Source organism: Lactuca virosa, chromosome 3 (genome assembly GCF_052849685.1).
Source record: "Lactuca virosa cultivar CGN04683 chromosome 3, Lactuca_virosa_CGN04683_v6, whole genome shotgun sequence".
NCBI classification, from domain to species: Eukaryota; Viridiplantae; Streptophyta; class Magnoliopsida; order Asterales; family Asteraceae; genus Lactuca; species Lactuca virosa.
In genome coordinates this window covers 303,446,731-303,590,909 of record NC_136428.1, presented here as the reverse complement: position 1 = coordinate 303,590,909, position 144,179 = coordinate 303,446,731, and positions in this window count along the sequence as shown.

Here is a 144,179-nt window from a genome sequence, read left to right as displayed (position 1 = left end):
TAAGCAATATATCATAACTCCTAAGCAACAACTCAAAAATTCTGATCACCGAACCATGCGATCGAAATCCATCTTCGCGATCAGAATCAGCATATACTTCCTTTAAGTTTCTTCACTTTTCTTTGAATCTTAAAACAACAACATGTGACCCAGTCACATCATGTAATGAGAATCTCAGAATAGAAACTTAACAGAGTTAAATAGTGGACTTCACCTAAAGTAGAATCAAACATCTTGACTTGATCAACCCTATGATCCTTCAGGTAAATAGGCAGTTTTGTAACCAATGCCCCTTCTTTTGGCAATATAAACATATGGACTCTATGGAAATGGTACACGGGACTATCACAGACTTAGACTTTCTCTTTACCATTTGGTCAACCGAGTTGACTATGGCCGATCCCTTTCCATTGGGAAGAGAAAGTTTTTCTGGATTTTTCAATGTTACCATTGTCAATGTCCATGGAAGTTTGGGAAGTTGTTCTTCTAATCAAATTTGCTTTACCAGTGCTCCAAATCATTGCTAGTTCAGTAGCACCTAGCAAATAGATAAGATCATTAAGGGTCATGTCACAGTCTGTTTCATAGTAGTCCCAAGGAAACTCACTATGTGACTTAGAAAGTTATTGAACAACCAACTTTCTCAAGACTTTGACACCCAACTCTCCTGGCTTGTCAATATGTGACTTCATCTCCAAGATGCAATCACACATAGACCTTGCTTTCCAATAGGGCTTGAGTGACCTTGAACTTGTGAGTTAGGGAGAATAATTGGAGGAAGTGGAGGAAGTGAAGTTCCAAGAGATTTGGGAAGATCATAGATGTCTGAACTAGACATCTTTTGGGAGATATTCAAGATAGTTGATTTAAAGTCCTTAATATAAACCCCAATATGAAATATTAAGGCTAGGACCCAACACAATATTTTATAACTTGGAAGAGGGATGCCGTAATCCAAGCTATAGAATATTTGAAGGTAGGTGAATGACGATTCACCAATTTCCACCATGAAAAACGAAATAAATTCTTAGGTTTTTAATTGGATTTGAAACTCCTAGATCTTTTGAGATTCATTGAACTGTTCAATGGCATGTTTCAATCTCGAGTGTGCCCTTCAGGTTTTGTGACTGGGATGTCGAGGATCACAAAACAAGGTGTGAAGTAACCATGCAAATTACTTGGTACTCTTAAATGTTTATCACCCAACCGATGTGCCGGTTAACCACACACGCTCCACCGGCCTATGATAAACTTTAAGAAACCCTTTGCCTACTTTGTTAAAACCAGTTAGTGTGTCGGTTAACCACACACGCTCCACTAACAGCTCAAACAAAGTGCAAAGTGTAATTTCATGGATTAGCACCTTATTCATATTTTCCTAAGTAACTAAGATTGGGAATTTATAAGGGTTTAGTTACTTAGTATTTATCATTATACTTATAATGAAGGGAGAATTATAGTCCTTGTCCTACCCGTTCGGCTAACGACCCTCCACCAGTCAAGGAAGTGGTGGGTGAGAGTGGACACCCATTAAACTGTCATTTTATAGGCAATAACCTTAAACCCCCCTTATAGACTGGCTTCGTGAATGAGGCCTACTAACGGTAAGACTGACTTGCTCTTATACATATATATATTATTAACTTTTAATATTATAAAGTATAAGGGTTGAATTTTAACTTTTAAAATTCTAAGGGCTTAACTTGGAATTAAAGTATTCATAAGGGAAAACTTTTCAAATTCCAAAACTTGAAGGCAAGTTTTGAAACTATTCAAAACTATTCAATTCCATAACTTATGTGTTTAAAGTAGTTTTAATACAAAAAACTCTTCACGTTCCATAACTTGAGGACACGTTATGGAAGACTTTAAACCATTAAAAGAATGTGACTCTTCCTTATTCATAACTTATGGAAAACTTTATGAGTTTTATGAATCTTAAATGTGACTTTTCATATAACTTGAGGACAAGTTACAAAAACACATTTTAGAACCAACTTTTATATTAATTTGGATTGAAAACAACAATTTCACATAACTCTTCTATTAATCTAAGCAGCTCATAAGAACAAGATAATTTAATCAAACTTTTTCATGTAATTAGCATAACCATAAAACTAATACAAAACATGAATCTGTTGACAATTATCTTTGAAATTGGATTAGCATGAACATTACCACATCAAAAACGGGTTTATAAGTTGAAAAACAGCTTAGGGTAATGTTCCTAGTCCAATTCCAGCCAAAACAGTCGAAGATATGTTGTCTGGGGGTCCAACTCGTCGAGTGCATGAACCAACTCGGCGAGTGGGATGAGTTTTGCCTTGGACTCGGAGAGCCCCTTTATGGACTCGGCGAGTCTACTGTTCAGACAGCAAAAAACTTCGAATTTTCAGCAATTTTAGCAAGTATAACAAGAAAAAAAGCCTAGGCTCTGATACCACTGAAGGGTTTTGAGCATTCTAACACTCCTAAGTGTACATGCAACCCTAAATACCTTGGATCTATGTTTTCTCTATTATACATGCAAATATGAATATTCCAAGGTATTACCCTAACTAGCATACAAAACATTGATACTTGGGTAATAAACTAGATAGAAATACATACCTTGTTTGATGTAGCTTGACTCCATGAAGCTTGAGAGCCTAGTGCCCCAAATGTGACACCTCAAATGGTTCACACAACATCACCAACACATGGAATAACCATGAGAAGAAGACACTCATGCTCAAATCGGCTAGCCCTCATATATGTATCACTAGTGCCGATTTCTTGAGCTAAAGGGGTCCTTATATAGTGTGCACATTAGGGTTACACCATGTAACCCATGACTTTACCCATTCCTTATGTTCCATGGGTTTTAACCTCCATGGAGTATCCATGGGTCACCACATGGGTTAAACCCAACATAAGGAATCATGGATCATAAGCCCACATATATAAGAATGAATGATTTACACAATCAATCCCCATATATTTAATTAGTCTCCTTTTGATCACTAAATTAAGTCCAAATTAATTCTTGATCAATACTAATTAAATAACATGATTTCATATAAATATATTAGAACTTATAATATATTAATATGTCACAAATGTCCTCTTCTCACAAATGGTCTATTCAAATGTTCTGATGCCATGCAACCCAAATGGACCATGCCGAGTCGGGTCAAGTACATACCAATTATAGTTATGGACTTAGACACTAATCCAACAAATATCATCTATGAACACTATCACGGATTTATCGAGGAATGGTTTACAAACCCTGTTCATCAAATCCATGAATGCTGCTGGAGCATTGGTTAGTCCAAACGACATAACCAAAAATTCATAGTGTCCATATCTTGTTCTGAATGCAGTTTTCTCAATATCCTGCTCCCTCACCTTTAGCTGATGATATCCTGATCTAAGATCAATCTTCGAGAAATAACTCGAACCTTGCAGCTGATCGAACATGTCATTAATCCTTGGAAACGGGTACTTGTTCTTTATTGTTGCCTTGTTCAGCTCTCTATAATCTATGCACATTCTCAGACTCCCATCTTTCTTCTTCACGAATAACATCGGAGCTCCCTAGGGTGATGAACTATGTCTAATGAAACCATTGTCCAACAACTCCTGAAGTTACGTCATAAGCTCCTTCATCTCTGTTGGTGCTAATCGATATGGTGCTTTTGATATTGGTGTTGTTCCTGGTAACAAGTCTATTCTAAACTCCACTTGTCTATCAGGGGGCAATCCAGGAAGATTTTTGGGAAAAACTTTCGTATATTCACACACCACTGGTATACTTTGCACATCATTTTTCTCCTTCTTAGCATCGATCACGAATGCCAAGTATGAGGTGCCTCCTTTAGATAAACATTTTCTAGTTTTCATTAGGGAAATGATTCCAGAATTTACTCTGCGCTTATCTCCGTATACCATAAACGACTCTTTTCCAGGCAGGTTAACCCTTACTATCTTTTTCTTGCACAGTATTTCGGCATCATTGGCGCTAATCCAATCCATTCCTAGAACGATGTCGAAACCATTCAGCTCAATGGGTAACAACTTCTCAAGGAATTCGTTTCTGTTCATGTCGATGACGATATTTCTAATACAATAGCTAACAGGTATGAACTTGCCACTAGCAACTTCTACAATTAGGGCATCATCAAGTTTTTCTATAGGCAATTCTAGTCTTTTACCAAATTTATGTGATATAAAGGAGTAGTTTGCTCCGGAGTCAAACAATAAATTGGCAGGCAACCCATTTACAAGAAAGGTACCTGATGCGACATCCACTGTATCCTTTGCGGCTTCCAGCGTCATCTGGAAAGCTCCGGCTTTTGGTTTTGGTGGGAGATTAGGCTTTGCTGCCTCCTTCTTCTTCGGGCAATCCTTCAAAATGTGCCCCTCTTCATTGTACCAATAACATACTTTCTTATTGAACGTGTATTCATTGGCATAATTCCCAGGCTTTCCACATTTGTAACAAGTGACTTCCTCGCTACATTTCCCAACATGTTTCTTTTTACATTTGTCACACCACTTTGCTTCGGCTCCTCCTTTCCTCGAACGAGACTTCGAGAACTTATTCTTTTTGTTGGAACCTGAAGTTCCTTCAAACTTTCTCTTTTCGCCAACTTCAACCTTGTTGGCGGTTCTTGCCTAAATCATATCTTCAACAGACTTGGCAGCCCAGATAGTTGCCTCCAAAGTAAGTGCCTGACGTACTGGCACCGCATACTCCCATGGAAGTCCCTTTGCGTACCTGTCGATTTTTTTCAAATCATATGGGACAACACGCAAAGCAAACTCCATTTTGTCTGTGAAGTTATTGGTGTATTCATCGATGGACATACTTCCCTTCTTCAGTGTCAGAAATTGGTTTTCTAGCTCAAGCACATTTTGGGCTGAGCAGTACTTACGCTTAAATTGCACCAAGAACTCTGTCCAAGTCAATTGCAGTGGTTCATTATGGCTTAGGGTCTTCCCCAGAGTGTTCCACCAGCGAACAACGCCACCTCTGAACTGACGCACTGCAAATATGGTTTGTAACTTGCCTTGGCAACCACATGTCATGAAAGCCAATTCCATTTCCGAGATCCAATCCATTACTCCGACGGGATCCTCTTTTCCAGTGAAAGTCGATGGCTTGCAAGTCATAAAGTCCTTATACTTGCATCCATTTCTCTCCACTCCGTCCTCGTGGTTATTCCTCCTAGCCACAATCAGCTCAACTTGACCAACATATCTACTATAACTTCCTTCCTCCGACTGATCGTCATTTAATTCAGGTTGTTCAACAGGCATTGAAGGTTCATTCATGTTGTTCTGCAATAGTTGTATCATTTCTTCCCTTTGTTCAGCCATCATTGTCTGAATCATGGCTTGTACTCCAGCCATTATGATCGGTTCTGGTGCAGCTTCTATTATTGGCACTTGTTCTATTACTTGGGGTTGAGGTTGCTGATTTCTATTTGCATTTCCAGCTCCACTTCGAGTTCTTGCCATTATAATCTATATACCAAATAAGGCGAATTTAGATCTTTATTCACGATAGATTTTTAAATTCTCCTTATCACTCCTAAACGTTTACATGCTAGTTCTAATATCGTAATCATACGCTTAGAATCCTCAACACATAAGTTTTCCAGATCCGTTCGACAACTGACCATAGATCCGAACAATTAATGGCGTATACGGAAAACATATAACATTTAGCACATAAAAGTATTTTAGGCATCTTTCCTAAAATATACTAGTGCTTGTGTCTAAAATATGGTAGACACTCATCTCACGATCATCACTTAGCATTCTAAGTTTAAGTCTAGAAATCCTACAAATTCCTAGTTCGCTTAAACTAATGCTCTGATACCAACTGTGACATCCCCAAATTTCTCGGCCAGAAAAGACCGATTTAGTTTATTCTTTTAAAATAAAACCAGAGTAATCTTTTTAAAAGATTTTGCGGAATTTGTCCCCAAAACAAAACATGATAAAAAATTTTTTAAAACATTTCTTAAAGAAATATATATTTTCATTATATATCAAAACATTGGGATGTCATGTTCCGAAACAGACCAAAAGCATAAACAGTACATTATAAGCCTTACAACAGTTATTTACAACTACTGGCCTATAATCCAAAAATCCCTCATTGTCATCCAACTATGCTCTGGGTCCACTACCTGTAATATAAAAAGCTGAGTGGGTCAGGCTTGGGAGCCTGGTGAGCATATAGGGTTTTCAACCCACAAATAATAATAAATTTATTAAATTCATCAACCAAAAATAAATTTATTAATTTCATCAACCAACAATATCCTTGATTACCCGTTCTCGTTATCCTCACTTTACGTCCCAAAACACCTATCATAAGGGACCTAGTCTAAGGATTTTCATCGGGGTGACAACATTGCTTTAGGGATTCCTCAGCAATTTATGTCAAATAAGGCAACCATGAGGGGGATGGAGTACACCAGCGAACATATAGTTCACCAACACCTACCGGTTGCGAGCCTGCTAGCGTTCCACTGGACTGTCTAGAAAGGTCTGTGGTCGTCATCTATACTCCGCTAGATGACTACAACAACAACATCATCAACAACATCGAGGCCTCTCATCATTTTAACAGACATCAACTATTTCATCTACCCATGTTTTTGATGGGTTTTGAGCATTCTAACACTCCTATGGTGTACATGCAACCCTAGAAACCTTGGATCTATGTTTTCTCTAAGATACATGCAAATAATAATTTTTCAAGGTTTACTTCCTAACTAGCATCTTATGAGGTACTTGAATCATAAATCACTAGTAGAAGAACATACCTTTTGTTGCTTGGATTCCTTGAGAACCTTGTGAGCCTAGCACCTCAAGTGTGATGCCTCAAATGTCTCACACAACACCACAACTCTTGGAATAACCTTGAGAGAAGTTTACTAACACTCAAAATCAGCTAGCCCTCTAGTTCTTCACTTAGTAGCCGATTTTGCTAACCATGGAGCTTCTTATATAGTGTGCCACATGTAGGGTTACTCCATATAAACCCTAATGTGCGTGGCTTTTCATATTCCATGATCCATGAGTTTATAACCTCCATGTACTATCCATGGAGCACCTTATGGGTTTTAGCCCAATTCAATAAACCATGGATCATTAGCCCACTATACAAGAATGGATGATTTACACAATCAACCCCATATATTTAATTAGTCTCGTTTTGATCACTTAATTAATTCCAAATTAATTCTTTGATCAATACTAATTAAATAATATTATTAATATATTAGAACTTATAATATATTAATAATCCTAAAGCGTCATTTTCTCTCATTTAGTCTATCCAAGTGTTGCAATGACATGCAACCCAAATGGACCATGCCAACCGGGTCAAGTACATACCAGAAATAGTTATGGACTTAGACACCTTATCCAACAGTTTTACATCTACTGGCCTATAATCCAAAAATCCTTCGTCATCATCCAACTATGTTGTGGGTCCACTACCTGTAATATAAAAAGTTGAGTGGGTCAGGCTTGGGAGCCTGGTGAGCATATAGGGGTTTCAACCCACAATTAATAGAAAATTTATTAATTTCATCAACGAGTAATAAATTTATTAATTTCATCAACCAACAAAAACCCTGATTACCCATTCCCGTTATCCTCACTTTACGTCCCTAAACACCTATCATAAGGGACCTAGTCTAAGGATTTTCATCGGGGTGACAACACTCCTTTAGGGATTCCTCAGCAATTTATGTCAAATAAGGCAACTATGAGAGGGATGGAGTACACCAGCGAACATATAGTTCACCAACACCTACAGGTTGCGAGCCTGCTAGCGTTCCACTGGACTGTCTAGAAAGGTCCGTGGTCATCATCTATACTCCGCTAGATGACAACAACAACAACAACAACAACATCGAGCCCTCTCATCTTTTTAACACACATCAACTCTTTCATCTACCCATGTTTTATACAACATATTTGTAGATAAAAATACATATACAGTTTAAAACTTCTATAAAACATTTATTCAACACCCATCTCAAATAAACAAACAATATAATTACACATAGCACGTATTTTATAGAAAATACTTCATATCTATGTGTAATATGAAAGTGACTACACACTCACTTGATTTAACGATAATCGGGCAGCACTTCGTTTCTTAAAACGATCGTTTCTAATAAAACCAGGATGTTTTCTTAAAAACCGGGCTTCACACGGACAGAGTTTCGGCTCGAAAACTCTTTTTTCTCGGGATCTTCGGGCTCTCCGGGACTTGCTTACGATGCTAGGATGATAAAATTGGCTTGGGGGTAAATTTTGCAATATAGAAGAAAGTATTGGGCTGAAAGGATGAAAATAGTAACATCAATTCAGCTGGCATCATCCACTATTTATAGGGGATGAAAACTCAAATGACGCTGGGCGTAATTTTTAGAGTAGGCTGGCCGTATTGCCTCAGAAGGCTCTTCGTTGGGCGTAACCTCGTACGCTGGGCGTACGAAGTGGATCAGATTGGACGCGTCAAGGCTACAACACATGGCTCTCATGCGAAGGAGTAGGGAGGGTGACTGACTCCGGAACACTAACACGAGTACGTTGGGCGTACTTCTGTACGCTGGGCGTACACCGAATTTTCAAACTTAAAAAATTCGTAACTTTCGCATACAAGCTCCGTTTTTGACGTTCTTTATATCCACGCGTAGGTGAGACTGTGCTCTACAACTTTCGTTTAGACTCCGTCGGCTAATCTTGATTTTATTTTTAAAGTTATATTTTTAACAGGCCGGGGCAGAAAAATTCCGTTAAAAATTCATATCTTCTTCATCCGACGTCCGTTTTCGTCTGTCCTTTTACCGTTAAACTACTATCAACAAGATCTTCGATTCTCGTTTAGGTTGTTTCGGCTAAAAATCACTCGAACTAAAATTCGAGTTTTGGGCTGCATACTGCTAAGCTGAAACTTAGAAAAATCATAACTTCGTCATACGAAGTCAGATTTGGACATTCTTTTTATGTACGCTCTCAGTTTAACGAACACTACCACTTTCGTTTAGATCACTAATGCTAAAAAGGAATTTATCGTATGTAACAACCGTCAATTACGAGTCAAATTCAAAGTCAACAAGTCAAAGTCAAAGTCAACGGGTCAAACCGGTCAACTCAACTAGTACTTTTATTATAGAAGTTATTCTATGTGTGCAAATGTACAATTATGTATCATGAATGCAAGTTTCTCAAAGATTTTAAGTGTTTAGCAATGTAAAACCCTAAGAAGGGAGAGTAAATGCACCAAAACACGATTATGGACCCTTTGGGGGCTTAAAACATTCATAAACAAAGCCTAAATGAGTTTACGAACCTTGCATTTCGAGGATAAACACTAACAAAGACTACAGTCAAATCTCTCCCAAATCTCTCTCAAAATCTCTCTCAACTTTTTATAGTCACCCGGGTCATCCCGACCCTTAACTTGGTCAAAAACCACTTGAATCGGGAAGTTTACTTGAAAAACAGCCATTTAGGACCGAAACCCTAATGGAACCCAGCCTCTTGAAGCGAAACCCTCTTAAAGGCGAACCTCTTAGAGCCGAACCCTGCTAAGACCGAAGCTCCTTATTGGGACCGAACTGCATAGACCGAAGGTCCCCTTCAGAATCGAACTCATCCCCTTCAGAACCGAAACTCATACACAACCGAAATGAACCGAGCCTTCGGTCCATTTCGCTTCCTTCTTACCTTCGGACCCGAGACCCACCTTCACATGCTCCGAGCGAACCGAACCACCGAGACTGAACCCTCCCTCTCGGTTCCTAAGGACCGAACCTCGCAGCTTCGCCCCTATTTCCCGGTTTTCAACCACTTTCGCCTCTTAAGCCCGTTTTTGACGATTTTGACGGGGATTTTTCACCAAATTCATATTTTTAGTATTTTAAACTCCCTAAACTCATATTTTAATCACATCCCAAGGATTTATTAATTATAAATCATTATTTTACATTAAAGAAAAGGGCTAAGGATATTTTATGTTACAAGTGGGTCAAGTGTGTCCACTTGCACTTATGTGTCAGTTTCTCATTGGTCCAACCTTATCCACATCACACACATCAATGTAAACATCCCTTCACCCTAGCCACTTGCTCCAGCAATCCTTCATATAAAGAAATGCCTGGGGATTTCCTTGATCATTTTTCTTCTCCATCAAACACATACACACTTCTTAACCATCAAGAGAGCCTCTTTTCCTCTCAACTTCCAGCCACACTTTTGAAGTGTTCTTGAGTTATTTATTCACTTATTGGATCATCCAAAAACTTCGTGTATTCATCAAGTGTTCTTGACTTGAAACTCATCATCTTCAACCTTCCATCCTTCAAGAAATCACATAAGATGAGTTCATACCCCTACATTTTCCGGTTTTCTTTAGTTTTCAGGGGGGGGGGGGGGGGAATACAAGTTAAAACATCAAAAACTTAATTAAACTCCAACATCATCTTTCAACAGAAAAGTTGAGTTCTATTCACGGACTTTTTTGACCATCTTAAACTTCATATCCTTCAAAACCGTTTAATATAAATAATTCAGGTTTATACCTTTAAAATGACTACTTGCACATCTCCATGCGATTTTTCTACAATTTATGGCGATTTTTACAAAACAGCCTATCATTTTAGAAACCACCTCGGACCAGTCTGTGAAGTTGAACCTTTTTACACAAGTTAAAGGTCACTAAAAATATGATAAAAATTATGAATAAAATAGACACATTTTCTAGACCCTCAGAGTTTACGGATCTAAATTTCGACCTCTGATGATTTTTCTATAAATTTTTCCAATAGCAGGAACAGAAAAGTTAAAAACTATAAATAGTTAACAATCCTATTTACACCTTGTAACTTGTTGAGCAAGGTGTGTAGTAATTATTTGAATACATGTAGCTGATAGTACATATTATATACCTTAGTTTAAAGGTATGAATCATATACAAAGAAGTACTACCACTACAAATAATTATAAAAAATTATAATAAGTAAAGTCAAGTCTATTATACACCACAAACAAACATGCTAAACTATAATATGTATAGTTTATGTTTCTTTCATATTTCAAATTCATTACAAAAGGTTTTTCATATAAACGGGGTACGAATACAAAGTACCGGGTTTATATAAAAGGGGTACGTTACAAAGTACCAGGTTTTCATATAAACGGGGTACGAATGCAAAGTATCGGGTTTATACAAAAGGGGTACATTACAAAGTACCGGGTTTTCACATAAACGGGGTACAAATACAAAGTATCGGGTTTATACAAAAGGGGTACATTACAAAGTACCGAGTTTTCATATAAACGGGGTACGAATGCAAAGTACCGGGTTTATACAAAAGGGGTACATTACAAAGTACCGGGTTTTCATATAAACGGGGTACTGATACAAAGAACCGGGTTTATACAAAAGGGGTACATTACAAAGTACCGGGTTTATACAAAAAGGGGTACATTACAAAGTACTGGGTTTATACAAAATGGCTTTTTATGGTATTAAAACTACGTATACTATTTTAAGTATGAGAATTTACTTACAAAAATGGAGTCTTAATACATTAAAGGCTACAAGCTATCTTTTTAAAAACACAGAATCCACCAGGTTAAACGTCATCACTGGCAAAGTGAGGACATATTCAAACTAGTTTTCTTAATAGCATAACTAAACGTTTGTAAACTAAGTATGGTATTTATACTTACATATTTTGGCCTTGGTTCAATTAAGGCTATAACACACTTTACGGGAAATATAGGATTTTCTGGAAACATTAGAGACTTAAGAACCACACAAAAAGGGGTTTATGCACATACAAAACTACATATGCTATTTTAAGTATGGAGATTTATTTATGAAAATAGTGTCTTAGTAAATACGTAGTGGATCCGTTCGATCTAAAAACTTTACTAATATGTACACACCAAGAAATCGCACCAAGAGCATATTTTGCTTACTAATCGTTCGAATTTTGAAACGTTCTTTAAAAACATGAGAAACACAGATATATTTTGGTCTTAAGACTCAAAGGCAACATTCCACTTTTCCAAAGAACAAAAGGACGTATCTCTTTTACAACAAAAATGCTTATGAACTCACTAGCTTTAATGCTGATACTCTTTCAAACTACTTGTATTCTCAGGAAATTAGTAAGTCAAGTAAGCATACAAGTTTCGAGAAGACGGAGCATCATGGTGCCAAGACTTAGTTTTGCTGTTTACTTTTGGAAGTTAAACTTATGTAAATCAATTACAATGTAAACTATATGTTATCAATGAAATGGTTGTTGTTGCTTTTATTACTATTGTACAATTGTTGTGATACTGTGCATGACGTCCTCTGGCCCCGAACATTTCCGCCGTTCCGGTTTGGGGGTGTGACAGATTGGTATCAGAGCATTGTTTATAGTGAACTAAGTATATCAACCTATAAAAGATATACAACTATAAATACAATGGGGCCGAAGTGCTTTGACTTAAATTATACTTTTAAAATATAACAATATTTTTACGAAAGTATACATACACGCATATATTTATTTATATATGTACATACTAGAGCAAGTATCACAAAAGGAACAAAAGAAAAGTATTTAGTGGTTGGACACTACAGTCAAACCTAGACAGTTATGTAATCATATCTGGGATAAATATATCCTGATCAACTATATTTATTCAAGATACGACCAACATGTGTTCAAGAGTGATAGCGGTGTGTCGACGGAACTAAAACTTACCAACTCTATATAAAGGAATATTAAAACCAAACATAAAGATTTAAAATACTATAGGAGTATGTTATGATACCATGCAATAAACAACAAATCTGAAAACTCATCAGCTTCGTATATCAAGAAGCTCAAGAATCAATCATGCGACTAAAATACTATGGGAGTATTTGAGATGCTATAACTAACTTATATGAAAACTAAAAAGACCTTGACTGGTTGATCTATAATTTCGGAGTGTATACTCTCAGAGTTATACATAATTGAGATTTTGTAGACTTAGAATCTGTGATCTTCGCTCTACTTCCTGTTCCTTGTTTGGTTGTGGACTTAGAGTAGGATCACTTATTCGAAGGTCTATTTGATCTTGGTTATGTATAATCGGTATACACTACGTAATTATAGAAGGATCCGGTGAGGATCACTATAAAAATCATTAAACAAAACCTTATTCCGTTCGGAGTGGACTAGGAAATACCGTATGTATCATGCTAGGAAACTAATATAGCCTAGAGAGTCAGTGGCTACACTACTCACGTTGTGCTACCGTACCTTACATCTCCACTAGTAGCAGTAAAACAAGAAGAAATACTCCCTTCCAGAATCATAAAAATCGACCCTCTTAAAAATCAGTATCGATACTCGATTTTAGTCGAACTAAATTCTAGATAAAATACCTATTTCTTTTCTCTACCACAAGTACACCATGGGAATGTAAGATGAGACATTAGAAATCGTATATCAAAACAAGAAATTTATGCGCGTATATAAATAAATGGGTGACATCAAGAAACAACTATTGTTACTTACCAACTTATTTCATACATTGTAACATAATCATGCCTCCGCATGGAAATAACCAGTCAACCAACGAAACACCATTCCTGCAGATAGACTTTGCTACCTTTCAAGCAGCGGTCTCAGCCGCCATGTCCGCCGTTATGGCACATCTCAATGCAGATAACACTAGTGAAAATGGAAGTGGTGTAGGCAATTTAAACCGTAGTAACAACCAAGGAAATCGACGAGTACCCACCTATAAGAATCCTTCAACTCACAAATCTAAGATCAATAAACGAAAGTTCTGGAACAAAAAGAAGAGCGGAGTATCTCCAAAACTTGCCAGGAGGCAGCAAACTGCGGCAACCCCTGCAACCACAATATCTACTACTCCAACACCAACGTCGGTGCACCAATATGCTGGAAATCTTCCAAACTGCAACAAGTGCAACTACCAACCCAATACATCACTTCAACCACCGATGCTAGTACCAGTCAGATATGTCATGCATGTGGTGAATTAGGGCATTTCAAGAGAGATTGTCCAACAGAGAAGAATGACGGAGGAGTAGAAGGTGTTTAGCAATGGGACGTGGCGAAAAAACAAGGAACCCTACTAGAATTTTTGGTACGCATCCTAACAACGATAATTTAACATCAAATTTTACTCTAAAAATTCCGGCATTTAAGGAAAAAAAAACTCATAAATTATTCCCTCACCCAAATAAACCCAATCGTCTATATGAAAGATAAGGACCCTCGCATGTGAGCTAGTACGACTTAGCATATACCTCAGGGTCACCTATAAGTAAGATATATAGACTTAGAGTGAGTGATTCCGCCTTATTTCCTGTTCCTTGTCTGGTTGTGGAATTAGGGCAGCATCGCTCAGTCGACGGTATTTCAAATCTTAATTATGCGTGACTGGTATACCCCAAGTGATAATAAATACACCCAATAGGGATCCTATTCTAAAAAGGACATCATTTTCAACATCCCAAAACTCACGAATTATTAATACTCACTAAGAAGCAATACACAAATGTTTACAGTACTAATAACAAAAGGAAAAACTGAAAACACCGAGAACATATACAAGGGAGGCATTACCGTCTAACAAACGCTCTTTCCAGATCAAGTTAATACCTAAGAGATCCGGACGTCATCATTCGAATTCAATTGGCTTGGTCCTCACCATACCAATTGTGTGTTCTACGGAATTAGTATTCGCCTTAACTAGCCGACTAACAAAGCAATCGTCACTCATAGCGGTGAACCCGACGCAAACCCCAGAATCATCGCCTGCCTCAAACCTATGAAGTACTCGTGTGAGGAGTACCACACTTTTCATAATCTTCCTCAACAAACCTTTCAAGAATACCACACGTATAGCAAGTCAACTTCGAGGGCAGCGACAGGTGGGCCATACGGTTAAACTATCACCACTTGGGACATACATTGGGGTGGTATATAATTAAGATCCTACGGATTTCGGATGTGTGATTCCGCCTTATCTCCTGTTCCTTGTTTTGTTGTGGACTTGGGGCAGAATCACCCAGCTGATAATCTGGCCGATCCTAACTATATACGACTTGAATACACTAAGTGATGATAGAGGAACCAGGTATAAGAACCTATCACGACTTCAGGACGCAGCCGCCGGGAGTACGGATAGACTCGACACCATTAAGGTAATCATTAATAGATTAACCAAAACCGCGCGCCTCCTACGAGTAAAAGAGACAAACGAAATGGAGAAACTGACAAGGACATACATTAAGGAAAATTATACAACTACCCAGAGTACCGATATCCATTATCCCCGATAGGGATAGTAGATTTACATCACAGTTCTGACAGTCGCTACAGGAACCTACTGGGACTAGATTTGGACATGTGTACAGCCTACCACCCAGAGACCGACGAACAGAGACCAAGGACCATTCAAACATAGGAAGACATGCTAAGATCCCGAGTGATAACATTCGGTAAGACTTAGAATACTCATTTTCCACTTAGTGAATTCTCGTACAAAATAGTTATCATACAAGCATCAAGGTTGCTCCATTTGAAGCCCTCTACGGCCGTAAGTGCAGATCACCTTTGTACTGGGCTGAGGTGGGCGACACACAACTAGTTAAGGGGCAAGTTCCTAACAGCACTCTCATCGGCCTTTAGATCATAAGGTAAACGACAGAAAGAATCGTCCAAATTCGAGAACGACTGAAGATTTCTCAGACCGACAAAAGAGTTATACGGATAAAAGAAGGAAGCCCTTGGAATTCCAAGTTGGGAATCGAGTACTGTTGAAAGTCTCGCCCTGGAAAGGAGTGATACATTTTGGGAAACATGGGAAACTTAAATCAAGGTATTGTTGGATTAGTGTTTAAGTCCATAACTATATTTGGTATGTACTTGACCCGATTGGCATGGTCCATTTGGGTTGCATGGCATCATGCATTTGGATAGACTAAAATGAGAGAAATAACACTTAAGGTTTATTAATATATTATAAGTTCTAATATATTAATAAGATTATTTAATTAGTATTGATCGGGAATTAATTTGGAATTAATTAAGTGATCAAAAGGAGACTAATTAAATATATGGGTTGATTGTGTAAATCATCCATACTTGTATAGTGGGCTAATGCTCCATGGATTATCAAGTTGGACTAAAACCCATAGGATGCTCCATGGATGCTCCATGGTGTTTTTGTACCCACGGATCATGGAAATGAAAGGCCATGACAATTAGGGTTTACATGGTGTAACCCTAATTGTGACACACTATATAAGCATCTTATTCTTCCCAACAATCGGCGACTATGAAGGAATGGTGAGTGCTAGCCGATTTCATGAAGTGTCACATTTCTCTCAAGTTATTCTAAGTGTATTTGATGTTATGTGAACCATTTGAGGTGTCACACTTGAGGCACTAGGCTCTTAAGCTTCATGGAATCAAGCTACAACAAAGAGGTATGTAATTCTACTAGATTTTATATTACATGTACTTTGTATTATGCTAGTTAGAACAATACCTTGGAAAAATGATATTTGCATGTATAATAGAGAAAACATAGATCCAAGGTATTTAGGGTTGCATGTACACCTTAGGAGTGTTAGAATGCTCAAAACCCAACAGTGGTATCAGAGCCTAGGCTTGTTTTCTTGTTATACTTGCAAAATTGGCTGAAAAATCGAAGTTTGTTGCTGTCTGCTCAGCAGACTCGCCGAGTCCATGAAGGGACTCGACGAGTCCAAGGCTAAACTCATCCAACTCGCCGAGTTGGTTCATACAGTCGACGAGTTGGACCCCCAGACAGCATATCTTCGACTGTTTTGGCTGGAATTGGACTAGGAACATTACCCTAAGCTGTTTTTCAACTTATAAACCTGTTTTTGATGTGGTAATGTTCATGCTAATCCAATTTCAAAGATAATTGTCAATAGATTCATGTTTTGTATTAGTTTAATGGTTAGGCTAATTACATGAAAAAGTTTGATTGAATTATCTTATTCTTATGAGTTGTAGCTTGTCCTAAAGTTATATGAAAAGTCACATTTAAGATTCATAGAACTCATAAATATTTCCATAGGTTATGAATAAAAAAAAGTCATATTATTTTAATAGTTTAAAGTCTTCCATAACTTGTCCTCAAGTTATGGAACTTGAAGAGTTTTTTGAATTAAAACTAATTTAAACACATAATTTATGAAATTGAATAGTTTTGAATAGTTTCAAAACTTGCCCTCAGTTTTTGGAATTTGTAAAGTTTTCCCTTATGACTACTTTAATTCCAAGTTAAGCCCTTAGAATTTTAAAAGTTAAAATTCAACCCTTATACTTTATAGTATTATAAGTTAATAATATATATATATATATATATATATATATATATATATATATATATATATATATATATATATAAGAGCAAGTCAGTCTTACTGTTAGTAGGCCTCATTCACGAAGCCGATCTATAAGGGGGGTATAAGGTTACTGCCTATAAAATGGCAGTTTAATGGGTGTCCACACCGCTTCCTTGACTGGTGGAGGGTCGTTAGCCGAACGGGTAGGACAAGGACTAGAATTCTCCCTTCATTAAAGTATTAATGATAAATATAAAGTAACTAAACCTTTTATGAATTCCCAATATTAGTTACTTAGGAAAATGTGAATTTGGTGCTAACCTATGAAATTACACTTTGCACTTTGCTTAAGTCGGTTAGTGGAGCGCGTGTGGTTAACCGGCACACTAGCTTGAGTTAACAAGGTAGGCAAAGGGTAACTTAATGTTTATCATAGTATCGGTGGAGCGCATGTGGTTAACCGGCACATCGATTGAGGGGTAGATATTAAGGGTACCAAGTATATTTGCATGGTTATTCACACCTTGTTTTGTGATCCTCGGCATCCCAGTCATAAAATTTGAGAGGGCACAATCGAGATTGAAACATGCCATTGAACAGTTCAATGAATCTCAAAAGATCTAGGAGTTTCAAATCCAAGTAAAACCTAATTAAATTATTTCGTTTTCATGGTGGAAATTGGTGAACCGTCATTCGCCTACCTTCAAATAATTTATAGCTTGGATTACAGCATCCCTCTTCCAAGTTATAAAATTATTGTGTTGGGTCCTAGCCTTAATATTTCATATTGGGTGTTATATTAAGGACTTTAGATCAACTATCTTGAATATCTCCCAAAAGATGTCTAGTTCAGACATCTATGATCTTCTAAATCTCTTGGAAATTCACTTCCTCCACCTCCTCCAATTATTCTCCCTAACCCACAAGTTCAAGGTCACTCAAGCCCTATTGGAAAGCAAGGTTTATGTGTGATTGCATCTTGGAGATGAAGTTACATATTGACAAGCCGGGAGATTTCGGTGTCAAAGTCTTAAGAAAGTTGGATGTTCAATCACTTTCTAAGTCACATAGTGAGTTTTCTTGGGACTACTATGAAACAGACTGTGACATGACCCTTAATGATCTTATCAATTTGCTAGGTGCAGCTGAATCAGCAATGACTTGGAGCACTGGTAAAGCAAATTTGATTAGAAGATCAACTTCCCAGACTTCCATGGACATTGACAATGGTAACATTGAATATCCAGAAAAGCTTTATCTTCCCAATAGAAAGGGATCGACCATAGTCAACTCGGTTGACCAAATGGTAAAGAGAAAGGCTAAGTCTGAGACAGTCTCGTGTACCATTCCCAAACGGTCCATGTGCTTATATTGCCAAAGGAAGGGGCATTGGTTGCAAAGCTGCCCTATTTACCTGAAAGATCATAAGGTTGGTCAAAAAGTTTGACTCTACTTCAGGTAAGTCCACTATCTACCTCTGTTGAGTTCCTATTTGGAGATTATTATTACATGATGGACTGGGTCACATGTTGAAGTTTTAAGAATCAAAGAAAAGAGAGGAAGCTTAAAGAAGAGTATGCTGATTCTGATCGCGAAGATGGATTTCGATCGCATGATTCGGTGATCAGAATTTTTGAGCTATTGCTTAAGAGTTGTGATAAATTGCTTAGGAATAAATAACAACATAGTTTTCATATGCATCTGCATTGTAAGGATAAGTTTTTCCGCAAGTTTTAAAATAAAAGAAAAGTTTTGATTTTATTTATTTTAAGTATCCTTACAATTGCATTTGTGAAAAATTGTTGTTTATATGGTTCCATTGATAGCAATATTGGGAAATGGATTTGATTCTTCCGTTTGTGGTAGTGTCATAATTTACCAAATAAGGAAAGATTCTCATCAACCAAGTTTCAGTTGGATAGAAACTTGGAATCATGCAAGTTGTATAGTATGGTGAATGAGAATTTTCATCTTTGGAAAATTAAGACTAATACCTTGTTTCACATGTATATGTGAGTCAAGTGAAGGACTAAGGGATCGAGTACACATTCGTGTGCACTGGTCAAGTCCACCACAAAAGATAGATAAGACTATTCGTCATGATTTACTAAAGTTTAGTTAATATGATTATACTTACAAGTTTAAGTATAATTCTGAAACATTGGAAAAGTTTCGATGTATGGCAGAACGAATGAGAAGAATCAAATTAGGCAGAAAGATAAAAGTTTCTCAAATCTGAAAAGATGGGAGAGTACTTTAGTATCATGTTTTGAGATCATCTTAATGATTAAAGAACTATATCATAATTGGTCTTCTAAGGACATCTTAGTGCATTCTTATGGCTAAGAAGAGGAGTCATGAATTGTTGAAATGGTTAAATCAAGAAGATGAGTCATACTTCGTTCCAAAACAAGTCTTAGAGTCATACTCCAAGATTGTAACTTGAGTGACACATCTTAAAGAAGGTTTATTAACACTTGTCAAATGTAAGAGTAAAATGTGCTCTACTCTTGTACATTTGAAATTGGTAAGTTGTGATGTTTTTGGATAAAAACAAAGACCAACTAAGGCCAATTGTGTGAAGTGTTTGTCTTGATAAAGAATCCGCACTATCTCTTGAATATTTGGCAAGAGAGTCTTATCTGTCAAGAGGACAGTGGGAGTCTAAAAGATCCTGAAAGAATTTCAAGATCTAATCAAGAATAAAACCTATAGTTTGACACTAGCACACGACGTGAGGTTTATAACCTATCGTGTTGACATATTTCTATTTCTGTGCCCATTCCAGTTAAAGTTGGCTTTGCATATGAGTTCTGAGAGTTCTCAATTGGTTGCATAACAACTTAGAAGCAATGGCAGGCCCTTGTGCTGCCAGGTGGCAAGAAATTAAGATTGAGTTCAATCCATATGAGTTTGGATTTGTCATTATCCTTGTCTTGTGATTATGGTTTTGATAAATTCACATGGGTAAGAACACATACACCATAAAATCTAAGTGTCATAAGGTTTCTCTCCGATTCATGAAAATGATGGTGAGGAAATGCTTTCACTAAGAAGATTTTAGGTAGATAGCAATTATGATATTTGCATTCTCAAAGTCGTTAGTGGAGCGTGTGTGGTTAACCGGCACACTAACATGGACTTGTGAGAAATGACAAAGGTCTAAACAATTGAAACTATGATTACGGCATCCCTTTTCATAGTTCTGAAATTTTTTAGACACACATGTGTGCTATCTAAGGAAAGGTGTATGATCTTGATAAAGTTTTATCAAAACATCTCGTATCAGAAATCTGAATTTTGGTAAGAAAGTCAATAAAGTATTGATTTCTAGAAGTTCAGCTGATTTCCGAGTACATGTCAAAGCTAGTGGGAGCATAAGTGTTATGCTAATAATCATCTATTAGTGGGAGCATGATAATTATTATTAGTATTGCAAGATAGCAATGTTAATTATAGAAAACAAAAGTTTCAATTCGTGAAGTTGCAGGGATTGAAAAGTTGTTTTGCTATGATTAAGGGAGAGGAAATTATACTTCATTTCAATTCTAAAAGCTTAGATTGAGGTTTTAATCATCTTTAGTCAAGGATATATATGAATTTTGTGTTGGAATGGCTCAACATAAGGAAATTCTATATATAGGTCCATTATTTGCGTTCTAAAATTCGATTATGATTACAGCATCCCTTTTCATAATCTGAATTATGAGAACTTGGCAAATAGAAATAGAAATATTACAGCAGAAAGACTGGTCTAGTATCATGTCTTTATGTGAGACATCATGAATCGTGTCCCATATGCTTCAGATATAGGATCGATTGCATGTGCTATAATATTCATCCTTTCTAAATTTTCCAAATGCTCAGGGCATTAAGAGGGGAAAAGTTTAGAAATTGGATATGACTAAAATGATTAAGCAATTGTCGAGGACAATCTACGGTTTACCAAATTTTGGTTGCTCAGGGACAATTAGTTAGAAGTATAATGTTAAGTTTGGAAGGACCATATTGACATATTCTGAAAAAAGAGGCAACTCTTGTTCAGAAGTGATAGTCAAAATGGGAATATGGAAATGTTTCCATAGGTGGAAGTTATTCAATTTGTGTAAGATTAGAAAAAAGTTAATGCAAGAAGGATGTTTCCATGGAGTTGATCTCCATTGGGGTACTCTGTAATGTCTGTTGACAAGTCTTTGTGACTTTGTGCATAATCATTACAAGAAGGTCAGTGCATATAAGTTTAAAATCTAACAGATTTCAGTAAATGGCGGGAATTTGGAATTCTTGCATTTGCAGTAAGGATTTGGGATTGTGAAATGAGAATCATTGGAATTATGTTCAATCGATCTATTTCACAAAGTAAAAGATCATAGACAAACTTAGTGTGCATACTTGGTGTATGGCATAACTAATGTTTGGAAAAACATAGTGTGCATACTTGGTGTATGGCATGACTAGTGTTTAGAAAACATAGTGTACATGCTTGGAGCATGGGACAACTATTGTTTTTAATTCAAGTATAAAGTTGATAGTTTGAAACAGTATACAATGAATAATGTGTAATCAATATGGTGATAAATAAAAGGTGTTTTATTTATATTCATAAGTTCTGAGACCATATTGGATTCGATTATTCGTGTGTTTCACTTTGCCTGTTTTGACTTCCAGAATAACTAGGTCGTTCTTCCTGAATGACTAAGTTATTCAAACTATCCACAGTCGGTCATATGTTGGAAGTAGATATGAATCAAGACTGTCATGAAGCTGGATTGTAGATGTCCAAGGTATGGGACATAGCAAGAGTTGCTACAACATTTATGAGTGCTCATAAGTTCTGAGTATTGGATTCAACCCACGCTCATTTGAATCACTTCATGGATTTTATCACGAGTGATCATGAGACGATAATATCTTATATTCTTCAAACCTAGAGATATGAGTTGTTACTATGAGTTGGTTATACATTGATTGCACGAAAACGCATTGGTAACTCGATGTTATAAAACGTGCCTTTGTGTATGATTCAACAAGTAGTAGAACAAGCCATATGAGTCGAATTTTATCCATTCCTTTTACCCTTAAAGGGATAAAAGTGATATCCGTGGGTCCCTCGATGATTTAATGATGACACATGTGAGTGCTTGGCCAAGCCAGGACTAATTTGATTTGTTCAATCAGTCGTTCGTTATAAATCGGAAATCGGGAAACAACAAATGAACAGAGAGAATGATTTTAATCCATGTCTCAGTCCATATGATATCTAGAATGGAGGAATATATGATGCCTTATCTGATGGACGCGTCATTGATTTGTTCAGAGTTCGACGGCAGCAACTTTTAAGAGCTACGATTGCTAGTCGGGTTTTGAAGTCATACGCAATAATAGTTTTAGACTTATCCAAGTGGGAGACTGTTGGATTAGTGTCTAAGTCCGTAACTATATTTGGTATGTACTTGACCCGATTGGCATGGTCCATTTGGGTTGCATGGCATCATGCATTTGGATAGACTAAAATGAGAGAAATAACACTTAAGGTTTCTTAATATATTATAAGTTCTAATATATTAATAAGATTATTTAATTAGTATTGATCGGGAATTAATTTGGAATTAATTACATGATCAAAAGGAGACTAATTAAATATATGGGTTGATTGTGTAAATCATCCATACTTGTATAGTGGGCTAATGCTCCATGGATTATCAAGTTGGGCTAAAACTCATAGGATGCTCCATGGATGCTCCATGGATGCTCCATGGTGTTTTTGTACCCATGGATCATGGAAATGAAAGGCCATGACAATTAGGGTTTACATGGTGTAACCCTAATTGTGACACACTATATAAGCATCTTATTCTTCCAAAAAATCGGTGACTATGAAGGAATGGTGAGGGCTAGCCGATTTCATGAAGTGTCTCATTTCTCTCAAGTTATTCTAAGTGTATTTGATTTTGTGTGAACCATTTGAGGTGTCACACTTGAGGCACTAGGCTCTTAAGCTTCATGGAATCAAGCTACAACAAAGAGGTATGTAATTATACTAGATTTTATATTACATGTACTTTATATTATGCTAGTTAGAACAATACCTTGGAAAAATGATATTTGCATGTATAATAGAGAAAACATAGATCTAAGGTATTTAGGGTTGCATGTACACCTTAGGAGTGTTAGAATGCTCAAAACCCAACAGGTATATCGGGCCATTCGAAATCCCTGCCAGGATTGGTCCGGTAGCATACAAGTTTCAATTACCGCAGGAACTTAACAACGTTCGTCCTACCTTTCATGTGTCTAATTTGAAGAAATTCTTGTCCGATGAAACCCTTCCCATTCCACTTGTCGAAATTGAGATCAACGAGAACCTCCACTTCGTAGAGGAACCTGTTGAAATCATGGATCGAGAGGTCGTAAAGGTCCGCCGAAACGCCAAGCGAGGACCCGAATTTACTTGGGAATGTGAGGAGCAAACGAAGCAAAAATACCCACATCTATTCCCCAAACCCTGGAAGTCCCACTCAAAATGCTAATTTCGGGACGAAATTCCCTCTAACGGGGGATAATGTGACAACCGTCAATTACGAGTCAAAGTCAAAGTCAACAAGTCAAATTCAAAGTCAACGGGTCAAACCGGTCAACTCAACTAGTACTTTTAATATAGAAGTTATTCTATGTGTGCAAATGTACAATTATGTATCATGAATGCAAGTGTCTCAAAGATTTTAAGTGTTTAGCAATGTAAAACCCTAAGAAGGGAGAGTAAATGCACCAAAACACGATTATGGACCCTTTGGGGGCTTAAAACATTCATAAACAAAGCCTAAATGAGTTTACGAACCTTGCATTTCGAGGATAAACACTAACAAATACTACAATCAAATCTCTCCCAAATCTCTCTCAACTTTTTATAGTCATCCGGGTCAACAACCACTTGAATCGGGAAGTTTACTTGAAAAACAGCCATTTAGGACCGAAACCCTAATGGAACCGAGCCTCTTGAAGCGAAACCCTCTAAGAGGCAAACCTCTTAGAGCCGAACCCTACTAAGACTGAAGCTCCTTATTGGGACCGAACTGCATAGGCCGAAGGTCCCCTTCAGAACCGAACTCATCCCCTTCAGAACCGAAACTCATACACAACCAAAATGAACCGAGCCTTCGGTCCATTTCGCTTCCTTCTTACCTTCGGACCCGAGACCCACCTTCACATGCTCCGAGCGAACCGAACCACCGAGACTGAACCCTCCCTCTCGGTTCCTAAGGACCGAACCTTGCAGCTTCGCCCCTATTTCCCGGTTTTCAACCACTTTCGCCTCTTAAGCCCGTTTTTGACGATTTTGACGGGGATTTTTCACCAAATTCATATTTTTAGTATTTTAAACTCCCTAAACTCATATTTTAATCACATCCCAAGGATTTATTAATTATAAATCATTATTTTACACTAAATAAAAGGGCTTAGGATATTTTATGTTACAAGTGGGTCAAGTGTGTCCACTTGCACTTATGTGTCACTTTCTCATTGGTCCAACCTTATCCACATCACACACATCAATGTAAACATCCCTTCACCCTAGCCACTTGCTCCAGCAATCCTTCATATAAAGAAATGCCTGGGGATTTCCTTGATCATTTTTCTTCTCCATCAAACACATACACACTTCTTAACCATCAAGAGAGCCTCTTTTCCTCTCAACTTCCAGCCACACTTTTGAAGTGTTCTTGAGTTATTTATTCACTTATTGGATCATCCAAAAACTTCATGTGTTCATCAAGTGTTCTTGACTTGAAACTCATTATCTTCAACCTTCCATCCTTCAAGAAATCACATAAGGTGAGTTCATACCCCTACATTTTCCGGTTTTCTTTAGTTTTCAGGGGAGGGGGGGGGGGAATACAAGTTAAAACACCAAAAACTTAATTAAACTCCAACATCATCTTTCAACAGAAAAGTTGAGTTCTATTCACGGACTTTTTTGACCATCTTAAACTTCATATCCTTCAAAACCGTTTAATATAAATAATTCAGGTTTATACCTTTAAAATGACTACTTGCACATCTCCATGCGATTTTTCTACAATTTATGGCGATTTTTACAAAACAGCCTATCATTTTAGAAACCACCTCGGACCAGTCTGTGAAGTTGAACCTTTTTACACAAGTTAAAGGTCACTAAAAATCATGATAAAAATTGAATAAAATAGACACATTTTCTAGACCCTCAGATTTTACAGATATGAATTTCGACCTCTGATGATTTTTCTATAAATTTTTCCAGTAGCAGGAACAGAAAAGTTAAAAACTATAAATAGTTAACAATCCTATTTACACCTTGTAACTTGTTGAGCAAGGTGTGTAGTAAATATATGAATACATGTAGCTGATAGTACATATTATATACCTTAGTTTAAAGGTATGGATCATATACAAAGAAGTACTACCACTACAAATAATTATAATAAATTATAATAAGTAAAGTCAAGTCTATTATACACCACAAACAAACATGCTAAACTATAATAGGTATAGTTAGGTTTCATATACAATACAAACAATATGATAAACTATAATAGATATAGTTTATGTTTCTTTTACATTTCAAATTCATTACAAAAGGTTTTCATATAAACGGGGTACGAATACAAAGTACCGGGTTTATACAAAAGGGGTATGTTACAAAGTACCGGGTTTTCATATAAACGGGGTACGAATGCAAAGTATCGGGTTTATACAAAAGGGGTACATTACAAAGTACTGGGTTTTCATATAAACGGGGTATGAATACAAAGTATCGGGTTTATACAAAAGGGGTACATTAGAAAGTACCTAGTTTTCATATAAACGGGGTACGAATACAAAGTACCGGGTTTATACAAAAGGGGTACATTACAAAGTACCGGGTTTTCATATAAACGGGGTACGAATACAAAGTACCGGGTTTATACAAAAGGGGTACATTACAAAGTACCAGGTTTATACAAAAAGGGGTACATTACAAAGTAGCGGGTTTATACAAAATGGCTTTTATGGTATTAAAACTACGTATACTATTTTAAGTATGAGAATTTACTTACAAAAATGGAGTCTTAATACATTAAAGGCTACAAGCTATCTTTTTGAAAACACAGAATCCACCAGGTTAAACGTCATCACTGGCAAAGTGAGGACATCTTCAAACTAGTTTTCTTAGTAGCAAAACTAAACGTTTGTAAACTAAGTATGGTATTTATACTTACATATTTCGGCCTTGGTTTAATTAAGGCTATAACACACTTTACGGAAAATATAGGATTTTCTGGAAACATTAGAGACTTAAGAACCACACAAAAAGGGGTTTAGGCACATACAAAACTACATATGCTATTTTAAGTATGGAGATTTACTTACGAAAATAGTGTCTTAGTAAATACGTTGTGGATCCGTTCGATATAAAAACTTTACTAATATGTACACAACAAGAAATCACACCAGGAGCATATTTTGCTTACTAATCTTTCAAATTTTGAAACGTTCTTTAAAAACATGAGAAACACACATATATTTTGGTCTTAAGACTCAAAGGCAACATTCCACTTTTCCAAAGAACAAAAGGACGTATCTCTTTTACAACCAATATGCTTATGAACTCACCAGCTTTAATGCTGATACTCTTTCAAACTACTTGTATTCTCAGGAAATTAGTAAGTCAAGTAAGCATACAGGTTTCGAGAAGACGGAGCATCATAGTGCCAAGTCTTAGTTTTGCTGTTTACTTTTGGAAGTTAAACTTATGTAAATCAATTACAATGTAAACTATATGTTATCAATGAAATGGTTGTTGTTGCTTTGATTACTATTGTACAATTGTTGTGATATTGTGCATGACGTCCTCCGCCCCCGAACATTTCCGCCGTTCCGGTTTGGGGGTGTGACATCGTAAATTCACTTTTTACGTCACACAACATTGTGCCGGTTCTGTCGCGAAACTTCGACAGGTCATAACTTCTTCGTTATAAATCGGATTTCGGTATTCTTTATATCTCCGGAATCCTTGTTTCAACCACTACAAATTTCTTCATAGATACTGGGTTTATCTAACATTTATTTTCAACGCTTATTTTTATCCTTAATTCATTAAATTATAATAATTAAGCATAAAACACATAATACTCAAATAATACATTTTATTATTTCAAAATAAATTACAAAGGATGGCCTAGACTATTACATCATCTTTAATGCCTCACCTAGAAACACGGATGTTACACGGAACGCGCCCAAGCACTCATCCAAGATCTCCAAAATCCCCCCCCCCCCTGACCGAACCAAAGATCACATGAATTTGCTCCAAAATACCGCGGGTAATCTCTAACGATATGAACTCCCGCTTCTGCTCACTAATCAGCTCAGTACCTGCACCTGAGCTGGATCCGGAACCAAAACCACCTTCCTGAGTGCTCATCACCAAACTGAAATACAACTTGCAAAAGATCAGAACATACCCAAGAATCCTCTTCCACAAGCTTCTTTGATTCTCCAAGACTCTCCCCGATTCGAGTATGGATCTTTTGCTTTCAGTAGTACGGACCTAATACTACCTTCCACACTTATCCATACTTTACTCAAGAATCATCCTGAATCCTCTAAGTCACCTTCTCAAACTGTTGCACCAAAAGCTCACTAAACAACCCGACTAAACACGTTGCAACACTTCCTAGGCTCTCCTAGGTTCCCGACCTCACCCTGCCATCAGCTGCTGAAGTAATCCCTATAATGTCAGTCACCCACCTCATGAATACCATCATATTTAGTTAGTAGCTGATTCCTATCATCTAAGAGTTCTACAAAGCACAAAGCAAGCAGCATTCATGTGGTAACACTCCAATCCATAAAACGATCATAGGGGACTCAGCCCACACATCACAACTCATGCTAGAAATTCCACCCTTACTTTCGGTTGCCTTATGCATGAAAATTATACCCAGAACAAGATCAAATAGACTGTCGAATAACAGACTCTACCCTAGAACCACAACCAGACAAGGAACAGGAAATAAGGTCGAATCAATTATTCTTGGGCTATAAGATCCTAATCGTATACAACTTTTAAAGCATACACTTAGCAATTACTGATCCCAATAGAAATTCCCATCTCAACATAGTATCCAATACTCCCAAGGCTACACGGCATCACATATCAGGCTAATCTACCACTAACTAATAAGTACTAGCACGCAAGTCTACCAGCTCACACAATATACATACAGAGGCATCTCTCTTAGCATTCTATCATGCAAGAACTGAGCAGATACTTATCCCTAACTAGCATGCGATTCATGTAACATCATGTTCCGGATAGTCTGTGATTAGGGTTCGTGGGCTGCAAACCGAGCATGAGGTGGTCTCGGGGTTGTGACAAGTTGCTAGAAGTATTGGGCATCTCGTCACCTTTTCGTGGGTTTGAGGTTCATGGGAATCGGGGTTATATCGAGGAAGCAATGAAAGTTTGAAATTGTGACAGGATCAGTCCCTTATTTGAGAATGGTGGCAGCTGAGTATGCTGGGCGTACATATATGTACACTTAGCGTACTCGTGTGCGTGATTATCAAGCAGAGCCACCTAGTACGCTGGGCGTACTAGAGGGTACGCTGGGCGTACTAGGCACAGAGTGGAAACCCTAACTTTGGATGTGTCCCTATATCAAGAATGAGATGGCCTCATTCCTGGCCAACATCCTCAGTTAATAAACCCTCTAAAACCCTAATCCTTCATTCATGGAGCTTTTGAGTGCATTTGAGAGCCTTGAGTAATTTTGATGTGTTCTTGGAGTAAAGAAGGAGCTTTGGAGAAGGAGGAGTGAGAAGTCTAAGCCTTGGATCTGAGCATATCTGAGTTGGAAGCTTCATATCGAGGTATAAAGCTTCAATCTTTCTCACTCTTTTGTTTTGAGCATCATATTAGAGTATTTTAGGGTTTTTGTCTCAAAAGGTGGAGACTTTATGAGATAGTGAGCTCCAGAGACTATGATCAACCCCTTTGAGTGTGATTAGTAGTGTAATGTCATAAAAATCCAATCTTGGTCGTTGGAATCAAGCCATGCATGAGTTATGAGCTTTTTGAGATAAGGGAGTGAGTGTTTTGGGTGTTTGTGACCTTTCCAGCCATGCAAAGGCTTAAAGTCACCGAATTTATGGAGTAAGAGCCGTTAGGGAGTACAGATCTGGGGTTTGAGGTAATGTCTTAACTGATTAAGACCAAGTGAGTAGAAAGAGTGAATCTGGGGAGCACGTTGAGCGTAATTCTTGTACACCCCGCGTAGTGCCCCAGTGTCCCCGATGGCCAATATGGATTATGAGTACGCTGAGCGTACCAAGGGAGGTATGCCCCGCGTAACCTCACTGTGGACTTTTGGGCTAAGTCTCATTTTGGGCTTTGAGTGTTGGGCCTGGAGTTTGGGCTTGTTGCAATAGAGTATTGGACCAGAGGAATATATATATTCGTGCTTGGGCCCTTGAGTTGGGCTTGCCATTTAGTTTTGAGAGTGGGCCTCAGGTGAGCCCATTTATTATTGGGCCTTAGTGGGCCTAATGGGTTTTAGGCTATTAATGGGTGGTTAGTGGTCTTCCTTTAGACCTAATGAGTCAGAGTCTGGACTTAGTTCCTAATTGGGTTAATTGTGGTTTTGGCTCAGAGTTAGAGGCTGGTGCGTAGCAACAGCGTTTATAGGAGCTGTTCATCATCCGAGGTGAGTCTTCTCACTATACTTTACCATGAGTGGTATTTTTGTGTGACTGAGATGTCTTATGTGCTTATCTGTGTATTGTGATATCCTGCATTATTTCTTTGTGATTTATGTTGTGTATTACTTAGAGTTTACAGAGTTAGGACCGGAGGGTCCACCAGAGTTGTGGGACTGGAGGGTCCCACTGAGACACATTGACCGGAGGGTCATACAGAGTTATAGCCTCAAGTGGCTAAAGAGTTGTATGTGGTATTTTGGGGAACTCACTAAGCTTCGTGCTTACCATGTTATGTGTTATGTGTTTCAGGTTTTTCTCAAGATCGCGGGAAGGCACCGACTCGATTGTACACACCAGAGAAAGAGTTATGTTTGAGGATCCTGGATTATTAATTAAACAATATGGAGATGCGTTTTGTAAATTAACTAAATGAGATTTTGGTGAAATGCGTTATGAGAATTATATAATTTTAAAAAGAAAAATTTGTTTGGAAATTTTCGGTGTTACAATTCACAGATTCATAAATCAAATCATAACATATAACATGTATGGGTATTCTCGGAAAGTTGTTTGAGCTCGACTGATTGCATGTATCACACCCTTTTCTTATTTAAAAAAACTCTTTTCTTCAAAATACTTTTCTTTTGAAAACTTTACCAAATCCTCAGTTTGAGTTCAGACACACCCGAGAGTATGTTTAAATCCCTCAAACCAAGGCTCTGATACCAACTTGTAACATCCCGAAAATCATGACATAAAATTTTTTGTTTTTAGATTAATAGATCGTTAATACATATCTTTCCCATAAAACCAAAAACATGAAATTTTTTTGTTTTTTAAAGATTGAACATGTGGACCTTTTGAGATGATGTCCATCATATTGTAATCCGTGGTATCGAGAATGACCATGGCCTTGCTTTTCCACGTAGAAAAATTCTTTTCATCTAATAAAAGGGATTTTTTGGAAGATGATGAACCGATAGTAGGTTTATAAGCTTCAGTGGAAGTCAACATTGCTTGATGTAATCAGAAGCGGCTCTGATACCAATTGAAGGATCATAATAAAAAAATATATCAAGAAATAAAGAACACAATGTAACCAAAAACCAGTTTTGATTAATAACTCTCACAAAGAGAGAATACACCACGCGATCTTTTTACAATGGAGCCTAATATAACTTATATACTAGAATGGACTATTCTAGAATACAATATCCCTACAAATCAGGGATTCAAACATACCTTTATAAAGACAGTATAAACTATACAAATAAAAGATCTTATCACAAAGATAACAGATCTGGAACCGTGTTGCAAAAGTAATCTTTAGGTTGTTGAGAAAGCCACTCGTCAACTGCTAAAATGTTGAAGCTGGTGAATCAGCGTGAAGTAGATTTGACTCATTAAATTAGAAGGCTTAACCTTACACACTATATACCATCCAACTTGTTGAAACTGTTCACGTATGGTACTTTTACATATAGTAGCAAGTCGCAAGGATAATATGTCAACATGTTCAAAAAATTGGAATGTATATGGTGTACAAAAAAAAAAGGAACCTGACTAAATATGAACAAAATCAACAATTCATTACCCTTATAAGTCATTTTCCCTAATTTAAATATCTATTATCCTAACATTTCAATTTCCAACCTCATATAATTTAAATATCTATTAAAATATGAAATATATCATATTAATGGCATATAATTTAAATTATTAATATAATATAGTTTTTTTTCAAATTTTAATATTGTATTAAATCCAAAACTTTAACCAAGAGGTTAAAAAGGATCGTCAATTTGACTTGCCAAAATTATTTTGTAAAATTTATAAAAATTATATGAGTGCAAATATAATAATTTAATTCCTTAATGAAGCAGTTTGTTAATTATAATAAGTCATTATATTTTATGCAACTTTCAGTCATTCATGTTTCTTTTTAACAAACCTTTCAACTTTTTACCCATTGACATATGAATAATAAATTAAAAGCTAAACAACTATTATTAATATTTATTATGAAAAACATAAATGATTTGACTAATCATTTTAACAACATATTTATTAAACATTAAACTATAAAATTTTAACTTACGCAACACTTGGGCATTTGCCTAGTAAAGAAATAAAAGAAGTTGAAGGAAAATAAAGCAAGAAAACAAAAAGAAAACAAGGAGAATAGAGAGGCGTATTTAGTTTTCGTGTTTACGGAGTTTGAAAAAAAAAGATAGAGGATTTGAGTTATTTGATAATGAGAACACAATGTAGGATAGACATTCAAGAAAATTATGATTACAGAGGCTAGATAATATTTTCAAATTAGAATAAAAGGTAAATTTGGTAATGGAAAGTCATATATGTATTAGATTATTTTCTCATTGAATCTGTCCACTTTTGAGAGGAAAGTTGTGAGGGAGGATTATTGTAACATCCCAAAATTCAAGACTAAAAATTTCATTTTTAATTTATTAATTCATAAAACAGATAACTGAAAACATCATCGAGTTATCTCATTTCATAAAAACTCATAAGTCATATGTCTCAAAACATGTCATAAGATAATAATGTCAGAGTACAAATCCCAAGAACATCATAGTGCGGAAAATCGTGGTGTGATGCGCTACAGTCATGCCGACTCCTTTCCTTTCGAAGAAGAAGTACCTGAAACCAAAACTGTAAACCGTAAGCACGAAGCTTAGTGAGTTCCCCCCATCATACCACATAAACACATACTGTCAGGCATATCTAGGTGCCCGACCAACCCTGGTGAGCATAGCTGGGTGCTCAACCTACCCATGTTAGGCATACCGGGGTGCCCAACCTACCCCTGTCAGACATACCAGGGTGTCCAACCTACCCCTGTCAGGCATATCTGGGTGCCCGTCCTAACCTCCGGTGTCACACCCCCAAACCGGAACGACGGAAACGTTCGGGGGTGGATGACGTCATATGTAGTATCACAACCATTGCATCATAGTAATCATAGTAAACACAACCATTACCTTGAATATATATAAAAAGTTAATTACATCTGTTTGATTCTTGAATTTATACATCAAAAGTATAATCAAAAGAAAAAGACGTGACTCTATACGCTCCGTCTTCTCAAAACTCCAGGAAGTACCTGTCTACTGATTTCCTGAGAATACAAGCAGTTTTGAAAGAGTATCAGCATAAAGCTAGTGAGTTCATAAGCGATGTTTTTGTAATGAAAAATCTGTTGATGACTCTGTAAAAATGTGTGACAACCTGAAATTTTCATTTGTACGAACTCCACAGTCAAGAACTTCAATTAAAAGCCAAATTCATTTATGCTAATTTTTAGCTCGGTTTAAAGTCCGTTTGGGTGTTTTTAAATATTTATTCTTCGAGAGAATAAACGAAAGGAAGTATTTTTTTTAAAATAATCGGGGAACAAATAAAACAAATAACACCTTGATAAGGTGTTGCGGCCAAACATGAGGGGTGGGGCCGAAATCCCTGTGACAACCGTCAAAATTCTAGTCGGTTCTAGATTTGAATAAACTTAGTTGAAGATATAACCTATTAGAAACTTGGAAACAATTAGAAACAATGGATAATGTGCTAGGATTTGACATTGGTATGTGAATTCTACAACTACTTAACTGTAGTGACTATCCATATTCGGTTCACTCTTTAACTCGAACACCTTTTCATGAATCATATACACACATCATTCACTTGACCTATAAGTAGAAATTAGGTCAAAGTCTCATAGAAACTTAAGTCAAAGTTGAAGACAAGGACTAGTATACTTGATTCCTCAATTTCACTTGAATCTAGGAATCACTACATAGAATGCCAATAAACCGATAAAATAAGTTACAAACATTACTTATAACTATACAAGAGTTATAATAACATAATATAATTTGAAGTCTCAAAAATTCTATTGATTTTGATATCCCAAGGATTTACAAACTCTCAAAAACCCTAAATGCCCTAATAACCTAAATTTATAAACTTTAACCTTAAAAATTCTATAAAAATAATTATGAACCTTATAATATTATGTTATAATAATTAAAATTATGAAAATGCATTCAAGGAAAATAAAATTTAATACATTATCATTTACCCTAAATTTATAAGTCAAAAATCAAGGTTTCATGAGCAAAAACTTGGTTAGGGTGTATATTTTATAAAAAGTTTGATATTTTTATAAAATAATTGAATTTTTTTTATAAAAATAAAAGAGAGGGAGGGCATTTTACACTCAAAACCGTCCACCCTCTTCCCAAGACACTTCCCCTCTTCCCAAAACACATAATCACTCCTTCTCTCTCACACTCCATCTCCTTCACTTCTCTCTCTCTCTACACTCTCTCTCACACTCCACCAATTACCACACTCAAACTCTCTCTTTCTCTCTCTAATACCACGAAATTCTCCAGCCAAGAACATCTCTTAACCTTCAAATCTTCATCTTCTAGGGTTGTTCTTCATGGTAATCACGAAAATCCTTCAACCTCCTTCACTTTTCTTTCTAGTTTTAAAGGTTTTTCTTGCACTTGTCCTTCTTCTACACCATTCTTTGTGAACATTCATGATAATAGCCATGAATTTCGAGTTTAATGATGATGGTGGTAGGGTTTCACCCAAGAACAACATGCATGTTGTTTGATGGTGAAATGCAAGGACCAAAACCTATGTCAAACCCTAAAATACGGATTTTTATAAGTTTTAGAGGTTCATCTACCTTATGCATTCAAGTTTTTCCTTGAAAAACATCACTATGAACAAAATATATCCATGCATGGTCTTCAAACCGTGATGCATGTAATGAACATCAAGTTAAAGAGCTTGATGATCAAAGTACATTGTTAATAGTGCATGTAAATGATTTTATTCATAAAAAAATCTAAAAATCCTTTTCTGTTCAAAACAAAATTTTCTCAGAATCCCAGTAAGATAATAAGAGGATCTGGAAAATACCAAGAGTTTTTATCATTTCCTTGATTTACTAAAATTGTTACAAGAAAACAAGGCCATAAATCATAAAAAATACTTTCTGAGGTCTATAAATCCTAGGTAAATTCGTGGATGACCCCTATGCTAAATAATGACTTCTCATTACGTTTCATCGATTTTTGTTACTGTTTAGTGTGGTTTTGAATTTTCTTTTTGTTTAGTCCCAATAAATCATAAAACCACTTTAGAAAATGTGAAAATGATATATAACAATTTTCGCTGTTGCTACCAGAGGTATAAGACTCAGAATATCTTTTATATTTTTCACAGCTTCTACATGTATAATAACAGTGTTACAAAAATTTTGGGCATTTTTGGAAACTGTTTTATTTATTTCAATTTTTATTCGAATAAATGCTCAAAAATCATAAATTTGGGTTAAATAGTTTGGAAATCCATTTTTATATTTTTCCCACCTTAAAACAAAGAAAAATATCTTTTATATTTTTAAGAGGATAAAACAAAGAAAAATAGAAAGACTAATTGAAAAATATCTTTTATATTTTTCACAGCTTCTACATGTATAATAACAGTGTTACAAAAATTTTGGGCATTTTTGGAAATTGTTTTCTATTTATTTCAATTTTTATTCGAATAAATGCTCAAAAATCATAAATTTGGGTTAAATAGTTTGGAAATCCATTTTTATATTTTTCCCAGCTTAAGTATGTTTAATAACAGCATTACAAAAAGTTTGGGGTATTTTCTTATCTGATTGCTATTTTTCATTAATTTTTATCTATTTAGAGAATTAAATATAAGAAAAATGGTTATACATATCTATAATCCATGAAAATTTATCTGGAAGTCTTTTAATACTGTTGGAACCAAAATCCGAAGTTTTGTAATTTTTACTAACTGTTTAGTATTTATGCATGATTTAATGGTTATTCAAGAAACTAAAATGGTGAAAAATAGTTAGACAAATCAAAAATTCAAGAAAATTTAACTTAAGGTCTTTGACTTCAATTAAAACTGAAATGCAAAGTTTGGGAAATTCTAGAACTAAATTGATTTAGTTTTTGAATATTTAACCATTGGAACGCCTCTTAAAATGTTAAATATTAGCATTTCAATAATGGAAATTTTCCACTTAAATTGTTATATAACAATTGATTCATTGAAATTTAATTTCCACAGAAAAATGTTTGTAACTTATCAATATTAAATTTTGACAGATTATTGGCATAATTCTATTGTAGTGGTAAGTATACTAGTATTAGATTTCAATGAGAGACTCATTAGTGTGTAACATCGTTGTAGGAAAACGATAGTGGTACGAGTGGAGCGTAGATCAAGGCACCATTTGCATCATCTCAATGCATTGTGAGTATTCACACACTCCCCTTTTTTCGATTTTTATGTTTTGGGGTGGAAAAGCATGTCCGAAAAACCATTTATTGTTCGTTGTATTTAAATTGATTCGTATCAAACTCGATTGCTATATTTTGCTATAATTTGCTATATTATGCTATGTATGTCTATGCAACACGGAACATGAGAACTTATCGTCTTAAGTCCCTTCCCTTATACTTTACTCCAACCATTAACTCTTTGAGCCAATGGTCATTGTGGATAGCGTTATTAGGAATTGACAACTCCTCACTCGCCCTATTGCTGGAGTGCATGATACCATATAATCTATGGAACGATAAGCAAAGATCTTGATAGGGCATCAGTCATAGGCTTGGTTGGGAACTCATTGTTTGCTCATACACATACAAACCTGTTACTTATTATAGCAACACACTTGTTTATTAATTATAGCAATGAACTTTGTCTCTCATTACAACAACGAACTTTTATTACTGAAAACTTATATACATGTTTTAGCAATGAAATTGTTTGCTCCTTGTAGCAACGAAATTGATTGCTAATTTTAGCAATAAAACTTGTTTACTCATTTGAGTAACGAACTTTATCTTCCATGAGAATATGAATGTTGCATCTTATTTGGGCAACATACTTTATCTCTCATGATGACAAAGAACTTTGTTTTTTTTTTTACAAACTTATTTACTCATTTTAACAATATACTTTTATTATTGGAAACTTTTATCAAAACTTTGATTTCAATTCATGGAACCAATATTATTTTGTTTATCTGTGAGTACTCACCAACTATTTTTATAGTTGACGCTCGTTTTACATGCTTTTTCAGGAATCATCGAGTAAGTGGCACTTAGGGACACATCACTTTTAGGAGCATTCACATGTGTTGTATTTCAATTTACATTGTAATTTCTTTTAAAAGTTGTTCAAACCCATTGTAAATTTGTAATGATTTTTAATACTATGGTTGGTGTTGTCTTTTAACTTTTGCTATGAAACCCTTTATACTGCCACGCCTCGTGTTTCCGCTTTAGCGGGGTGTGACAGAAATGGTATCAGAGCCGAAGGTTATAGAGAATACCGGTTTTCCTTTGGAGAACCACAACTATAGCCAAAAATTTTCAAAACGTTTTTAAAATACTGAACATACTACTAGTATAACTAATTCGAGTACACATTATTGGACTTTAATTAAGTATAGCCTGGCCAAGTATGCTTAATTAAGGAAAGTTAATGTGAGGCTGGAAATGGTTATAGTAGAATTATGTTCAAAACAATTTTCAACTTAAACTTTTGAAAAACAAAATTTTTCGGTGTGCGTACGGGCATTGCATATTATAGGCATTCATCTAGATACACTTAGAAATTAAGTGCACTTTTATAACAATTCCTTTATTTAGAAATATTCTTATCCCTTATCAAGTGCTAGGTTAACCACTTAGGTTATATCACTAGCCACTCTAGGAGCAATGCACTTAGTACTGAGAATGAGTATTCCTTGGTAGCTATTGACTTTAGATGTAAGGTTAGTAGCTAGATATACACTAGTAATAATCATAAGTCGAAACCTATACCAATTATTCCTTAATGCCTCTTCATCGTCTTCGTACTAGAGTTACAACTATGAAAAAGTGTTTCGATATCGACACGAATGATAATTGGAGCATCGCGTAAGGAGGTAGATGAGTCGCCACTAAGTAATCATTTGGATACCATTGGTGGGCATTCCGGATTCGACTCACGAGGACACACGGAGGTTTAACCCATACGTGAGACCTTATTACTACGCTACGATTTAGCTCTAGGTTGTTTCCACCTTGAGCTTAAAACTTAACATAGGATATCCCTTTGACCTCTATAAAAGGTCATAAATTGCATTGACACCATAAAACGTTTTACTAACAATTTTTCTTGTCATTTATCTTGGGGAAAAGACATCAGTACTCGCCTTGTACTCACCTTAGTATTTAGGTACGATCAGCTACACTAACATACTTATTCCTTATTTCTTAATCTTCCATGAAAAAGTTATTTCGTTTCATCGGTTTTATTTATCATCGATAAAATACTTTATAACCACTTCATACAACTTACTAGACCTTTCCTAACAATTTACGCCATATTCTCGCTAAAAATCTTTTGACAACTTGTTTTAACTTAACAATTTTCTTCAAAACTCAATTTAACCAATATTGTTTTTAATCTTGCTATTACAATCTCATTTCAAATCCATTTCAATGGATAGATGTGCTTTTGAGGGCACATAAACCATTTTAAACATTGCTTACCATTTTGACACGTCTTCGAAAAAGAAGAAACATTTTCTTTTATAATCGTGTTTAAACTCTTTGCTACAAAACATAGACCTATGACATTGAAGTTCATTTTATGTGTAAAAGCTTCATTGAATCTTCAAAACACTTTTGTTTGACATTTTTAACAGTTTTCTCATTTAGACATTGTAATTTACTTTAATGTGTTTTCTCGAAACCCAACATGATATTTATGCAAATTTCTACTTCAAACATCTTTATAAGACATCTCTAATACTTGTATTTCAAAACATACCTTATTTGTGTACTTTGCTTCAATATGGTTTTATAATCTATAAAGTTTTTAAAATTTATAGCATTTGAAAACTTAGTGTTCACTTTTAAATTTCCAGTGATACACTCTCAACAATGAATAATTATTCTTCTAAATATATTGAGTCGTTACCTTATCCATTTTAATCATTGTTGGACTTCAGTCTAAAAAGTCAAAATTGTCAGATTTTCAATTGCCATCTGTAGGGCTTCTTTTTTTTCCCCACAAATGGAGTTTAACTTAATAGATAACTTATGAATTTTTAGCAATCCTTAGCAAACACTTTAAAACTCCCACATGTCTATTTAATCATCAATATACATCAAATATTGAAGTTTGAAATATATCTCAACCTGGTTTTAAATCTACCTATAGGTATTGTTCTTATAATTTTAACAATAGCAATCATTGCCGCCGCTACCTTCCTTTTTCTTCCCCCCTAACTTGATTTCTCGCTCTCCTTCTGATTTCAGATCTCGCACGCCCATAATAGTAACATTATACCTTGTCTAACTTTGTTTCTGTCTATTTTGCTTCTCCTGGTATCATGTTCGTATACATAAAAACTAGAAGTCTACCCTTTCGTTTTGAGCGATTAATACGTGTATAGTCATGAGGCATACCTTTGATTTAGTCAACTTTGATATATTCAATTACGCCTTTTATCATATATATCTTGTTTTTATTTTGAAATCTACTATAAACAAGTGATCCTTATTTACATTTGCTATTTCGTTCTAAATTCGGAAACTTGATTTAAAATGCAAGTTTCATTGTATTTTTCCTTATAATTAATACACAAGATGAATACCCGCGTTCTTATCATTTTTCTATATCTGGAAAAATATACGTGAAGGAGATGTTTTCTTATGTCTCTTCTTTTCTATAAATACATCAAAAGTTTTGAATTTTACGATTATCTATTCTCTAAATGATTGTTTTTGTAGAAACACTAAACTAAGAATGTACTATTTTCAAAGATCGACATTTTTACACCTTTCTTAAAATAGCATTTTACTTTGCAATTTTCAGTGAGTTCCTAAACTCTCAAACTTGTTTCCATAAATATTCTGACTCCTCGTAAACTTGTATTTGTCTTGACTTAGACAATTAGTCAATTTTACAAAAAGCGTAATATCAATATTTCTATATAAAAAAAATTCCCTTAATGACGACTTAAACATTTAACTTTAATTTATCATTTTATTATTTTACTAATTCGTTTCATCGCCACACATGTATCTTCATTATCTTGGAATTATTACACATTTTGATAATAGTGAGATTACTTATCATTTCTAATCACTCAAATTGTTATCTAGACAAGGTGATTTAATTTATCATAAACTTGCATCGCCTCCATTTGCGACAATGACTCTCTAAATATATATATTCTTCGAATATTGTTTTATTATAGTAAGAGTAACCGTGGTAGTAAATATTGCTTCAGAAATCCTCGATCGTTTCATAACTTATTTTATAGACGACACTTAAATAGCCTTTACATTCGAGAGGTACCAAAACTTCGTTTCTTACCCTTAGTGCATATCTTTAGGAACTTACCTTCGATGGCTTCTTTTTCATTCGTGCTACCCCTTCTTATTTCAGATTATATATATTTTACATATTTAGTAGCCAACCCGGAAGTGAATAAATTGTTCTTAATCCCTTCTTTACTAGATGACGAATTTACACTTAGTGCTAATTTAGAATGCGACTTAAGGATCAATGCGGATTTAACGCTCAGTGCAGTTGGTGATTCAGCAAAACTTATACCGCTCTCTTAATTCAGATAATATCTAACTAGATGATCTTTTTCGACTAGGCCGCGATGGTTGGATCATGATTCCATGAACCAAATTTTCCACAATCTAGACGATAGAACTCGAATTAGGGACGCACTTATTTGATTATAACTAAAGAAGTTGGGCCCTTCCCTTGAGGAATTCACCCAAAGTAATCAAAGAACTCTCAAAGTCACCACCTCTCCATCTACACAATTATGTTCGGCTAATTTCTAATAGAATACGTCACAAATTGAATTTCGGGGCGAAATTCCTTCAACCGGGGGAGACTGTGACAACCGTCAAAATTCGAGTCGGTTCTAGATTTGAATAAACTTAGTTGCACGTATAGGCACGACACATACTAGACTTAGTAACTAGAAGTTAAGATATAACCTATTAGAAACTTGGAAACAATTAGAAACAATGGATAATGTGCTTGGATTTGACATTGGTATGTGAATTCTACAACTACTTAACTGTAGTGACTATCCATATTCGGTTCACTCTTTGACTCGAACACCTTTTCATGAATCATATACACACATCATTCACTTGACCTATAAGTAGAAATTAGGTCAAAGTCTCATAGAAACTTAAGTCAAAGTTGAAGACAAGGACTAGTATACTTGATTCCTCAATTTCACTTGAATCTCGGAATCACTACATAGAATGCCAATAAACCGATAAAATAAGTTACAAACATTACTTATAACTATACAAGAAATATAATAACATAATATACTTTGAAGTCTCAAAAATTCTATTGATTTTGATATCCCAAGGATTTACAAACTCTCAAAAACCCTAAATGCCCTAATAAACTAAATTTATAAACTTTAACCTTAAAAATTCTATAAAAATAATTATGAACCTTATAATATTATGTTATAATAATTAAAATTATGAAAATGCATTCAAGGAAAATAAAATTTAATACATTATCATTTACCCTAAATTTATAAGTCAAAAATCAAGGTTTCATGAGCAAAAACTTGGTTAGGGTGTATATTTTATAAAAAGTTTGATATTTTTATAAAATAATTGAATTTTTTTTATAAAAATAAAAGAGAGGGAGGGCATTTTACACTCAAAACCGTCCACCCTCTTCCCAAGACACTTCCCCTCTTCCCAAAACACATAATCACTCCTTCTCTCTCACACTCCATCTCCTTCACTTCTCTCTCTCTACACTCTCTCTCACACTCCACCAATTACCACACTCAAACTCTCTCTTTCTCTCTCTAATACCACGAAATTCTCCAGCCAAGAACATCTGTTAACCTTCAAATCTTCATCTTCTAGGGTTGTTCTTCATGGTAATCACGAAAATCCTTCAACCTCCTTCACTTTTCTTTCTAGTTTTAAAGGTTTTTCTTGCACTTGTCCTTCTTCTACACCATTCTTTGTGAACATTCATGATAATAGCCATGAATTTCGAGTTTAATGATGATGGTGGTAGGGTTTCACCCAAGAACAACATGCATGTTGTTTGATGGTGAAATGCAAGGACCAAAACCTATGTCAAACCCTAAAATACGGATTTTTATAAGTTTTAGAGGTTCATCTACCTTATGCATTCAAGTTTTTCCTTGAAAAACATCACTATGAACAAAATATATCCATGCATGGTCTTCAAACCGTGATGCATGTAATGAACATCAAGTTAAAGAGCTTGATGATCAAAGTACATTGTTAATAGTGCATGTAAATGATTTTATTCATAAAAAAATCTAAAAATCCTTTTCTGTTCAAAACAAAATTTTCTCAGAATCCCAGTAAGATAATAAGAGGATCTGGAAAATACCAAGAGTTTTTATCATTTCCTTGATTTACTAAAATTGTTACAAGAAAACAAGGCCATAAATCATAAAAAATACTTTCTGAGGTCTATAAATCCTAGGTAAATTCGTGGATGACCCCTATGCTAAATAATGACTTCTCATTACGTTTCATCGATTTTTGTTACTGTTTAGTGTAGTTTTGAATTTTCTTTTTGTTTAGTCCCAATAAATCATAAAACCACTTTAGAAAATGTGAAAATGATATATAACAATTTTCGCAGTTGCTACCAGAGGTATAAGACTCAGAAAAATATTTTCAGAGTTTTTCATAATGCATTCCTATTTTTCCCCGATTTTTGTATTTATAATGGCCTAAAAATAGACAAAATAGTTCTGCTCATCCAAAATTCATGAAAATGTACCATAACACCTTGTAGTACATTTGGATGCTACATACAAATTTTGATGATTTTTCTCTTCTGTATACTATTTTTCTTCTATTTTCTAAGATTAAATACACTTAAATACACAAAATCGGATTCGAGTAGATAAAAACCACCTTTGGGATTTTTCCCAGATTATTTACACTGTAAATGAACTTTACAAAAAATTTGGTAATTTACTTTAACTGTTTAATAATTATTTTCCAATTAATGATTATTTAAGAGGATAAAACAAAGAAAAATAGAAAGACTAATTGAAAAATATCTTTTATATTTTTCACAGCTTCTACATGTATAATAACAATGTCACAAAAATTTTGGGCAATTTTGGAAACTGTTTTCTATTTATTTCAATTTTTATTCGAATAAATGCTCAAAAATCATAAATTCGGGTTAAATAATTTGGAAATCCATTTTTATATTTTTCCCATCTTAAGTATGTTTAATAACAGCATTACAAAAAGTTTGGGGTATTTTCTTATCTGATTGCTATTTTTCATTAATTTTTATCTATTTAGAGAATTAAATATAAGAAAAATGGTTATACATATCTATAATCCATGAAAATTTATCTGGAAGTCTTTTAATACTGTTGGAACCAAAATCCGAAGTTTTGTAATTTTTACTAACTGTTTAGTATTTATGCATGATTTAATGGTTATTCAAGAAACTAAAATGGTGAAAAATAGTTAGACAAATCAAAAATTCAAGAAAATTTAACTTAAGGTCTTTGACTTCAATTAAAACTGAAATGCAAAGTTTGGAAAATTCTAGAACTAAATTGATTTAGTTTTTGAATATTTAACCATTGGAACGCCTCTTAAAATGTTAAATATTAGCATTTCAATAATGAGAATTTTCCACTTAAATTGTTATATAACAATTGATTCATTGAAATTTAATTTCCACAGAAAAATGTTTGTAACTTATCAATATTAAATTTTGACAGATTATTGGCATAATTCTATTGTAGTAGTAAGTATACTAGTATTAGATTTCAATTAGAGACTTATTAGTGTGTAACATCGTTGTAGGAAAACGATAGTGGTACGAGTGGAGCGTAGATCAAGGCACCATTTGCATCATCTCAATGCATTGTGAGTATTCACACACTCCCCTTTTTTCGATTTTTATGTTTTGGGGTGGAAAAGCATGTCCGAAAAACCATTTATTGTTCGTTGTATTTAAATTGATTCGTATCAAACTCGATTGCTATATTTTGCTATAATTTGCTATATTATGCTATGTATGTCTATGCAACACGGAACATGAGAACTTATCGTCTTAAGTCCCTTCCCTTATACTTTACTCCAACCATTAACTCTTTGAGCCAATGGTCATTGTGGATAGCGCTATTAGGAATTGACAACTCCTCACTCGCCCTATTGCTGGAGTGCATGATACCATATAATCTATGGAACGATAAGCATAGATCTTGATAGGGCATCAGTCATAGGCTTGGTTGGGAACTCATTGTTTGCTCATACACATACAAACCTGTTACTTATTATAGCAACACACTTGTTTATTAATTATAGCAATGAACTTTGTCTCTCATTACAACAACGAACTTTTATTACTGAAAACTTATATACATGTTTTAGCAATGAAATTGTTTGCTCCTTGTAGCAACGAAATTGATTGCTAATTTAGCAATGAAACTTGTTTACTCGTTTGAGTAACAAACTTTTTCTTCCATGAGAATATAAATGTTGCATCTTATTTGGGCAACATACTTTATCTCTCATGATGACAAAGAACTTTGTTTTTTTTACAAACTTATTTACTCATTTTAACAATATAATTTTATTATTGGAAACTTTTATCAAAACTTTGATTTCAATTCATGGAACCAATATTATTTTGTTTATCTGTGAGTACTCACCAACTATTTTTATAGTTGACGCTCGTTTTACATGCTTTTTCAGGAATCATCGTGTCACACCCCGAAACCGAAGGCGGAAACGTTCCGGGGCGGAAGACGTCATGCGTAGTATCACAACAGTTGTATCATAGTAAGCATAGTAAACACAACTATTACATTATAATAAGAATATTTACATTGTTCGAAAACATGGTTTATACATATCTGTATATATAGCAAAAGTAAAAGATGTGACTTTAGGATGTTCCATCTTCTCCAAAAGTTGGCAAAAGTACCTGCCTATTGATGCCCTGAGAATACAAGCAGTTTTAAAATATCAGCATAAAGCTGGTGAGTTCATAAGCGGTTAATTCTGGTGAAAGGAATGTTTCCTTGATTCTTTGAAAAGTTGTTTCCCAAGAAAATCCCATATTTTCTTATGAAAGAGTTTTGATTATCTATTAGTTACACATTCAACAGACTATTTATGAAAGATTAAGTTATTCCAGAAAATCCCATATTTTCTTAAGGGTTGATAGTTGATTATCCATATGCGAGTATCTACCATACTCGGACAGCAGTTTTCTTTTCGAAGCTCTAGTTACACCCAGAGGAGTACATTAGCCGTATTTTTGAAGCTCTGGTTACACCCAGAGGAGTACATTAGCCGTATTTTCGAAGCTCTGGTTACACCCAGAGGAGTACATTAGCCGTATTTTCGAAGCTCTGGTTACACCCAGAGGAGTATATTGGAAAAGTAAATTCTCGTTACCTAAGTTGTGAGTGCCATAACCGTACTGAGACTGGATAAGGCGCGTAAATGGGCCAGTATCTTTTATGACTTTGTCACCCCTGAACCAAATGGTTCCGCTGTAGCTAGCAGCGAGGGTGTGGGATAGTCAGTCCCATATAGATCTATACATAGTCACGCTCTCCCTCCAAGAGATTCTGGTTATAAGTCGGAGTCCTCCACTCACGAATCCGGGGGAGTGTTACCGAGGACATGTCTCAAACTTAGCCTAACGAACTTACAAATAACAATGTTGAAAATCCTGTTTATAATTTGCGTGAATCCTTTATGAAATAATACATATTATGATAAGGTTCACAAGTTCCTTGCTTTAGATTTGAAAACTATTTCTACGAGTTGATTTCTAAATCGAGTGGTAAAACGGTTTTCTGTGTTTGAAAGCATACTGAACATGAAATTATTTTAAACAAAATAATATATTTGAGCACAAGTTTCCTTGTACTTTTGCTTGTATTCCCCCCTGAAAACATGAAAAACTCGGAAAAGTATAGGGGTATGAACTCACAGTTTATCGTAGGATCCGAAAGCACAATTGGTTACGAGTGTTGAGTGTCAATCGATGTTTCGTACACGAGTGGATCCTATTAACATATGATAACACATATTTGTGTTAGAATTAGGGTGTTTCATGGCTAAACATGACGGGAAATCACCCTAAAGACTTGGAAATGCTTGTCGGGACCCTATATGATCAAATAAGGGAGGTGTACGGCCATATTAGTGGGTGTGCGGCCAGGGTGTGCGGCCAGGCTGTGTGTGCGGTTGCACACAGGAGTGTGCGGCCGTACAGAGGGTGTGTGCGGCCGTACACTCCTCATTTGTGTCCGAAATGTCGATTTTGAGGTGTTTTGAGGTGTTCTAGTGCTAATACCAAGTCCAACTAGCAAATGGAGGCCAAACTCTTCACTTTGGAGAGTCTTTAAGGCGTGTGCGGCCACCTTATGAAGGTGTGCGGCCGTACACCTTCAAAGGGTGAAGAACACGAAGAACACAATGAGTTTTAGGCTTAGATTCAGGTGTCTTACCAAGATAACAAGCTGAAAGATGAAGTGGTTCGCGTTTTTGAGGCCTTTAGAGTGTTCTTGGGTGAAGTTCTTAGAGAGAGAAAGTAGTAGAGTGCAGCCAAAGGAAAGGAATGAGTGAAGGGGTCTCCTTATATATATAAGGGACGAGTGTGCGGCTGGGGGATGGGTGTGCGGCCGTACACACCTCTCATGAGGGTGTATGGCCCAATTTTGCTTCTAAACGACATGTTGACTCATTCCTAATCTCATTCCCAACTGTACTCAAGCTTAGAACACTTAAACTAGCTCTTAAACGGCGTTAAAAGATGATAAAATCGAGTTTAATATTGCTATAAAGATCGATTGTATAGGATAAAAGTTTCGGGTTGTCACATCATCCCCCCCCCCCCCCCCGTTAGAGGGAATTTCGTCCCGAAATTCGAATATAGAATACAAATCATGGATTAGAAAAGAGATGCGGATACTTCTGTTTCATCTGATCTTCGCACTCCCAAGTGTAGTCAGGTCCCCGCTTGGCATTCCAACGAACCTTCACTATCGGGATGCGACTTTGTTTTGTTCGTTTGATCTCTCGATCCATGATTTCGATTGGTTCTTCTATGAAGTTCAGATTCTCGTTGATTTCAATCTCATCGAGAGGGATAGCAAGAGTCTCATCGGATAAGCACTTCTTCAGGTTCGAGACGTGGAAAACGGGATGAATGTTACTAAGCTCTTGAGGTAATCGGAGTTTGTAGGCTACATGACCGATCCTAGCTAGGATCTCGAATGGTCCTATGTATCTTGGATTTAGCTTTCCACGCTTCCCAAAGCGTATCATGCCTTTCCAGGGCGAGACCTTCAACAGAACGCGGTCTCCAACCTGGAACTCCAGGGTTTTCGTCGTATGTCGGCGTAGCTCTTTTGTCTATCTCGAGAGGCTTTCATTCGTTCTCGGATTTGGACGATCTTTTCTGTGGTTTCGCGAATGATTTCTGGACCAGTGAGAGTGCTGTCGGGGACTTGCCCCTTAGCTAGCTGCGTGTCGCCCACCTCAGCCCAGCATAGAGGGGTTCTGCACTTGCGGCCATAGAGGGCTTCGAAAGGCGCAGCCTTGATGCTGGTATGGTAGTTGTTGTTGTAGGAGAACTCGACCAAGGGTAAATGGATATCCCATGACTTACCGAAATCGATGACACATGCTCTCAACATATCTTCCAAGGTTTGTATGGTTCTCTCACTCTGCCCATCAGTTTGAGGATGATAAGCTGTACTCATGTCCAGCTTAGTTCCAAGGGCCTTCTGCAGGGACTGCCAGAATCTCGAAGTGAACCTACTATCTCGATCGGAGATAATGGACACAGGTACACCGTGCAGTCGGACTATCTCTTGGATGTAGATTCGTGTCAGTTTCTCCATTTTGAAGGTTTCTTTGATTGGCAGGAAGTGAGCGGATTTAGTCAGTCGATCGACTATCACCCAAATGGCGTCGTACCCACCCGGAGATTTGGGTAGTTTGGTGATGAAATCCATAGTAATCCTCTCCCACTTCCATTCGGGAATTTCTGGCTGTTGGAGTAGACCTGAGGGTTTCTGATATTCGGTCTTTACTTTGGCGCAAGTCAGACACTTGCTCACGAATGTAGCGATCTCCGCTTTCATGTTTGGCCACCAATATAACTTCTTGAGATTGAGGTACATCTTGTCCGAACATGGGTGAACAGAGTATCTAGTCTTGTGAGCTTCGTTCATTACAACCTCTTTGTAACCACCAAACTTTGGGGTCCAGATCCGGTCCACGAAATAATAGACTCTGTCTCCCTTGATCTCTAGGTTCTTTTCCATTCCCCTCAAGGCTTCACCCGACATGTTCTCTGGTTTTAAGGCTTCCAGCTGAGCCTCCTTGATTTGCACGGATAAATGGGAATGGATAGTCATAGTCAGTGCCTTCACTCTGCGACCTGAATACTCTTTTCGGCTGAGGGCATCTGCCACCACATTGGCCTTGCCGGGATGGTAGTGGATTTCGCACTCGTAATCGCTGAGTAGCTCGACCCAACGCCGTTGTCGCATGTTCAGCTCCTTCTGGTCGAAGATATGCTGCAAACTTTTATGGTCAGTGAAGATAGTGCACTTGGTTCCGTAGAGATAATGTCTCCATATCTTCAGTGCGAAGACCACTGTCCCCAATTCTAAGTCATGCGTTGTATAGTTAACTTCATGTACTTTCAGCTGTCTCGAGGCGTAAGCAATAACTTTTCCCCGTTGCATGAGCACACAGCCTAGGCCCTGATTGGATGCATCACAGTAGACAATGAAGCCCTCCGTCCCTTCGGGCAGGGACAAAATAGGTGCGCTGCATAGGGCCTGCTTCAATGTTTGGAAAAGCAGTGTTTTGCTTCTCACTCCAACAAAAGGGTACGCCTTTCTGAGTCAGAGTGGTTAAGGGTTTGGCAATTCTGGAGAAATTATGGATAAATCTACGATAGTAGCCAGTGAGACCCAAGAATTGACGGATTTCCGTGGGCGTCTTCGGTGCTGACCAGTTTTCTATCGCTTTGATTTTGGAGGGGTCCACGTGTATGCCTTCCTCGCTTACCACGTGACCTAGGAAGGTTACTTTTTGAATTCAGAATTCGCACTTGGAGAACTTCGCGAACAGCTTCTCCGTCCTTAAAGTTTCCAGAACTGATCTCAAGTGTTGTTTGTGATCTTCCTCGCTTCTTGAGTAGACAAGTATATCGTCGATGAACACGATGACGAACTTGTCCAGGAAAGGACGGCACACCCGGTTCATCAGGTCCATGAACACAGCCGGTGCGTTGGTTAGACCGAAGGGCATAACTACGAACTCGTAGTGACCATATCGAGTCCGAAATGCCGTTTTAGGAATATCACCCTCATGGACTCGTAGCTGATGGTACCCTGATCTTAAATCTATTTTCGAGAAGTAACTGGCTCCTTGAAGTTGGTCGAAGAGATCATCGATTCGAGGAAGAGGGTACCGGTTTTTGACTGTGAGCTTGTTCAGCTCCCGATAATCGATACACATCCGAAAGGATCCATCCTTCTTTTTCACGAACAAGATCGGGGCTCCCCAGGGTGAGGAACTCGGTCCGATGAATCCTTTGCTGAGCAGCTCATTGAGCTGACTAGATAGCTCCTGCATTTCTGTTGGTGCTAGGCGATATGGAGATTTAGCTACGGGAGTAGCTCCGGGGACTAAGTCGATGCGAAACTCGACTTGGCGTTCAGGAGGGATTCCCGGAAGATCTTCGGGAAAGACATCGGGAAAGTTGCAGACTTCGGGGATGCTCTCGAAGTCTTTAACTTCCTGCTTCTCATTGATGACATGGGCTAGGAATGCATAACACTCCTTTCGCAGGAGTTTCTGAGCTTTGATGCACGAAATGATGCGAAGGTTTGAACTGAGTTTATCACCGTAGATCATGAGGGTTTCTCCGGAGAGAAGATTGAGACGGATAGCTTTTTCGTAACAAAGAATATCAGCACGATTGGGGCTCAACCAATCCATGCCGATGATGACATCAAAGCTTTTTATAGAGACTGGCATAAGATCGATGGGGAATGAATGGTCGTTCAGAGTGAGGATACAACCCACGAATATGTCTTTAGTGCTCTCTTTCTCACCGTTAGCCATTTCGACAGTAAACGTTTCGGTTAAAGGTCGGGATTTATGTTTAAGAAAATGCTTGAATGCATGACTAACAAAACTTCTTTCAGCACCGGAATCGAAAAGAATGCATGCATAAGAGTTATCGAGGAGGAACGTACCCGTCACAACAGTAGGGTCAGCCACGGCTTCCCCTTGACCCATCGTTAGCACTCTCCCTGTACCACCTGTTGTTGTTGCCTTGGGGTAGTTTCTCTTGAAATGCCCGACTTCCCCACAGTCATAACAGGCTTTACTGACACCTGTTCCAGAGGCCTGGTCGGTTGATTGGACTGGTGTCTTGCAGCTTCGAGCCATGTGACCCTTCTTGCCACAGTTGCTGTAGAGTGTTTCACAGCAGGGGCCGGGGATGCGGTGATGATAGTTGCATTTGTTGCACCAAGGGAGGGTACCAGTATATCCACTGGTAGGTGCTTGAGTGGCAGGAGCAGCGGCAGGAGTAGTAGCAGCGTGGACTGCTACTGTGGGTTGGTTCTTTGAGGGTTCCTGCGAAGATTGGCCCTTTTTCTGTCTCCAGAACTTTCTTTTCTCTCCACTCCCTTTAGCCGGTTCGGGAGTGGCTGTCACTTCATCGAGATCGACTCCATGATCTATGAGGGTCTGCGCTAGACACTTAGCGCTGTCGAAGGTGTTTGGCCTAGCAGCCAGGACATTTCCTTTGGTCGGTTGGGTCAGCCCCCAAATGTATCTTTCAATCTTTTTGCTTTCCGGGGTGACCATCCCCGGACAGAGAAGTGCTAGGTCTTCAAACCTAGACGTGTAAACAGCAATGTCCGAACTCACAGTTTATCGTAGGATCCGAAAGCACAATTGGTTACGAGTGTTGAGTGTCAACCGATGTTTCATACACGAGTGGATCCTATTAACATATGATAACACATATGTCTGTTAGAATTAGGGTGTTTCATGGCTAAACATGACGGGAAATCACCCTAAAGACTTGGAAATGCTTGTCGGGACCCTATATGATCAAATAAGGGAGGTGTACGACCATATGAGTGGGTGTGCGGCCAGGGTGTGCGGCTAGGCTGTGTGTGCGGTTGCACACAGGAGTGTGCGGCCGTACAGAGGGTGTGTGCGGCCGTACACTCCTCATTTGTGTCCGAAATGTCGATTTTGAGGTGTTTTGAGGTGTTCTAGTGCTAATTACCAAGTCCAACTAGCAAATGGAGGTGTCTTTAAGGCGTGTGCGGCCACCTTATGAAGGTGTGCGGCCGTACACCTTCAAAGGGTGAAGAACACGAAGAACACAATGAGTTTTAGGCTTAGATTCAGGTGTCTTACCAAGATAACAAGCTGAAAGATGAAGTGGTTCGCGTTTTTGAGGCCTTTAGAGTGTTCTTGGGTGAAGTTCTTAGAGAGAGAAAGTAGTAGAGTGCAGCCAAAGGAAAGGAATGAGTGAAGGGGTCTCCTTATATATATAAGGGACGAGTGTGCGGCTGGGGGATGGGTGTGCGGCCGTACACACCTCTCATGAGGGTGTATGGCCCGATTTTGCTTCTAAACGACATGTTGACTCATTCCTAATCTCATTCCCAACTGTACTCAAGTTTAGAACACTTGAACTAGCTCTTAAACGGCGTTAAAAGATGATAAAATCGAGTTTAATATTGCTATAAAGATCGATTGTATAGGATAAAAGTTTCGGGTTGTCACACATCGAGTAAGTGGCACTTAGGGACACATCACTTTTAGGAGCATTCGCATGTGTTGTATTTCAATTTACATTGTAATTTCTTTTAAAAGTTGTTCAAACCCATTGTAAATTTGTAATGATTTTTAATACTATGGTTGGTGTTGTCTTTTAACTTTTGCTATGAAACCCTTTATACTGCCACGCCTCGTCTTTCCGCTTTAGTTGGGTGTGACAACCCCCTTTTTGACCGAGGACTCATGCATAAGGCATGAGTTTACTCCTCCTTCCCTCATTGCTTACTTCCAAACTCAAGAACACCCACTTTTCTCTCAAGTATCATAAGAGCTTCTTCCAAATCTTCAAAAAATGTAAGTGTTTCTCCTCTTGATTTGTTGATACAACACTTCATCTAGTAGTTATACATGATTTCATCCATGAAATCTTCTATTTTCTTAGATCTTCAAGTGTTCTTCAAGAACACCAAGAACACACACTTGTCTTTTTAAGCCGAAAACACCCTTCTTTGCTTCCATATTGTAAGTATCTACTTCCTACACTTGTTATCTAGTAAGGATACTTGATTTAGAGCCTTGAAATCGTCTTTTTCCAACAACAAAAGGAGTTTTCGGTTTAGTACATCTCCTTAAACCGAAAACCCTAATGAAAGGTGCCTTTAAGACCTTAAAACGCACTTAAGGCCTTGGATAACACTTAGAACCCCTTTGCATGTTTGAAAGCCCTTGAAAAACACCACATGCATCAAAGATCTTGAGTTTTCGGTTTTTGGACCGAGAACCATTCAGACCGAGAACCATTCGGACCGAGAACCTCTTCGGACCGAGAACCTCTTCGGACCGAGAACCATTTGGACCGAGAATACCATTAGGACCGAAAGCTCCTAGGAACATACCACTTGGACCGAAAGCTCCATTTAGTGACCATACACTCCTTTTATGTGAATATACTCTAATTGCATGCATATATGTGTCTTTATATGCTAAATAAGATTTGTGTGTATGCTCAAGTCTTCACTTGACACTTAGCATCCTTTTTCCGATCTTACACTCGCATCACTCATTTCAGGTGAGTTCATACCCCTTAATCAACCTTTGAAATGATTTTAAATGCTTTTATGGGAGGGGGAATACAAGTTGAAACATTCTAGTTATTGTTTTAATCACCTGTGATTAATAACTAGAACAAACAGAAAAGATTTACTATTACTTTCAAGTTGCTATCAAACTTATGGATTTCAAGCACTTCAAAACCTTTTATCAAACTCTTTTAGATGCTAAAACTATTTTCAAATTCTTTTAAACTTACATTATTTTCAAACCCATATCTACACCAATATATTTATATAAGTAAGACTTGAAGGACTTAGGACTGATAGCTCACCTTATTTACTGTTCCTTGTTTGGTTGTGGACTTAGGGTATCCTGTTATTTGTCCGAATGTCATTGAAATCTTAGTTATATATTCTATATATATATATATATATATATATATATATATATATATATATATATATATATATATATATATATATATATATATATATATATATATATATATATATATATATATATATATATATATATATAAATATGTTGGATATAAAAGCTTTCACTTCAGTTCAGTACCTTTGTGTAACAACGGCATACCTACAACATTACTATTTAACTATAATAGGTATAGTTAAAGTTTTACTACTCACTCTTAATATTACAACGACACATACAAGAGCCAGTACAGTTATGAGTCAATACATGCTATATACTATACAAGAGAACATACAATACACTATACAAGAGAACATACTATCCACTAGTACAGAGAAAACATTACTACACTAAGAACTACTACATAAACAGTTGAATACTATAAACAGAATGTGACATACTACTTCTCGATACGACACTTTATTGTGCTATCACTTTGTAACTAGAGTCTCCTGAAGGGAGAGCGGGCATTGTGTGTATAGATCTATATGGGACAGACACTCCCATACCCTGACTGCTAGCTACAGTCCCAACCTATAAGGCCAAGGGGTGACAGAATGTTACCTCACTACATATGACACCGGAGGGTCATCAGTTATTCAGCCGTCGATCAGCATGGTTACATACGAGTTCATATTCAAACCTTTAATTAACCAATTAAGAATTAAAGGCAAAATAGACTTTTCGAGGCGTATTGTTCATTTAATACCACCTGGAGTCTGCATTTTCACTTTCTTTAGACTCCCCGAGGTGTGTTGTACATTTAGTACTACCTGGAGTCTGTATTTTATCACTTTATGACCAACAGTGTCACTGCTGAGGAAAAACATTATTTTCCTATGACATTTACTTTGTGATTCTGTCACATACAGATTCAAGTAATCTGTATATTTCACAATGATAGTTTGATTTGGGGAAAACTCTTACATTTACAAAAGAACAAACATACAAACAGTCGGGTCTTGGTAGAAGACTAGGGGGATATAGCCTGATCAACTATATTTTCTTAGGAGTGACTAGCATGTGCCTAAGAATGATTGTGGTGTTGCAACAAGTCTAAAAATTTACCAACACTGCTACAACAAGAACATTAGAACAGAACTTAAACCTAAAATACTATAGGAGTATTTTGTGTTACTATAATTACTTATGTGCAAACTAAAAAGGACCTTCATTAGTACGTCTATTAACTATTCTTTTCCCCATTCTCACGTAGATAACATGGCTGGCTTCCATCTCCCAGGCGATCCGTATTATCCCAACCAGGGCATTGGAGGATGGCTTGATGATGAGCCAGAAGATGATCACCCAATCCCTTTGGATGATCACCTCGTAGAAGGCTTTTCGGATGACTCCGACTCCGAACCAGAGGTCAACAACCTACCCCAAGAAGGTCAAGTCCCAAACCTCAACCCCCGTCTGGCATTTGAAGGTCCCACTCCCTTGTGGGCAACAACCTTGAATTGTTGGAGTGATGAGCAGGGTCAACCCTTACCCTTCAACAGAGACTAGAATTTTGACAACATAAATGAGGGAGGCTCAGCTGACCATGTCCTACCCATCATGGTTCGTAGGATTGCTCGGAACGTCGAGCAAGGTCATGCAGCCATCGATCGAGTAATGGAAGTTGACGCCAACTCTGGCCTTAACACAGTCCGCATTCGCCAACTCGAAGAGGCTATGGAAAGGACCAGGAGAACCAATGAGGCTCTGCAGCAACAGTTAGCTGCATCCCGAGCCGAAGTCATGGAACTCCGAGTGCGTCAGAGGGCGCAGGAGCGACATCTTCAGGAAGTTGTACGTCAACTGGCAGATCTGAGGGTTCGCCCGAGGGATACCCTTCGCCGATAGAAGATGTCGACTCATCTTTCTCTTTTGGTCAAGGAATAGCCTTTTCTTTTCTGTGCTCTATGGAGCACTTGTCTGTAAACATTCCTAACTTTGAAAGTACTCTAATTAGACTTCTAAGCTGCCAACATTTTCCCTTATGGTTTGATGTAAGACCTACTGTTAGGTCATTTTCCCCGAACTCATTTTACATCATTAATACCAGTAATATTGGCAGTTGTCTAATCTATGGGAAAGTTTGTACTCTTGTGTTTCCCTACTCTATTGTTATGCCTCTATTTGATAGTTGGACTATGGTGATTTAGTCCATGAAACACTCTCATCATACTTACAATTGATTCTTACTATTATCATCATCTTTATAAACATTCAGTAAAAGAAGCCGCCTCGAAAGAGTCCGACCAGAAACACGCCTGTGAATCAAACTCCACCACCACCACCCCTCCGCAGTTCGATGCGGTGATGTTTCAAGCAGCGGTGACCGCAGCTGTGACTGCAGCCATGGCCCAAGTAAACTCTGGTGGTGTTAGTGGAACGGGGACTGGCACCAACTCTAGCCATAGTGAAATCCACCACGTGCACGGGAGTGTACCTATAAAGATTTCATCAGCTGCAAACCTATGTACTTCAACGGAACTGAAGGGATCATTGCACTGTCCCAATGGATCGAGAGAACACAAGCAATCTTCGAGATGTGCTCATGCCCTGAAGGAAGCAAGATTAAGTTTGCTGCTTGCACCTTCACCGAAAGGGCCCTGACGTGGTGGAATGGCCATGTCAAATCACTCTCACTGGTAGCAGCTAACGCCATGGGTTGGGATACACTGAAGGACCTAATGACAAGGGAGTACTGCCCGAGGGGTGAAATTCAGAAGCTCGAGGAGGAACTCTGGAACCTCAAAATGAAGGGTTCCGACATAGTGGCTTATATAGCCAGGTTCTGCGACCTGGTGACTCTATGTCCTAACATGGTCCCCACCGAAAGCAAGAAAGTCGAAAGATACATCTGGGGTCTGGTACCCTCATATCGAGGGAACGTTCTAGCATCACACCCTGCGACCTTTGATAGTGCCAAGGAATTGGCCCAAAGGCTCATCAATCACGAGGTTCCTTTTACTGCAACCGCAACTACAATGACTGCCCCCGCACCAACCAAAACAGCTGACAACAAGAGGAAGCGTTGGGACCGAAAGAAGGGCAAATCAGCTCAATCCTCTTCCAAGAACCAACAGATCGTGGTGGTCCATGCTGCCACTACTCCTGCTGCCCCTGTACCAGCCAAACCATATGCAGGAAGCCTACCCAAGTGCACCAAGTGCTCCTTTCATCATAACGGTCCCTGCAGGGAAATGCACTGCATTAATTGTGACCGGAAGGCCCATACCGTCCGGTTTTGCAGAACACCACCCAAACCCATCACCCAGGTTCCCGGTGCAGGAGTGAGTCAGGCCTGCTACGGGTGCGGCGAGACAGGGCACTTCAAAAGAAACTGTCCGAAAGCTGGGAATGCGGGAGGAGCAGGAAGACTACTTGCTATTGGCCACAATGAAGCCGTGGCAGACTCCACAGTAGTCACGGGTACGTTCCTTCTCGATAACTCTTATGCTTGTATCCTATTTGATAGTAGGGCAGAGAGGAGCTTCGTAAACCAAAAATTTAAACACTTACTTAATCAAGCACGGCAAGCACTAAAAGAAACCTTCGTCGTAGAAATGGCTAACGGAAAAACAGAGAATTCTAACGAGATTTACATAGGTTGTACCCTCACACTAGATAATCATTCCTTCCCAATAGACCTCATACCAGTAGCAATCAAGAGTTTCGACGTCATTATAGGCATGGACTGGCTGAGTCTTTATCGCGCCGACATCCTGTGTTTCGAGAAAGCAGTCCGCCTAAACCTACCAAATAACGAAACCTTGTTGATCTACGGAGAAAAACCCAGTACGAGCCTTCGTATCATCTCGAGTATTCAAGCCCATAAGTACTTGCGCAAGGAATATCGTGCATTTTTGGCACACGTTGTCAATACGAACTAGAAAACAAAAGACCTGAAAGACATCCCCGTAGTACGCGACTTCCCCGACATCTTTCCGGAAGAGCTACCGGTTTTACCTCCCCAACGGCAAGTCGAATTCAGGATCGACTTAGTTCCAGGGGCTACCCCCATAGCCAAATCGCCCTATCGTCTAGCACCTGCTGAGATGCAAGAACTGTCCGGTCAACTTAACGAACTGCTCAGCAAGGGCTTTATAAGACCAAGCTTCTCACCCTGGGGAGCACCAGTCTTATTCGTGAAGAAAAAAGACGGATTGTTCCGTATGTGCATCGATTACAGGGAACTCAACAAGCTTACAGTCAAAAATCGTTACCCTCTTCCTCGCATAGACGATTTATTCGACCAGCTGCAAGGGGCGAGTTACTTTTCTAAGATTGATCTAAGATCCGGGTATCTCCAGTTACGAGTGCTGGAGGAGGATGTTCCGAAGACAGCCTTCCGAACTCGGTACGGACACTACGAGTTCGTGGTGATGCCATTCGGATTGACTAATGTGCCCGCAGTTTTCATGGACTTAATGAATAGGGTATGCCGTCCTTACTTGGATCAGTTCGTCATTGTTTTCATCGATGACATACTTATCTACTCTCGTAGTAAGGAGGAACATAGCGATCATTTACAACAAGTCCTAGGAACCTTACGATCAGAGAAGCTCTATGCGTAGTTCTCTAAGTGCGAATTTTGGATCCGAAGAGTCGAATTTTTAGGACACATGGTTAGCGAAGAAGGAATCCACGTGGACCCTTCCAAAATTAAAGCCATCGAGAACTGCTCAGCACCGAAGATGCCTACAGAAATTCGTCAATTTCTCGGCCTCGCTGGCTACTACAGCAGGTTCATACAGAACTTCTCTCGAATTGCGAAACCCCTTACGACATTGACCCAGAAAGGCGTGGCCTTTGACTGGGAAGAGAAACAAGAGAAGGCGTTCCAAACGCTGAAGCGAGCCTTATGCACCGCACCGATACTATCCCTCCCCGAAGGGATGGACAACTTCGTGGTATACTGCGATGCATCCAACCAGGGGCTCGACTGTGTTCTGATGCAATGAGGTAAAGTCATCGCCCACGCCTCAAGACATCTGAAGACACACGAGGTCAACTACACCACACACGATCTCGAATTAGGAGCGGTTGTGTTCGCCCTGAAGATCTGGAGACACTACCTGTATGGTACGAAGAGCACTATATTTACAGACCACAAAAGCCTACAACACATATTCAACCAGAAGGAGCTTAATATGAGACAACGACGGTGAGTCGAGCTACTCAACGACTACGAATGCGAAATTCGTTATCATCCGGGTAAAGCCAACGTGGTAGCAGACGCCCTAAGTCGAAAAGAATATTCTGGACGAAGAGTCAAGTCATTAACTATGACTATCCATTCGCATCTATCCGCACAAATTAAGGAGGCTCAGTTCGAAGCCTTAAAACCTGAAAATGTGGCGGGAGAATCCCTACGTGGAATGGATAAGAACTTGGAAGCCAAGGGTGACGAAGCCTTATATCTCATGGACCGGATCTGGACACCGATACACGGTGGCTTCAGAGACTTGGTCATGAAGGAAGCGCACAACACTCGATATTCCATCCACCCGGGTTCAGATAAGATGTATCTGGATCTTAAAAAGCTATACTGGTGGCCTAACATGAAAGCAGAAATTGCTACCTTCGCAAGTAAATGCCTTACTTGCGCCAAGGTCAAGGTCGAATACCAGAAACCATCAGGTCTACTTCAGCAACCGGAGATACCTGAGTGGAAGTGGGAGCGGATCACTATGGACTTCATAACCAAGTTAGCCAAGACAACGGGTGGACTTGATACCATTTGGGTCATCGTCGACAGATTGACCAAATCCGCACGCTTCCTGCCCATCAAGGAAACTGACAAAATGGAGAAACTCACAAGAACATACATTAGGGAGATCGTTCGACTGCATGGTGTTCCTATATCTATTATCTCCGATAGAGATAGTAGATTCACTTCGAGGTTCTGGCAGTCATTACAAAACTCCCTAGGAACAAGGCTGGACATGAGTACAGCCTACCATCCACAGACCGACGGACAAAGTGAGAGAACTATTCAAACATTAGAAGATATGTTGCGAGCCTGCGTGATTGACTTTAGGAAGGCATGGGATACTCACTTACCCCTTGTTAAATTCTCCTACAACAACAGTTATCACACGAGCATCAAGGTTGCTCCATTTGAAGCCCTCTATGGCCGGAAGTGCAGATCCCCTCTGTGTTGGGCTGAGGTGGGTGACACTCAGTTAGCTAAAGGACGAGTTCCTGACAGCACTCTCACGGGTCCGGAGATCATTCGGGAAGCGACAGAGAAGATCGTTCAGATTCGTGAACGATTGAAAGCCTCTAGAGACCGACAGAAAAGCTACGCAGACAAACAGAGGATACCTTTGGAATTCCAGGTGGGAGACAGAGTCCTCTTGAAAGTATCACCCTGGAAGGGCTTGATACGCTTCGGAAAGCGTGGAAAGCTGAATCCAAGATACATAGGGCCTTTCGAGATTCTCGCTAGAATCGGCCTCGTAGCTTACAAACTCAATCTACCCCACGAGCTTAGTAACGTACATCCTACCTTCCACGTCTCGAACTTGAAAAAGTGCCTATCCGACGAAACTCTTGTAATCCCACTCGACGAGATCGAGATCAACGAGAGCCTCAATTTCGTGGAAGAACCTGTAGAGATCATGGACCGAGAGGTCAAGCGAACAAAACAAAGCCGCATCCCAATCGTGAAGGTTCGCTGGAATGCCAAGCGAGGACCGGAATTCACTTGGGAGCGCGAGGATGAAATGAAACTTAAATATCCTCATCTTTTTACTTAGTTATTTCTAATAACTTAGTTGCTTGAACTCTAATTTCAGGACGAAATTTCCTCTAACGGGGGGATGATGTGACAACCCAAAATTTTCATTTGTACGAACTCTACAGTCAAGAACTTCAATTAAAAGCCAAATTCACTTCTGCTAATTTTTAGCTCGGTTTAAAGTCCGTTTGGGTGTTTTTAAATATTTATTCTTCGAGAGAATAAACAAAAGGAAGTATTTTTTTTTAGAATAATCGGGGAACAAATAAAACAAATAACTCCTTGATAAGGTGTTGCGGCCAAACATGAGGGGTAGGGCCGAAACCCCCCTTTTGACCGAGGACTCATGCATAAGGCATGAGTTTACTCCTCCTTCCCTCATTGCTTACTTCCAAACTCAAGAACACCCACTTTTCTCTCAAGTATCATAAGAGCTTCTTCCAAATCTTCCAAAAATGTAAGTGTTTCTCCTCTTGATTTGTTGATACAACACTTCATCTAGTAGTTATACATGATTTCATCCATGAAATCTTCTCTTTTCTTAGATCTTCAAGTGTTCTTCAAGAACACCAAGAACACACACTAGTCTTTTTGGGCCGAAAACACCCTTCTTTGCTTCCATATTGTAAGTATCTACTTCCTACACTTGTTATCTAGTAAGGATACTTGATTTAGATCCTTGAAATCGTCTTTTTCCAAGAACAAAAGGAGTTTTCGGTTTAGTACATCTCCTTAAACCGAAAACCCTAATGAAAGGTGCCTTTAAGACCTTAAAACGCACTTAAGGCCTTGAATAGCACTTAGAACCCCTTTGCATGTTTGAAAGCCCTTGAAAAACACCATATGCATCAAAGATCTTGAGTTTTCGGTTTTTGGACCGAGAACCATTCGGACCGTGAACCTCTTCGGACCGAGAACCTCTTCGGACCGAGAACCATTTGGACCGAGAATACCATTAGGACCGAAAGCTCCTAGGAACATATCACTTGGACCGAAAGCTCCATTTAGTGACCATACACTCCTTTTATGCAATCCATTGTGATTGGAACGCTTCCATATAAGTGTTTCCTAGACTATAAGGGTGTTATCCTTCTTAATTAGTTGAATATACTCTAATTGCATGCATATATGTGTATTTATATGCTAAATAGGATTCGTGTGTATGCTCAAGTCTTCACTTGACACTTAGCATCCTTTTTCCGATCTTACACTCGCATCACTCATTTCAGGTGAGTTCATACCCCTTAATCAACCTTTGAAATGATTAAATGCTTTTATGGGGGGGAATACAAGTTGAAACATTCTAGTTATTGTTTTAATCACCTGTGATTAATAACTAGAACAAACAGAAAAGATTTACTATTACTTTCAAGTTGCTATCAAACTTATGGATTTCAAGCACTTCAAAACATTTTATTAAACTCTTTTAGATGCTAAAACTGTTTTCAAAATCTTTTAAACTTACATTATTTTCAAACCCATATCTACACCAATATATTTATATAAGTAAGACTTAAAGGACTTAGGACTGATAGCTCAACTTATTTACTGTTCCTTGTTTGGTTGTGGACTTAGGGTATCCTGTTATTTGTCCGAATGTCGTTGAAATCTTAGTTATATATCATATATATATATATATATGTGTTGGATATAAAAGCTTTCACTTCAGTTCAGTACCTTTGTGTAACAACGGCATACCTACAACATTACTATTTAACTATAATAGGTATAGTTAAAGTTTTACTACTCACTCCTACTATTACTACGACACATACAAGAGCCAGTACAGTTATGAGTCAATACACGTTATATACTATACAAGAGAACATACAATACACTATACAAGAGAACATACAATAATACACTATACAAGAGAACATACTATACACTAGTACAGAGAAAACATTACTACACTAAGAACTACTACATAAACATTTGAATACTATAAACAGAATGTGACATACTACTTCTCGATACGACACTTTATTGTGCTATCACTTTGTAACCAGAGTCTCCTGGAGGGAGAGCGGGCATTGTGTGTATAGATCTATACGGGACAGACACTCCCATACCCTGACTGCTAGCTACAGTCCCAGCCTATAAGGCCAAGGGGTGACAGAATGTTACCTCACTACATATGACACCGGAGCGTCATCAGTTATTCAGCCGTCGATCAGCATAGTTACATACGAGTTCACATTCAAACCTTTAATTAACCAATTAAGAATTAAAGGCAAAACAGACTTTTCGAGGCGTATTGTTCATTTAATACCACCTGGAGTCTGCATTTTCACTTTCTTTAGACTGCCCGAGGTGTGCTGTACATTTAGTACTACCTGGAGTCTGTATTTTATCACTTTATGACCAACAGTGTCACTGCTGAGGAAAAACATTATTTTCCTATGACATTTACTTTGTGATTCTGTTACATACACATTCAAGTAATCTATATTTTTCATAATGATAGTTTGATTTGGGGAAAACTCTTACATTTACAAAAGAACAAACATACAAACAGTCGGGTCTTGGTAGAAGACTACATTTCACTAGAAAATATAGGATTTTCTAGGGAGTACAACCATTTACAAAGATTTACAAATAGCTACTAGTATTTACACTATATTGTTACAAACATTTTTATACAAGCAATGACACTAAATACTTATGAACTCACCAGCTTTATGCTGATAAACTCTTTCAAAATAACTTGTATTCTCAGGTCATCAGTAGACAGGTACCGATGAAGCTTTTGAGAAGATGGAGCGCATACAAGACTCATCTTTTACTTTGATCATACTTTTGGTGTCTTACATACTATACAGAACACGCTTGTATTAAAATTATTCTATTAATGCAATGGATGTTGTTGCTTGTCTTTACTATTATGTATTGTTATGATACTGTACATAACGTCCTCCACCCCATAACGTTTCCGCCGTTCCGGTTTTGGGGTGTGACAAAATGTTCATTCGTTTCCAAGAAAATCCAATATTTTCTAACATGTATGTTCGTTACTGTGTTCTGTAGCAATGTATGATGTATTAGTAAGCATGTCTGGTTATCACAAATCTGTATTGTATGTGTGTATTCTGTACAAAACCATTTCATAGTATGTTCTGTTTGAAAACCCTGGCTACCACCAGTATGTATAGTATGTTCCGTTTGAAAACCCTAGCTACCACCAGTATGTATAGTATGTTCTGTTTGAAAACCCTGGCTACCACCAGTATGTATTGTATGTTCTGTTTGAAAACCCTGGCTACCACTAGTATGTATAGCATGTTCCGTTTGAAAACCCTGGCTACCACCAGTATATATAACAGTTTTATTACTTAAAATAAAACCATGTATTGTATCCCCTGGAATCCTCCAGTAATGTATAGTAGTTCTATTAATTAAAATAAAACTAATGAAGAATGGAATCCCGTAAACAAATGATTAGTTTATACTATTGTGAGTCGTATAACCATGCTTGATATGACTGATGACCTCAACGACATTCTTTAGGCGTTGTACGGTATGATATTTGTCACCCCAGGCGTGCCTGCCTAACTGTAGCTAGCAGTTTAGGTGTGGGAGACTCTGGTTACACTAAATGTTGAGGATTTTACCAGTACCCAGAAGGGTACAATTGAAGAGTGGTCTCACAATCCTGTATTAACTAGTTTACGTGTGGTTTTGTAGTGATCTACTGTATTGAACTCTGTGTGTATACTGTATAAGGTAATAATTATACTTAAATAATTATTAAATGTTGTTCTCTGGTAGTAATGTATGTCATAAACTAAATCTGTCATAGTTTATGTGGTTACCCATGTATGTAATCTGAATCGATAAGAGCTATGTATTGAATTCCCCAAACTATACCTATTATAGTTTGATTGAAAAGTTATGTACTTGGTTTGTAAGATATTCTGAAAACTATGCAATTATATTTCCAAATTGAAAGTGTCCCTTATGCTCAACATAGTACAAAAGGGACAAAATGTCTAAATATTTTATAAAACGTGGAAATAGTTTAACTGTATTAATTGCATACGTTTTAAACTTGTTGAAATCCTTTTGTTTTGATTCACAAAAATCATTTGTGTTTGGCTTGTATTCCCCCCTGAAAACATTAAAAATCATAAAAGCGTAGGGGTATGAACTCAGTGTTAGTTGTGTACAAGCGTCGAATCAACAGACTGAAATGAAGACCCTCGAGTTGTAGTGTGGCACTTAACGGAATCCTAATAACAATTAAATACATAATGTATCTAAATTAGAGATTTCGTTAGATAAAGTGTTACAAAAACACTCGCTTTTGGTTAAGGAATGTTACCGGGACTTGCTTGAATCGAGGAAAGTGAGTTTTCAGTCTAAAGCACCACTTAGGAAGTGTGTACGGCCGTAAATGGGGTTTACGGCCGTAAACTGCCTCTCGAAGGGTGTACGACCTTGAATGTTTGAAGTGTGTACGGTCGTAAACTGGTGTACGGTCAATGAAGATTTGAAGACTTGAAGGGTGTACGGTCGTACACTCAAGAACAAAGGTGCTGGAATCGATGAAAAACGTGTTCTAGATGCTTCAAAATGACCCCCAATAGTGATTTTTGATGTTTTCCCGGAAGAATAAGGGTGTTTTAGGGGTGTACGGTCACGAGTTTAGAGAGAGAAGGAGAGAGTGTCCGACCAGAAAAGTGTAAATGAGGGGTAGGGCCTCATATTTATAGGGGTTTTGTGGTCGGTGGTGGGGTCCACCTAACGCTGGCCGTAAACGAGTGTACGACCGTACACGGGTTTACGGCCGTAAACTCAGTCCGACCGAAAACCGATGTTTTGATCGAACGAATAACTCGAAATCTCGTGAAGTTTTGGTTCCGACTCATATAAAAATTTAATTATATAAAACTAGATTTTCTAAACCAAGAAGTTTGACGGAAACTTAATAAAATTCAAATTTTATTAACGGAAACGGAAAAAGGTTCGGGTTGTCACATCATCCCCCCGTTAGAGAGAATTTCGTCCCGAAATTCAAACACTGAATACAAATCATGGACTCGGAAATAGCTGAGGGTATTTCTGTTTCATTGAATCTTCGCGCTCCCAAGTGAATTCAGGTCCCCGCTTGGCATTCCAGCGAACCTTCACTATCGGGATACGGCTTTGCTTCGTTCGCTTGATTTCCCGATCCATGATTTCTACGGGTTCCTCCACGAGGTGTAAGTTCTCGTCTAGTTCAATCTCATTGAGGGGTATCACAAGTGTCTCATCGGACTGACACTTCTTTAGGTTCGACACATGGAAGACGGGATGTACGTTGCTAAGTTCTCGGGGTAGGCGGAGTTTGTATGCCATGGGACTAATCCGAGCGAGGATCTCGAATGGTCCAATGTATCTTGGATTCAGCTTTCCACTCTTTCCGAAGCGTATCATGCCTTTCCAGGGTGAGACCTTCAAAAGAACACGGTCACCAACTTGGAACTCCAAGGGTTTTCGTCTCTTATCGGCGTAGCTCTTTTGTCTATCTCTTGAGGCCTTTAGTCGTTCCTGGATTTGTACGATCTTTTCAGTAGTCTCTCGGATGATTTCTGGGCCTGTGAGAGTGCTATCGGGAACTTGACCCTTAACTAGCTGCGTGTCACCCACCTCAGCCCAGCACAGAGGGGATCTGCACTTACGGCTATAGAGAGCTTCGAACGGCGCGGCCTTGATGCTGGTATGGTAGCTATTGTTGTAAGAAAATTCGACCAAGGGCAAATGAGTGTCCCATGACATGCCAAAGTCGATGACGCAGGCTCTCAACATATCTTCCAACGTTTGAATGGTTCTCTCACTCTGCCCATCTGTTTGAGGATGATAAGCTATGCTCATATCCAACTTAGTTCCAAGAGCCTTCTGTAGTGATTGTCAGAATCTCGAGGTGAACCTGCTATCTCGATCGGAGATAATGGATACGGGCACACCATGAAGGCGGACTATCTCTCGAATGTAGACTCGTGTCAGTCTTTCCATCTTGAAGTTTTCTTTGATTGGCAGGAAGTGGGCGGGTTTAGTTAGTCGATCGACAATTACCCAGATGACGTCATGCCCACTCGGAGACTTGGGCAACTTAGTGATTGGAACATCCCAAAAATACGGCCCAAAAATTTCATTTTTCAATCATAGTAAAAATCATAAGCCTTTCAGTATCATAAGTAAAATCGTGAGTCATGTATCATAACATATCATAAAATCTGTCTCATATATAAATCTCATAACAAAATATCAGAGCGAAACTCCCAGGTTGAAGACTGTGGTGGGTGCCATGCGATCATCCCGAACCCTTCCCTTTGCTAGTGGAAGTACCTGAAACCAAAACTGAAACCGTAAGCACGAAGCTTAGTGAGCTCCCCCAAACTACCACATACCATACACATATAACATGCAACTAGGAGATACGGGCCCCGCCCACACTATGCTATCTTTGAGATACGGGCCTCGCCCACACTCAGCTACTCGAGGTACGGGCCCCGCCCACACTTGCCTGCTATGAGTTACGGGCCCCGCCCACACTCAGCTACTATGAGATACGGGCCCCGCCCACACTCAGCTACTACTCTGACATACCAGTATCACACAGAAACAAGTATACTAAATCTATCATTCAATCCTGAATCATATTGCAACCAAACTACTAGGAGATACAGGCCCCGCCAACACTCAACTAACTAAGAGATACGGGCCCCGCCCACACTCAACTAATAATGAACTCATACTGCGGGCCGGCCTTGGTGCCTTAGACCCATTCCTACTGAAGGGACACTCACCTCGTGTGTCTGGCTGCTGAAACCCTGAATGAGAATTATCTGGCTGCTACTCCGGCTACTCTCCGGCTATAATTCCCACAATGACACATAGTCAGAAACTGATAACTAAACTCAGGGTGAAATGATCTTCTCACCCTTGGTCAAAAATAATATTATGGTCAAATTCACATTCCCAGTTGACCGGACTCGCCGAGTTGGCTCGACAACTCGTCGAGTCCCAACACTCTCATCTACCCCCAACCCGACCCTACTCGTCGAGTTTAGCAAGAACTCGACGAGTTCTCCTTCAATCATAACATCGATACAATCTTCATCTGACTCGCCAAGTTCTTCCTGAACTCATCGAGTTTATCTTCCTATTAAGAACGTGTCTAGTCTGTGACTCGCCGAGTTGTATGAACAACTCGTCGAGTCCGTCTTTATGAGTTGGGAGATGGCCTTGGACTCGCCGAGTACGTTCCTGTACTCGGCGAGTACCTTGGTTTTCCAGATCCATGGCTATATCTATTTCGTTGAGTCCCTTCCCTGGACTCGTCTAAATCCCTCTAAACTCAACTGGGTCTCCCCTGAATCATAACAGTTTTGGGAACCAAGCCACGACTCGCCGAGTCCCAAGAACGACTCGTCGAGTATATGCATGTCCAAGTCTATAACTCGATTTCTGATATGAAAAACTCATCCAGAAGGTAGATCTAGGCTCCTAAGATGTATGACACGTAAAGTCATGAACTTTACGTTCATGCATGGGACTTTTATGCTTAAAAGACCAAAAAATGAGGTTTATTTCATACATGGGGTTCTTATGGCCATAAAGGTGGCACCTTTATGCCATAAGGACCCTCCAAGGTTCCAGATCTGAGGTTAAATCGACTTGGGACGTCCAAGTCTCAAGGGTCAAGCTTCTTGGACCCAAAACTCCATAAAAGTGACAATAAGAAGATCTATGAAACTACAAGTCAAGTATGAAGCTTGATTACCAAAAAGTGAAGAGAAACAGATGTTGTTCTTGGATCTACAATCTTCTCTTGAAGTCCTCCTTCTTCCTCCTCTTCACACAAGCTTCAAATCACACTAGATTACTCAAAAATGGTATTCAAACACTCACAATGCTCAAGGTGGCGAGTTAGGGTTTTCTAGATGTTAAGGGGGTGATAAGGGAGGCCACAAGGATGATATGTTTCTTTAAATAGAGAGACAAACCCTTAAAATTAGGGTTTCCATCTGACAGCTCCTACTCGCCGAGTCGGTCTTCCGACTCGTCGAGTAGGTCACTTAATTCCTGACCCGGATTCGATCCTACTCGACGAGTTGGGCCTCCAACTCGTCGAGTCCAAGGGTAAAATATGATGTTGGCTCAATTAAATGTATACCTGGAACTGGGTGTTACAGTGATAAAATCCATCGTAATCCTTTCCCACTTCCACTCAGGTATTTATGGCTGCTGGAGTAGACCTGAGGGCTTTTGATATTCCACCTTCACCTTGGCGCAAGTCAGGCACTTGCCCACGAAGGTAGCGATCTCTGCTTTCATGTTCGACCACCAATAGAGTTGCTTGAGATCCAGATACATCTTATCTGAACCTGGGTGAACGGAGTATCTAGTCTTGTGAGCTTTATTCATGACAACCTCCCTGTAACCGTCGTACTTCGGCGTCCAGATCTGGTTCATGAAATAGTAAACTCCGTCTCCCTTGACCTCTAAGTTCTTTTCCATTCCCCTCAAGGCTTCATCCGACATGTTCTCTGGTTTTAAGGCTTCCAACTGAGCCTCTTTGACTTGCGCGGATAATTGGGAATGGATGGTCATCGTCAGTGCCTTCACTCTACGACCTGAATACTCTTTCCGGCTAAGGGCATCCGCTACCACATTGGCCTTGCCGAGATGATAGTGTATTTCGCACTCATAATCACTGAGTAGCTCTACCCATCGCCGTTGCCTCATGTTCAACTCTTTCTGATCGAAGATATGATGTAGGATCTTATGATTAGTGAAGACAGTGCACTTGGTTCCATAGAGATAATGTCTCCAAATCTTTAACGCAAAGACCACTGCTCCCAGCTCTAGATCGTGAGTTGTGTAATTGACCTCGTTCGTTTTCAGTTGTCTCGAGGCATAGGCAATAACCTTTCCTCGTTGCATGAGCACACAGCCTAGGTCCTGATTGGATACATCACAATAGACAACGAAGTCCTCCGTCCCTTCGGGCAGGGACAAGATAGGTGCGCTGCACAGGGCCTGCTTCAGTGTTTGAAACGCAGAGTCTTGCTTTTCTCCCCAACTAAAGGTTACACCTTTCTGCGTCAAGGTGGTTAAAGGCTTAGCGATTCTGGAGAAATTCTAGATAAATCTGCGATAGTAGCCAGCGAGACCCAAGAATTGACATATTTATGTGGGCGTCTTCGGTTCTGACCAATTCTTAATCGCTTTGATCTTGGAAGGGTCCACATGTATGCCTTCCTCGCTAACCACGTGACCAAGGAAGGTTACTTTTCTGATCCAGAATTCGCACTTAGAAAATTTTGCATAGAGCTTCTCCGTCCTTAGTGTTTCTAGCACTAGCCCCAAGTGCTGTCTATGATCATCCTCGCTCTGAGAATAGACAAATATATCGTCAATGAACGTGATCACGAACTTGTCTAGGAAAGGGTGGCACACCCGATTCATCAGATCCATGAATACCGCCGATGCGTTGGTTAGACCAAAGGGCATCACTACAAACTCGTAGTGTCCATAGCGAGTTCGGAATGTTGTCTTGGGAACATCATTCTCATCAACTCGCAACTGATGGTACCCTGATCTTAGGTCTATTTTCGAGAAGTAACTGGCTCCCTGAAGTTGATCGAAGAGGTCGTCAATTCTGGGTAAGGGATAACGGTTCTTGATGGTAAGCTTGTTCAGTTCTCGATAATCAATGCACATCCGAAAGGATCCATCTTTCTTTTTCAAGAATAAGATCGGGGCTCCCCAGGGTGAGGAACTCGGTCTTATGAATCCTTTGCTGAGTAGCTCATTGAGTTGGCTGGATAACTCTTGCATTTCTGCCGGCGCTAGACAGTATGGGGATTTAGCTACATGAGTAGCTCCGGGGATTAAGTCGATACGGAACTCGACTTGGCGCACGGGAGGGATTCCTGGAAGATCTTCAGGGAAGACATCAGGAAAGTTGCAGACTTCGGGGATGCTCTCGAGGTCTTTAACTTTTTGCTTTTCGTTAACAACGTGGGCTAGAAATGCATGGCACTCCTTTCGAAGATACTTCTGTGCTTTAATGCACGAAATGATGCGAAGGTTTGAGCTGAGTTTATCACCGTAAATAGTGAGGGCTTCGCCAGAGGGAAGATTGAGACGGATGGCTTTTTCGTAGCACAGGATATCAACACGATTGGGGCTCAACCAATCTATACCGACGATGACATCGAAGCTCTTTATGGAAACTGGCATAAGATCGATGATGAAGGAATGATCGTTTAGGGTAAGGGTACAGCCTATGAATATGTCATTAGTGATCTCTTTCTTTCCGTTAGCCATCTCAACGGTAAATGTTTCGGTTAAAGGTTGGGATTTACACTTGAGTAGATGTTTAAATGCATTACTAACAAAACTTCTCTCCGCACCAGATTCGAAAAGAATACACGCATAAGAGTTGTCGAGGAGGAACGTACTCGTAACAACGGTGGGATCAGAAACCGCCTCCTCCTGGCCCATAGCTAGCACTCTCCTAGTGTTGCCAGCTGTTGCTGCCTTGGGGCAATTTCTCCTGAAGTGCCCAACCTCTCCACAGCCACAGCAGGCTTGACTAGCGCCCGCTCCAGGAGCCTGGTTGGTTGGTTGGACTGGTGCCTTGCAGAATCGAGTTGTGTGTCCCTTCTTACCACATCTGTTGCACAACATTTCCCGGCATTGCCCATGATGATGGGAGTTGCATTTATTGCACTTTGGAAGAGTACCAGCATATCCACCGGTAGGTGCTTGGGTGGTTGGAGCAATAGCAGGAGTAGTAGCAGCGTGGACTGCCACTGTTTGTTGTTTCTTGGAGGGCTCCTGCGAAGACTGCCCCTTTCGTTTGTTCCAAAACTTCTTCTTCCCACCACTTGCCTTCGGTGGTTCGGGAGCTGCTGTCGCTTCATCAAAATCAACCCCGTGATCTATCAAGGTCTGTGCCAGGAACATGGCGCTGTCAAATGTGGTAGGCCTAGCATCAATCCCCAAATGTATCTTTCAATCTTCTTGCTTTCCGGGGTGACCATTCCCGGACATAGAACAGCCAGATTGCAGAATCTAGCCGTATAAGCGGCAATGTCAGAACCCTTCATCTTCAGGTTCCAGAGCTCGTGCTCTAACTTTTGTATCTCGCCCCTTGGGCATACTCGGCAAGCAAAAGTTCCTTCAGACTCTCCGAACCCATGGAATTTGCCACTGGCCGGGTTAGGGATTTGACTCGACCATTCCACCAGGTCAGTGCTCTGTCAGTGAAGGTGCATGCGGAAAACTTCACCTTGTTGGCCTCAGAACAAACTCAAATCTCAAAGATGGATTCGATCTTCTCGAACCATCGGGTTAGGGCAATAACTCGTCCATTGCCGTCGAAGGATTTGGGTTTCACGTTCATGAAGTCCTTATAGGAACACTCCTTTTGATGTCCCTAATCGCCGAGATTCTGGGGATGAGTACCACCTCCGGATCCACTAGTCCCACCGGGGTTTATTTGCGCCATTACTGCAGTCACGGCGGCTGTAACTGCTGCCTGGAACATGGCAGGATCGAACTGAGGAGGTGGTGGCAGCGGAGGGTCGTTGTTCTTCCTGTTGGGTCTCTTTCTGGGAGGCATCTTTTTCTAAAAATAATCAGGAAGAAGGGGATTAAGTCCCCTAGATCTTTAAATCAAGAGATATGAAACAAGATATATCTCATCCTGATAAATAAATTGGTCTACTAAGCGATAGACAGAGAAAGGTTACTAATGAAAGTAACTATCGCTAGGAAGATATAAGTAGCAACACTTGGAATGAATCTGTATGTTGTATTCGGCTCTAGCTAAAATACTCCTATAGTATTTTAAGTTGTATGCCCTGTTCTATCGATATCTTGATGGATATGGCTTGGTAAGTTTTAGGCTTGCTGCAACACCATGATCACTCCCAGACACATGTTGGTCATGTCTCAAATAAATATAGTTTATTAGGCTATATTGATTCCAGACATGATTACATAACTATCCAGGTTTAACTACACTGTCCAACATCCAAATACTTTTGTTTTGTTCTACTCATGATATTGTTTCTGGTTCACATATATACTTGTATACTTCTTATAAAATACTTATATTTTAAAAGTATACTTTTAGTTCAGAGCACTTCGGCCCCTTAGTGTTTGTAGTTGTAAACCATGTAAGGTTCGGTATACTTAGTTCACTATAAACAATCGCTCTGATACCAATCTGTCACACCCCCAAACCGGAACGACGGAAACGTTCGGGGGTGGATGACGTCATATGTAGTATCACAACCATTGCATCATAGTAATCATAGTAAACACAACCATTACTTTGAATATATATAAAAAGTTAATTACATCTATTTGATTCTTGAATTTATACATCAAAAGTATAATCAAAAGAAAAAGACGTGACTCTATACGCTCCGTCTTCTCAAAACTCCAGGAAGTACATGTCTACTGATTTCCTGAGAATACAAGCAGTTTTGAAAGAGTATCAGCATAAAGCTGGTGAGTTCATAAGCGATGTTTTTGTAATGAAAATCTGTTGATGACTCTGTAAAAATGTTCGTACGTTTCCAAGAAAATCCAATATTTTCTAACATGTATGTTCATTACTGTGTTCTGTAGCAATGTATGATGTATTAGTAAGCATGTCTGGTTATCACAAATCTGTATTATATGTGTGTATTCTATACAAAACCCTTGCATAGTATGTTCTGTTTGAAAACCCTGGCTACCACCAGTATGTATAGTATGTTCTGTTTGAAAACCATGGCTACCACCAGTATGTATTGTATGTTCTATTTGAAAACCCTCGCTACCACCAGTATGTATAGCATGTTCTGTTTGAAAACCCTGGCTACCACCAGTATGTATAACAGTTTTATTACTTAAAATAAAACCATGTATTGTATCCCCTGGAATCCTCCAGTAATGTATAGTAGTTGTATTAATTAAAATAAAACTAATGAAGAATGGAATCCCGTAAACAAATGATTAGTTTATACTATTGTGAGTCGTATAACCATGCTTGATATGACTGATGACCTCAACGACGTTCTTCAGGCGTCGTACGGTATGATATTTGTCACCCCAGGCATGCCTGCCTAACTGTAGCTAGCAGTTTAGGTGTGGGATTGTCAGTCCCGAATAGATCTATTCACAAATCTTAGGATATCCCTCCAGGAGACTCAGGTTACATTAAATGTTGAGGATTTTACCAGTACCCAGAAGGGTACAATTGAAGAGTGGTCTCACAAGCCTGTATTAACTAGTTTACGTGTGGTTCTATAGTGATCTATTGTATTGAACTCTGTGTGTATTAACTAGTTTACGTGTGGTTCTATAATTATACTTAAATAATTATTAAATGTTGTTCTCTGGTAGTAATGTATGTCATAAACTAAATCTGTCATAGTTTATGTGGTTACCCATGTATGTAATCTGAATCGATAAGAGCTATGTATTGAATTCCCCAAACTATACCTATTATAGTTTGATTGAAAAGTTATGTACTTGGTTTGTAAGATGTTTTGAAAACTATGCAATTATATTTCCAAATTGAAAGTGTCCCTTATGCTCAACATAGTACAAAAGGGACAAAATATCTAAATATTTTATAAAACGTGGAAATAGTTTAACTGTATTAATTGCATACGTTTTAAACTTGTTGAAATCCTCTTGTTTTGATTCACAAAAATCATTTGTGTTTGGCTTGTATTCCCCCCTAAAAACATTAAAAATCATAAAAGCGTAGGGGTATGAACTCACTGTTAGTTGTGTACAAGCGTCGAATCAACAGACTGAAATGAAGACCCTCGAGTTGTAGTGTGGCAGTTAATGGAATCCTAATAACAATTAAATACATAATGTATCTAAATTAGAGATTTCGTTAGATAAAGTGTTTCAAAAACACTCGCTTTTGGTTAAGGAATGTTACCGGGACTTGCTTGAATCGAGGAAAGTGAGTTTTCAGTCTAAAGCACCACTTAGGAACTGTGTACGACCGTAAATGGGGTTTACGGCCGTGAAGGGAGTGTACGGCCGTGAACCGTGTACGGCCATAAACTGCCTCTCGAAGGGTGTATGACCTTGAATGTTTGAAGTGTGTACGGCCGTAAACTGGTGTACGGTCAATGAAGATTTGAAGACTTGAAGGGTGTACGGTCATACACTCAAGAACAAAGGTGCTGGAATCGATGAAAAACGTGTTCTAGATGCTTCGAAATGACCCCCAATAGTGATTTTTGATGTTTTCTCAGAAGAATAAGGGTGTTTTAGGGGTGTACGGTTACGAGTTTAGAGAGAGAAGGAGAGAGTGTCCGGCCAGAAAAGTGTAAATGAGGCGTATGGCCTCATATTTATAGGGGTTTTTGTGGTCGGTGGTGGGGTCCACCCAACGCTGGCCGTAAACGAGTGTACAACCGTACACGGGTTTACGGCCGTAAACTCAGTCCGGGCGAAAACCGATGTTTTGATCGAACGAATAACTCGAAATCTCGTGAAGTTTTGGTTCCGACTCATATAAAATTTTAATTATATAAAACTAGATGATTTTCTAAACCAAGAAGTTTGAAGGAAACTTAATAAAATTCAAATTTTATTAACGGAAATCGGATAACGGAAACGGAAAAAGGTTCGGGTTGTCACATTCGATTTATCTCAACCGGTTACGAGGACTATTTCACCCCTACCACTACCACATAATAACATATCATAAATATACTGCTAGGCATATCTGGGTACTGTCCACCCCTTTGGTCTCTTTCGACCGGTAACCGGGACTATTTCACCACTCCTACCACTATCACATAATATCATAACATACTAGCACATAAAGCATAACAGATGGTGGCATACCAGACAATTATCACAAAGACAATCATCCCTACTATAAGCACCTACTAGTGGGCCGACATTGGTGCCTTAGACCCACTTCTAATGGAAGGTAACTCACCTCGCAAAGCTGAGTGTCGAATCTCACGGTAAGAAATCCCCAACGACTGCTCGAACGATTCCCCGGCTATCATTATCATAACAACATTTAGTCAAAATCCATAATCCTTCTTAGGGTAAAATGACCATTTTACCCCCTGGTCTAACTTGGACCATACCCAAGGCCCAATTCCATCTAATCTTTCCAAGTCCACTAATGGCCCACTAAAGGCCCACTAATGGCCCAATTTTCTAAATTAGGCCTAACTCCTCAAATGGGCCTTTCCCAAAGCCCAAAAATGACCTTGACCCAATAACTGACTCCTTATGGCCCACTAAGGCCCAAAAGCTAAAAAGTCCAAAGTTTAGCCTAAACCGAGGCCCAAAAGTCGTGAAGTCTAAACTTAGCGAGTACGCAGGGCGTACTCGGTACACTAAGCGTACAAGCTATATAGCTTGTACATTGTGCGTACTGGCTTGTACGCCCAACGTACTACCTAATCCATTATCCTCAAAAGTGCTTAATCCTTTAAGACCTTATGTCCAAATTACAGATCTGAGTCCATTAACATGTCTTAACTCATAAAGTCGGTTACTTGGTGGCTTGCAAGCCACCAAATGAACCCAAACTTGGAATATAGCAACTAACTTCCATGGAAATGACTAGAACTCATGCATGGTCACAAAAGTACCTTAAAGATCGAAACTTTACTGCTTATGGGACTCATATATCACTAAGGGTGGAAACCCTAAGCCTAGATATGAAGTTGAACCATAAAAATCCATTGTTAGGACCTAAAAAGGTCCAATACTCCATTAACATAAATCTAAGCATTTATGAGGCAAGTTGAAAGATTTTTACCTCAAATGAGTGCCAAATGGTGATGTTATCTCGGATCCTTGAGCTCAAGCTACTCAAGTTCTTCTTCTTCAACTTCTTCTTTCTCCTTCCAAGCTCCAAATCCCCAAAACAAGCTTCACAAGGCCAAACATACACAAGGATGAGGAAAGAGAGGCTATCTAGGATTTCTGAGGTTGAGAGGCTGGTAAGGAGGCTAGGTTTTGAGTCATAATGTTGTATTTATATGGCTTAAACCCTAAAAATTAGGGTTTAGAGTCTTCTTGCATACGTTGCGCATATACCTTGGTACGTTGCGCGTACGCACCTCCGCCCCTGTATCCAATGTTGCTCTACGCCCCGCGTACGCCAGACTTACGCCCAACGTACATCTTCGGGTAGCCCATTCTTATCGGCCCACTTGCTAAATCCCACTCAATAATCCATTACTTATTCCATAGTCCAAACAAATAAATTACAAATATTTTAAATAGATATTACCTCAAGTGACGGGTGTTACAATTCTCCCCCACTTGAATCAGACTTCATCCTCGAAGTCCACTGCGTCTGGAAATAACTCTGGGTAATGCTCCCTCATCTCCTATCGGGCTTCCAAGTCCACGCCGAGCCCTTGCGGTGCTGCCACTGCACCTTCACCAGCTCTACCCTCTTGTTCCTTAGCTCTTTTGTCTTCCTATCGAGAATGGCTACTGGTCTCTCGACGTAGTTCAGGTTGTCATCAACCTGTATATCCTCTAACGACACCACTGCAGAGTCATCCACTAAGCACTTCCGCAACTGGGAGACATGAAAAGTGTTGTAGATCTGGCTAAGCTCTGCTGGAACATCCAATCGATAAGCAACCTGACCCACCCGAGTCAAAACCTCGAACAGACCAATGTACCTGGGACCCAGCTTGCCCCGCTTCCTGAATCGGATGTCACCTTTCCAATGTGACACCTTCAGGAGGACCATGTCCCCCATCTGAAACTCCAGGCCTGACCGGCGCTTGTCGGCATAGCTTTTCTGCCGACTCTGAGCAGTCTGAAGTCTGCTCCGGACCTGCTGAATCTTCTCAGTGGTCTTGAGTACCACTTCGGTACTCCCCATGACTCTCTGACCGACCTCGCCCCAATAGATTGGGGTCCTACACTTCCTCCCGTAGAGCATCTCGAAGGGAGGTCGGTCTATGCTAGCGTGGTAGCTGTTGTTATACGAAAATTCCGCTAACGGAAGATATGTATCCCAACTACCTCCAAAGTCCAATACACACGCATGCAACATGTCCTCTAGAGTCTGAATCGTCCTCTCACTCTGCCCGTCAGTCTGAGGGTGGGAAGCGGTACTGAATTGAAGACGAGTACCCATCTCTTCATGACACCGCTTCCAAAATATAGAGGTGAAACGAAAATCTCAGTCTGACACAACCGAAACCGGCACTCCATGTCATGCCACTACCTCACGGACGTAGATCTCGGTTAGCTTCTCAGTCGATATACTCTCCTGGATCGGGATGAAATGAGCACTCTTGGTCAACCGATCCACAATGAACCATATCGAATCCACTCCACGTGTGGTCCTGGGAAGCTTCGTGATGAAATCTATAGTGATATCTCCCCATTTCCACACGGGAATCTCCAACGGATGCACCTTGATGTGCGGTCGCTGGTGTTCGGCCTTGACTTTCCTGCAAGTCAAGCACCGCTCCACATACCATGCTATGTCCGGCTTCATGCAGGGCCACCAATAATCAGGGCGAAGATTCCGATACATCTTCGTCACCCCGGTATGGATGGAGAATCTCAACTTGTGAGCCTCATCCATCAGAACTTGGCATACTCCGCCATAGTAAGGAACCCAGACCCTCCAATGCAAGGTCAACAATCCACGGCTGTCATAATCAAATGAGGCCACCTGGACTACGATCCGCTCACACTTCAGACGCTCTTCCTTCATACACTCGACCTGCGCCTCCCGAATCCGTTCCAGGAACGGAGTAATCACTGTCATCCTCAGACATATATCCCGAATTGGAGCCGCCACTGCCTTGCAGCTAAGAGCATCAGCCACCACATTGGCCTTCCCTAGGTGATAAACGATCTCACAGTCATAGTCCTTTACCACTGCCTTGCAGCTAAGAGCATCAAGCACCGCTCCACATACCATGCTATGTCCCGCTTCATGCAGGGCCACCACTAATCAGGGCGAAGATTCCGATACATCTTCGTCACCCCGGTATGGATGGAGAATCTCAACTTGTGAGCCTCATCCATCAGAACTTGGCATACCCCGCCATAGTAAGGAACCCAGACCCTCCAATGCAAGGTCAACAATCCACGGCTGTCATAATCAAATGAGGCCACCTGGACTACGATCCGCTCACACTTCAGACGCTCTTCCTACATACACTCGACCTGACATACACTCCACCTGGACTACGATCCGCTTACACTTCAGACGCTCTTCCTTCATACACTCGACCTGCGCCTCCCGAATCCGTTCCAGGAACGGAGTAATCACTGTCATCCTCAGACATATATCCCGAATTGGAGCCGCCACTGCCTTGCAGCTAAGAGCATCAGCCACCACATTGGCCTTCCCTAGGTGATAAACGATCTCACAGTCATAGTCCTTTACCACATCTAACCACCGACGCTGCCTCATATTTAGATTCGGCTGATCCATGAGTTACCTCAAGCTCTTGTGGTCCGTGTAAATGGTACAACGAACCCCATAGAGGTAATTCCTCCAAATCTTTAGGGCGAAAACCACAGCCCCCAGCTCCAAATTGTGTGTCGGATAGTTAGCCTCGTGAGGCTTCGACTGCCTCGAACAACGATGACTTGCCCTCTCTGCATCAGCACTACGCCCAAACCTGAGATGGATGCATCACAGTATACCACAAAATCGTCAACGCCCTCTGACAGGGCTAAGACCGGCGCCTCACATAACCTCTGCCTCAAAGTCTCGAACGCTGCCTGCTGCTCAGGCCCCCAACGAAAAACAACAGCCTTCTTCGTCAGACGGGTCAGGGGTACGACTATCTTGGAGAAATCCTGAATGAATCTCCGGTAATAGCTTACTAAACCGAGGAAACTCCGAATCTCAGATGGATACTTTGTAACCTCCCATCTCATCATGGCCTCCACTTTGTCCGGGTGACCAAAATACCGTTCTGGTTGACAAGGTGCTCCAGAAACTACACCTCGCGCAACCAGAACTCGCATTTGGAGAACTTGGCGTACAAGGTCTCCCTCCTCAGGGTATCCAACACCTATTGCAAGTGCTCCTCGTACTGCTCCTGCGTCTTGGAGTAAACCAAGATGTCATCAATAAAGACTATCACAGACCGATCCAGCATCGGTCTGCATACACGGTTCATGAGCTCCATGAACGTGGCAGGAGCATTGGTGAGCCCGAAGGGCATCACCAAGAACTCGTAATGACCGTAGCAAATCTGGAAAGCAGTCTTCTGTACATCCTCATCTCTGACTCTCAAATGGTGATAGCCTGAACGCAGATCGATCTTGGAAAACCAAGATGCCCCCTGAAGCTGATCGAAGAGGTCGTCAATCCTCGGGAGTGGGTAACGGTTCTTCACCGTTATATTATTCAGCTCCTGGTATTCTATACACATCCGGTGGGACCCGTCCTTCTTCCTTACAAACAGAATCGGGGCTCCCCAGGGCAAACTGCTCGGCCTGATAAATCCCTTGTCTAACAGCTCCTGCAGCTGTGTAGACAACTCCTGCATCTCAGGAGGAGCCAACCGATATGGTGCCTTGGCTATCGGTACTGCACCAGGAACTAGGTCAATCCGGAACTCCACATGTCTCTCTGGAGGTATCCCAAGCAACTCCTCTGGGAACACATCCGGGTACTCCCGCATAACTGGCACATCGCTCACGGTCACCTTACCCGCCTCCCGGGTATCCATAACGTAGGCGACATAACCTGCGTAACCGAGCTGAAGGTAGCGCCTAGCCCTCGCTGCTGAACACAAAGTTGGCCCACGCTGAGGCCTCTCGCCCTGAATCACCAACTCTCCCCCACTTGGGGTCCTGACACGAACCAACTGCAACTCACGGTCGATCACCGCCCCGTTAGGGCTCAACCAATCCATGCCTATGATGACCATGTTCCCACGCAAAGTGTCACACCCCCGAACCAGACGGTGGAAAACGTCCGGGGGGCTTGTGCGTGACTTCATCTTGTAATATCATCACAATGTATAATTAAAGGAAGACAACACCATCATCATACATATCAAAATACAACCACCATTGTTTACATCAAGTATAGTATCATAAATTACATGCCAAAATAATCAATGTATGATGATAACAAAATATAACAAATTCCACATTTCCTGCTGACCTTTCCGCTTAACGATTCCCTGAGAATACAAGTTATTTTGAAAACGTCAACATATATGATGTTGGTGAGTTCATAAGCATGTTTGAATGAAATGTTTTGTATTGTTCGTAAAACTCCAGAAAATCCGATATTTTTTGTAAAGTAGTTTGAAAGTGTTGTGCCAAAATCAAGTACTAATGCATGAGTGTTTTCTGTATTTGGAATATATATAAAAATGTAATACGGATAAAACCCTGTATTTTTGTTGTAAGTAGAAGGTATAGTTTAATTGTATATTTTCCCCATAAAATCCTATATTTTCTGTTTATAAAAGTGTTGTGGTCTCAACTGTAACGACCTAATTTTCACAAAGAAAAATTTTCATTTTTAATTAGTCAACCATATTTCATAAAACATGAAAATCACAATAATTGTTTTCAAAACCACTAACATTACAACATTATTATTTTCAAAACATCGGAGTCTCCCCCAAACCGTACGGGAAAAGAAAGATAGAGTGAACGTCGCATCATCACGCCTTGCCTTTGCCCTTGGGCTCCGATGTACCTGAAACAAATCCACAGACGGTAAGCTGACAGCTTAGTGAGTCCCCCAGAGCATAACTCACACAAACCATATATCACATTAGCTATAAAAGCTATCTCTACCATTAGCCACAAAGCTATCTCTACCATCAGCCATAAAGGTTGCCTCTACCTTTAGCCATAAGGCTATCTCTACCATTAGCCACAGGGGCTATCTCTACCGCATATCATGCATACATACATATCACACCTCTACATAGCAAGTAAACCAACTAGCATAAAATGGGTCGGCCTTGGTGCCTTAGACCCATTGGTATGGTGAGAAAACTCACCTGACAAAGCTGAACCGGCAACCGAATTCTGGTATGTCCTACGCTGCTCCTCCCAAACTGCCTATAACCAATAAGTAACTAATCTTAACTCAGCCCCTAAGACTCCTCTGAGTCAAACCTGGTCAAAGTCTAGTTCTGTAATAAAGGTCAACAGTCCATGTTGACCTCACCTCGTCGAGTGCAATCAGCCACTCATCAGGTTCCCCGCGTAACTCATCGACTCGCCGAGTGATCCGAGAGACTCGTCGAGTTCCTTGATGTTTACGACCGTAAACTCCCAACCGAACACCCTTGACCGTGAACCCTTGGTCGTGAACGAGGAAACCCTCTTGACTCGCCGAGTCCCCTTAGTCCATTATGTCTACGGCCTTTTCCAGTGGGAATCAAGGTCCCAAACTTCAAATCTATCCTCTACTAGTGTAGATAACACATAAAGTTGCAAACTTTACGTGCATGCAAGGCCTCTCATGGCCATAACACCAAGACTAACCTTCAAACAAGGTTTTCATGCATGGAGAGGGAATAAGCTTAATAAAAGGTGCAACTTGATGATATTTGGGACCTAAGGAGGTCCAGATCTGGAATCATATCCTTGTGATGGGTCCAGATCTAAGTTTGCTTCTATCTCCCCAAGGTTGGCCATAACCTCCAAAAAGAAATCAAAGCTTAAGGTAGCAGATTAATAGCTCAGATAGATGCCCAACACGAAATAGATGCTAGATCTATTACTTTTCCCTTGATACTTCCTCTTCAAACTTGGAATCCTCCCCAAAATCTCAAAGCTAAGCTCTCAATGGTTCTTACTTCACACACAAGAGGGTTTGCGGCCGTGAACGTTTTTCTATGGTGTTAAGGAAGGCTACTAGGGTTTGTAATGATGTTTATATAGGGAGCAAACCCCGAAACTAGGGTTTTCTCTAAACAGCTCTGACTCGCCCAGTCTGGCCTTCCGACTCGCCGATTCAGTTCCGACCCGCTTCGAAGAAGCCACGACCCTACTCGATGAGTTGAACTCCCAACTCGCCGAGTCCATGCATAAATACTCCACAAATTGGAAACTTTCCCACCAATACCCGAACCAGGTGTTACAAGTCTCCCCCACTTGAACTAGACTTCATCCTTGAAGTCTGCTGACCCAAAAAAATCGGGGTAATGCTCTCGCATCTCCTCTTCCGGTTCCCAAGTCCACTCGGAACCCTTCTGATGCTGCCATTGCACTTTCACCAGTCTTACTTCCTTATTCCGAAGAACCTTCGTCTTCCTATCCAAAATGGCAACGGGCTTCTCAATGTAGTTCAGGCTCTCATCCACCTGGATGTCACCCAGTGAGAAGACCACGGCTTCGTCAGTGACACGCTTCCGAAGCTGAGACACATGGAAGGTGTTGTGAATCTGGCTAAGCTCTTCTGGTAAATCCAGACGGTAGGCTACTTTACCCACTCAGGCCGAAATCCTGAATAGCCCAATATATCGGGGTCCCAGCTTACCCATCTTTCGAAATCTGATGATTCCCTTCCAAGGTGACACCTTCAATAGTACAAAATCCCCCACCTGAAATTCCATGTCTGAACGTCTTCGGTCGGCGTAACTCTTCTGACGACTCTGCGCAACTCGCAGTCGGTCGCGCACTTGCTGAATTAATCTGGTAGTCTTGAGTACTACCTCAGTGCTCCCCATGACCCGGTGTCCAACCTCATCCCAACAAACCGGGGTCCTGCACCTTCGACCGTATAACATTTCGAACGGGGCTCGATCAATACTGGCATGATAACTGTTATTGTACGAAAACTCTGCCAGTGGGAGATACGTATCCCAACTCCCTCCAAAATCCAACACGCATGCCCGCAGCATATCCTCCAGTGTCTGTATCATCCTCTCGCTCAGACCGTTGGTCTGGGGGTGATACGATATGCTAAAATGCAGTTGGGTGCCCAGTTCCTCGTGGAACTTCTTCTAGAACTTCGATGTAAACCGCACATCCCTATCAGAGACTACTGATACTGGCACCCCATGTCTAGCCACCACCTTTCACACATAAGCATCCGCCAGCTTCTCCGCAGATATACTTTCAGATATCGGAATAAAATGGGCACTCTTCATCAGTCTGTCGACTATCACCCATATGGCGTCCACTCCCCTGGTCGTCTTCGGTAACTTCGTAATGAAGTCCATAGTGATCTCTTCCCACTTCCACATGGGATTGGGTAGCAGCTGAACCTTGCCATGTAGCCACTGATGCTCGGCCTTGTCCTTCCTGCAGGTCAAGCACCGCTCCACAAACCAGGTGATCTCCCGCTTCATTCAGGGCCACCAGTAACTCAGCCTTAAATCTCTATACATTTTTGTAGCCCTTGGATGTATAAGAATTTGGACTTGTGCGCCTCCTCCAGTATCCTCTGTCTCACTCCTCCAGTCACAGGTACCCATACACGGCCACACTGTGTCAATAGACCACGACTATCCTTAACAAACAGAGGATACTGCCCCCGAATCCGCTCTATCTTCCAGTTCTCTTTCTTCACTCCCTCGACCTCAGATTCCTTGATCATATCCAACAATGGGGAGATCACGGTCACCCTCAAACAAATGTTCCCAATCGGGGAACTTGCCGCCTTACGAGTCAATGCATCAGCCACCACGTTGGCCTTCCCAGGATGGTACAGGATCTCACAATCATAATCCTTCAGCACATCCAACCACCTCCTATGTCGCATGTTGAGGTTCTGCTGATCCATCGGATACTTCAAACTCTTGTGATCAGTATAGATGGTGCACCTCACCCCATACAAGTAGTGCCTCCAAATCTTGAGGGCAAACACCACTGCCCCCAATTCCAGGTCATGAGTGGGGTAATTCGCCTCATGAGGCTTCAACTACCTCGAGGCGTAAGCTATCATGTGCCCTCTCTGCATCAGTACCGCACCTAACCCTGAAACGATGCGTCACAATAAACCACCAAATCATCTAACCCCTCGGGTAGCACTAGAATCGGAGCCTCGTATAGCCTCCGTCTCAGGGTCTCAAACGCCAACTGCTGATCTGTACCCCAACGAAATGTCACATTCTTCTTGGTTAAGCGGGTCAAGGGCACAACAATCTTGGAGAAATCCTGGATAAATCTCTGATAATAGTCCGCTAAACACAAGAAGCTACGGATCTCGAAAGCATTCTTCGGTACGTCCCACTTCATCACTGCCTCCACCTTCGCTGGATCAACCGAAATACCCTCCCAGTTGATGATGTGCCCCAAAAACTGTACCTCCCGTAGCCAAAAATCACACTTAGAGAATTTGGCATACAACCTTTCCGCCCTCAGGGTCTCCAATACCTCCCTTAGATGCTGCTCGTGTTTCTCCCCGGTCTTAGAGTAGACCAGAATATCATCAATAAAAACGATCACCGACCGGTCCAGCATCGGTCTACACACCCTTTTCATGAGATCCATGAACGCTGCTGGAGCATTGGTGAACCCAAATGGCATCACCACGAACTCATAATGCCCATACCGAGTCCTGAAAGCTGTCTTCGGTATATCCTCACCCCGAATCCTCATCTGATGGTATCCCGACCGAAGATCAATCTTGGAAAACCAAGATGCACCCTGCAGCTGATCGAACAAATCGTCGATCCTCGGCAACGGGTAACGGTTCTTCACCGTTAGCTTGTTTAGTTCCCTATAATCGATACACATCCTGTGGGTTCCATCCTTCTTTTTCACGAAAAGGATCGGTGCTCCCCATGGGGAACTGCTCGAACGAATGAATCCTCAGTCTAACAGCTCCTGAAGCTGTGTAGATAACTCTTGCATCTCGAGTGGTGTCAACCGATATGGTGCCTTTGCTGTCGGAGCGGCACCCGACACCAAATCAATGCGAAACTCCACCTGCCTCTCCGAAGGCACTCCTGGTAACTCTTCGGGGAAAACAACTCGAAAGTCCTGAACAACCGGCACGCTGCATATATCCGTTGGGGTCTCGACCCTCGTATCTGAGATATAAGCCAAATATCCCATATATCCTTGCTGCATAAACCTCCTAGCCCTCGCGGCCGAATAGAGGATCGGTCCTTGCGATGCCCTATCACCATATATCGCCAGTTCTCCCCCACTTGGGGTCTGAACCCTCACCAACTGATGCTCGCAGTCGATCATGGCCCCGTTGGCCCCCAACCAATCCATTCCGATAATCACTTTCAGCCCTCGCAACGAATAGGGACTAGGTCAACATGAAACCTCTCACCGAGCACATTTAGGACACAATCCCGATACACCCTCGCAACACTAATAGTGCGGTCATTCACAATATCTACCTCGAGTGGGGAAACCAAAGCTCTTGGCGTGTCCCGAAACTTCTTACTAAGTACAAGTGACAAAAACGATCGGGTAGCACCCGAATCAAACAAGACATGAGCATACATACCATTGACCAAAAAGGTCCCTATGCAAGCATAGATCACACATAAGTCATACAAATATAGGCAGGGAATATTAGGTACGTACCAGCTACAACATCTGGCGCTGCTCGAGCCTCTTCGGTGGTCAGCTGAAACGCGCGACTCTTAACTACCGGGGCTTCCACCTTAGCAGGGCGACCATCGGTAATCCTTATTGTGGCGGGCGCAGGCGCCACCACCGCTCCTCCTCCTTCCTGCATCTTCGGACAGTTGACCCGCTTATGGCCGGTCTGGTTGCAATGAAAACATATTAAGCCCTTTGCAGGGTAGTCCCTGCTCATATGGCCCTGCTGGCCACATGCATAACATCCCGAGCCTGCGATACGGCAAGCTCCACTGTGTACCCGGCTACACTTGGCACATCGGCCCCGACCCTGCTGACCCTTGCTGGGAGTGTCTGACGTCTTAGGCTTCTTAGCCTGTCCTAATGCTGCTTGAGCCTGCTCAGGATTCTGCTTCGTGCGGGATTCTAACTCCATTTCCCGTTCCCGGGACTTCTCCACCATTTCATTTAGGGTCTTGCACCCCGTAAAGCTCATAAACTCCCAAATATCGTCCCTCAGCATGGAATGATATCGGGTCCGCCTCATTTCCTCATCGGTAGCGTATTGCGGAATCAACAAAGCTCATTCCTGAAACTTGGCGGTGATCTCCGCCACCGTCTCGGTAGTCTGATGTAAGTCATGAAACTCCCTTACTAGCCTTTGCACCTCAATAGGTGGTGCAAAATCTGCATCAAATCGCCGAACGAACTCGGTCCACATCATCTCAGCCACACCAGCCGCTCCCACCTGGCTGGTCACCTCTCCCCACCAATCTCGGGCTCTGTCTCTCAGCATACACAAGGCAAAACCCACCTTGGTCGCATCCAGGCAAGAACTCGTGCACTGGGCGTTCTCAATATCCGCCATCCAGCGTCGACTAATGATGGGGTCCCTGACCCCGAGGAACTCCGGCGCTCCGCATGCCTTGAACTCCCGGAACGAGGGAGTTCGGGCTCCGATATGGCATGCAACAATCTCAGTTCTGAATGACCTGAGCCTCTCCTCAATGATCTCCATAATACCTTCCTTGACCGTCCCAAAGATCATTGGAGTAGCGTCAAGGATACCCTTTGTAACCTCGGCTGCAATGATCTCGCACAGCCTCTCATCAACGGGCTCTGTACCGCTGCCCGATCTGGATCCGGATCCTGATCCTGATCCCCCTGTCCCAAATCGTGTCGTCACCATGCTGAACTGGAATGTCATAAACCATAATAATTACGACCTTTATATAGGGGATCTTCACATATCGGTCCTCCTTAAAGCTGTCAGATCTAGCACTAGTTCGGGTACAGGTCCTGTGCTTTCAGTAGTACGGGCCCAATACTACCTTCCACACCTACCTGTACCTTTCCCCAAGGCTCTACCTGAAAACTCCAATTCGTTCCACGATAAATCCTATATTGTAAGCCACCACATAACCTAAATCCCAGACTGACCTAAGATTTGCTCTACCCACATCAAACAGACCAATCATGAAAGGTTGCCTTTATGCATGCAAATTATACACAAAAAAGGATCAAATAGACTTTCGACTAAGAGATTCTACCCTAGGACCACAACCAGACAAGGAACAGGAAATAAGGCCAAATCAATCATTCTAAGTCTATAAGCTCCTAACCTTATATAATTTTAAAATCATACATATAGCAAGTTCCATACGATCATCCAAGTTCAAATGTCAACATAACATGGCTAGCACATTGGGGAACTACTTACTTGGCTCGGCTGATCATGCGCGTTGCACTCTCATCTTTTCCTTCTTTCAAAAGCTTTTTATGTCATTTTGAAAACAAATTTACCATTTCCTTAGTTTGAGTCCTGACACACCCGAGAGTATGCCTGAATCCCTCAAACCAAGGCTCTGATACCAACTTGTAACAAACCAATTTTCACAAAGAAAATTTTCATTTTTAATTAGTCAACCATATTTCATAAAACATGAAAATCACAATAATTGTTTTCAAAACCACTAACATTACAACATTATTATTTTCAAAAAATCAGAGTGTCCCCAAACCGTACGGGAAAAGAGAGATAGAGTGCACGCTGCATCATCACGCCTTGCCTTTGCCCTTGGGCTCCGATGTACCTGAAACAAATCCACAGACGGTAAGCTGACAGCTTAGTGAGTACCCCAGAGCATATCCCACACAAACCACATATCACATTAGCTATAAAATCTATCTCTACCATTAGCCACAAAGCTATCTCTACCATCATCCATAAAGGCTGTCTCTACCTTTAACCATAAGGCTATATCTACCATTAGCCATAGGGGCTATCTCTACCGCATATCATGCATACATACATATCACACCTCTACATAGCAAGTAAACCAACTAGCATAAAATGGGTCGGCCTTGGTGCCTTAGACCCATTGGTATGGTGAGAAAACTCACCTGACAAAGCTGAACCGGCAACCGAATTCTGGTATGTCCTACGCTGCTCCTCCCAAACTGCCTATAACCAATAAGTAACTAATCTTAACTCAGCCCCTAAGACTCCTCTGAGTCAAACCTGGTCAAAGTCTAGTTCTGTAATAAAGGTCAACAGTCCATGTTGACCTCACCTCGTCGAGTGCAATCAGCCACTCATCAGGTTCCCCGCGTAACTCATCGACTCGCCGAGTGATCCGAGAGACTCGTCGAGTTCCTTGATGTTTACGGCCGTAAACTCCCAACCGAACACCCTTGACCGTGAACCCTTGGCCATGAACCCTTGGCCGTGAACGAGGAAACCCTCTCGACTCGCCGAGTCTCTTGCACGACTCGCCGAGTCCCCTTAGTCCATTATGTTTACGGCCTTTTCCAGTGGGACTCAAGGTCCCAAACTTCAGATCTATCCTCTACTAGTGTAGATAACACATAAAGTTGCAAACTTTACGTGCATGCAAGGCCTCTCATGGCCATAACACCAAGACTAACCTTCAAACAAGGTTTTCATGCAAGGAGAGGGAATAAGCTTAATAAAAGGTGCAACTTTATGATATTTGGGACCTAAGGAGGTCCAGATCTGGAATCATATCCTTGTGATGGGTCCAGATCTAAGTTTGCTTCTATCTCCCCAAGGTTGGCCATAACCTCCAAAAAGAAATCAAAGCTTAAGGTAGCAGATTAATACCTCAGATAGATGCCCAACACGAAATAGATGCTAGATCTATTACTTCTCCCTTGATACTTTCTCTTCAAACTTGGAATCCTCCCCAAAATCTCAAAGCTAAGCTCTCAATGGTTCTTACTTCACACACAAGAGGGTTTGCGGCCGTGAACGTTTTTCTATGGTGTTAAGGAAGGCTACTAGGGTTTGTAATGATGTTTATATAGGGAGCAAACCCCGAAACTAGGATTTTCTCTAAACAGCTCTGACTCGCTGACCCTACTCGACAAGTTGATCTCCTAACTCGCCGAGTCCATGCATAAATACTCCCCAAATTGGCAACTTTCCCACTAATACCCAAACCAGGTGTTACATCAACCCTAAGACCGAATATCAGTGTATGTAGGTTTTTGTATCAACAAGATTTTATAGATGTTCCATAAAATTATGTTGGAGATTGCGAGTAGTACAATAAGAATCATAATGGAAACCCTAATATACAAGGGTTATATGAGTTGACCGGTTTGACTTGCTGACTTTAGTTGACTTTGACTTGGCCAAATATTGACGGTTGTCACATCATCCCCCTGTTAGAAAGAATTTCGTCCCGAAATTAGTGTTTCGACTGGGACTTCAAGAATTTGGTGGAAAGATGGGGGAACTTTTCGTGGTACAAGAAATTGATTATGGTGGGGAACAACCCGCCTGATGTTAAATGACTACCTTGGAATTTCTTATTGTAACTTGAGCTGATTCGATTTAAAAGGAGTTATTGTTTTGGAATGATAGTGTATTCTACGTGTGCCTTTATGCTCTCCGCTTTATACTTGGTATTACCACTACGAATATTTTATAATGTAATTTGTGAGTACTAGTATTACGAATGTTTCAACAAATTGTGACGAAATTTGCATTATAAGTCCTACCAGTTCTTTTATAATCGCTTGGTGTAAACTAGTCGTATATCATTAAGATTGCAAAGGCATTCGGATGGGTGACCCCGCCTTAAGCCCATAACTAAACAAGGAACATGAAATGAGGCGGAATCACACATTCTAAGTCCATAGAATCTTAATGATATATGACCATAATGTTTACACTAGCCATCATAGATTCACCAGTAAAAACCCTGCGTTTTTATATAGATGATAAGACTTATTCGGGTTTTGCCGTGTTCTCGAGATGCTTTCCGCCTTTCTCGAATTTGTACTAAGTCAGAGGTGATAACTTCTCCTCGGAGCGCTGCATAGGGCATGCTTTAGTGTTTCTCGTTTGATTAGATCGGTAGGGAACATATGGGTTCGGTTTACATGACTAGACTTATTCGGATGGTAGAACGTTCACTCGCACTCCTGGGTAGCCTTGTCCCACAGTTCATGGTAGGAATCGTACCTGGTCAATCCATCATCAACTTGTGCATATAGGTCGTATGTACTTAAGGTTGGCAAGACAATTGGATGGGTGACTCTGCCCCAAGTCCACAACCAGACAAAGAACAGGAAACAGGGCGGAAACACACATCCAATGTCCGTAGAATCTTAATTATACATTATCCTCGCGTATACACTTAGTGGTGATAGACTAACCGTATTCATCCCAAGCTTCTGTACTTGAACCTTATCTGCTGCATGCGTGACATTCCCGAAGGGTCTTCTGGAAATACTTGTGGTAAGGTTTCGGAAGGTATAATACTCCTCTGGTGAGTGTTTTGGGTTTTCGCCGCGAGAGATGACCCGAAGGTCCGTGTCGAATTTGTGTTTATGAGAGACGAAGGTTCCGATATTCAGTGGGTAAGGTGAAGGGTCCTTTCGTAGCCGTTTAATCGGGAAGGTGAGAACTATACGAATCGAAATCGAATGATGACAACAGTATCTCTTTAGGTAAAACATGTGTTAAGCTGTATTCGCACAAAATGTTCGTTGGAGTGATAGAGTATGTTGTGTTTCTTTTCAGTGTGTTCCGTTTTGATCGATGTTATTGTTACTGAAATTGTTTCGTATTGATGTTACTAGTACTGATGGTGAGTGTGTTCTGATAGCTAGTAATGCTACTTTATATCATGATCCCCGACCGGTCACTCTATGATCGAGTGGTATATGCAAGTCGCTTGTAATTTGGTATTGGTGAAATCGTCGAGTGAGTGGCTCTACCCTAATCCCACTACTAGACATGGAACAGGAGTCAAGACGGAATTATTCGCTTTAAGTCTTTAGTATTTTGATTATAATTAACCCCGATGTATGCACAAATTGATCACAGCTTACAGGTAATGATCCTAAGGTCATATATGAGTGTCTTTGATTTGATTTGAACGAGAGAGTATTTTAACTACTTTTTGAAAGACGGTAATTTTAGCAAGCATACCAAATTCATTACAAACATATGGTACTTAAACGTTTTTGTCGTTGTAAACATTACAAAAGTCCTAATAGGGTTCCCTTGTTGCTCCTGCTGGTTTGTTCGTCACACTCCTCCTACTCCCCCGTCATTCTTCTCAGTTGGACATTCTCTCTTGAAGTGTCCCGTTTCACCGCATAGGTAGCATACTGGGTTTACCCTCGTATTGGGGATTGAAGCGATGCGTTGGGTCTGGGTCCTGCAGAAGCGGGAAGTATGTCCGTTCTGGTTGCAGTTTTTACAGTGCATCACCCGGCAAGCCCCATGGTGATGGAAGTTACACTTGTTACACTTTGGGAGTGTTCCCATATATGGTCTGACCGGTGCTGGGGTGACAGACCTTGTGGCTAGTGTCGAGGCACGTGTCGTGACTGGTGTTGTAATGGCAGGGGCAGCAAGGGACTGCTGTCTTCTAGCAAAATTTTGAGGTAGGTTACACTCCTTTTCGTTCCAAAACTCTCGTTTCTTGTTCGTAGGTTTGTGGCATGAGGCGCCTTCATTGGCAGACACTTGTCGGTGTTCCTGATTGTTACAATAATTTGTATTGTCGGTACCGCTTCCATCTCTGCTGGCATTGTTAGCATTGAGTTGCGCCATGACGGCTGTCACGGCTGCCATGACTGCAGCTTGAAAAGTAGCTGGATCTATCTGCAGGATTGCTGCCTTCCTTGTCGGCTGGTTACCTTCTTGTGAAGACATAATCCTGTTGCATGAGGAGAAACGATGTTGTGAGTAGGGATGATTATCTCTAGTTATATCCTTACCATTTATATACACATATATAAATTTCTCACTTTACTGAACTATTCTCGGTGTTTCTGCTAACGTCCCTAAGACGGAGTTATGGTAGTTGGTAGAAGTAGGTTTCATACGGGCGTTAAGCTTTACTCATCTTGGGATCATGTTTGTCCAAACACACCTGGCTGAGGAGTTTTGATGGGACCCGATGCATTAGTGCTGGTATGATCGCACCCTCATAGGTCTACGAAAAGGGCACCTTTTAACTATGAGGCTTAAAAAGGTGAGATGATAGTGAGTCTTGAATAAGGGTTTATACGTCGGGAGTTATTTATCTTAGTTCTGAGTGTATCGTTTTCCGGTTGTTTATGGTGTTCTGAAAGCAGTTCATAACGAGAGTCTATATATAATAAACTTATGAATTTTAGTAGTATTGCTCCCAAAGAAAAATACGCATGCCCCTTTTATTTGTATGATTTTAGCATATTTAGTTTTTAGAGGAAGGTTTTGAGCCTGATGCAGGTCCACACCACATCATTACAAGAAAAGTTTGGACCGCAAATAAATATCTCGACTAGTGTAATCACTAACTCCTGGGGTCGGGCCTACACATGGAGGGGAGTAACACCAACGCATACTCATAGACCCAATCTACAAGGTCTTGTGAATAAAATGAACTCTGCTTACGATAATACGTCCCCAAATGGCGAGTTGTTGTTGCTGATGGCGACTCCATCCCTCGATCAATGCTGCCCAACGGGGCACAGGTTTGATGGAGTCGAGACGGTTCACGAGAGCCCAGGCTATGTGAGGAGAGTTGTCGACCTCTGGCTCCACCTCCGACTCTTTTCCTCATCACTCACTAACTCTCCGGGTTCGGAAAGTAGGGGTCTCCTGGTATGTAAGATCTTGTCGTGATGTCAGTGCGAGAATAGGGGTGAAAGAGATAATTAATAGACGTCTAATCCTATAATTACTTATAGGGGTGATCCTTATCAGTCACGTCTATAATCACATAGTGCATACCAATTATACATAATCTGAGATGGAATAGACCTTCGAATAAATGACTCTACTCTAAGTCCACAACCAAACAAGGAACAGGAAGTAGAGCAATAGTCATAGATTCTGAGTCTATAATATCTTTAATTATGTATAACCTTGGCGTATGCACTCAGTCATTATAGACCTACTAATAGGGGTCTTTAGTTTTCACATAAGTTGATTATAGTATCCCCAAATACTCCTATAGTATTTTAATGTTTGTCTTATGTGTTTCAATGTTTCTTTGTAGATAGAGTTGGTAAGTTTTAGACTTGTTGTAACAACACAACCATTCCCGGGCACATGCTCATCACTTCTGGGATAGACATAGTTGATCAGGCTATGTCATTCCCAGACCTGACTATACATCCCCAAGCCTACTTGTGCCATTCAACAATCATTACTTTTGTTTTCTTCTAGTATGATGCTGACCTTAGTATGTATGCATGCATGTATACTTTTAACAAGAAACTATTTATTTCTAAAAGTATAGTTTTTTTGAAAATGTTAAATCAGAGACCTTAGTCCCAATGCATTTATAGTTTGTATATCTTATGTGGTTCGATATACTTAGTTCACTATAAACAATGCTCTGATACCAATCTGTCACAACCCTAAACCAAGGATGGCGGAAACGTCCGGGGGTGGAGGACTTCATGTATAGTATCACAACAACGAGTATAATAGTGCTCAACGTAAATACAACCATCATAAATATAATTGAAAAAGTTACACCAAAGTATATGTTTACATGTTTCAAATCAATTACATTATGATGACAATATGAACTGTTTGACGATTTAACGTTCCATCCTCAAAATGCTGTTGATTTCCTGTTTCACTGATTTCCTGATAATACAAGTAGTTTTGAAAAAGTGTCAACAATTAAGTTGGTGAGTTCATAAGAGTTTTGTTTGAGAAAGAAACCGTTTTCCTTGTAAAAGCGATAGAGTATGTTTCCAGAAAATCCAATATTTTCTTTATAAAAGTTATGTAGTCCTCTTAAATCCCAACACCAAAAGTGTACAATATTATCCATACTTATTGATATAAAAAGTGATTTTAAATCGACATAAAACCCTTTTTGATTTGAGAAGAATCCCGTAAACTTTATGTGTGATGTGTTGTCTTTAATCCCAAGACCGAAAGTGTACAGTACTATCCATACTTATTGATATAAAAAGTGATTTTAAATTGACATAAAACCCTTTTTGATTTGAGAAAAATCCCGTAAACTTTATGTGTTGTTAACTCCCTATGTGAGTCGCTATAACCATACTATGACTATGAACCTGCCATGACGTTTCTCAGGCGTCGAAAAAGATAATGACACTTGTCACCTCAGACCTGCCGGTCTAGCTGTAGCTAGCAGCTCAGGTGTGGTTTGTCAAACCCAATATAGATCTATACACAACTATCACGTTCTCCCTACAAGAGACTCTGGTTATAACTACCAGGAATTTTAACCTGTACTCTAGGAGTACTAAGAGGAATATCTCACAATTTACGTTAACAAGTTTACGTGTGGTGTGCGTGAGTGTAAAACCTTTTTCTGTGGGAATAAAACCTTCCGAACTATGTTTGTTGTGTTAATGGAATCATAAACTATACCTCTTATAGTTTATCATGCAATATATGAAAAACCCATTTGTTTTGTGAGTAAAACCTTTTTCATGTAGTAAAAATCCATAAACTATGCTTATTGTAGTTTATTATATGTGTTCGAAATGAATGAAGAAACCTTATCATGAATGACTAAATTTCAGTTTATGATGATAAACTAACAAGAAAATACATTCAATATTTAGAACTTATTGTTATACACTTTGCTCAACATAATACAAAGTGTTATGAAAGTTATAAGCTGTTAACTAGTTTTTAACATTTCTGCACTGTTTTAGAAAAATCATACGAAGTCGAAAACTAAATTCGTAAATTCTGAGAGTTCATAAAATGTGTCTAGTTTATTCAAAATTTTTATTATGATTTTTAGTGACTTCCCACTTGTGTGAAAAAGCCCATATTCACAGACTTGTCCGGATTTGTTCTTGAAATGATAGGCAGTTTTGTAAAAATCACCATAAATTGTAGGAAAATCGTATGGTGATGTGAAAATAGTCATTTTAAAGGTATGAACCTGAACTATTTGCAACTAATACAGTTTTGAAAACTAAAATGTTTAAGTTGACCATAACAGTCCGTGATTAATTATGGGTAAGTTTTGTTGTGTTCTTGGTGTTTTAACTTGTTTCCCCCCCCCCCCCTTAAAACTTAAGAAAAACATGAAAAGATAGGGGTATGAACTCACCTTGAGTGATTTCAGTAGATGGATGATGGAGAAAAGAAGTGTTCAACTCAAGAACACTTAGATGATGCTTGAAGATTCGAAGATCTAACAACAAATATGACGATATTTGTGTAAGGAACTCATGATTTGAGTGAAGAAGTGTAAGGAAATCAAGTGTGGGAAGAGATTTACTTACCAAGGTAGATGAAGAACTTGAAAATCAGCCTTGAAATCTCGAAATTTAGAGAGAGAAGTGAGAGAGAATGAGTTTTTGCTTCTTGGTAAAGTGTTAGTGAATGGGAGGAGAGATAAGGGTTTTTCTACCCTTGAGTCAAAGTACTTGGCTGGAAAGAGGAGGAAAAGGACAATGAAATGACCAGGTATGGTGGAAGGACAAGGGCTGGTCATTAAGTGGGCATGGGTGGTTGCTTGTGTCATACACTAAAGTAAAGTCAACACTCCACCAATAATATCCCACCCGCTCTTCTTGGATAAGGATTATACCCCAAAAACGTGATTAATTATGAAGTATGGGGTTCTATATGTTAAAATATGATTTTGGGTGAAAATCCCGCGTTAAAATTATGTAAAACGGGCCTAAAATGAAGTCGTAGTCGAAAACCGGGTGAAAAGTGCATTACAACGAGGCTTCTCGGATTGGGCCGGAGGTTCGGTCCCTACTGTTGCTGGGCCCGAAGGCGAAATGGACGAAATGAGCCGAAGGCGAAGGTCAGGAGCGAAAGCGAACTTCAGGTTCGGGTCATCAGGCTTCGGTTCGGTTCGGAAGGTTCGGTCCCTATAGCAAGCTTCGGTTCTTCCTAGTTCCGGTCCGAGAGGCTTCGGCCCTTAAAGGAAGGTTTCGGTTCTTTAAGGCTATTTTTCAAGAATTCTTCCCGTTTTGCGCCATTTTTCACCAAGTTAAGTGTCGGGATGCCCGAAATGATTATAAAAAGTTGAGAGAGATTTCGAGAGAGATTTGGGAGAGATTTGACATACTTGGAGAGATTTTGGAGAGATTTCACACACTTGGAGAGATTTCTCATTTAGAGAGAGATTTGGGAGAGATTTCACATACTTGGAGAGATTTCTCATTCAGAGAGAGATTTGGGAGAGTCAGGGTGAAAGAGATTGGGAGAGACTTCTTTTGTGACCTTTTTGAGTGTTTGGCTTCGCAACGCAAGGTTCTTACACTCTGTTAAGCCTTGTTATGAATGTTATACGCTCTCGAGGGGTATGGAATAATGTTTTATCGAGTAGATTCATCACTTACCGTGATTAGGGTTTAGAATTTCCAAACACGTGAAAACTCTAAGTGATACTTTATATTAAGATTGCGAGTAGTACAATAAGAATCATAATGGAAAGCATAATATACAAGGGTTAGATGAGTTGACCGGTTTCACTTGTTGACTTTAGTTGACTTTGACTTGGCCAAATATTGACGGTTGTCACAGAGGATCTATAGGTGAGCCGTTTTAACCATACTTGGTTATGACGAATTCTCCTATCGTGGAGTTTTTAGGCGCCGACTTGATTTAAGGTAAGGTTTGTCACCCTAGACTGGCCTAGTCTAGCAGTAGCGAAATACCTCTGGTGTGGGGAGTCACCCTGTATAGATCTATACACAAACTCTCGCTCTCCCTCCAGGAGACTCTGGTTATAACTACAGGCTACGATCGTACACTCTAGAGGTGTTAACCGACATGTCTCACTAGCATCCTTGAATGAGTTTACGCGAATATTGTATTATGTTATATAATGTTTATCTGTATGTTTTATGTTTGAAAAGCCCAACGAGTATGTATATGAATGTACGAGGCCCAATAGACATGTAGAAGGACCACTAAGGCCCAATAAACATGTAATGCATAGTTTAGGTCCAATAAGCATGTATATGGACCACTAAGGCCCAATAAACATGTAATGTATAATCCAGGCCCAATAAGCATGTAAATGGGCCATTGAGGCCCAATAAACATGTAATGTATAATCCAAACCCAATAAGCATGTAAATGGGCCACTGAGGCCCAATAAACATGTAATGTATAATCCAGACCCAATAAGCATGTAAATGGGCCACTAGAGCCCATTAACATGGACTATACATGTTAGGCCCAATAAACATGAAAATTTACATCTGTAGTCCAATTATATGTAAGTTGACATTTTTGGCCCAAGTAAATATAAATTGATGTTTTCGGCCCATTAATAGAAAATTTACATTTTCGGCCTATATATATATATATTGCATTTTCAACCCCTTTTTAGATAAAATGACATTTTCGGCCCAAGTTTTGTAAAAATAACATTTTAGGTCCAAATTCAAATAAAGTGATGTTTTCAGCCCATAAAATCGTAAATTTACATTTTTTTGGCTCAAGTTTGTGTTAAATGACAATTTAATCCATAAAAATCTTAAATTTACAAATTTGGCCCAACAAAACCGTGAAGGCCCATATTAAGGCCCATTATACGAAATTTAACACTTTTGGCCCTTTTTAAAACCATAATGTCATAAAATCCCATTTTTATACAAAAATGACTTTTTTGATCCTTATAAAACCGTGAATATCATAAAAAGCTTCATCTTTTTATTTTCTTGTCGAAAATGGTCCTTTTGCAAGATTTTGTTTAGTTTTTCAACATTCTTAACTTGTTTAGCACTTTTATCTGATGGTAAGTTATATAAAGTTTTGTAGTTTCCAAATATTGTTAAGATCTATGAAGTTCTTCACATAATCACAACATATAACTTAGAAAACACACATAAACATGCACAAATACATAGATCTAGCACATAGTAACTTGTATCCTCCCCGAAAACATAGCAAAACCGAAAATCAAGGGGTATGAACTCACTTTGAGGTTTAGATTCGGTTTTTGGTGAAGATGTGAGAAGATCTCGGCCTTAGCAAGCTCCTTGAGGAGGTTTTCGAACTTAGATGGTTCTAAGAAGCATGATCAATGAATTAGAGCTAATAAGTAACAAGTTTTAACAAAATTATGAAGTTAAACTTCTTGAGTAAGAGTAGCTTACCAATATGGATGAATTCTTGATGAAGTTCTCTTGAAACACACACAAACTCACGAAATTTTTAGGGGTAAAGAGGAGTTCTTGAGAGAGTTTTTGAGAGATTTTTGAAAGAAGATTAAGATAATGGGGGGTGATGATCCTCGGCTGAGAGTAATAAGAAGAGAGGGGAATGATTGATTTTGGGTTATTGCATGATGGTCAAGAATTTCTAGCCTAGATTACCACTAAACAATACTTAGGTGGCAAGCTTACAATTAACTTGATTTCTCCATTTTTTTACTAATATGTATATATACATGTGTGTGGGCCGATAATGGGCTAGGGGAAAAGAGATGAGAAGATTTAGGCCCTCTCTTGTCTTATTTCAAATTTATGAGGTCCAAAATAAATATTTTTCGGCTTATTGGGCCCTTATGAGGGTTCACGGCCCAATGACACCCAATTAAAAGGGTTTACGACCCATTAGGGCAAATGGAATTATTTATGGCCCAACAAGGCCCATTAGAGATAAGATGCATTATTCTAGGCTCACATGGCCCGAAATGCTAAAATCTTATGAATATGGGTCCAATTAGAGCACAGTTAGGGTTCGTTGGCCCAACTAGTCAAATTGAAAGTTTATTGGTCCATTAGGCCCAATAAGAGCATCCTATTCCATAAATACTTAAACCGGGATTTCTAGGGTTTTCAATCCATGTGAGATGTTTTGTATTAGGTTTTGAACTTAAATCAAGAGTTTGGATTCAAATGGATGGTTTTTAATTGAGCATAGAGTATGATTGTCACTTAGAGTATAGAACTTACAATAGTTGAATGTTTACATGAGAATAGAATTTCCTAGCTAAAATGCTAGTTGTGACACAAATGAATAGGAACTAAATCCACGAGGTAACGCTCGTCATACATCCTCAGGACACAATATCTATAAACCTCTGACGCTCGGACGGATTGGTCGTCAGCAATCTCGACCTCTAAAGGACAATCCAACATGCCTAAAGAATCGTCAAACCTCTTGCTGAGTGCAAGAGATACGAATGATCAGGTAGCCCCCAAGTCAAATAACACATGTACTGGAATGTCGTTCACATGGAACGATCCTAAACAAAACACATAGAATATAAATATCAAAACTGACATATAAATAAAGATAGGGAGAAGAAACATACCCGTCACCACATCCGGTGCGGCACGCGCATCCTCGGCGATCAACTGGAAGGCTCGACTCCTCACCACTGAACATCAGTCTTGCCCTGTCGGCCATCCGTAATCCGCAGGGTCGCTGGAGTTGGCGCCGCCACTGGCGCTCCTGATGTCAATCTCGGGAAGTTGGCTTTTTATGGCCCTTCTGATTGCAATGAAAGCAAATCAGGTCTGATGTCTAAATGGTGGGGGTAGGAGCAGTACGAACCCTGCCAAAGTGCCCTGTGTTGCCGCACTTATAGCAGCCCGATCCCCTAGCTCTACAAACTCCCTCTTGTGGCTTGCCGCATTTCCCACAGCGGCTCCGGTCTTTATGGCCCTTCGACCTAGAGTCGAATCCCTTGGGTTTCTTCCCCAAAACCCCAGTCACCTGTCCAGTCTCCGCCTTCCTCTTCTTGATGTGCTCTATATCAATCTCCCTCTCCCTAGTCCTTGCTATCATGTCATCCAAAGTCGGGCATGACGAGTAGCTGACATATTTCCGAATGTCAGCTCTCAACATGTCATGGTACTAGGTCTCCTTCATCTCCTCATCACCCGCATACTGAGGCACCAGTAAAGCCCTCTCCCTGAACTTGGTGGTAATCTCCTCCACTAACTCAGTAGTCTGTCTCATATCCAGAAACTCCCTAGCTAGCTGCTGGATCTCTACAGCTGGTGCAAACCCAACCCTAAATCTGGTTATAAAGTCCGACCAGGTCACAGCCTCAATGGATGGGGCTCCCAATGTGTCACTGACTGCCTCCCACTAGTCTCTAGCTCTATCTCTCGAACAACTAGCAGCATACCTGACCTTCGACCCCTCAGGGCAGAAGCTCGTCAACTGTGCAGACTCGATGTCTGCAATACATCTCCTGGCTACAATGGGGTCTTTCGCCCTATGGAAGTCTGGCGCACCACATCCCCTAAAATCCATGAAGGAGAGTGTGTGAGTCCCTGACTGGCCCAGTGCCATATCGCTCCTGAATGCCCTAAGGCGATCCTCCATCAACTCAATGATACCTTCCTTGATCGACTCGAAAATAACCGGGGTCGCCTCAAGGATGCCTCTCGTAATCTTTGATGCAATGAACTCTCGCAATCCATCATCGACTGGCTCGAAACCTGAACTCGAACCTGAACCTGAACCTGACCCCGAACCTGAACCTGCTGCTCCGTGACGTTTCACCACCATTCTGAAACAAAACACATAATCGTCAGGGTCATACATAACCTCGAGAGGTCTCACACACACTACAATTTCCCTGGTTCTATCTCAGCCCTCCTTGACTCGAGTACGGGCCCATACTACCTTGCACATCTATCCGTACTTTCCTCAAGGATTGCCTTGACTTCACCAAGTCCCTTCTAATACTATTGCTTTCCATGCTAATATCATCCTAAGCTTACCCTAGGGTAATCTCCGACCTACTCTCCGCCATCAGCTGCATAAGAAGTCCTTGCTACCTTTCCCTAACTGGCTCACGAATACCATTACATATTACTAAGACTAGATAATTCTTCGAATGAGAGGTCTCTCCCTAAAACGGTTAGACTCAAAGGAGAGCTTCGGAATAGGGCTAAACCTAAAATTCTGAAATTATTTATTCCTTGTAATATGTAACTTAACATATTCGTTTACTAGTTAGCTAAAGATAACTAGAACTCCTAAAAGCACAAAGCAAGCAGCATTTGGGCATCGGGTAACAAAAACCAAGCATATCCTAATCAGGCCATCATATCACTGACTAATCAGTACTAGCACGTAATTCAATAAGCACATATAGTAGGCACATAAGGCATCTTCCTAGATCCTTAGCCCTAATCTAGCTTGCAGTTCTCATACACATACAGTAGGCATATAAGGCATCCTTCCTAGATCCTCAGCCCTAATCTAGCATGTAGTTCTCATAATCATATCATATCATAACATAACATGCATGGGTATCTTGGGGAAAACTTACTTGAGCTCAGCCAATTGCATGCATCACACACCTTGTTCTTTATTCAAAACCCTTATTTTAAATTTTGGAAAAATTTATTTTCTTGTAAAAATCTTTCAAACCCTCGATTTGAGTTCAGACACCCCCGAAGGTGTGTCCGAATCCCTCAAACCAAGGCTCTGATACAAACTTGTAACTTCCCAAAATTCAAGACCAAAAATTTCATTTTTAATTTATTAGTTCATAAAACAGATAATTGAAAACATCATCGAGTTATCTCATTTCATAAAAAACTATAAGTCATACGTCTCAAAAACATGTCATAAGATAATAACGTCAGAGTACAAATCCCAAGAACACCATAGTCTGGAAAATCATGGTGTGATGCGCTGCAGTCATGCTGGCTCCTTTCCTTTCAAAGAAGAAGTACCTGAAACCAAAACTGTAAATCGTAAGCACGAAGCTCAGTGAGTTCCCTCATCATACCACATAAACACATACTGTCAGGCATATCTGGGTGCCCGACTTACCCTGGTGAGCATACCTGGGTGCTCAACCTACCCATGTTAGGCATACTGGGGTACCCAACCTACCCCTGTCAGACATACCGGGGTGTCCGACCTATCCCTGTCAGGCATATATGGGTGCCCGTCCTACCCTCCGGTTTATCTCAACCGGTTAAGGGGACTATTTCACCCATACCACTACCACATAATAACATAGCATAAACATACTGTTAGGCATATCTGGGTACTGTCTACCCTTCGGTCTCTTCCAACCGGTAACCGGGGACTATTTCACCCCTCCTACCACTATCACATAATATCATAGCATACTATCACATACAACATAACAGATAATGGCATACCAGACAATTATCACAAAGACAATCATCCCTACTATAAGCACCTACTAGTGGGCCGATATTGGTGCCTTAGACCCAATTTTATTGGAAGGTAACTCATCTCGCAAAGCTGAGTGTCGAATCTCACGGTAAGAAATCCCCAACGGCTGCTCCAACGACTCCCCGACTATCATTATCATAACAACACTTAATCAAAATCTATAATCCTTCTTAGGGTAAAATGACCATTTTACACCCTGGTCTAATTTGGACCATATCCAAGGCCCAATTCCATCTAATCTTTCCTATCCCACTAATGGCCCAATTTTCTAAATTGGGCCCAACTCCTCAAATAGGCCTTTCCCAAATCCCTATTATGTCATTGACCCAATAATTGACTCCTTATGGCCCACTAAGGCCCAAAAGCTAAAAAGTCCAAAGTTTAGCCCAAACCGAGGCCCAAAAGTCATGAAGTCCAAACTCAGCGAGTACGCAGGGCGTACTCCTCGGTACGCTAAGAGTACAGCCTATATGGCGTGTACGCTGCGCGTACTGGCTTGTATGCCCAACGTACTACCCTGTTAAGCCATATTCCTCAAAAGTGCTTAATCCTTCAAGACCTTATGTCCAAAAAACAGATCTGAGTCCATTAACATGTCTTAACTCATAAAGTCAGTTACCTGGTGGCTTGCAACCCACCAAATGAACCCAAACTTGGAATATAGCAACTAACTTCCATGGAAATGACTAGAACTCATGCATGGTCACAAAAGTAACTTAAAGATCGAAACTTTACTGCTTATGGGACTCATATATCACTAAGAGTGGAAACCATAAGCCTTGATATGAAGTTGAACCATAAAAATCCATTGTTGGGACCTAAAAAGGTCCAATACTCCACTAATATAAATCTAAACATTCATGAGGCAAGTTGAAAGCTTTTTACCTCAAATAAGTGCCAAATGGTGATGTTATCTCGTATCCTTGAGCTCAAGCTACTCAAGGTCTTCTTCTTCAACTTCTTATTTCTCATTCCAAGCTTCAAATCTCCAAAACAAGCTTTATAAGGCCAAACTACACAAGGATGAGGAAAGAAAGGCTATCTAGGGTTTCTGAGGTTGAGAGGCGGGTAAGGAGGCTAGGGTTTGAGCCATAATGTTGTATTTATATGGCTTAAACCCTAAAAATTAAGGTTTAGAGTCTGCTTGCATATGTTGCGTGTACACCTTGGTACGTTGTGCGTACGCACCTCCATCCCCCGCATCCAATGTTGCTCTACGCCCCGCATACGCCCTACTTACGACCAACGTACGTCTTCAGGTAGCCCATTCTTATCGGCCAACTTGCTATAAAGCCCACTCAATAATCCATTACTTATTCCATAGTCCAAACAAATAAATTACAAATATTTTAAATAAATATTACCTCAAGTGACGGGTGTTACAATTATCAAATAATCATCATTTAATTTCTTTTTTACTTATTTCCATTCAAAAAACTACAGAACACGATTTTTCTCTTTCTTTCTATTTCATTTTATTTCTCTATTTAAAAAAGACTTGCTAACACAATTTTAAATGTAAGTGTCCATGACTCGATTTTTATCATGCTAGGTTGCTAGATCTTATGTTTTGTCCATAAATCTTCAAGTTCTTGTGGGTTAGAGTGTTAGGGTCTCATAAAGTTTGCAACTTTATGGATCTTTAGGACATTTGATATAGTTATTTGGTTGGATCCGAATTCTTGTGGGGTTTTGAACCATGCATGGGATTTCCATGGAAAAACCCTCTTTTTGGCTCATTATGGCTTCAAGACATGCATTGGACATGCATGTCTATAAAGCACCAACTTTTATGTTGGATTAGGTATTAAAAGTTGTTCTGGAGTATATGAGCTATGGAATTTTGATAGAAGTGCTTAATGGGGAAAGGCATGTCACATGTAGCCCTTTTTGAATCTAGGGTTTGAGGTTTTTACCTTTTGGATGGTCTTACTGGGTAAAGTTGGAAACTTTATCCTTCTATACTTTGTGTCAGACCAGATCTGAAATGTAGAGCCTTTGGGATCGAAGAAAACAGCTTAATCCATTAAGCTAATGAAAACCCAGCGGCCACGACATGGCGATGGGGAAAATCGTGTCTGGCTGTTACTAGAGGGCCACGGCATGGCCATTGGTGGCCACGACGTGGATGTTGACTAAAGTCAATGTTGACCGTTGACTTTGACCATTGACCTTTGACTTGAGTTGACTTTTGGTTAAGCACCTATTTTGAAGGAAGAGCTCAAGGTTTATTTGGTTTGACTGATTAGGTGGTGCGTAGAAGCAGTACTCTATCAGTGAGAGCTATAGTAGTTGAGCATTTTCTGTGAGGTGAGTCTTCTCGCCATACTAGTGGGTCGAAGGCACCAATGTCAGCCCATTGTTTCGTATGTGTAGGATGTATGTGATAGTGTAACTATTACTTATATGATTGTATGATATATTCATGGAGCCAATCTTGGCCCGGAGTCACTATGGACTCAGGATTGATACGGACCCGGGGTTGATACGGACCCGACACAGCCATGTGTTGTTATATTTATGTGTATGTTGTATGTCGTATTTTGTGGAAGCTCACTAAGCTTTGTGCTGACAGTTATGTTTATGGTTTCAGGTACTTCCGATACGAAAGGGAAGGGCCGGGCATGATGGTACAACATTCTCCCCCTCATGTTTCCGCGATTATGATTTCTTTTACTCTGATCTTTTGGATATTTTGTATCTTGGATGTTTTCGAGACATTTGATGTATGGGATTGATGAATTTGAAAATGAAAATCTTATCATTGTTTTTGGGACGTTACAAGTTGGTATCATAGCCTTGGTTTGAGGGATTCAGGCACATTTTCCGGTGCGTTAGAACTCAAACTGAGGAAATGATGTCACACCCCCAAACCAGGATGGTGGATGACTTTCATGTATTGTATCATAACAGTTGATATTAGTAAAGAAAGCAAACATGACCATCATATATATATATATAATTGGAAAAGTTACATCATTATAAAAATTACATGTTTCAAAAGCCAATTACAATATAATGACAAAAAGACTTGTTTGACGCCTTAGCGCCCCATCCTTAAAAGTTGTGGTTACCTGTTTTACTGGTTTCCTGAGAATACAAGTTGTTTGAAAAAGTGTCAACAATTAAGTTGGTGAGTTCATAAGAGTTTATATGAAAATTGTAAGCCTTTTCGTGAAAAGATATCGTGTTTGTTTCTAGAAAATCCGATATTTTCTAATAATGAAATGTAAGTTGTTCACTTGTAGAATACGGGTGTTTGTTCCAGAAAAATCCTATATTATTCCGTAGAAATGAGTTGTAGTCTTAAAAGTTCCCAGACCAAAATGTACTAGTGTTTTCCGTACATAAAGTAGTACTAAGTAGTTTTATTCATGTATAAAACCATTCGAAGAAAAGTGCTTTCGCATAAAGTGTAATAATAGTCGTTTTCCATGTGAGTTTTCATAACCGTGCTTTTAAGATACAGTGCCTGCCTCGTCGTTCTTCAGGCACCGAGTTATTTATAACATTTGTCACCCATAACCTGCCGATCTGACTATAGCTAGTGGTCAGGGTGTAGGATCATCAGTTACGTATAGATCTGTACACAAGTATCACGCCCTCGTATCGGAGGTTTCGGTTATAAATACAAGACTCTCTGTATACCTCAGTTAGGTACTGTGACAACCCGAAATTTCTATTATGTACAACCATTCAATTCAATAGAAGTCAGATCAGTTTCTGCTAACTTTCAAGCTTTTTGGAATAAGTTTAAGTGTTTTAAAGTTAGTACTTCAGGAGATAACAGGAGAGAGGATGCCCTAGGGTTTATTGTGCAACAATAAAGTCCCAAAACTCCAAGAGTTTGGAGTTTACGGCCTAAACAAAGGTGTTTACGGCCGTAAACCCTAAAAGGGGGTATAAATATGACACTTAGTCATTATTTACCACTTTTCACATTTTCAAGATCCAAAACCCATTTCTCTCTCAAGTATCATCCGACTTTTCTTCAAGATCTTCAACTTTGTAAGTGTTTATATCCCTAAAAAGTTGATATCTTACTTAATCTAGTGATCTTACATGATTCCATCCGTGAAATCATTCCAAAAGTGTAGATCTTCAAGTTTCACCAAGAACACATACTAGTGTTCTTGGACTTTTAGCACCTTTTCAAGCTTCGACATAGTAAGTACTCTTACCCTAGTGTGTTATAAGACTTGCTACACTTCTAATCATCTAGAAAACACCAAGGAAACACAAGATCAAAGGTGTTTACGGTCCAAGATGTTCTTGGACCGTAAACCCTAATAAGGGTACCAAAGTGTGCCCTAGTCCCTTACCAAGCCTTGGAAACTAGTGTAGAACATAACCTTGATGTGCTTAGGACTTAAAACATCTAAAAGACCATAAACCATTTGGGTTTACGGCCGTAAACCGAAGGAGAAGTGGTCCAAGGACCGTAAACTCCACAAAGGAGTGAAATGGTGCCCTAATCTCTCCCTAAGGCTTAAACATGAAGTAGGAATGCTTCTTATGACCTTATAAGTTTCAAATCACAAAATGGTAAAAGTACCATGAGTTTACGGCCGTAAACTCATGGGTTTACGACCGTAAACTCAAAGGGTGATGGTCACAAAACCGTAAACTCCAAAGGAGTTTACCCTTGAACCCTAAACTCAAATACAAGGTCCTACCACCCTTAGATGCAATCCTTAGGACTTATAGCACTTAAATCAAGTGTTTTACATGTCTTAGGATGTCTTAAACTTGGTTAATTAGTTGTTTTATGACTAACTGGATACATATATGTGTTATTATATGTTAACTAGGATCCTTGTGTGTGTTCAAGTCTTCACTTGACACTTAGCATCCTATACATTCCGTTCATCCAAACCACTCACTACAGCTGAGTTCATACCCCTTAATTAACCTTTTAAATGTTTTTAAATGCTTTTATGGGGGGGGGGGGGGGAATACAAGTTGAACTATTATAGTTGTTATATCAATCACATGTGATTAATAACTACCAAACAAGTGGATTTCTTACTTTTCAAACCGTGTTACCAAACTGTTTTACTTCAAACTGTTTTATAAACTCTTTTTCATATCAAATACTTTATTAAACTCTTTTAACTTATATTCTGTGTATCTATGTAGATATAGTTATATAAGTAGGATTAAAAGGACTTAGGACTGATAGCTCACCTTACTTCCTATTCCTTGTTTGGTTGTGGACTTAGGGTATTCAGGTTATTTGTCCGAAGGTCGTTTGAATCCTAGTTATATATCATGTATATGTGTATAGATATAAAAGGTTACTTCATTCAGTTCAATACCTTTGGGTAGCAAAGGTACACAAACATGTTCATACATTCAAACAACATTACTAGTAAACTATAATAGGTATAGTTTAGGGAGATACTAATACTATTACTAGAACAGGGAAACATACAATGAGTCAGTTCATACATGAGTCAATAACAAACAAACAATAGAATACTATGATGAGAAACAAACAATACATGCTAGACAGGGAGAGAACACACAATACAGCTAGCACATACATATACTAGAACATTATTACATTTATGTGAGCCACGTAACGGGGCATGGCACTACCTGTCATGACCGTTTTGTATCCAGAATCTCCTTAAGTGGGGAGCATATGAGTTTGTGTATAGATCTATACTAGATTGACTATCCTACACCTTGCTGCTCGCTACAGTGGGACTTGCAAGTCTACGGGTGCCAAACGTCATTTCTTACGACGTCTTACATCGTCGTTTTTCTATGAGTCGGTAGCAGGATACAGGCTGATCACATGGTACTTTAAATAACAATTGGTTTAAGGTAGTTAGTACAGCAGTAGTTACTTAATACAACACTACAGTACTATTTCATTTTCCCATTACATTTACTTTGTGATCTTCACACAATAAACAATAATGTAAAAACTATATTTTTGGTAAATGATAGTCGGATTTGGGAAAATACACACTCTTACAAGAGACACACACACAGACACTAGATGCCTTGGTAGAAGGCTACTTTTAGTAGGAAACATAGGGTTTTCTAGGGGAGTTCAAACAATTACAAACTTTTACAAACTTATACAATTACAGACTTACAAACACTTTCATGTTTACAGACATTAATATACTTATGATCTCACCAGCTTTAAAGCTAATAAACTCCTTCAAAATAACTTGTATTCTCAGGTCACCAGTAGACAGGTACCGGTGCCAGGTTTTGAGAAGATGGAGCTCGTTCAAGACTCATCTTTTATTTTGATGTATATTTTTGGTGTCTATATAACTTGACGGAACACACTTGTATGAAATTATATTATTAATGCAATGGATGATGTTGTTGCTTGTTTACTACTTTGCATTGTTGTGATACTGAACATGACGTCCTCCACCCCCGAACGTTTCCGCCGTTCCGTATTTGGGGTGTGACAGATTGGTATCAGAGCATTGTTTATAGTGAATCGAGTGTATCAACCCATAAAAGATATACGGACTATAAACACAGCGGGATTAAAGTACTCTGATAAAGAGTTTATACTTTTAAATAATAAAATATTTAACCAAGTATACATACCTGCATTCATACTAAAATCAGTGTCACTAGGACAGAACAAAAGTATTACGATTATTGGACAGCACAAGTAGACTTAGAGACATATATTCAAAGTTGGGAAGATATAGCCTGATCAACTATGTTATCTGAGGGTTGACTAGCATGTGCTTAAGTGTGGTTGTGAGGTTGCAACAAGTCTAAAAACTTACCAACACTACTACAATGAGAACAGTAGAACAGAACATAAACTTAAAATACTATAGGAGTATTTTGTGTTACTTTAATTACTTATCTGGGAACTAAAGGTCTTTATTAGTATATCAATAGTTGCTGAGTGGATACGCTAAGGTTATATGTATCTAGAATATCATAGACTTAGAATCTGTGATCTTTGCTTTACTTCCTGTTCCTTGTTTGGTTGTGGGCTTAGAGTTAGGGTCACTTATTCGAAGGTCTATCATGTCTTGGTTACATATGACTTGTATGCACTACGCAAATGTTGAGGTAACTGATAAAGATCATCTTATAATTATCTAATTAGTTCGTCTATTTAGTTATTTCTTTATCCCTTTTTCTCGCGTAGATATCATGGCTGGATTCCATATCCCCGGAGACCCGTACTACCTCAACAACGGCAATACATGATGGCTGGGAGAAGAGCCAGAAGATGATCACCCAATCCCATTGGATGATCACGAAGCTGAAGGCTTTTCTGAGGATTCTGACTCAGAGCCAGAAGTCAACAACCTACCCCCAGCTGCTCAGGACCCAAACCTGAATCCTCGTCCAGCATTTCAAGGACCCACACCCCTGTGGGCCACAAACTTGAATAGATGGAGTCAGGAACAGGCTCAACCCGTTCCCCACAATGGAGACAGAAGCTTCTACAACCTCACCGAGGGAGGTTCAGCTGACAGGGTCCTACCCATCATGGTTCGTGGGATTGCTCGGAACACCGAGCAAGGTCAAGCAGCTATTGACCGAGTAGTGGAGATTGACGCCAACTCTAGCGTTAACACACTCCACATTCGCCAGCTAGAGTCTGCTCATGAAAGGACCCAGGTCCGCAATGCAGTTCTACAGAGGGAACTTGCTGAAACCCAAGCTGAAGTCAGGGAACTTCGAGCTCAGCAGGCAAGGTCTGAAAGGCGTATGAGGGACATAGAACGTCTACTGTCGGATTCAAGAACTCACTCTAGTAGTTCTCGTCGCCGTTAGAGTCTCATCGACTTCTCTTTTGGATGTAACCTAGTTAGTGTAAAAACTCTAGTCTAATTTCCTATCTTTGTAAATCTTAGACCCGTTAGGTCTTGATTAGGTAGTAGTCTGTCAAAATTTTCCCATCTTAGTTGATTTAAGGCCTACTTCTAGGTCATTTTTCCCGAACTCATTACATCTGTAATTCCAGTATTATTGACAGATATCTAATCTCATGGAAATTATATCCAAATGCTTTCGTTTTACAATCAATCGTGTTATTCATTTGTGATGTTGGACTATGGAGAGTTAGTCCATGAGTCATTCTTATCTATTTCCTATTAAATTCTTATCAATATCTTCATCTTTCTAAACTTATAGTTGAAAGATGCCTCCACGCCGATCAACAAGACGCGATCCCCCGATAACTGCAACACCACCTGCTCCTCAATTCGACACGGCAGCCCTGAATGCTGCTGTAGCTGCGGCTGTGGCTACAGCCATGGCTTAATATCATTCGTCTGGTTCCACTGGAGGAGGAACACCTGTTCACTCTACTCATGGTGAAATCCCTATGCGCTTGAGAGATTGCTCCTATAAGGACTTCACTAACTGCAAGCCATTGTCCTTTAAAGGGACTGGCGGAGTCATTGCCCTCTCGTAATGGTTCGAAAAGACAGAGTCGGTCTTCGAGATCTGCTCCTGTCCAGAAGGGAACAAGGTCAAGTTTGCTGCTTGCACCTTTGATGCAAAAGCCCTAACATGGTGGAATAGCCATGTCAAGTCACTATCCCTTATAGTGGCAAATGCTATGGGCTGGGAAACCTTGAAAGACCTCATGATTGAGGAGTACTACCCGAGGGGCGAAATCCAAAAACTGGAGGAAGAACTGTGGAGCCTAACCATGAAGGGCTCCAACATAGTCTCCTACACCGCCAGGTTCTGTGAACTGGTGGCCCTCTGTCCCAACATGGTTCATACAGAGGGGAAGAAGATTGAAAGATACATATGGGGGCTGGTGCCTCCATTCCAGGGAAATGTTTTGGCTTCAAACCCCACTACATTCGATAGTGCCAAGCGATTGGCACAGCGGCTTATAGACCACGGGGTTCGTACCCCGGCCGCAACAACAACCCTGGCCATCTCGGAACCCGCCAGAACCGCTGATTCCAAGCGGAAGTTTTGGGATGACAAGAGAAAGACGAGGGCTGCCAAAAAGCAGCAGGTCATGGCAGTTCATGCTGCGATAGCACCTGCCGTTGCTGCTCCGGTAAAGCAGTACGCTGGAAGTTTGCCTAAGTGCAACAAATGCAACTTCCACCACGTCGGTGCCTGCCGGGAAATGCAGTGTTTGAACTACAACAGGAAGGGGCACACTGCCCGTTTCTGCAAAGTTCCGGTGAGGCCAATCACCCAAGTCCCCGGTGCTGGTGTGGGCCAAGCTTGCTACGGTTGTGGCGAGGTAGACCACTACAAAAGAAAATGCCCGAAGGCAGGGAATGTCGGTGGAGTGGGAAGAGTTCTGGCCATAGGCCACGAGGAAGCAATTGTCGACCCCACAGTGGTCACTGGTACGTTTCTCCTCGATAACTCTTATGCATGCATTCTGTTTGATAGTGGAGCGGAGAGGAGTTTCGTGAACCAAAAATTTGCTCATTTACTTAAGCAAAAATCACGAGCACTTAAAGAACCGTTCACTGTAGAAATGGCTAATGGAAAGACAGAGAGCACTAACAGTATATACATAGGGTGTACCCTAACTTTAGATGGCCATTCTTTTTCAATCGATCTCATGCCGGTCTCAATTAAAATTTTCGACGTCATTATCGGCATGGATTGGTTGAGTCTTCATCCTGCCGACATCATGTGTCACGAAAAGGCTGTACGCCTTAATCTGCCGTCTGGCGAAACTCTAGTAGTTTATGGCGACAAACCCGGCACGAACCTTCGTATCATCTCGAGCATTCAAGCTCAGAAATTCTTGCAAAAGGAATGTCACGCATTCCTTGCTCATGTGGTCGATGTGAGCCAAGAAACGAAATCTATTTAGAACATTCCAGTAGTACGCGACTTTCCCGACATCTTTCCAGAAGAACTCCCAGGATTACCTCCGCAACGTCAAGTCGAGTTTAGAATCGACTTAGTTCCAGGGGATACTCCTGTAGCCAAATCGCCCTATCGTCTAGCACCTGCTGAGATGCAAGAACTATCCTGTCAACTTAACGAACTGCTCAGCAAGGGCTTTATAAGACCAAGCTTCTCACCTTGGGGAGCTCCAGTCTTGTTCATCAAGAAGAAAGACGGATCGTTCCGCATGTGCATCGACTACAGGGAGCTCAACAAGCTAACCGTCAAAAATCGTTATCCTTTGCCTCGTATTGACGATTTATTTGACCAACTTCAAGGGGCGAACTTCTTTTCAAAAATCGACTTAAGATCCGGATATCACCAACTACGAGTGGCAGGGGAGGATGTTCCGAAGACAGCCTTCCGAACTCGTTATGGGCACTACGAATTCGTAGTGATGCCGTTCGGATTAACAAACGCGCCCGTTGTATTCATGGATTTAATGAATAGGGTGTGTTGTCCTTACTTGGATCAGTTCGTCATCGTCTTCATCGATGACATACTTATCTACTCTCGTAGTAAGGAGGAGCATAGTCAACATCTGCGACAGGTCTTAGAAACATTACGTTCGGAGAAGCTCTATGCGAAGTTCTCGAAATGCGAATTTTGGATCCGAAGAGTCGAATTCTTAGGGCACGTGGTTAGCGAAGAGGGAATACACGTGGACCCATCCAAAATCAAAGCCATTGAGAGCTGGTCAGCACCGAAGACGCCTACAGAAATTCGTCAATTTCTAGGTCTCGCTGGCTACTATCGCAGGTTCATACAGAACTTCTCCCGCATTACGAAACCTCTTACAAAACTGACCCAGAAGGGTGTGGCCTTTGACTGGGAAGAGAAGCAGGAGAGAGCGTTCTAAACGCTCAAACGAGCCTTGTGCACCGCACCAATACTATCCCTCCCCGAAGGGATAGAAGACTTCGTTGTCTATTGCGATGCGTCGAATAAAGGACTCGGATGTGTTCTGATGCAGCAAGGTAAAGTCATCGCCTATGCCTCAAGACAGCCGAAGACACACGAGGTCAACTACACCACACACGATCTTGAGCTATGAGAAGTTGTGTTTGCTCTGAAGATCTAGAGACACTACCTGTACGGAACAAAAAGCACTGTCTTTACAGACCACAAAAGCTTACAACATATATTCGACCAGAAAGAACTCAACATGAGACAACGACGGTGGGTCGAGCTACTCAGTGATTATGAATGTGAAATTCGTTATCATCCCGGCAAGGCCAATGTAGTAGCTGACGCCCTAAGTCGGAAAGAATATTCTGGTCGTAGAGTCAAGTCATTGACTATGACTATCCATTCACACTTGTCCACGCAAATTAAGGAGGCTCAGCTCGACGCTTTGAAACCTGAGAATGTGGCGGGTGAATCCCTGAGGGGGATGGATAAGAACTTGGAAGTTAAGGGTGGCGGAGCTTATTTTCTCATGGATCGGATCTGGACCCCGAAACGCGTTGGTTTCAGAGACTTGGTCATGAACGAGGAGCACAACACTCGTTATTCCGTCCATCCGGGTTCAGATAAGATGTATCTGGATCTTAAAAAGTTATACTGGTGGCCTAACATGAAAGCAGAGATTGGTACCTTCGTGAGTAAATGCCTTACTTACGCCAAGGTCAAGGTCGAATACCAGAAACCCTCCGGCCTTCTACAACAGCCGGAGATACCGGAATGGAAGTGGGAGCGGATCGCTATGGACTTCATAACCAAGTTGCCCAAGACAACGGGTGGACTTGATACCATATGGGTCATCGTCGATAGATTGACCAAGTCCGCACACTTCCTGCCTATCAAGGAAACAGACAAGATGGAAAAGCTTACAAGAACTTACATTAGGGAGATTGTACGGCTGCACGGTGTTCCCATATCCATTATCTCAGACAGAGATAGTAGATTCACTTTGAGGTTCTGGCAGTCGCTACAAAGTTCCCTAGGAACTAGGCTGGACATGAGTACAGCCAACCATCCACAGACAGACGGGCAAAGTGAGAGGACTATCCAAACCTTGGAAGATATGTTGCGAGCCTGTGTGATCGACTTTGGGAAAGCATGGGATACTCATTTACCCCTTGTCAAATTTTTGCTACAACAACAGTTATCACACAAGCATAAAGGCTGCTCCATTCGAGGCCCTCTATGGCCGAAAGTGCAGATCCCCTCTGTGCTGGGCTGAGGTGGGTGATACCCAGTTAGCTAAAGGACGAGTTCCTGACAGAACTCTCACAGGTCCGGAGATCATTCGGGAAACGACAGAGAAGATCATTCAGATTCGTGAACGATTGAAAGCCTCTAGAGACCGACAGAAAAGCTATGCTGATAAACGAAGGAAACCGTTGGAATTCCAGGTGGTCGACCGTGTTCTATTGAAGGTCTCACCCTGGAAGGGCTTGATACGCTTCGGAAAGCGTGGAAAGCTAAATCCAAGGTACATAGGGCCTTTCGAAATTCTCGCAAGAATCGGCCCTGTAGCTTACAAACTTAACTTACCACGCGAACTCAGTAACATACATTCTACTTTCCACGTCTCGAACTTGAAAAAGTGTCTGTCCGACGAGACTCTTGTAATCCCACTCGACGAGATCGAGATCAACGAGAGCCTCAACTTCGTGGAAGAACCAGTAGAGATCATGGACCGGGAGGTCAAGCAAACGAAACAAAGCCGTATCCCGATAGTGAAGGTTCGCTGGAACACCAAGCGAGGACCTGAATTCACTTGGGAGCGAGAGGATCAGATGAAACTGAAATATCCTCTTCTTTTTACTTAGTTATTTGTAACTACTTATTTGCTTAAATTCTAATTTCGGGACGAAATTCCTTCTAACGGGGGGATGATGTGACAACCCGAAATTTCTATTATGTACAACCATTCAATTCAATAGAAGTCAGATCAGTTTCTGCTAACTTTCAAGCTTTTTGGAATAAGTTTGAGTGTTTTAAAGTTAGTACTTCAGGAGATAACAGGAGAGAGGATGCCCTAGGGTTTATTGTGCAACAATAAAGTCCCAAAACTCCAAGAGTTTGGAGTTTACGGCCTAAACAAAGGTGTTTACGGCCGTAAACCCTAAAAGGGGGTATAAATATGACACTTAGTCATTATTTACCACTTTTCACATTTTCAAGATCCAAAACCCATTTCTCTCTCAAGTATCATCCGACTTTTCTTCAAGATCTTCAACTTTGTAAGTGTTTATATCCCTAAAAAGTTGATATCTTACTTAATCTAGTGATCTTACATGATTCCATCCGTGAAATCATTCCAAAAGTGTAGATCTTCAAGTTTCACCAAGAACACCAAGAACACACACTAGTGTTCTTGGACTTTTAGCACCTTTTCAAGCTTTTACATAGGAAGTACTCTTACCCTAGTGTGTTATAAGACTTGCTACACTTCTAATCATCTAGAAAACACCAAGGAAACACAGGATCAAATGTGTTTACGGTTCAAGATGTTCTTGGACCGTAAACCCTAATAAGGGTACCAAAGTGTGCCCTAGTCCCTTACCAAGCCTTGGAAACTAGTGTAGAACATAACCTTGATGTGCTTAGGACTTAAAACATCAAAAAGACCATAAACCATTTGGGTTTACGGCCGTAAACCCTAGGAGAAGTGGTCCAAGGACCATAAACTCCACAAAGGAGTGAAATGGTGCCCTAATCTCTTCCTAAGGCTTAAACATGAAGTAGGAATGCTTCTTATGACCTTATAAGTTTCAAATCACAAAATGGTAAAAAGTACCATGAGTTTACAGCCGTAAACTCATGGGTTTACGACCGTAAACTCAAAGGGTGATGGTCACAAAACCGTAAACTCCAAAGGAGTTTACCCTTGAACCCTAAACTCAAATACAAGGTCCTACCAACCTTAGATGCAATCCTTAGGACTTATAGCACTTAAATCAAGTGTTTTACATGTCTTAGGATGTCTTAAACTTGGTTAATTACTTGTTTTATGACTAATTGGATACGTATATGTGTTATTATATGTTAACTAGGATCCTTGTGTGTGTTCAAGTCTTCACTTGACACTTAGCATCCTATACATTCCGTTCATCCAAACCACTCACTACAAGTGAGTTCATACCCCTGAATTAACCTTTTAAATGTTTTTAAATGCTTTTATGGGGGGGGGGGAATACAAGTTGAACTATTATAGTTATTATATCAATCACATGTGATTAATAACTACCAAACAAGTGGATTTCTTACTTTTCAAACCGTGTTACCAAACTGTTTTACTTCAAACTGTTTTATAAACTCTTTTTCATATCAAATACTTTATTAAACTCTTTTAACTTATATTCTATGTATCTATGTAGATATAGTTATATAAGTAGGATTAAAAGGACTTAGGACTGATAGCTCACCTTACTTCCTGTTCCTTGTTTGGTTGTGGACTTAGGGTATTCAGGTTATTTGTCCGAAGGTCGTTTGAATCCTAGTTATATATCATGTATATGTGTATAGATATAAAAGGTTACTTCATTCAGTTCAATACCTTTGGGTAGCAAAGGTACACAAACATGTTCATACATTCAAACAACATTACTAGTAAACTATAATAGGTATAGTTTAGGGAGATACTAATACTATTACTAGAACAGGGAAACATACAATGAGTCAGTTCATACATGAGTCAATAACAAACAAACAATAGAATACTATGATGAGAAACAAACAATACATGCTAGACAGGGAGAGAACACACAATACAGCTAGCACATACATATACTAGAACATTATTACATTTATGTGAGCCACGTAACGGGGCATTGGCACTACCTGTCATGACCGTTTTGTATCCAGAATCTCCTTAAGTGGGGAGCGTATGAGTTTGTGTATAGATCTATACTGGATTGACTATCCTACACCTTGCTGCTCGCTACAGTGGGACTTGCAAGTCTACGGGTGCCAAACGTCATTTCTTACGACGTCTTACATCGTCGTTTTTCTATGAGTCGGTAGCAGGATACAGGCTGATCACATGGTACTTTAAATAACAATTGGTTTAAGGTAGTTAGTACAGCAGTAGTTACTTAATACAACACTACAGTACTATTTCATTTTCCCATTACATTTACTTTGTGATCTTCACACAATAAACAATAATGTAAAAACTATATTTTTGGTAAATGATAGTCGGATTTGGGAAAATACACACTCTTACAAGAGACACACACACACAAACAGTAGATGCCTTGGTAGAAGGCTACGTTTAGTAAGAAACTTAGGGTTTTCTAGGGGAGTTCAAACAATTACAAACTTATACAATTACAGACTTACAAACACTTTCATGTAAATACAGACATTAATATACTTATGATCTCATCAGCTTTAAAGCTGATAAACTCTTTCAAAATAACTTGCATTCTCAGGTCACCAGTAGACAGGTACCGGTGCCAGGTTTTGAGAAGATGGAGCTCTTTCAAGACTCATCTTTTATTTTGATGTATATTTTTAGTGTCTATATAACTTGACGGAACACACTTGTATGAAATTATATTATTAATGCAATGGATGATGTTGTTGCTTGTTTACTACTTTGCATTGTTGTGATACTGAACATGACGTCCTCCACCCCCGAACGTTTCCGCCGTTCCGGTTTTGGGGTGTGACAGGTACGATGAAGACAACGTCTCACAAATTTATTCAACGTGCGTACGTGTTATTGAAATAAAAACGGTTGTAACTAACGTTATCCCATATTTCCAGGATAACGTCGAAAGTGTCGTAAAACAGCGATATATGTATTTCATATCGTTTTTACCCTTTGCTCAAAGGGGTAAAGTTTCGTAAACTATATTTGTAAAGTTTCGATAAAAATGGACGTTTTGTATTTGAAATATATATATATATATATATATATATATATATATATATATATATATATATATATATATATATATATATATATATATATATATAATGTAATGATTATCAAAATGTTGTTCGTGAAATCACACACGATTGATAGTAAAAACATATCATGTTTTTAATGCTTTTCGTAAAATAGTATAGTAACGTATTTAAAATGTTCGCGTTATAACGAAAATATTATTGTGTGTTACTTGTATTCCCACCCGCCCTCCCCTTAAAAACATAGAAAAAGCCGTAAAAATGTAGGGGTATGAACTCACATTACATGTAGCCGCGGTTAGATAACGAGATAAATACAGTGCCTTCGAGCTCAAACACGAGAAACTAATCGTATCTTAATTGCTTAAACACATACAAATGTGTAAATATATGAAACTAGAAATGGAAGGTATTGGAAGGACATTAGATCGTAAGAACTTACTAAGTATTCAAAAGGAAATGACTTGAGGAATAAAAGCTCCAAGGAAGTTTAACCTCTAAATGTTTGAGATGGAAATGAATTTGATAATTGAGAGAGTATTTGGAAATGAGAAGTTTTACTGTAAATGGGATTGGGAAACCCTACACTCGTGTGTATATATATATATATATATATATATATATATATATATATATATGAAGGGATGAGATAAGGTTATGAGGTGACATTTACATTGGTAAGTGCACTTATCACCTTGGGAAGTTAAATTTGACCAATCAAGTGGCACCACATGGCTACTTTATGGATGTTTATGGCCAAATGGAGGAGTTTACTGCCAAGTTGAGGGTGTTTGCAGGCAAGGAGATATGTTTGCTACCAATTATGACCGAAATCCCATGTGTACACTCACAAAAGATTGATTTCGGTCACAATGGTTGGGTTTTTGGCCATAATGGGCCTTAAACTAGATTTTTCGGCCATGGTAAGCTTCTATGGGGTTGTTTTCGGTCTTATACATGTGTCATGATGTTGTTTTCGGTCCTATGTGACTGAAAACTCAAGGATATGGGGCCTAGAAGTCGAAATTTTTAAAACAGTGTCATTCCTTTATATCTTGTTGACCACTTTGACCCCTTGAGTTTTGTTAGTTTGTATTACTTATTTCCTCATGGATTTCAATATGTAAACGTGTATATATAACTCATATTAACATGGATTTCAACTTATATTAACATATAAAAATATGCCCTCAAGGCTAAGGGTGATTTAACGTGACAAGATTACAATGTGTTATTCACCTATACATAGTACATCTTTTGACTTGGTTTTGCTCCAAGTTTGCCAGTTGTCACATTATCCCCCCAGTAGAGGGAATTTCGTCCCGAAATTAAGAGTTTGCATGGGACTTCAAGCATTGGGAAAAGGATGTGGATACTTCTGTTTCATTTGGTCTTCCCTTTCCCAAGTGAATTTGGGTCCTCGTTTGGCATTCCAGCGGACCTTCACTATCGGTATCCGACTTTGTTTCGTTTGCTTGGCCTCTCAATCCATGATTTCCACTGGCTCTTCGATGAAGTTGAGGCTTTCATTTATCTCAATATCGTCGAGTGGGATAATAAGAGTCTCTTCAGATAGACATTTCTTCAGATTTGATACGTGGAAGGTGGGGTGTATGTTATTAATTTCTTGTGGTAGTCGGAGTTTATAAGCTACCGGACCAATCATTGCAAGGATCTCAAATGGTCCGATGTATCTTGGGTTAAGCTTCCCACGCTTTCTAAAACGTATCATCCCTTTCCAAGGTGAGACTTTTAATAGAACGTGGTCACCCACCTGGAATTCCAAGGGTTTGCGTCTCTTATCCGCATAACTCTTTTGCCGGTCCCTCGATGCTTTCAGCCGTTCACGGATTAGGACGATCTTCTCCGTTGTCTCCCTTATGATCTCTAGGCCAGTGAGAGTTCTGTCCGGAACTTTCCCCTTTGCTAGCTGCGTGTCTCCCACTTCAGCCCAACACAGAGGTGATCTGCACTTGTGGCCATAGAGGGCTTCGAATGGAGCAACTCTGATGCTGGTCTATCATGCAAGCTCTTAATATATCCTCCAATGTTTGGATAGTTCTTTCATTCTGCCCATCGGTATGTGGTTGGGAAGCCGTACTCATGTCCAACCTAGTTCCCAGGGATTTTTGCAGTGACTGCCAGAATCATGAAGTGAATCTACTATCTCTTTCAGAGATAGTGGATATTAGGACTCCATGTAATCGCACGACTTCTTTGATGTATGTCCTGGTCAGTTTCTCCATTTTTTCTGTCTCCTTTATTGACAGGAAGTGTGCGGACTTGGTTAACATGTCAACTATTACCCAAATGGTGTCGAGTCCACCTATCGTCTTGGGTAACTTAGTGATGAAGTCCATGGTTATCCGTTCCCACTTCCACTCGGGTATTTCTGGTTGTTGCAATAAACCTGAGGGCTTTTGGTATTCTACCTTGACCTTGGCGCAAGTCAGGCACTTGCCCACGTAGGTAGCAATTTCGGCTTTCATGTTCGGCCACCAATAAAGTTTCTTGAGATCCAGATACATCTTATCCGAACCAGGATGAATGGAGTATCGATTCTTGTGGGCCTCGTTCATGACAACATCTCTGAATCCTCTGAACTTTGGTATCCAGATCCGATTCATGAGATAACGAGCTCCATCTCCCTTGACCTCCGGATTTTTCTCCATTCCTCTCAAGGATTCCTCCGAGACATTTTCAGGTTTCAAGGCTTCCAGCTGAGCCTCTTTGATCTGAATGGATATGTGTGAATGAATAGTTATGGTCAACGACTTTACTCGACGGCCTGAGTATTATTTTCGGTTGAGGGCATCCGCTACTACGTTGGCCTTGCCTGGATGATAACAAATTTCACATTCGTAATCATTTAGTCGCTCTACCCACCGTCGTTGCCTCATGTTTAATTCCTTTTGATCGAAAATGTGTGGGAGACTTTTATGGTCAGTGAAGACGGTGCATTTGGTGCCGTAGAGGTAAAGCCTCCAGATCTTCAAGGCGAACACTACTGCTCCTAGCTCGAGATCATGTGTTGTTTAGTTCACTTCGTGCATCTTAACTTGTCTTGAGGCATAGGCAATGACTTTTCCCCGTTGCATAAGTACACACCCAAGACCCTGATTTGAAGCGTCGCAATAGACCACAAAGTCATCGGTTCCTTCTGGAAGAGACAAGATTGGGGCACTGCATAGGGCTTGTTTCAGTGTCTGGAAAGCAGCTTCGTGTTTTTCCTCCCAATTGAAGTTCACCCCTTTTTGCGTCAAGGTAGTGAGTGGCTTAGCGATCTTTGAGAAGTTCTGAATAAATATTATATACTAGCCAACAAGACCTAGGAACTGGCGGATTTCTGTCGGGCTTCTTGGTGCCTTCCAGTTCTCGATTGCCTTGATTTTGGATGGATCCATCTGTATTCCCCCTTTGCTGACCACATGACCCAAGAAGTCCACATCTCGGATCCAAAATTCACATTTGGATAACTTGGCATATAGCTTTTCCGTCCTCAATGTCTCCAGGATTTGACGTAGATGTTGGTTGTGCTCTTCCTTACTTCACGAATAGATCAATATTTCATCGATGAATATAATGACAAATTTATCTAAGTAAGGTCGGCATACTCGATTCATCAGGTCCATGAACACAGCTGGTGCATTCGTCAATCCGAAAGGCATCACCACGAACTCGTAGTGACCGTAGCGACTCTGAAACGCCGTTTTGGGAACAACCTCCTCTTGGACACGCAGTTGGTGGTAGCCCGATCTCAAGTCGATTTTTGAGAAGTAGCACGCTCCCTGGAGTTGGTCGAATAGGTCAACGATTCGGGGTAGGGGGTATCGGTTTTTAATAGTGAGTTTGTTCAACTCACGGTAATCGATGCACATGCGAAACGATCCGTCTTTCTTCTTAACGAATAGGAATGGTCCTCCCAAGGTGAGAAGCTTGGTCGGATAAATCCTTTTTCAGTAGTTCGTTTAGTTGACTAGATAATTCTTGCATTTCGGTCGGAGCTAATCGATATGGGGACTTGGCGATGGGGGTGGCTCCAGGAATTAAGTCGATGCGAAATTCGACTTGTCGTGCAGGAGGTACTTCCGGAAGATCTTCAGGGAATACATCGGGAAAGTCTCGGACATCCGGAATATCCTTGATCTCCTTTACCTCCTTTTTCTTGTCAACAACGTGTGCTAGGAATGCATGGTACTTTTTACGCAGATAGGTTTGACCCTTAATGCACGAGATGATTTTGAGACTTGGGCTAGGTTTGTCGCCATAAATGACGAGGGTCTCATAGTTCGGTAAGTTGAGTCGGATTGCTTTTTCGTAACATAAGATATCGACGTGGTGAGGACTTAGCCAATCCATACCAACAATGACGTCGAAACTCCTTATTGTAACCGGCATTAAATTGATTCGAAATGAATGATTGTTTAGAGTTAACGTGCACCCAATGTACATGTATTTAGTACTTTCAGTTTTACCATTTGCCATTTCTACGGTAAATATTCCGTTGAGTGTTTGTGGTTTTTGGTTGAGTATGTTTTTAAATTTGTGGCTTACGAAACTCCTCTCTGTACCACTATCGAAGAGTACGCATGCATAAGAGTTATTGAGAAGGAACATACCGGTAACCACCGTGGGATCCTTCAGAGATTCCTCGTTCCCTAATGTCAGAACTCTTCCTGTACCCCCAACATTCTTGTTATTGGCCTTTGGGCATTCCCTCCTGAAGTGCCCCGTTTCTCCGCACCCGTAGCATGTTCTGCTTATTCCGGTAGATGTGGTTGGGACTGTCTGTTGAGCTGGCTCTTTACAAAAACGGACGGTGTGTCCTTTCTTGTTGCAATTTGAGCAGTGCATCTCCCTACAAGCTCCTACATGGTGGAAGTTGCACTTGTTACATTTGGGCAAGGTCCCAGTATATTGTTTTGTTGGTGTTGGAGTGGTCGGGACAGTGAGAGCGTACACTGCCACTACTTGTTGTTTCTTGGTGGGCTCGTGCGTTGATTTGCCCTTGCTTTTGTTCCAAGGTCTCCTATTGTTGTCACTCCCTTTCACTGGTTCGGGAATGGGTGTCATGAAGCCCTGGCGGACTTTTGTGATCTACGAGCGTTCGTGCCAGGCGTTTGGCACTATCAAAGGTAGTGGGTTTCGAAGCTATCACACTTCCTTGGATCTGGGGATATAGTCCCCAAAGGTAATGTTCTACCTTTTTGCTTTCCGGGGTGACCATCCCGGGACAAAGTACTGCCAAGTCACTGAACCTTGTGGTGTATGCTGTTATATCGGAACCCTCCATTGTGAGGCTCCAGAGTTCTTGCTCTAATTGTTGTACTTCTCCCCTTGGGCAACACTTTGCTAGCATCAAGATTTTTAGGTCCTCCTAGCTCAAAGTGTTAGCCACGGGGAGTGTTAGAGAGTTAACCTGGCCATTCCACCAAGAGAGGGCCCCATCAGTGAAAGTGCAGGCAGCGAATTTGACTTTATTCTCTTCCGGACAAGCACATATTTTGAATACCGACTCGGTCTTCTCGAACCACCTAGTTAGGGCGATGACACCTCCGTCGCCATAAAATGCTTTGGGTTTATAGTTCGAGAAGTCCTTGTAGGAGCATCCTCTTGGTCGACCATGGTTGTCGCCTTGGTTGGAACTATTATTTTCGATTCCAGCCCCAGAAGCACCGTTGGAGCTAAATTGTGCTATAGCAGCGGTTACAGCAGCTGACACCGCAGCTTGAAAGACTGCAGATATCCATCTGTGGTGGTGGTGGTGATGTTGTTGTGTTGTTGAAGCGTCTGTTAGATTTGTGCGGAGGCATTTTTCTGCTATATAATTTAAAGATGAAACGATGATATGTTTATAGCAGTGGTTACGAGTCGAGTGTTAACAGACTAGGTCATTTTGGTTCCATTTGTGTTATGTTCCGAGTTTAGTGTATTGTGTAAGCAACTCGTGATGGAAGTCTACTATAGTTAATTGAGTGATTTTAAATTTAAAATACGAATTGAATAGTGTCATTCCAATGAAATAAATGCTTGTCAATTCCATTGATATATTCTTAATACATAGAGTTTAGAAAATTTGACCTTTTTAAACAGGTCTACAATACATCAATGTTTAAAGGAAAATCTTGACATCATTATGATCCCCTGAATAGTGTAGACACTTAATCACAGGGTCGAGTTTACATATATGTAAGGGTAGTATTGACACATATCTGTAGTCCTAGTCTATATCAAAATGTGAGTAGTGTAAACACTACTCGTGGCGGGTGCTACCCTGAGTATTGGACTCTGCCACTTCATGTTCTGCTTCCCTCAAACGTCGCTTGAGCGTAGACTGATGCTCCCGAAGTGCTCTAATTTCAATTCGGACATCAGTCATTTCTTCTTGAATAGCTTCGGCGTGGTTCATGGTTCGATCATGCTCTTCGTCCAGACGACAAAGATGGATTGCATTAATCTTGGCGGTAGCACCAACCTCCATGATTTGGTTGGCGGATGCTCTTGCCTGTCCACCCTGGCTAGTGATACGGCGAATTATGATCGGGAGATCCTTGTCTGTTGAGCCTCCTTTGGAGAGGTTATATAATCCTCTTTCCATTCCGTAAGGAGGGCGTTGGCCTTGTTCTTGGCTCCATCTTTGTAAGTCTACGGCCCATCTTGGCGTCGGGCCCTGGAAATTATGTCTGGCTGCAGGGTACCGGACAACTTGCGACGGATTGTAGACCTCTGGATCTGAGTCGGTGTCTTCTGAATCCTCTTCATCTTTGTCTTCCATTGGTTCTAGTTCTTCTTCGGAATAATCCTCTGGATCTTCTACGATCTAACCTTCTTTTCCTTGATTAGGAAAGTAGGGATCTCCAAGTAAGTGGAATCCAGCCATAAAGTCTATTCAAGAAATAGGGGTAACAGGTACATAGAGAATTTGAGTGTGTGGTTTAATGCATTACGAAAATACTCCTATAGTATTTTAAGTTTACGGTTTCATTGTATGGTTTGTTGGTAAGTTTAGAATCGTTGTTCACTACGACTATACCTCGGCATACATTAGTCACATTATGGATAAATATAGTTGATCAGGCTATATTCATCCCAAATCTGATTACATAACCCGAGACCTACTCGTAGTGTTCAACTTATCTTAATACTTATTGTTTTGTTATTGTTATGACACCCAATTAGTAAATATATTTGTACTTATACTTTTATAAAAATATCCTAATATTTTAAAGTATACTTGTACGAAAGTGTTTTGTCAGAGAGTTTTTGTCCTATTGTATTTATAGTTTGTATATCCTATATCGTACGATAGACTTAGTTCACTATAAAATGTTTTGATACCAATCTGTCACACCCCCAAACCAGGATGGCGGAAACGTCCGGGGGTGGATGACTTTCATGTATTGTATCATAACAGTTGAATATTAGTAAAGAAAACAAACATGACCATCATATATATATATATATATATATATATATATATATATATATATATATATATATATATATATATATATATATATATATATATATATATATGTCACACCCCAAAACCGGAACGGCGGAAACGGTCGGGGGTGGAGGACGTCATGTATAGTATCACAACAATGAATAGTAGTAAACAAGCAACAACATCATCCATTGCATTAATAATATAATTTAATACAAGTGTGTTCTGTGAATTGTATAAGACACTAAAATTGTAAATCAAAATAAAAGATGAGTCTTGAACGAGCTCCATTTTCTCAAAAACCTGGCACCGGTACCTGCCTACTGGTGACCTGAGAATACAAGTTATTTTGAAAGAGTTTATCAGCTTTAAAGCTGGTGAGATCATAAGTATTTTAGTGTCATTGTTTGTATGAAAGTGTTTGTAAGTACTTGAATGTATAAGTTTGTAAATGTTTGTAAATGTTTGTATCTCCTAGAAAACCCTATGTTTTCTACTAAAAGTAGCCTTCTACCAAGGCATCAAATGTTTGTATCTCCTAGAAAACCTTATGTTTTCTACTAAAAGTAGCCTTCTACCAAGGCATCAAATGTTTGTATCTCCTAGAAAAACCTATGTTTTCTACTAAAAGTAGGATTCTACCAAGGCATCAAATGTTTGTATGTGTATCTCTTGTAAGAGTATGTATTTTCCCAATTCTGACTATCATTAACCAAAAATATAGTTTTTACATTACTGTTCATTGTGAGAAGATCACAAAGTGAATGCAATGGGGAAATAAAATAGTACTGTAGTGTTGTATTAAGTAACTATTGCTGTACTAACTACCTTAAACCAATTGTTATTTAAAGTACCATGTGATATGCCTGTACCATACTACCGACTAAAAACACGACGATGAAAGACGTCGGAAGAAATGACATTTGGCACCCATAGACTTGCAAGTCCCGCTGTAACTAGCAGCAAGGTGTAGGATAGTCAATCCAGTATAGATCTATACACAAATTCAACGATCTCCTTCTAGGAGACTCTGGATACAAAACGAGCCATGGCAGGTGATGTCATGCCCTGTTACGTGGCTCACATAACTGTTGTAGTGTTCTTGTATATGTATTGTATGTACTAGCTGTATTGTATGTTCTCTCTCTGTCTAGTATGTATGTATGTTCTCTCTGTTTCTCATAATAGTATGTTTTCTTGTATAATGTATAGTATGTAGTAGCTCTAATGTATGTTCTCTCTCTTTGTCTAGTATGTAATGTTTGTTTCTCATTACTACATGTTATGTTTGTTTCTCATCACTACATGTTATGACTCATGAATGAACTGACTCTTTGTATGTTTCATTGTTCTAGTAATAGTATTTGTAACTTCCTAAACTATACCTATTATAGTTTACTAGCAATGTTGTTTGTATAAATGAACATGTTTGTATACCCTTGCTACCCAAAGGTATTAGACTGAAAGAAGGAACTTTTGTATCTATATACGTATACATAATATATAACTAAGATTCAAACGACCTTCGGACAAACAACCGTTACCCTAAGACCACAACCAAACAAGGAACAGGAGGTAGGGTGAGTTATCAGTCCTAAGTCCTTTGAATCCTACTTATATAATTATATCTACATAGATACACATTTAACAAAATATATTGGTTTAAAAGACAAAGAAGTTTTGTAAAACCTTTTGAAGAGTTTTAATAAATATTGATGACTTGATGTCATTTCATAAAACGATTTGAAAGCAGTTTGGCATAAAGAAACAAGTTTGATAAAGAGTTAACATGTAAAAAGTGTTTGATAAACATTTTGAAGTAGTTTGTTTGATAAACCAGTTTGAAAAGTAAGAAAATCTATATGTTTGATAGTCATTAATCACATGTGATTGATATAATAACTATAATGTATCTACTTGTATTACCCCCCCCCCCCCCCCATAAAAGCATTTCAAATCATTTAAAAGGTTGATTAAGGGGTATGAACTCACCTGTAGTGAGTGGTTTGGAAGAACGGATGGTATAGGATGCTAAGTGTCAAGTGAAGACTTGAGCACACACACGGATCCTATTTAACATATAATGACACATATATGTATCCAATTAGTCATTTAATAACTAATTAACCAAGTTAAGACACCCTAGGACATGGAAAACACTTTGATTCAAGTGCTAGAAGTACCAAGGGTTGCATCTAAGGGTTGTATAGCCACTTAAAGGAGTTTTCGGTCCAAAGAGGTTTTCGGTTCAAATGGTTTTCGGTCCAAATGGTTTTTGGTCCAAATGGTTTTCGGTTCAAATGGTTTTCGGTCCAAATGGTTTTCGGTTCAAATGGTCTTCGGTTCAAATGGTGACCGAAAACCCATGGTCTTTGATGCATAAGGTGATTTCCAAGGGCCTTCAACAATCAATTAAGTGTTCTAGACTCAATACTAAGTATTAGGAAAGGCTTAAAGTCATTTTGCACCATTTATAAGGGTTTTCGGTCTAAGGAGATGCACTAGACCGAAAACGCCTTTTGTTCTTGGATAAATGACGATTTCAAGTCCCTAAATCAAGTATCCTTACTAGATAACAAGTATAGGAGATAGATACTTACAATATGGAAGCAAAGAAGGGTGTTTTCGGCCCAAAACACTAGTGTGTGTTCTTGGTGTTCTTAGTGAAATGAAGAACACTTGAAGATCTAAGAAAATGGAATGATTTCATGGATGAAATCATGTAAGATCACTAGATAATGGAAGAGATCAACTAAACAAGGAAGGAAACACTTACAATCTTGAAGATCTTGACAAAAATTCGGATGAAACTTGAGAGAGAATTGTTCTTGACTTGGAAATGGGAAAAAATGACTAAAATGACTAAGTGTCATTTATATACCCTTTAGGGTTTTCGGCCCTAACACTATTTTGGGCAGAAAACTCCCAACTCTTGGAGTTTTGTGAAATAAATGTTGCACAATTAATCCTAAAGTATACTTCCTCTAATTTGTTCTCTCAAGAAAATAAATAATAAAAATACCCAACCGGACTTTAAATCGAGCTAAAATTAGCAGAAAAGAATTTGACTTTTAATTGAAGTGCTAGACGGTAGAGTTTGTTCAAATGGAAATTTCGGGTTGTCACATCATCCCCCCGTTAGAGGAAATTTCGTCCCGAAATTAGAGTTTAAGCAAATAAGTAGTTACAAATAACTAAGTAAAAAGATGAGGATATTTCAGTTTCATCCGATCCTCTCGCTCCCAAGTGAATTCAGGTCCTCGCTTGGCGTTCCAGCGAACCTTCACTATCGGGATACGGCTTTGCTTGGTTCGTTTGACCTCTCGGTCCATGATCTCTACTGGTTCTTCCACGAAGTTGAGGCTCTCGTTGATTTCGATCTCGTCGAGTGGGATCACAAGAGTCTCGTAGGACAGACACTTTTTCAAGTTCGAGACGTGGGAAGTAGAATGTACGTTACTAAGTTCACGAGGTAAGTTAAGTCTGTAAGCTACAGGGCCGATTCTGGCGAGAATCTCGGAAAGCCCTACGTAACTTTTCTGTCGGACTCTAGAGGCTCTCAATCGTCCATTAATCTGAACGATCCTCTCTATCGATTCCCTCTAACTCTAGATCGTGTATTTCATAGCTGGCTTCGAGTGTCTTAAGCTGACGGAAGGCATAGGTAATGACCTTACCTTATTGCATCAATATGCAACTGAGCCCTGGATTTGGATGCATCGCAATGGATTACAAAGTCTTCTATTCCTTTTTGGGAGGGATAGTATCGGTGCGGTGCACAAGGCTCGTTTTAGCGTTTGGAATGCTCTCTCCTGCTTCTCTTCCCAGTCAAAGGCCACGCCCATTGGGTCAAAGTCATATGAGGTTTCGCAAATCGAGAGAAGTTCTGAAAGAACCTACTATAGTAGCCTGCGAGACCTAGAAATTTACGAATTTCTGTAGGTGTCTTTGGATCTGCCAGTTCTCAATGGCCTGGATTTTGGAAGTGTCTACATGAATTCCCTCTTTACTAACAACGTGACACAGGAATTTGACCCTTCGGATCCAAAACTCGCATTTAAGAGAATTTCGCGTAAAGCTCCTCTGATCGTAATGTTTCCAAGACCTGTTGAAGATGTTGACTATGCTCCTCCTTACTACGAGAATAGATAAGTATTTCATCGATGAAGACGATAACGAACTGATCCAAGTAAGGACGACACACCCTATTCATTAAGTCCATGAATATTGCGGGCGCGTTGGTTAATCCGAACGGCATCACTACGAATTTGTAGTGTCCATAACGAGTTCGGAAGGCTGTCTTCGGAACATCCTCCCCTTGGCACTCGTAATTTGTGATACCCGGATCTTAGGTCGATTTTTGAAAAGAAGTTCGCCCCTTGAAGTTGGTCGGACAAGTCGTCAATACGAGGCAAAAGGGTAACGATTTTTGATGTTTAGTTTGTTGAGCTCCCTGTAATCGATGCACATACGAAATGATCCGTCTTTCTTCTTGACGAACAAGACCGGAGTTCCCTAGGGTGAGAAGCTTGGTCTTAAAAAGCCCTTGCTGAGCAGTTCGTTAAGTTGACCGGATAGTTCTTGCATCTATGCAGGTGCTAGACGATAGGGCGATTTGGCTACTGGGGTAGCCCCTGGAACTAAGTCGATCCTGAACTCGACTTGACGTTGCGAAGGTAATCCTGGGAGTTTTCTGTTCTATCTGAATCTCTTGTCTCGATCGGTGGGAAAGGCATTTGATTGGCTCTTAAGTTTATTCTCATGGCAGTGCGATCACTCGTATTCTGGAGCAGTCTTCGTCCTGAAGTTCTTTTCTGGCAGTCATATTTGGTTCATCAATCACGGTTTCGCGTACACGAGTCGTATATGATTAAGATTGAAAAGGCCGTCGAATAAATGATTCTTCTCTAATCTCACATCCAAACAAGGAAAAGAAGTTAAAGCGGAATCATCAATTCTAAGCCTGTAGAACCTTGATTATATACCACCCTTGCGTATACATTCCTCAGCGATAGCTTAACCGTATGGGTCTTCGGATTGAACTTGACGTATTGTATGAGTGGTATTCCGGGGAGGTTTCTTCGGGAAGGATACGAAATATAAGATACCCTTCGCATGAGTATCTCGGAGTTCTGGAATGACAGTTTCGCTAGAAAGGAGACTATGGTGAAAAGGATTTTCGCACGAGACTGGCATTGTGAGGATCGATTTGACTCATGTTACATGATACTGTCGGAGAACTCGAAATAAAAGGCGTTAGACTAGATTATAGAGATGTTACAAAAACATAATTGTGAAACTTGACTGAGTTTCAGTACTTTAGCTTTATCTTACAAGACTGTTGCAGTGAACAAGGTATACTACAAAAGCAAGTACACGCAGCACGAGAATCCCTTGACTGACGGGATCTCGCAAAAGATATGACTCGAGTTGCACTAGTTTTTAACAGTTTATAAGTCTAATATAACGAGAATGCCTTAGAATTTCAACGTGGGTCCGGAGTAGTCTCTCCTTCAGCAGTGATCCTTAGTATCTTCCCGTCTGCGCCAGAGTTCTTTGTTATTGGGCAATCCTTCTTAAGATGTCCTATCTCACCGCATAAATGGCAAATCTGGCTTGCACCAGCATCGGTGGTGGATGTGAAGTGTCGGGTCGGAGTTATGTGGACACGAGCGCTTATGTTGTTCTTCACTTTTGGACAATCCCTTTTATAGTGCCCTGTTTCACCACAACCATAGCAAGCCGGGCTGACCCCGATGTTAGTGATTTCGAAGACGATTTGTGCCGGCGCCCTACAGAGACCAATAGTGTGCCCCATTTGATTGCAATTTATGCATTGCGGATCACAGCAAACTCCTGTATGATGAAAAGTACACTTTATACACTTCGGGAGTTTTCCCTCATATGGTCTGAACGGTGTTGAAGTGGCAGGGGTTGCCACTTGTTGCTGTTGCTTGGCAACTTTTTGAGATCGTTTGCGCTCCTTGTAGGCTTGACGCTTTCGTTTCTTACCCTCTGATTTGCGGCTTTAGGTGCTTGTAACAGTTATCATTTGTTGATTTCCCGGGTGGTTACAACAATTTGAACTGTCAACACCTTTTACAGCCTTGCTTTTGTTACTAGTGTTGAGGTGTGCAAGGACAGCTGTCACGGCAGCTGTTACCGCTGCTTGGAAGGTGGCAGCGTCTATATGAAGGATTATGATTTTGTCGTTCGGATGATTACCTCTAGATGACGACATGATTCTGCTATTTGACAAGAAAAGGAGTTTGTGAGTGATTATGGTCGGCCCTAGATGTATTCTACTCATTCATGTATATGTAAAGTTTTTGTTTTGTTAAACTGTTCTCGATGGTTTGACCTACATCCCTATGATGCAGTACTGGAAAAGAGTTGAAGTAAGTTCGTAGAATGTTCACTATACAATTGCTATTTTGAACTAGACTATCATTGGTTGGTGGATAACCGGATTCAACCTTTGACAAGAATTGGAAGTGATCCTTGAGCTAATTCACCATAGCTCAATAATTTGACGACGTGAGGTTTAGATAGGATTCTAACGATAGCAGAATGAAAGTATTGAACAAGGATTGGCACAGAAATTAGCCGACTGTCGATATCATTGATATTTAAGATGTAATACGTTTGGGAAAAATGACCTTGGGGTAGGTCTTACATCATATCCGAAGTAGAAAAAGTTTGGACGGCATACTGGCCCTACTAGAAAGTACTTACAGTACAGGGTTAGTTACATAGAAAAGTGCTACTTGGAGCATATATAGGAAGACTATTCTTTCAACCAATGAAAGAAAGGTAGAATATCTCCTACTGGTGATGGTTATCCCTTGGGTGAGCCCTTAGCTCAGCCAGCTGACGCTCCACATCAAGTAGGTGCCTTTCGTACACCCTTTGGCGTACTCGGAGCTCTATGACTTCAGCTCAAGTTTCAGCTAGCTCTTGTTGCAGGGTCTCGTGGTCTCCCCTAGATCTCTCACGAGCATCTTCCAGATGAATGGTGCGGATGGTATGCATCCTCGCATTGGCATCAACTTCCGTGATTCGATGGAGAGCTGTCCTGCCCTGAATCTCGTTTCGGGTCACTCTGCGGACCAGGATTGGCAAGACTCTGTCTGCTGAGCCTCCTTCGCTCAGGTCATAAAAGCTTTGGTCTCCGTTGAATGGTATGGGCTGATTCTGTTCTTGGCTCCATGTTTCCAAGCTTTCCACCCATGGAGGCGTCGGGCCTTGAAAATCCGGACGAGGGTTAGGATTTGGGACAGGAGCCACCGGGGGTAGGTTCTCAACTTCATGCTCGGAGTCAGAATCATCTGCAAAGCCTTCAGCCTGGTGATCATCCACAGGGATTGGGTGATCATTTTCTGGCTCTGCTTCAAACCCTCCTCCATTGCCTTGGTTAGGGAAGTATAAGTCGCTGTGGGGATGGAATCCAGCCATGTTATCTACACGAGAAAAGGGGTATAAGAAATAACTAAATAAAAGTACTAATTAGGTAGTTATAAGGCCTTTTTAGTTTGCACATAAGTAAACTATAGTAACACAAAATACTCCTATAGTATTTTAGGTTTATGTTTTTTTCTAAGGTTTTCGTTGTGGTATTGTTGGTAAGTTTTTAGACTTGTTGCAACCTCACAACCACTCTTAGGCACATGCTAGTTACTCCTCGGATAATATAGTTGATCAGCCTATATCTTCCCAGATTTGACTATATGTCTCTAAGTCTACTTGTGCTGCCCAACAATCGTAATACTTTTGTTCTGTCCTAGTGACACTGATTTTAGCATGAATGCAGGTAGGTATACTTGGTTAAATATTTTATTATTTAAAAGTATAAACTCTTTGTCAGAGTATTTTTAAATCCCGCTGTGTTTATAGTTTGTATATATTTTATGGGTTGATATACTCGATTCACTATAAACAATGATCTGATACCAATCTGTCACACCCCAAAACCGGAACGGAGGAAACGTTCGGGGGTGGAGGACGTCATGTATAGTATCACAACAATGAGTAGTAGTAAACAAGCAACAACATCATCCATTGCATTAATAATATAATTTAATACAAGTGTGTTCTGTGAAGTGTATAAGACACTAAAAATGTAAATCAAAATAAAAGATGAGTCTTGAACGAGCTCCATCTTCTCAAAAACCTGGCACCGGTACCTGCCTACTGGTGACCTGAGAATACAAGTTATTTTGAAAGAGTTTATCAGCTTTAAAGCTGGTGAGATCATAAGTATTTTAGTGTCATTGTTTGTATGAAAGTGTTTGTAAGTACTTGAATGTATAAGTTTGTAAATGTTTGTAAATGTTTGTAAATGTTTGTAAATGTTTGTATCTCCTAGAAAACCCTATGTTTTCTACTAAAAGTAGCCTTCTACCAAGGCATCAAATGTTTGTATCTCCTAGAAAACCCTATGTTTTCTACTAAAAGTAGCCTTCTACCAAGGCATCAAATGTTTGTATCTCCTAGAAAAACCTATGTTTTCTACTAAAAGTAGCATTCTACCAAGGCATCAAATGTTTGTATGTGTATCTCTTGTAAGAGTATGTATTTTCCCAATTCTGACTATCATTAACCAAAAATATAGTTTTTACATTACTGTTCATTGTGAGAAGATCACAAAGTGAATGCAATGGGGAAATAAAATAGTACTGTAGTGTTGTATTAAGTAACTATTGCTGTACTAACTACCTTAAACCAATTGTTATTTAAAGTACCATGTGATATGCCTGTACCATACTACCGACTAAAAACACGACGATGAAAGACGTCGGAAGAAATGACATTTGGCACCCGTAGACTTGCAAGTCCCACTGTAGCTAGCAGCAAGGTGTAGGATAGTCAATCCAGTATAGATCTATACACAAATTCAACGCTCTCCTTCTAGGAGATTTTGGATACAAAACGAGCCATGGCAGGTGATGCCATGCCCCGTTACGTGGCTCACATAACTGTTGTAGTGTTCTTGTATATGTATTGTATGTACTAGCTGTATTGTATGTTCTCTCTCTGTCTAGTATGTATGTATGTTCTCTCTGTTTCTCATAATAGTATGTTTTCTTGTATAATGTATAGTATGTACTTGCTGTATTGTATGTTCTCTCTCTCTGGAGAGTATGTAATGTTTGTTTCTCATTACTACATGTTATGTTTGTTTCTCATCACTACATGTTATGACTCATGAATGAACTGACTCTTTGTATGTTTCATTGTTCTAGTAATAGTATTTGTAACTTCCTAAACTATACCTATTATAGTTTACTAGCAAAGTTGTTTGTATAAATGAACATGTTTGTATACCCTTGCTACCCAAAGGTATTGGACTGAAAGAAGGAACTTTTGTATCTATATACATATACATAATATATAACTAAGATTCAAATGACCTTCGGACAAACAACCGATACCCTAAGACCACAACCAAACAAGGAACAGGAGGTAGGGTGAGTTATCAGTCCTAAGTCCTTTGAATCCTACTTATATAACTATATCTACATAGATACACATTTAACAAAATATATTGGTTTAAAAGACAAAGAAGTTTTGTAAAACCTTTTGAAGAGTTTTAATAAATATTGATGACTTGATGTCATTTCATAAAACGATTTGAAAGCAGTTTGGCATAAAGAAACAAGTTTGATAAAGAGTTAACATGTAAAAAGTGTTTGATAAACATTTTGAAGTAGTTTGTTTGATAAACCAGTTTGAAAAGTAAGAAAATCCATATGTTTGATAGTCATTAATCACATGTGATTGATATAATAACTATAATGTATCTACTTGTATTCCCCCCCCCCCCCATAAAAGCATTTCAAATCATTTAAAAGGTTGATTAAGGGGTATGAACTCACCTGTAGTGAGTGGTTTGGAAGAACGGATGGTATAGGATGCTAAGTGTCAAGTGAAGACTTGAGCACACACACGGATCCTATTTAACATATAATGACACATATATGTATCCAATTAGTCATTTAATAACTAATTAACCAAGTTAAGACACCCTAGGACATGGAAAACACTTTGATTCAAGTACTAGAAGTACCAAGGGTTGCATCTAAGGGTTGTATAGCCACTTAAAGGAGTTTTCGGTCCACAGAGGTTTTCGGTTCAAATGGTTTTCGGTCCAAATGGTTTTTGGTCCAAATGGTTTTCGGTTCAAATGGTTTTCGGTCCAAATGGTTTTCGGTTCAAATGGTCTTCGGTTCAAATGGTGACCGAAAACCCATGGTCTTTGATGCATAAGGTGATTTCCAAGGGCCTTCAACAATCAATTAAGTGTTCTAGACTCAATACTAAGTATTAGGAAAGGCTTAAAGTCATTTTGCACCATTTATAAGGGTTTTCGGTCTAAGGAGATGCACTAGACCGAAAACGCCTTTTGTTCTTGGATAAATGACGATTTCAAGGCCCTAAATCAAGTATCCTTACTAGATAACAAGTATAGGAGATAGATACTTACAATATGGAAGCAAAGAAGGGTGTTTTCGGCCCAAAACACTAGTGTGTGTTCTTGGTGTTCTTGGTAAAATGAAGAACACTTGAAGATCTAAGAAAATGGAATGATTTCATGGATGAAATCATGTAAGATCACTAGATAATGGAAGAGATCAACTAAACAAGGAAGGAAACACTTACAATCTTGAAGATCTTGACAAAAATTCGGATGATACTTGAGAGAGAATTGTTCTTGACTTGGAAATGGGAAAAAAATGACTAAAATGACTAAGTGTCATTTATATACCCTTTAGGGTTTTCGGCCCTAACACTATTTTGGGCCGAAAACTCCCAACTCTTGGAGTTTTGTGACATAAATGTTGCACAATTAATCCTAAAGTATACTTCCTCTAATTTGTTCTCTCAAGAAAATAAATATTAAAAATACCCAACCGGACTTTAAATCGAGCTAAAATTAGCATAAAAGAATTTGACTTTTAATTGAAGTGCTAGACGGTAGAGTTTGTTCAAATGGAAATTTCGGGTTGTCACATCATCCCCCCGTTAGAGGGAATTTCGTCCCGAAATTAGAGTTTAAGCAAATAAGTAGTTACAAATAACTAAGTAAAAAGATGAGGATATTTCAGTTTCATCCGATCCTCTCGCTCCCAAGTGAATTCAGGTCCTCGCTTGACGTTCCAGCGAACCTTCACTATCGGGATACGGCTTTGCTTGGTTCATTTGACCTCTCGGTCCATGATCTCTACTGGTTCTTCCACGAAGTTGAGGCTCTCGTTGATTTCGATCTCGTCGAGTGGGATCACAAGAGTCTCGTCGGACAGACACTTTTTCAAGTTCGAGACGTGGGAAGTAGAATGTACGTTACTGAGTTCACGAGGTAAGTTAAGTCTGTAAGCTACAGGGCCGATTCTGGCGAGAATCTCAGAAAGCCCTAAGTAACTTTTCTGTCGGACTCTAGAGGCTCTCAATCGTCCATTAATCTGAACGATCCTCTCTATCGATTCCCTCTAACTCTAGATCGTGTATTTCATAGCTGGCTTCGAGTGTCTTAAGTTGACGGAAGGCATAGGTAATGACCTTACCTTATTGCATCAATATGCAACTGAGCCTTGGAATTGGATGCATCGCAATGGATTACAAAGTCTTCTATTCCTTTTTGGGAGAGATAGTATCGGTGCGGTGCACAAGGCTCGTTTTAGCGTTTGGAATGCTCTCTCCTGCTTCTCTTCCCAGTCAAAGGCCACGCCCATTGGGTCAAAGTCATATGAGGCTTCGCAAATCGAGAGAAGTTCTGAAAGAACCTACTATAGTAGCCTGCGAGACCTAGAAATTTACGAATTTCTGTAGGTGTCTTTGGATCTTCCAGTTCTCAATGGCCTGGATTTTGGAAGTGTCTACATGAATTCCCTCTTCACTAACAACGTGACACAGGAATTTGACCCTTCGGATCCAAAACTAGCATTTAAGAGAATTTCGCGTAAAGCTCCTCTGATCGTAATGTTTCCAAGACCTGTTGAAGATGTTGACTATGCTTCTCCTTACTACGAGAATAGATAAGTATTTCATCGATGAAGACGATGACGAACTGATCCAAGTAAGGACGACACACCCTATTCATTAAGTCCATGAATATTGCGGGCGCGTTGGTTAATCCGAACGGCATCACTACGAATTTGTAGTGTCCATAACGAGTTCGGAAGGCTGTCTTCGGAACATCCTCCCCTTGGCACTCGTAATTTGTGATACCCGGATCTTAGGTCGATTTTTGAAAAGAAGTTCGCCCCTTGAAGTTGGTCGGACAAGTCGTCAATACGAGGCAAAAGGGTAACGATTTTTGATGTTTAGTTTGTTGAGCTCCCTGTAATCGATGCACATACGAAATGATCCGTCTTTCTTCTTGACGAACAAGACCGGAGTTCCCTAGGGTGAGAAGCTTGGTCTTAAAAAGCCCTTGCTGAGCAGTTCGTTAAGTTGACCGGATAGTTCTTGCATCTATGCAGGTGCTAGACGATAGGGCGATTTGGCTACTGGGGTAGCCCCTGGAACTAAGTCGATCCTGAACTCGACTTGACGTTGCGAAGGTAATCCTGGGAGTTTTATGTTCTATCTGAATCTCTTGTCTCGATCGGTGGGAAAGGCATTTGATTGGCTCTTAAGTTTATTCGCATGGCAGTGCGATCACTCGTATTCTGGAGCAGTCTTCGTCCTGAAGTTCTTTTCTGGCAGTCAAAAATGTACTGGGATGAATTTGACTATTATTTGATGTGCCTGACTGCGGATTTTATACAAATGAAAATTTCGGGTTGTCACATCATCCCCTCGTTAGAGGGAATTTCGTCCCGAAATTAGAGTTCAAGCACACGCGCAGTTACAGTTTAGCGAAGCAAAAGATGAGGATACTTTAGCTTCATCAGATCCTCTCGCTCCCAAGTGAAATCAGGTCTTCGCTTGGCGTTCCAGCGAACCTCCACTATCGGGATACGGCTTTGCTTTGTTCGCTTGACCCCTCGGTCCATGATCTCTATAGGTTCCTATACTAAGTTGGGGCTCTCATTGATTTCGATCTCGACGAGTGGGATTTCGAGAGTCGTGTCGGACAAGCACTTTCTCAAGTTTGAGACGTGGGCAGATTAGGGTGGGAATTATGGAATCCCTGAAATAGTTGAGGTCCGACGGAAGCTGGACCAACTCTTATCATGAATCTTCGGTGGTCCTAAGTTCCTGGGAAGATAGGACATTTCGGTAACTAAAACATAATGTACTTCCATGGTAAGATCAACACTTGGCGTGATCGCCATTTTTGAAGTTCCAAAGTTCTCCCTTACTGAAGGTGTAGTCCTCGGGTTGGTTCTTAGAAGGCTCAGGTCGTCTTCGGATTCGTATTTCCTACTGATTGGTTTTCGGAGGTTTTCTGGATCATTGGAGGTATTGGCTATATACTAGCATCTATTGGTTACGTGCCATCTATCTCGACCTTGTGCAAAATGGACCTGCACTTCTGACTCTCGAGGTGTTTCTAACAGAATATCTCAAAGTCAGTATGATAGAGAGTTTTACCAGGCGATGCTTAGAAAATTTCAATTTTCATCATCGTCTAATAGATGCTTTCACAACATGATCCCTAATCGGAGAGAATTATTCTCTCACTTGATTCGTTGTTTTGTGGATAGCAGTCTCTGATCGGGGCTAGCTTCGCCCTTAGAGATTTTCTGAAGTGATTGACTATCTCGGGTGGTGGATCTACTATCTCTTTAGAGATAGTATTCCTTGGAACACCTAGTAGTCTAACTAATCTCTAAGACATGCTCCATTCTCCATTGTGTCTGCTCCCTCCAGTTTGTAGGAAGCACGTGCTCTTGTATAACCCACCGACTAACACCTAGACCGGTGTCAAGTCCACAATCTCTTTACGACCTGGGTTATATAGCTTGACACAACTTACCGTCTACTTTAATCAAGTATTATGGGTCGCGAAGGTTATCATGTGGTTCTTGGCATTCTAGTATTAACTTCGATGAATGCGGTCGATCGTCTATGGGGCGACGGTGACTTTTCTCGCATGAGGAGGCATGGCGTCTTAGGCACTACTCGTCTGTATCTGAATGGACGAAGTGCCTGAGTAGTGCGAGTATCCCTTGCAACTACTCTTCCGATGTTACCGAGTTTCTCTATCTAGATTAAACCCAGATAGCATAAGATTCAGCTACTCAGAACCTCTAATTTCCTCATTCATTCGTCTCAGAGTTTAACCTGTCACAGCTTTCCAGGTTTCATAGCTTACTGCTGAGATGCTTAATTTTTGTGGGATTAGGCGTGAATGGATGGTCGTAGTTAATGCTTTTGACTCTTACGACTTGAGTTACTCTTCCTAACTGAGGGTGTCAGCTACTATGTTGGCTTAACCGGGATGACAACAAATTTCGAATTCGTGGTCATTTTAGTAGCTCAACCCACAGTGGCTCTCTTGACTCCAGCTCCTTTTTCTATGGGATAGGATGAAGGGTCTTATTATAAGGTTCGTGGTAGACCTCATACTCGGGTCAATCACTATTACTCTGTGTATGCAAGTCGTATATAATTGAGATTGACGGGATGTTCAGATGTGTGGCCCCACCCCAAACCCACAACCAAACAAGGAACAGGGAGTAGGGAGGAAGCACCCATCTTAAATCTTATCGATCTAAATCATATACCACTCTAATGCATATACTCAGTAGTAGTAAGTTAATCCCATGATTTCTTTCTCTTGGTTCACGAACGTGGTTGTGCGGTGCTAATGGTCTTTCTGGGAGCTCCACTGAGTAGGCCTCGGGCGGTTATTGTCTTCCGGAATATCTGCAGTGCCTTTCGTTTCTGGTTTTAAAGTCTAACGGGGTTGGTTAACAGCACGCGGTACCCCTCTCCTGGGTACTTCTGAAGGTTGGACGAGAGATACGACTGACGGTTCGCATTAGGTTTTCCTTATTAGGTTCGAAAGAACCTTTATTCGATGTTCAGGATACGGTGAAAGTTCTTTTTACACAGCACTTGGAATTCTCGCATGGTTGAACCAAGTCAAGCCATGGCTGACGGTAGCGTCGAAATTTACAACCATCGACACGATATGGAATGAAGATTGATAGAACCATATGCTGAACAGGGCACACAAGTTCTTAGCGTCTCGGGTTTCGTCCATGGTATCACTATCGTGGATACTTGGACCATCATGAGTGACGCTGAACTCTAGGGGTCCTGATGTTTTGGAATAATGTGCTTTTCATGAATGGATTTCTCACGAGGCCTCTCTATAACCTCCTAATATACACTAGTCATGTATAATTAAGATTAAAAAAAAAGACTGTTGACTGAGCGACCCCGCCCTAAATCCACAACCAGACAAGGAACAGGAGATAAGGCAGCATCACTCACTCGAGGTCTATCAATCTTAATTATAAATGGCCTTAACGTATATACTAAGCCATCATAGCTTTACCTGATGGGTTTTCAAGTTTTATAACAGTGCTGCGACTTTCGCCTTAACGAGGGAGTAATTACAATAGAATTGATTAATTTAAAGTTTTCGGTTAGCTACTTAGGATTGAGAAACGTACCAAAATTCTACCGGGTTCCTTGATGTTTCCCCTAGGCATTAGGGTTATACTCCTCCTGCGCCCTTGTCATTTCCTTCAGTTGGGCAGTCCCTCTTGAAGTGCCCAATTTTACCACATAAGTGGCATACTGGACTGGTCCCCACATTGGTGGTTGATGTAATGAACTCAACCGGGGTTCTACAGAAGCGAGCGGTATGCCCCTTCATGTTGCACCTAACACAAAAGAGTTCTCGACAGATACCATGATGATGGTAATTACACTTGCTGCAGCGGGGGAGGTTTCCTAGGTATGGTCTTCCAGGTGTCGAGGCAGAAGGGTTGACAGAGGCATTGACCACTTCAGCTCGTTGCCCTTCGGAAGGTCCTTGAGTCGAGGTATTTCCCTCCTCGTTCTCAAACTTTCTTTTCAGTGGATTAGGTTGGAGTTCTTGGGTGGTTTTACACACCAGCGCTGGTTGCTGTTATCCATTGCTATGATCTGGATTCCCGATAGGGCTCCTGCTAACATTGGCGTTGTTAGCGTTCAGGTGAGCCATGACAGCTGCTACGGCTCCTGAAATCGCGGCTTGAAATGTAGCTTCATCGATTTGAAGAATCGGTGTCTTACCAGCGGGTTGGTTACGTTTCTTTGGAGGCATGGTTTTTCCTACACGAAAAGGAACACAAGCTGATGAGAAAAGATGGTTAACCCTAGACGTATCTTTCTTTACTAAGATAGGCATAAATTTTTCCGTGCCTTGATTTATGGTTATCTGAGCATCGACCTACATCCCTATGATGCAGTCTGGGTAACAGGGTAGGGGTAAGTGTATCGGAAAGCCATAAAATGGGTGTCGTTCCTACTAAGTTATCTTTATATTGGAGAGGTTCACTCTCCGGCTTTGAAAAGATTTGAGAGAAGTTCGGAACGAAGATCACAGAAGAAAAGGCTCATGAAAACTTATGGCTAAACACTCTCAATCGAGGTTTTGGGTTCCGATCTAATTATATTAATCGCGACGGGAAAGGCGAATTTGCCTAACACATAGTGTCAGCAGTGTAATCACTAGCTCACTAAATTGTATTATTATATGGATTATTAGCGTCACGTTTAAAGAGGTAGAAACACTTCTCGGGTTCCATGCATTGGCTCCCTCTGTCCACCTCTTATCCCTGACTGGAACAAGCGTTGGTTCCTCCGGGTATCTAGATAGGGTTCTCTGCCCTCGTAGACCTATTGAATTTCTGCTCCGCCTTACTTCTGATTCTGATTCTGAGTGTCATCACTTCATAATGGATGACTGGAATCTCAGAAGTTCAGGCGAATTCCCCATCGATGTCCCTAAAAGGTATAGGCACAAGGTGATTTCAATAGCCTCATCACTGTTCGTTTACTTCCTACTTGGAAATCTTTCTTAATGAACCTCTTCTGGGTCTTTATCGACTCCTCTGCTGATTACTGAAGTGGATAAGGTTTCCTAAAGGGGTTTGTGCGAGAAAGGGGAATATCTAAAGAATCTTAAGAGATTATTAAAACATTTTACTGGGTGATCCATATCGAGTCCGGCTACAATTACATAGTGTACACAAATCATATATAACTTAGATTTGATAGGCCTTCGAATATGTGATACTACCCTATATCCACATCCAAACAAGGAAAAGGAAGTAGAGCGAAACCACATATTCTTAGCCTATGAGATCCTCACTATACATAACCTTGGGAGTATACACTCTTTAATCATAGGTCTATCAATAAGGATCTCTTTTAGTTTTCATGCGAGGTTATTTATGGTTCCTAAAATACCTATATAGTATTTTAATTACATGTTTGATTCTTAACTTCTGAACATGCTTTTGGGTTTATTGTGAGTCTTTTAGTATTCTAAAATACTCCTATAGTATTTTAAACTTTATGTTTGGCTCTAGCATCCCTATTTGGTAAGTTTCAGATTCATTGCAACACCACCATCACCCCCAAGCACACGTTAGTCGCATCTCGAATAAATGTAGTTGATCAGGTTACATTTATTCCAGCTTACGATTACATAACTGCCCGCGTTTGACGGTAATGCTCAACATCCAAAGACTTTTATTCTTATTCTTCTTGTGATACTTGTTTGGGTTTTCGTATTCTGGATGTTCTTATACTTTTGTAAAATATGGTTATATTTTAAAGTATAATTCTTGGTCAGAGTATTTTATCCCATTGTATTTATAGGTTGTATATCTTTTATGATTTGATATACTGAGCTCACTATAAACAATGCTCTGATACCAATCTGTCACACCCCAAAACCGGAACGGCGGAAACGTTCTGGGGTGGAGGACGTCATGTCAAGTATCACAACATATGCAGTATAGTAATCAAAGTACAACAACCATTGCATTAATAGTAATAATTTTACATAGGTTACATTTAACAACAACATCAAAGTAGATATAGAAAATAACATAAGCTGCAGCTTGGTACTAGGCTGACTTCGCAAAAGCTCCCGGAGTGTACCTGTCTACTGATGACCTGAGAATACAAGTTATTTTGAAAGCGAGTATCAGCATTTTAATGCTGGTGAGTTCATAAGTATTTAATGACATTGGTATAAATACATGTTTTTCTTCAAATTAATCTCACTAGATGATGGTGATATGATTTTACAGAGTATTAGAATTCTTTCCAGAAAATCCTATATTTTCTAATAAAAGCAGTCTTCTACCAAGACCCAATTGTTTTATGTTTAAACGAATGAGTTTCTCTACTAGGAGCAGTCTTCTACCAAGACTCAACTGTTTTATGTTTAAGGAGTATTTTTCCCCAAAAGTAACTATCATTATCAAAATATAGTTTATACTTTTAATAATTATTTAAGAAGGTCACAAGTAAAAGTAATAGGGAAAATAATACTTTTCTTCAGCAATGACGTTGCTGTTTATAAAGGAATACAGTACAAACTCCAGGTAGTATTGAATGAACAATAT